General features: G+C 42.4%; 4 protein-coding genes across 7 annotated transcripts in view; 2 read left to right on the top strand and 2 right to left on the bottom strand.

Annotated features, from left to right (window-relative positions):
- Positions 1 to 20,733: 20,733 nt before the first annotated feature.
- LOC311137280 (GTPase KRas) lies at positions 20,734 to 36,113 on the bottom strand. Of its 3 annotated transcripts, none has more exons than XM_084171699.1 (6): positions 35,855 to 36,113; positions 26,709 to 26,826; positions 25,903 to 26,081; positions 25,410 to 25,569; positions 23,433 to 23,557; positions 20,734 to 22,515 (listed from the first exon to the last, which is right to left on the bottom strand). In XM_084171699.1, exons 2-5 carry the CDS (start codon positions 26,817 to 26,819, stop codon positions 23,438 to 23,440), a joined length of 570 nt encoding a protein of 189 aa, XP_084027825.1. In that variant the 5' UTR covers positions 26,820 to 26,826; positions 35,855 to 36,113; the 3' UTR covers positions 20,734 to 22,515; positions 23,433 to 23,437. The 3 variants fall into 3 exon arrangements, with proteins under 3 accessions (XP_084027825.1, XP_084027826.1, XP_084027827.1); XM_084171700.1 differs by lacking the exon at positions 35,855 to 36,113 and adding an exon at positions 32,411 to 32,429; XM_084171701.1 differs by lacking the exon at positions 23,433 to 23,557.
- Positions 36,114 to 41,024: 4,911 nt separating this feature from the next.
- LOC311137725 (ras association domain-containing protein 8-like) lies at positions 41,025 to 94,028 on the top strand. Of its 2 annotated transcripts, XM_084172286.1 has the most exons (6): positions 41,025 to 41,306; positions 72,868 to 73,109; positions 77,348 to 78,174; positions 82,355 to 82,552; positions 83,386 to 83,536; positions 89,611 to 94,028. In XM_084172286.1, the coding sequence occupies exons 2-6, from the start codon at positions 73,007 to 73,009 to the stop codon at positions 89,730 to 89,732; spliced, it is 1,401 nt and encodes a 466-aa protein (XP_084028412.1). In that variant the 5' UTR covers positions 41,025 to 41,306; positions 72,868 to 73,006; the 3' UTR covers positions 89,733 to 94,028. The 2 variants fall into 2 exon arrangements, with proteins under 2 accessions (XP_084028412.1, XP_084028413.1); XM_084172287.1 differs by lacking the exons at positions 41,025 to 41,306; positions 72,868 to 73,109 and adding an exon at positions 75,976 to 76,058.
- Positions 94,029 to 96,890: 2,862 nt separating this feature from the next.
- Positions 96,891 to 100,906, bottom strand: LOC311137252 (class E basic helix-loop-helix protein 41-like). The gene is made up of 5 exons (XM_084171641.1): positions 100,723 to 100,906; positions 100,548 to 100,611; positions 100,270 to 100,377; positions 100,046 to 100,157; positions 96,891 to 99,834 (listed from the first exon to the last, which is right to left on the bottom strand). The coding sequence occupies exons 1-5, from the start codon at positions 100,782 to 100,784 to the stop codon at positions 98,876 to 98,878; spliced, it is 1,305 nt and encodes a 434-aa protein (XP_084027767.1). The 5' UTR covers positions 100,785 to 100,906; the 3' UTR covers positions 96,891 to 98,875.
- Positions 100,907 to 112,438: 11,532 nt separating this feature from the next.
- Positions 112,439 to 112,571, top strand: part of LOC311137698 (sarcospan-like) — a 19,830-nt gene continuing 19,697 nt past the window's right edge. Inside the window, exon 1 of the mRNA XM_084172244.1 lies at positions 112,439 to 112,571. This exon is cut by the window's right edge and continues 266 nt beyond it. The gene's annotated coding sequence lies outside the window, so the exon portion shown is untranslated.

The following is a 112,571-nucleotide window of genomic DNA, read 5'->3' as shown; positions in this document are numbered from 1 at the left end:
CATCGAGTCTTCTTGGGTATGAAGCTACGAACTTGTCAGACATGTATTTGTGGAGTTTCTCCCATTCTTCTCTGCAGATCCTCTCAAGCTCTGTCAGGTTGGATGTGGAGCGTTGCTGCACAGCTATTTTCAGATTTCTCCAGAGATGTTCGATCGGGTTTAAGTCCGGGCTCTGGCTGGGCCACTCAAGGACGTTCAGAGACTTGTCCCAAAGCCACTCCTGCGTTGTCTTGGCTGTATGCTTAGGGTCATTGTCTTGTTGGAAGGTGCGCGCTCTGGAGCAGGTTTTAATCAAGGATCTCTCTGGCCACTCTACCATATAGGCCTGATTGGTGGAGTGCTGCAGAGATGGTTGTCCTTCTGGAAGGTTCTCCCATCTCCACAGAGGAACTCTAGAGCACTGTCAGAGTGACCATCGGGTTCTTGGTCATCTCCCTGACCAATGCCCTGCTCAGTTTGGCCGGGCGGCCAGCTCTAGGAAGAGTCTTGGTGGTTCGAAACTTCTTCCATTTAAGAATGCGGGATGCCACTGTGTTCTTGGGGACCTCCAATGCTGCAGAAATGTTTTGGTACCCTTCTCCAGATCTGTGCCTCAACACAATCCTGTCTCGGAGCTCTACGGACAATTCCTTCGACCTCATGGCTTGGTTTTTGCTCTGACATGCACTGTCAACTGTGGGACCTTATATAGACAGGTGTGTGCCTTTCCAAATCATGTCCAATCAGCTGAATTTACCACAGGTGGACTCCAATCAAGTTCTAGAAACATCTCAAGGATAATCAATGGAAACAGGATGCATCTGAGCTCAACTTCGAGTCTCATAGCAAAGGGTCTGAATAGTTATGTAAATAAGGTATTTCTGGTTTTTATTATTAATACATTTGCATGTGTGTGATTGTGTGTGTGTGCGTGCGTGCGTGTGTGCGTGCATGTGTGCTTGTGTCTGTCATAATGTGTGTCTGTCATTGTGTGTGTGTGTGTGTGTGTGTGTGAGTGCGTGTGTGTAAATCTCTGCTCATGGCCCAGTAGGAATCAGCACAGTGAAAAAGGCTTACCCCCCCCACCATCTCAGCCAGCCAGGTTCCATATCAGTGAGTCAATATTAGGAGCAAGGACATCTTTAAGCAGCCATCACACAGTGTGTTGACAAATCATGTCAGGATTGTCTAAACAGAGACGTCCACCATCCTGGGGTGTCACAACATTGGGCTCTTGCTACACCTGACATCCATAATTGAATGATTTATGAGCTAAATAATTCCAGTAAGCAGGGTAAAGCTCTTTCATTTATTGTCTAGCATGCATGATATTACAGTGACCTTAACCCTTGTCAAGAGGTTCAGTTATTGTGGTGTAGAGGCTAAGATGTTAGTACTCTGAACTGAAGTTAGTTTTTTCCTGTTCTGATGATCTTTGCTGTTATTTTTGTATTATGTTTTTTTTTCTTCATAACATATCCTAAACTAACAAGACATCTCAAAGTAGCACTACCCCAGCACTACCCTTCCTAGGAACTGTAGACTCTTCCCTACAGTTCGAGCTGTCATAAACTAGTCTGTGCAGCAAGCTGTCTAACATCTGAATGTGACGTTCAGCTGTGCTATTGCATTAATTTGGATATTTTCTCCATGTGGTAGCAGTAGGTAAGTGGAAGTTCCTGACATTAACTGGTTCAACTGTCAGTTCATCAGAGAGAGAGAGAGAGAGAGAGAGAGAGAGAGAGAGAGAGAGAGAGAGAGAGAGAGAGAGAGAGAGAGAGAGAGAGAGAGAGAGAGAGAGGCAGTGGGATGGGACACAGCAGGAGACTCAGACTTTTTATCTATAGTCCTTTCTCTACTTTTCTATTTTGTCTTGAATCATCCCCGGAGTATAACAATACCTATTTCTCTGTGTATAATTGGACTGGATGACAGGCACAGCTGAAGTCAGCAGATGAAAGCCTCTCCTGACAATAGAGTGTCTGGCCTGTGTCATGACTTGAATGACTAGGAGATAGCAACGCTGATAAACACATACACTCACTGGCTCACACACACACTGACGGACACACACATGGGCACACAAACACACTCAAATACACACACACACACCTGAACAATGACATGTTCACAGACGTACACAAAAATCCTCAACCATGGCCATACAGTTTATTTCAGAAAGTATTCACACCGCTTGACTTTTCCCACATTTTGTTGTGTTGCAGCCTGAATTTAAAATGAATTAAAATGACATTTTGTGCCACTGATCTACACACAATACCCCACAATGTCAAAGTGTAATTTTTACAAATTAATTTTAAAAAATAAGCTGAAATATCTTTAGTCAATAAGTATTCAACCCCTTTGTTATGGCAAGCCTAAATAAGCTCATCAGTAAAGATTTGCTTAACAAGTCACATGGACTGTTGCATGGACTCACTCTGTGCGCAATAATAGTGGTTAACATGATTTGTGAATGATTAACCCATCTCTGTATCCCACACATACAATTATCTGTCCACAAAGACCAGGGAGGTTTTCCAATGCCTCGCAAAGACGGGCACCTTTTGGTAGATGGGTAAAATAAAAAAATAAAAAGGTAGACACTGAATATCACTTTGAGCATGGTGAAGTTATTCATTAGGCTTTGGATGGTGTATCATTAGACCCAGTCACTACAAAGATACAGGCGTCCTTCCTAACTCAGTTGATGGAGAGAAAGGAAACCGCTCAGGGATTTCACCATGAGGCCAATAGTGATTTTAAAACAGTTACAGAGTTTAATGGCTGTGATAGGAAAAAACTGAGGATGGATCAACAACACTGTAGTTACTCCACAATACTAACCTAAATGACAGAGTGAAAAGAAGGAAGTCTGTACAGAATAAAAATATTCCAAAACATGCATCCTGTTTGCAATATGGCACTAAAGTAATACTGCTAAAAAATTGGCAAAGAAATAAATGTTTTGTCCTGATTACAAAGGATTATGTTTGGGGCAAATCCAACACAACACATCACTGAGTATCACTCTTCATATTGTCAAGCATGGTGGTGGCTGCATCATGTTATGGATATGCTCGTCATCTGCAAGGACTAGGGAGTTTTGGGGGGGATAAAAAGAAACAGAATAGAGCTAAGCACAGGCAACATCCTAGAAAAAAACCTGGTTCAGTCTGCTTTCCAACAGACACTGGGAGACAAATTCACCTTTCAGCAGGACAATAACTTAAAACTCAAGGCCAAATATACACTGGCGTTGCTTACCAAGACGATGTTAAATATTCTCGAGGGGCCTAGTTACAGTTTTGATTAAAATCGGCTTGAAAATCTATGGCAAGACTTGATGGCTGTCTAGCAATGATCAACAACCAACTTGAAAGACCTGGACGAGTTTAAAAAAGAATAAAGGGCAAATATTGTACAATACAGGTGTGCAAAGCTCTTAGAGACTTACCCAAAAAGACTCACAGCTGCCAAAGATGATTCTAACATGTATTGACTCAGACGGTTTAATACTTATCGAATCAAGATATATTAGTGTTTTATTTTTCAATAATATTTTTTACAAAGTTTTATTGTTTCTTCCACTTTGACATTACTGAGTATGTTATGTAGATCATTTGTAAAAAAATACAATTAAATCCATTTTAATCCCAATTTGTAACACAACAAAATGTGGAAAAACTCAAAGGGTGTGAATACTTTCTGAAGGCACTTCATTCTGAGAGAATGTTCTGTAGATGGAAGAATGCAGAAGTAATACAGATAGTGATATGATTGGGCCATAATTAAGTATGGAATGTATCACTTGCAAAATCCCGGACATTTGTCATAATACACCCCCCTTGGCATTTTTCATATTCTGTTGCCTTACAACCTGGAAATAAAATTAATTTTTTTGTGGGTTTGTATCATTTGATTTACACAACATGCCTACCACTTTGAAGATGCAAAATATTTGTTCTTGTGAAACAAACAAGAAATAAGACCAAAAAAAAGAAAACTTGAGCGTGCATAACTATTCACCACCCCAAAGTCAATACTTTGTAGAGCCACCTTTTGCAGCAATTACAGCTGCAAGTCTCTTGGGGTATGTCTCTATAAGCTTGGCACATCTAGCCATTGGGATCTTTGCCCATTCTTCAAGACAAAACTGCTCCAGCTCCTTCAAGTTGGATGGGTTCCGCTGGTGTAGAGCAATCTTTAAGTCATACCACAGATTCTCAATTGGATTGAGGTCTGGGCTTTGACTAGGCCATTCCAAAACATTTAAATGTTTCCCCTCAAACCACTCGAGTGTTGCTTTAGCAGTATGCTTAGGGTCATTGTCCTGCTGAAAGGTGAACCTCCGTCCCAGTCTCAAATCTCTGGAAGACTGAAACAGGTTTCCCTCAAGAATTTCCCTGTATTTAGCGCCTTCAATTCTGACCAGTTGTCCAGTCACAGGCAGATGAAACACATCCCCACAGCATGATGCTGCCACCACCATGCTTCACTGTGTGGATGGTGTTCTCGGGGTGATGAGAGGTGTTGGGTTTGCGCCAGACATAGCATTTTCCTTGATGGCCAAAAAGCTCAATTTTAGTCTCATCTGACCAGAGTACCTTCTTCCATATGTTTGGGGAGTCTCCCACATGCCTTTTGGCGAACACCAAACGTGTTTGCTTCTTTTTTTCTTCAAGCAATGGCTTTTTTCTGGCCACTCTTCTGTAAAGCCCAGCTCTGTGTAGTGTACGGCTTAAAGTGGTCCTATGGACAAATACTTCAATCTCCGCTGTGGAGCTTTGCAGCTCCTTCAGGGTTATCTTTGGTCTCTTTGTTGCCTCTCTGATTAATGCCCTCCTTGCCTGGTCCGTGAGTTTTGGTGGGCGGCCCTCTCCTGGCAGGTGTGTTGTGGTGCAATTTGCTTTCCATTTTTTAATAATGGATTTAATGGTGCTCCGTGGGATGTTCAAAGTTTCTGATATTTTTTTATAACCCACCCTGATCTGTACTTCTCCATAACTTTGTCCCTGACCTGTTTGGAGAGCTCCTTGGTCTTCATGGTGTCGCTTGCTTGGTGGTGCCCCTTACTTAGTGGTGTTGCAGACTCTGGGGCCTTTCAGAACAGGTGTATATATACTGAGATCATGTGACAGATCATGTGACACTTATATTGCACACAGGTGGACTTTATTTAACTAATTATGTGACTTCTGAAGGTAATTGGTTGCACCAGATCTTATTTAGGGGCTTCATAGCAAAGGGGGTGAATACATATGCACACACCACTTTTCCGTTATTATTTTTTTTTAATTATTATTTCACTTCACCAATTTGGACTATTTTATGTCCATTACATGAAATCCAAATAAAAATCAATTTAAATTACAGGTTGTAATGCAACAAAATAGGAAAAACGCCAAGGGGGATGAATACTTTTGCAAGGCAATGTATAATAGAATAATGCTTGCTCTGCATAATGCCAGTATAATGCAGACTGTAAGTTAGAACAGTTGCCAGTATAACAAATTATTATTCACTTTTTCAGCTATTCTCGCTTAGATAGTTATACATGGACACTGTCACGCCCTGGCTCTGGGGACTTTTATATGTTGAGCCAGGGTGTTAGTTTCTATGTGTTAGTTTCTGGGTGTTAGGTTCTATGTTTCGTTTTCTATGTTCTTGTTCTAGTTTATGTGTTTCTATGTTGGCCGGGGTGGTTCCCAATTAGAGACAGCTGTGGCTCGTTGTCTCTGATTGGGAACCATACTTAGGCAGCCTATTGTGCACTTGTCTTTTGTGGGATCTTGTTCCGTGTAAGGTTTGTGTTTGTTTACCTTAGGACTTCACGTATCGTTTTGTTATTTGTAATAAGTACTCATTAAAAGATGTACGCATATCACGCTGCGCCTTGGTCCGTTGCTTACGACGATCGTGACAGACACACACACAGGGACACATGCACACATGCACACATGCACACACGCACGCACACGCACACGCGAACACACACACACACACACACATACACTGTGAACCGAAAGACTGGGAATCCATTTTCAAACAGCACTCAAGGGGGCATTAGTAAACAAAGCAACTGCAATCCCAACTTTCCAAACAGAAAAACGCTCCAAATGCACAAAATGTTTCTGCATTATTGTATTTGCTGTTTACTTTGTTCCCAGGGAAACCACCATTACCCAAACATCTCCACTTTGACAGACACTTATATTAAAAGCGTTGTTTCCCTCCCTCCCCCTCTCTCTATCTCTGTCTGTCTCTCTTTGTCTCTCTCTGTCTCCCATGTTGCTCTCTCTCCCTCTTTCAATCTCCCTCCCTCTCTCCCGCTCTCCCTCTCTCCGTCCATCAGTCCAGTTCCTATCAAGCACCCTACCACTGAGTAAACATTTCAGGGAGATTGTGTAAACTTCACAGACAAATGTTTTTTATTTCCAGAGGAAAAGCCCATACATACATAAGAGGATACATTCACTCTTTGAATTAGTCAAATAAGTAATAAAAGTAATAAAAGTAAAAGATCATTATTATTCTACATTAATTTGAACGTATATTAAAATGACAGTGACATCACACTATGTGGTACAGTACATGATTCAATACTGCTTCTAGTTTGAAAATCCAATAATTCTCAAAATATAAAATTGATTTACCACTCTCCAGTTGGCTCCAGTTAAGTTTTGCAATGATATCCCATGTGTGTCTGTGCATATACAGTTGAAGTCGGAAGTTTACATACACTTAGGTTGGAGTCATTAAAACTCGTTTTTCAACCACTCCACCAATTTCTTGTTAACAAACTATAGTTTTGGCAAGTCGGTTAGGACATCTACTTTGTGCATGACACAAGTAATTTTTCCAACAATTGTTTATAGACAGATTATTTCACTTATAATTCACTGTATCACAATTTTTTACATACACTAAGTTGACTGTGCCTTTAAACAGCTTGGAAAATTCCAGAAAATTATGTCATGGCTTTAGAAGCTTCTGATAGGCTAATTGACATCATTTGAGTCAATTGGAGGTGTACCTGTGGATATGTATTTCAAGGTCTACCTTCAAACTCAGTGCGTCTTTGCTTGACATCATGGGAAAATCAAAAGAAATCAGCCAAGACCTCAGAAAAAGAATTGTAGACCTCCACAAGTCTGGTTCATCCTTGGGAGCAATTTCCAAATGCCTGAAGGTACCGCGTTCATCTGTACAAACAATAGTATGCAAGTATAAACACCATGGGACCACGCAGCCATCATACCGCTCAGGAAGGAGACGCGTTCTGTCTCCTAGAGATGAACGTACTTTGGTGCGAAAAATGCAAATCAATCCCAGAACAACAGCAAAGGACCTTGTGAAGATGCTGGAGGAAACCAGTACACAGTATCTATATCCACAGTAAAACGAGTCCTATATCGACATAACCTGAAAGGCCGCTCAGCAAGGAAGAAGCCACTGCTCCAAAACCGCCATAAAAAAGCCAGACTACGGTTTGTAACTGCACATGGGGACAAAGATCGTACTTTTTGGAGAAATGTCCTCTGGTCTGATGAAACAGAAATAGAACTGTTTGGCCATAATGACCATCATTATGTTTGGAGGAAAAAGGGGGTGGTTTGCAAGCCAAAGAACACCATCCCAACCATGAAGCACGGGGGTGGCAGCATCATGCTGTGGGTGTGCTTTGCTGCAGGAGGGACTGGTGTACTTCACAAAATAGATGGCATCATGAGGAAGGAAAATTATGTGGATATATTGAAGCAACATCTCAAGACATCAGTCAGGAAGTTAAAGCTGGGTTGCAAATGGGTCTTCCAAATGGACCCCAAGCATACTTCCAAAGTTGTGGCAAAATGGCTTAAGGACAACAAAGTCAAGGTATTGGAGTGGCCATCACAAATCCCTGACCTCAATCCTATAGAAAATGTGTGGGCAGAACTGAAAAAGCGTGTGCAAGCAAGGAGGCCTACAAACCTGACTCAGTTACACCAGCTCTGTCAGGAGGAATGGGCCAAAATTCACCCAACTTATTGTGGGAAGCTTGTGGAAGGCTTCCCGAAACGTTTGACCCAGGTTAAACAATTTAAAGGCAATGCTACCAAATACTAATTGAGTGTATGTAAACTTCTGACCCACTGGGAATGTGATTAAATAAATCTCTCTACTATTATTCTGAAATAAAGTGGTGATCCTAACTGACCTAAAACAGGGAATTTTTACCAGGATTAATAATAATAATATGCCATTTAGCAGACGCTTTTATCCAAAGCGACTTACTGTCATGTGTGCATAAATTTTTACATATGGGTGGTCCCGGGGATCAAACCCACTACCCTGGCATTACAAGCGCCATGCTCTACCAATTGAGCTACAGAGGACCACAATGAATTTATTTGTCAGGAATTGTGAAAAACTGAGTTTAAATGTATTTGGCTAAGGTGTATGTAAACTTCCGACTTCAACTGTACTGTTAACATGGGAAAGACCAGTTTACAAGGACAAATAAAATACACATTGGAGACATGTAATAGCATCCATAGATCACATTGACACGATGTCCAACGGTGATTGGTTTTCTGTTTGTCCTTTATATCCCCTTCGCATAGATCTGAAACGGCCTCTAGTAGAAATATGTACATGTATTTCCATACCAAGAGGGAATAATACCTCCAAGCCAGACAGTGATTTAGAAATAAATTCATTCAAGTGGAATCTTTGTTGCACATGTAAAATGAAACCACCATGCACCACAAACATTATCATAAATAGTAAAGAAAATCCTCCCATCTTACATAATACTGTGCCTTGTCTTTCCAAAATCAAATCAATTCTTACAGTTGGATTATGAACAAAAATGCAATTCCCTATTGGTAACATTAGCTAGCCATAACAAAGAGGACAGTGGATCTGATGTAATGATCTCCATCACAGCTGAGTGTGTTCATCATAGAATTCTTCCCCGGCACATTGGTCAGTAACAGCAGGAGGTAGCTATGAGTGTGTCTGGACTGTAAGTGACTTTCACAATGCAGGATAGTCTGTCAGATAGAGGCCCTTAGGGGGCCATCACCACACCATGCCTGGCTGCAGAAGGGCCTCTGTGTCAGTGTGTGTGTGTCTCTGTGTATTTGTGTGTGTGTGCATTTGTGTCTGTCTCTCAGTGTGTCTGTATGTGTGTAAATCTCTCTCCATCGGCGGCGTGTGGAGAAGGCTGTTAGGGGACTGGCTGGAGAGGAGAGTTGGCTCACAGGGCCCCAGATTGATGAAGTGATGATGATGGATGGAGGTAATAAAGGCCTGGATGTCCTGTCTGTTGCCCGTGATGAGGCTGGTATGAATCACCCGTCTGGGGCTGCTACTCAACATGAGGCTGCTCAATCCACAGCCTGGATCTTCCAGACCAATAATCTGTAAAGCCAAATGCACAGCACATCTTAAGGGGTGATGGCCAAAGAAAACTTCAAAACATGAAGTAGGACCAGCACACATGATTGCTCCACCACATACCTTTAATAAATACAATATTTCGATCCAAGAGTGGATCTTCTTCAAGTCCGAGTGTATCCTATTTCATTTCTACATGGATACTCCATCCCTCCATCTCTTCAGCCGTTTATCGATCCTTTCCTCCTTGCATCTATCCCTCCACCCCTTCATCATTCCATACCTCCATCCCTCCATCCCTCCACCACACGCAATCGTGACTTCCCATAACCATCTAGGCAGCACGCCAAAGTATACACATTCAACAAGATGACATTTAGTTTACATTTATTGCCTATATTACATACTTTCACTGGATCTAAAGCATACCCTTATGCAGGCTATAATATGATTGCCAGCATAATGGTAATTTAATTAAGCACTGTTTACCTTTCTTAGATTTGTGTTCAAACATCCCTTGTTAAGTGATTGCAACTTTGAAGGCAAAAACAACCCAATCAACTCAATCAAGCCAGTCTTCCTTGAGAGGGTCATTTGAAAACACGAGGCCATTTAAAAAAGCTGTGTTTGTTTCAGCATAAACAGTTAAAGGGGAACAACGGCAAATTTTGAAAACTGCCGGTGACAGTGTTCTGTTTATGAGGAGTTCCCTCGTGCGTGTGTTGTTGCATGCGCAGTAAACCCACAGGCTGCTGTTTCCCTCTTGCTTGGCAGAGATCTCAGAAAAGGTCAAATTGTAAACCCGTGACCCAAATGTATCATACACACTACCATTCAAAAGTTTGGGGTCCCTTAGAAATGTCCTTGTTTTCGAAAGAAAAGCAATTTTTTTGTCCATTTTAAAATAACATCAAATTGATCAGAAATACAGTGTAGACATTGTTAATGTTGTAAATGGCTATTGCAGCTGGAAACGGCTGATTTTTAATGGAATATCTACATAGGCGTACAGAGGCCCATTATCAGCAACATTCAGTCCTGTGTTCCAATGGCACGTTGTGTTTGCTAATCCAAGTTTATCATTTTAAATGTTAGCACAGCTGAAAACGGTTGTGCTGATTAAAGAAGCAATAAAACTGGCCTTCTTGAGACTAGTTGAGTATCTGGAGCATCAGCAATTGTGGGTTCGATTACAGGCTCAAAATGGCCAGAAACAAATAACTTTCTTCTGAAACTCATCAATCTATTCTTGTTCTGAGAAATGAAGGCTATTCCATGCGAGAAATTGCCAAGAAACTGAAGATCTCGTACAACGCTGTGTACTACTCCCTTCACAGAACAGCGCAAACTGGCTCTAACCAGAATAGAAAGAGGAGTGGGAGGCCCCGGTGCACAACTGTGCAAGAGGACAAATACATTAGAGTGTCTAGTTTGAGAAACAGACACCTCACAGGTCCTCAACTGGCAGCTTCATTAAACAGTTCCCGCAAAACACCAGTCTCAACGTCAACAGTGAAGAGGCGACTCCGGGATGCTGACCTTCTAGGCAGAGTTGCAAAGAAAAAGCCATATCTCAGACTGCCCATCTTAATCTTTTATTTTAATTGGCCAGTCTGAGATATGGCTTAACGGACAAAAAAATTGCTTTTCTTTCGAAAACAAGGACATTTCTAAGTGACCACAAACTTTTGAACAGTAGTGTAAATGTATATGTCGTATCTCACAAACGATTGGGCTTCCCGAATTTAGTATGATAGCTGTGACAGAGCGTTTATTTATTTTCATAGATTTGCTGTATTCCACAAAGTTCTATCTAGCGCTGCAGTGCGGGCGAGTGGCACATAACCCTGTGACGTAGCTCTCGCTCTACTTCGCTCTCCCTGAGTGAGAGAGATGCGCACTTTGACAGACAGTCCAACACTAAGTCAGAGAGGTTTAGGTACATTGTGGTAACTTGACAAGGAATGTCCACACACGTTTCAATATTAATTTCCTTTACTTCCAAACTAAGGAATAAATGGTGTACAGCCATGTACAAATGGTACAATACAGGAGATTGATATGCCAACTCAACATGTGGTAGTATCACGTTGTACTACTCCGAATCTGGGTGATGACATCACAGGAGGGTAAAGGTCAGGGTCAATACAAATGTCCAAAATAACAATGCTCACATGAATAGTAATAATACTATACTGCAGTTAAGTACAATACAAAGTCAATAGGAATTATTTATAGTGTCCACACTATAACACACTTAGACAAATGTTCTGTTGTTCCCCTTTAATGATCTGAGATGATAATTGGTAGCTTGGTTGTTCCGGATGCCGTGCTGTGGTCTGTGAGGGTTCAGTCGCGAGGCCAACCTCTCATAAAATAGACAGCATGAAGGGCTTTCAAAGTGCCACAGTTCCTGGAGGCAAAGCAATTTATCAGTGTTTGCATGAATATTCATCATCAAGCTTATTTTTCTACCTTCAGGGTTGTATGGAAACATGGGTGTATAATGTCTTCTTCTGTAGCGTGCTGTTGGAAGACACCGGAACCTAGCGACCTCTCATTACTGGCTGGTGTCTTCCCCACATAGTATAGCTGCCTCACGGGAGGAAAATTCACTTTTCCCTTCACTAACATGGCAGTGGCCAGACTGACACAGACGATTGTGGATTCACTCTTCGTTGTGTGATTTTGCTTGGGCAATGTGGTCGTGCTAGATTATGGGCAAAAGGGAATTAAGGTTATTATATTAAACTGAAACGAAAACAAAAACAAATCATGAAAAAACGATTTAGTAAACTGAAATAAAATAATTAACTAACCCGTTTGAAAAACTAAAACTATACTGACACTATTATCTTTGACTCCAAAACGAATAAAAACTAAATAAAAACCATCATGAATTATGTTCAGTTTTAGTTTTTCTTCTAAACTTTAGGCGAAAATCAAATATGGTTTTCAAGCTACTGAATCTGGCAGTAAATGATTATGCAACAAGGAGATGGCTGTTTCAAATAGGGTTAGCATCACCATGACTAGCTAATACTAGCTAACAGGAAAACGAATTGACTAGGTAGCTAACTTGATTCTTCCTAAAAGTTAAAATTCATTGGATTGGTGTAAACATGAGCGATAGAGAGTTTCTTTCTCCCATCTTTTTTTCACCAGTCTCGGCACTATTCCTTTTAAATCCAAGTCACATTGAGATTGACTTTATCATTTAAACCTAACCTAACCTATGACCTAACTTGAAGATTGGTGTTCACCACCGCTCCCCATCTAACTTAACAGAGCTTGAGAAAATCCCAAGGGAAGAATCGTCGCCAAAGGTGTGTCTACAAAGTATTGCCTCTGGGGTGTGAATACTTATGTAAATTAGATATTGCTGTATTTCATTTTCTATAAATTTTGCTAGCATGCTAGCAACATTAGCTGATGAATTCTTGAATAAACAACACATTTTGCAAAAATCACAAGTTCATAACTGTTTCGATTATATATCTTCATATGTTTATGTCTTCTTTAACATGTTATTTGTGGGGGATACTTGCTGATACCGACTTGAAATTAATTGACAGGATCAGATTAGTGTCTTTTACTGCGTCGGCTTCATGAGTTGTGTAGCCAGGAGGCTTCGCCTCAGTGTGTTCCTGGAGTAGCTGCGCCCTCTACTGGACACTTGGTGAACCTAGCCGGACGAGTCAATTTACACTGTTTCATCTGATCAAATAATCATACTAACATAGCTAATTGACTTCAATAGGCTATACATAACAATTAATACTCTAAGGAACAGATTGAAGAAATGTATAATTAGTTTGTGCATTTGAAAGAAATATTGAATCAGTAGGCTACGAATTAGCAATAAAAAAGCCCCACTCAGTCTTTGTAAATTAAACTAAACTAGTTTTGATCTAAACTAGTGTGGAACACAAGCCTACCAAATACAATACCACCACAGCACAGGAGGTTTGAAGGCACCTTAATTGGGGAGGACGGGCTCAAGGTAATGGGTGGAGCGGAATATTGGAATGGTATCAAATACATAAAACACATGGTTTCCATGTGTTTGATGTCATTCCATTTGCTCCGTTCCAGCCATTATTATGAATTGTCCTCCCCTCAGCAGCCTCCTGTGCACCACAGAGTTTATAACATACAAGCGCAGCTATTTGATACCATATATTAAAAATATAATTCCACCACTTTATAATGCTCCGTTAGCAATTAGTAAGCCCAGCCGAAGTCTAAATATACATGCTATTCCACATTTATTTTGCGTTATAATCATATTATAATGCTCGCATGAATATAATGCTGAATATATGTTAATACCATTGTCACCAAACAGCTGCATTACACTGAAAATAATTTGAATTAAGATGCTAATCTGCCTGAAGACACTAGCTAGCTAATCAAACCCATTATGATTGTTAGCTAGCATGCTAGTTAGCCCGACTGCTACATCCAAAATAATTGTGTTTGCAACAATAACAGTCGAGTTTAATCTTAATGAATGTCTCAAACAACCGTCCAAAGCCTGTTAGAAAAAAAAACATTTATTATGAAATGTACAGGCAAAATGCAAATCACTACGGAATCATTCCAGATCTGGTTACACTTTTACATCCAGTTGAGCAGTGGCTCTCCCTGATGAAAATGTCCTTGCATCAGGCTCAACATCCACTTGATGGCTCCAAGACGGACTGTATAGCGCACCTGGACGGCCCCACCAGGGGGAGCCATCGAGGGTACGTTGAACTGGATGCGTCCAGGTGCGCTACACAGTCCATCCCCATTCACCTCAGAGTTTTAGCTGCATCACTAATTTCGTCTGTCAAATAGGTAGGCCTACACTACTACGAAGAAATAGGCTCCAACAAAAAGCCCTCTTGTTGTTAGTAAAGTTGAATTAAAATGAAGACAGTTGAAATGAATTATGCCCACTCGAATTTGCTTACTTTCAGCACCATGAGCTGTCCATTTCTGATTGTGCCTTGGCTGCCGCTTCCAGTTTCAGCACCCCTATGTAAGTTACTTGAATCTGGCTTATTGTGATGTCAATAACTCTGATAAATACATGGGCAAGAAACATATATATTGTTTTAATTAAAATACATTATAGTAGTAGCAAGCTATCATCTTCACACTCTCCTTTTCAAACTGAACATATAGGCTCCCCGGGTGCGGAGGTTGACAGCCCCCAGCACTTCTCTGATTCAGAGGGGTTGGGTTAAATGCGGAAGACACATTTCGGTTTACATTGACATTATAGTCATTTAGCAGACGCTCTTATTCAGAGCGACTTACAGTTAGTGAGTGCATACAGTTTCATACTGGCCTCCCGTGGGAATCGAACCCACAACCCTGGCGTTGCAAGCGCCATGCTCTACCAACTGAGCTACACGGTTGAATGCATTCCGTTGTGCAATTTTCGGGAAGAAGCCTTTGACTCTCCTCCTGAGCTGCCACCGCAGGCCTATACAGCAAAGGCTTTGATCAGCAAGAGCAGAGCAGGCCGGGGCTCAGGGTTGGAATACCCATTGCAGTGTGTAATGCATGGTTTTATTTACACCATACCAGCAGCGCAAAAGACTCTGTAAGGAAGAACATTTTCTTAGAAATATACCTATAATGCTCTATGCTTCTCCGAGCATGCACTTCGTATAGCCTATAAGCTATGGATCCATTGATTGAGACCACACTAAATAGCCTATAGACGCACTTGATATTGCGCATCCAGCGGAGAATCAGAGCTCAGGAACACATCGATATATAGCCTAATAAGCAACTCATTCTAATTCTAGCAAATTAGCAGTTGAATTTAATGTTGACCAAATTCTACACTCTTCCATTGACCTCCATTCAAGAAATCTCCACTTCCACTGGTAAACGCTGTATTTTCGCACTGACAGTTTCAGGGGCAGAGTCAGCACTGTCGCCATACAACACAAACGTCTCCTAGCCTCCAAGCATGCTTTCTGTCCCTAACACTAAAACTAAAACTGAAACTAAATAATATAAAAACGAAATATAAATATTTTATACAACTAGTGCTTAATAAAAACTAGCAAATCAGGTCTGAAAACCAACTTAAACTGAATTTCAAAAAATAAAATGAAAAACAGATAGAAATTAAAACTAATATAAAAACACAAAACTATAATAACCTTGGGGGGGATGGAGGATTTGCCTGTCTGAGTTGAAAGGGTTTGGGTGGAAGCAGACCGAGGACTTGGGCTGTTATCAATTTGGGAACATTTGCCATTTCTCATTCCCCCCTCTACCACCTCTCCCCCTAACCCAGCATGGGCCCAGAGAGCTCGGGATTGATGTCTGTTCTTCTTCTTTAGTGCTTTATCAGACCTGCAGGCTTCTCAGTGCCGTCCCCAGATTACAGAGCAGGGAGGGGGGCTGTGACTGACAGGCCTCGGACTAAACTGTCCCTTGGGGGGGTGGAGGGGCGGGGGGATTTGTGAAGGCTGCTCAGACTCATACTTCTCTTACAATTTTCTCTCTGGCAGGTCTCCGACTTGTCTGGGAGAAAGAAAGCCCTTTCTGCATAATTTAACGGATCTCCCTTCCCTCTCAGTCTCAATCTGTCTTTCTCTGCTGCTTCATGGTGGGTGCTGTAGCCTAGGTTCAACAGCTCTATTGATTTGTGTGGAACATGTCACAAGATGTTACAAATTGATATTCCAGGGTGACAATCTGAATACAGCTAAACTCCCATTTGAACATAATACTCCAATATATCATATCAAACACGCCAGAGACAATTACAGGTGCATAAAAACATGAGAAAGACCCATTTCAGCAAGAGGACTGAGGATTCAGGAATGAGTCTGAGCATAATAAAATAGTGGTTACATCGTGATCAATAACATAACAAGTCAATTATACAACAACGAGGTATGTTGGCTCCACCCATAAATTAATTTCAACCAGTTAACCACACATTGTGTGACGCTGTTCTAGACATGACATCCACAGAGCAACATCCTTACAATGCTTGTCTGTTGTCTCCGGACTTGATCCCTCTGGCATTTATTCCATGACAAACGGTTTGGGAAAATATAAAATCCTTGATGTTACATGGAAGGGCCTTTCACAAAGTAGGACAAAACATGCATGCTTGTATTTCATGCACAAAGCCAGAGGAGAATGTCTGACACTCCACTGTAGCAGTGATATGGCTTTTGCTGTAGACTAGATGGTGCTGGTGAGTACTGCAGCTGGAAGTCAGCCATAAGGAGCCATATCTGTCTGCTGGAGAAACCACCCAGCATGACAACAGAACGTGTCAAAACACCCACGTTAACAGTTGCTTATAGGATTAAAGGCATGTCTTCATCAGGTGTCAAAGACTCGTCCATGGACCCCAAAGTAGTCGTCTGACAAAGATCCAGCTAAAGTGGAGAAAAAAATCCTGTGAAATTGTATGGATATGAACTAAAGTCAACTGGAACAAAGACAGTACAGTATGAAGATAAGCAGAAACTGCTTCTCCAATAGAAGTCCCCGATTACGCTTGTAGGCGATGTCATGGCGACGATGGCTAGCTAAGCTCATGCACAGAACACGGGTCTAACGTAATTTCGCACTGAACTGCGCATGTGCATGCTGTCAAATCAAAGACACTCCTTCGAAAATGTTAACGTGTCACTTTCATGGGGTTGGAGTAATAACATGTTCAACTACTTAAGACATTGGCTGGAATCTAGGTTGTGGATTTAGATTTTGAGAAAATTAACAAATAAGGAAGAATTCTTCACTTCTCTCATTGACTTCTCAAACCCCGGCCTGGTCTGTTTGGTCTGTTTCGCAAGCGTTCCCGGAAGTCTCTCGGTGTTGCGCCTCTGTGTTTAGAAACTGTGACTGGAATTTCAGTTTACTCCTGAATTTAGTGAATTTAAATAGAATTGACCCAACCCTGGTATGTGTTGGCTTCTCCATTCTATAGCTTTGACAGGCATACGGATTAACTGTACATAACTGAAATTATTTAATCCAATTGGACTAACATGCTGTTATATAGTTGGTGTCATTATAGAATGTGCAATATGCAGATAGCTGTCAGTCTGGGGGCTCCATTCACTGGTGACACTTGATGCTCTGGCTGTGAGCCTGTCAGACACAGCAGAGAGTGAGGAAAACAGTGGCCCCTGCTGGCAAAACCAATGACATGACAGCAGTCTGGCAGAGCTACAAGACTACAACCCTAAACAACTATTCATCTATGGTGCAGTTAATCCACTGTCATACGCACATGCATCTTCATGTTATACATGTTTGCTAATATACTAATATACTAATATACTGGCCTCCCGAGTGGCGCAGTGGTCGAATCCAGGCTCTGTCGTAGCCGGCCGCGACCGGGAGACCCATGGGGCGGCGCACAATTGGCCCAGCGTCATCCAGGGTAGGGGAGTGAATGGCCGGCAGGGATGTAGCAGTTGGTAGAGCATGGAGTGTATGCACTCACCTAACTGTAGGTCGCTCTGGATAAGAGCGTCTGCTAAATGACTAAAATGTAAATGTATCTCAGCCAGCATGATAAACTAGTAGTCTGAGGTTCTGTGTATACAGTGCTTCTATCCAAACCAGACTCATTTTACATTTTAGTAATTTAGAAGACGCTCTTACAGTTAGTGAGTGCATGCATTTTTATACTCATGATCACGCATCCCTAACTAACAGCTCCCTCGTGTTCATAAATAACGATAGAATAGTACACAACTCCACCAAGGAATGTGTGAGTGTAAATATGACTTTAGATAGATAGGCCAATAGGCATCACATTACGAACTGGCAGACAGCACCGAAATAACAATTACTTGGACACAGATACAGTGCCTTCATAAAGTAGTCACACCCCTTTACTTTTTCCATATTTTGTTGTGCTACAGCCTGAATTTAAAATGGATTAAATTTAGATTTTTTTTGTCACTGGCCTAGACGCAATACCTCATGATGTCAACGTGGAATGTTTTTCAAAATGTTTACTAATTAATTAAAAACAAAAGCTTAAATGTCTTGAGCCAATAAGTAGTCAACTCTTTTGTTATGGCAAGCCAAAATAGGTTCATGAGTAAAAATGTGCTTAACAAGTCACGTAAGTTGCATGGACTCTGTATGCAATAATAGTATCAATTAGGTTAGTATTGTGGAGCAACTACAATGTTGATGATCCATCCTCAGTTTTCTTCTATCACAGCCATTAAACTCTGTAACTGTTTTAAAGTCACCATTGGCCTCATGGTGAAATCCCGGAGCGGTTTCCTTCATCTCCGTCAACTGAGTAAGGAAGGACGCCTGTATGTTGTAGTGACTGGGTGTATTGATACACCATCCAAAGTGTCATTCATAATTTCACCACTCTCAAAGGGATATTCAATGTCTGCATTAAAAAAAATGTCTACCAATAGGTGCCCTTCTTTGCAAGGCATTGGAAAACCTCCCTGGTCTTTGTGGTTGAATCTGTGTTTGGAATTCACTGCTCGACTGATGGACCTTCAAATAATTGTAAACAGAGTGAAAAGAAGGAAGCCTGTACAGAATAAAAATATTCTAAAACATGCATCCTGTTTGCAACAAGGCACTAAAGTAATTCTGCAAAAAATGTAGCATAGCAATTAACTTTTTGTCCTGAATACAGTGTTATGTTTGGGGCAAATCAATAAAACACAGAGTACCACTCTCCATATTTTCAAGCATTGTGGTGGCTGCATCATGTTATGGGTACGTTTGTAATCGTTAAGGACTGGGGAGTTTTTCAGGATAAACAAACATAATGGCAAAATCCTAGAGGAAACCTGGTTCAGTCTGCTTTCCACCAGACACTGGGAGATTAATTCACCTTTCAGCAGGACAATAACCTAAAACACAAGGCCAAATCTACACTGAAGTTGCTTACCAAGAAGACATTGAACGTTCCTGAGTGCACTAGTTACAGTTGACTTAAATCTGCTTGAAAATGTATGGCAAGACCTGAAAATGGTTGTCTAGCAATGATCAACAACCAATTTGACAGAGATTGAAGAATTTTGAAAAGAATAATGGGCAAATGTTGCTCAATCCAGGTGTGAAATGCGTTTAAGAGATTTACCCAGAAAGACTCACAGCTTTAAATCGCTGCCAATGGGGATTCTAAAATGTATTGACACAGGAGGTTGAATACTTATCTAATCAAGATAGTGTTTCATTTTTCATGAATCTTTTAGATGATGTTTGAATTTTTCTTCCACTTTGACAGGGCATTAAATCCATTTTAATCCCACTATGTAACAACAAACTGTGGAAAAAGTCAAGGTGTGTGAATACTTTCGGAAGTCACTGAATGAGCAAAGATGAAGACAGGGCCAATTCCTCTTTATTTTATTTGTCTTTATTACACATTAAATAGGAGTGGTGAGATTCATGGCAAAAAAATAGACAGATTTGGGATCAGATCACCACTGTACACAGTGACCAAGGAGAGCTCTCTATGGAGGTGTTCAACAGTGGTCATTCATTCACTCCCCTAGACCTGGACCCAGTCACTCTCCCGAGTCCCATCATACACAAAGAGAGAGTACTGAAAACTCCATTAAAGCAACATTCATTTAGACACCAACGAAATGAAGCACAATTTACAAAATGTTCACCTTTCAGTATCACAACTATACAAAGGTTGTTAAAATACGATCCAGGTATAAATGCTACTTCTTTTTCAGAAATCAGCAGTTGGCACGCAAAAAAAAAAAGGGAGGTGGAACATTACTTTTTGTTATACAGTATTGTTAACAAATGGGGTCCCATAATCAAAAATGTATTAACAGTTCATATCTAACTTTAGGAACAAAAAGTAGGTCATAGAAGTGGGCCAAAGAAAGCAGAAATCCTAACTAAATGTATTGTATTGTTTGACTTTAGAATCTCATTCCTCTCAAACAGCAGCTTGTAGCTGTTGAACAGACGTGACAGAGAAGCCTAAATGCAGTCTCGGCTCATATGTGTCCCACTGCTGTCAGACTGAAGCACCCGATGAAAACACAAAAGGCAATGTGTAAGAAGCCTCAAGGTAAAACCCTGATAATAAGGTTGTGAAATAAGCGTTGACGCTGAAAAACAACTATTCCGTGTTTTTATAAATTAAGACTTTCTCTAAAAAATAATGTAATGGTAATTGCCTGATTTAGACATCAGTTCCAGTTACATCACTAGGAAGCAACAACCTTTGTGAGGGATACATTTGACAACAATTATTGGACTGGATCAGTAATTTCACTTGAAACGCAGCCCAGCAAAACCCACTCAACACCTTCCCACTCAAGCTCTAACCTCTAACGAGGAAGAATTAGAAAAATGTATCTGAACAATACATTTTTGAACACTCTTTGCATGACACCAATTATATGGGATGCATCTTTTGTAGACGTAAAACTAAAAAAATAGAGAAAGGAAGATTTGTGGTTGGACAAAAAAAGTAAGATTTTCTTTGCCAAATCTAGCCAATTCAAAAACAGGAAAGTAAGTTTATGGCAGCAATAAGTACAAAACAAAGGCTTGGGGAAATGTGCAAGGCATATTCTGTTAGGATCTGTTGGGGTGTTATATGTCCTGTATCTGAAGACAGTAAATAACTATTCTTTAAGAAGACAGTTCACCTGAATAACACATATATGTCATTAGATGACTTGGTTTAAAGTTTAGGTTTAATTTAGGCATGCTATTTGTTTGCACTCAACAATTTGGATGTCATGCTGTAACAAGGAAGCCCAAATCTTGATTTGCTGGTTCAATAGCTAAAATGTGTTACTTCGGTAAACTATCCCTTGAATAGGAAAGGTTTGTCCTTCAAAAACACGACACAAAATACACCAATCCTAAGGATATGAGGGGAATTTCATAGCTCAAACAAGGTCTCTTGATGAACAATTAACTCATCTTTTAAAACGTTCGGAATGAGCAGGGTATATCATATCTAATGATAAAACAACTACAGGAGACACTGGATTATGTAGAGGCGTTGGTTTAAGCAACATGCAGTGCCACTGAGCAACACAACATTAGATGCATGTCCTCTTCAACATTACTGACATAATCTTGCTGTTCTGATGGCTATGTTAAAATCTATTTTGCTTCATACATGCCACCTGGAGCATTTCAGTTGTTGAAAAGGTTTCCCACCATTCAACAACTGGATTCTACCCAAAAGATCAGATCAGGAATGGTGAATATGGATCGACTCGAGTCCCGAAACACTATAAAAACCTATGTGGCCCAACTGGCTGTATCAGTATCGTACAGTATTAGTATCACTGTGCCATTCCCCATTGACTAGTAAGAACACATTGCATGCAAAAAGGAAAGTCTCTCCTGTGGGCAGGAAATCACTACCCACAAATTACAAAAAAGCATTAACAGATTACAACTTAATTAAAATGGGTAACCAGGACATTGTTTTTACTAGAAACAGTAGTAAAGTTCACATGCATGCTTCAAGTACTGCATGACATTATTGAATCATATCTAGGAGTTTAAAGTAGGAGGATGGGCATTATTACACACAGTGGCCAGGACATTTGGAATTTCCCCCAATCAAGTGTTGGTCCTGCCTCCCAGTTGTTACTCCTTGTCCAATGGAATGGGATGGAATTCAACTATTTGGCGCCCCATACTGTTAGGAGCAACTCATGCTCTACCAGCAGAGGGAAAAGAAGCTTTTTAGGCTTGCTTTCTCTGTTGTCCAAAATGTCCCTATAGATGTGAACTTGGCTGTTGAATAAAGTCCTTTGTTTTACTGTCTACCGCTCCTAATTGATAATCAACCTATTGGACCAACACTCCTGGGCAACTGCCACTAAACAGAAAGTAAAGCTTATTGGTTTCAAAATAAGAGAAAAAGACAGAAAAAAATAGGGTTCATTTCCATATTCAGTAATTTGGGTAGTAAGATAAAGAGGCTAATAATTTAGCATAATGTACAAAAATGTATTACTTGAACTGTTTTAACACATTTTTTTTGTCTATCTTGAAAAGGGGGCTGGTCATTATTCACATGAGTATACACTTTGTCTTGGACTTCTTTTTCTTCTTCTTGCCCTCCTTGCTCATCTTCTCCTTGTGTTTTCGGATTTCCCGCACTAATGTGTAAAACGCATCATCGACACCCTTGGGAAATAAAAATAAAAAGATAAGTTAAGGTTTGTTTTGAAAACTCTTCTCAAAAACACTTATGTTCTCATCTGTGACTAACATGAAAGCTTGGTCAGATGCAAATGTCTGAAATGGCACCCCTATTCCCCAATATAGTGCACTACTTTTGACTATATAGGGAATAGGGTGGCAATTTCGGTGTGCACTCCTAGTATGTAGACTAGATGCAAACTTGCGTTACAAATGTGTTCATTGCGTATTGATTCGTAGGTAGGTGGATTTGTGGCATGAGCTGGCCCAGCAGACAACAGCAAAGACAATGGCTACATCAATGGTGCCACAAAGAGAGGCAGGGACCAAAAATAACCAGGTCTTTGCCATTCACTGAGCACGACATTGGTTTCCTTCCTGATACAATGGGTGACAAAGTCATTTCAGATTGTGAGATGGAGAGTAAGAACAAGAGAGAGAAAGACAGAAACAAAGGGAGTTGTGCGCGACATCAATGCACGCAGTTGCCACAGGACTTCAGTGGAACATCTCCGTAATCACACGTCCTTAGTCACCATTTCAAGACTTCATTTCTGCCCAGATTATCACAATCGCCATATATCACACAGATCCAATCTTACCAGCTCCATCCTCTCGCACCACTGATTTGTCTCAGTTGAGCAGATTACAGAATGATCATCACCCACAATAGTATAAACATACCCCACACAGAGATACAGATACCACAGGAGGAGAAACTAAGATGGACGCCTGGTTTCAAGGAGATCCCACAGCAGGAGGTTAGCTTAAAAAGAGATGGATCCCGCCCACCAAGGAGCACCACTCCCCCTGCTCGGTACCACACGGACGACACCCTCCCACACACACACCACAAATACACACCTGACGGACGTGAGGGAGCGCGGACGCTATACACTTACCCCTTTCACATTACAACACATTTTTTAAGCTTGACGCAGCGCGGGGTCTTTTCTTCCTTGCTGAGCTTTTTCAGCCGGTACAGCCTGATCTCCCGTACCAGACTGTAAAAGGCATCCTCCACTCTCTGCAGTGCGAAACACAGCTCTCCTCAGTTAGGGAATACAGGGACACTGTTGACCCCTCAGTGTTAGGGAATACAGGGACACTGTTGACCCCTCAGTGTTAGGGAATACAGGGACACTGTTGACCCCTCAGTGTTAGGGAATACAGGGACACTGTTGACCCCTCAGTGTTTGGGAATACAGGGACACTGTTGACCCCTCAGTGTTTGGGAATACAGGAGCACTGTTGACCCCTCAGTGTTAGGGAATACAGGGACACTATGTGGACTGTGTTCCCTCACAGTGTTAGAAAACATTAGGAACACCTGCTCTTTCCATGACAAACTGACCAGGTGAATACAGGTGAAATCTATGATCCCTTGTTGATGTCACTGGTTAAATCCACTTCAATCAGTGTAGATGAAGGGAAGGAGACAGGTTAAAAAAATGATTTCTAAGCCTTGAGACAATTGAGACAGTTTGTGTATGTGTGCCATTCAGAGGGTGAATGGGCAAGATTTAAGTGCCTTTGAACGGGATATGGTAGTAGGTGCCAGGCGCACCGGTTTGAGTGTGTCAAGAACTGCAACGCTGCTGGGTTTTTCACACTCAACAGTTTCCTGTGTGTATCAAGAATGGTCCACCACCCAAAGGACATCCAGCCAACTTGACACAACTGCGGGAAGCATTGGAATCAACATGAGCCAGCATCCCTGTGGAATGCTTGACACCTTGTAGAGTCCATGCCCCGATGAACTGAAGCTGTTCTGAGGGCAAAGGTGGGTGCAACTCAATATTAGGAAGGTGTTCCTAATGTTTTGTACACTCATTGTATAGGCATTCTATGTTGACCAAGTCTACATTTAGCTGTGTATAGGGCTGATGTATAAATCTGAGGATGCATTTTTTTTTGGCAGTTTAAAACATAATTAATAATTTAACTTCACAGGGGAATGACAGGTACAAACATAAAACTCAGTGTCATTGTAAAGGTGCGAAAGTGGTGTGTGTATTATTCGTGATTTCAGTCCAAGAGCAACACCAGGTAGCTGGGCGATACGACCATTGGAGGAGTGAGCTGGAAGAGACCAATCAGTGTCCCCAGAAGGAGTTGTGATTGGACCGATGCAAAAAGAGCAGGAGAAGGTCCACCGACTGACAAATCGCCACATACATCACCAGCCAGCCACGCAAATCCTCACATGACACACCACTGAAGCCAAGCCAGCAACCACATAATAGAACAGACAATAGTGCACCATCCAGCACACAATCACTTCCATCCCACTGTCCATTAAGCATGATTATCACCCCGCCACACAACAATTACCGACAATTTCCCCTCTGTCGTGACGATTCAGTGACAGAGATTGACTGATTTGTTGATTAAAACAATGCCAGATCCGTTATGGAGCCTCTAATGGTGAAAGAATGCCACATTTCCATGACAGAAGAGCATGCACGGATACAGCAATTCATAAATCAAGAATTCAATTAAGCAAAGGGAATTTAATTATGTACAGTACATTACCCGACACGTTTCCAAGCACCATTTAGAAACAGAGCACATATTATATATAGCCATTGATACCAACACAAATCAAAAAGGCACCACAGGAGTCAAAAGAGGACCACAGCATTTTGTGAGATTGAAGTGGCCATGATTGTAAAAAGCCATTGCATGGACACCTGACACAGCTGGTAAGAAGTAATCTTGCTACAATAATGAAAATTGATCTGTGGCGAAAACAGTTGAATGGCTGCTGTGTTCACGCCAGCAAATACCCTCGACACTACAAGCTACAAGGGCTCGATTTACTAAGGTACAAAGTTATACCAGGTGCAAAGTTAGGACCTGTTGTCTCCATCTCTCACCTGTCTGGTTTTGGCCGAGGTCTCGATGAAGGGGATGCCGTAGCTGCGCGCCAAGTCCTGAGCCTGTTTGGTGTCCACCGTCCGGGACGGCAGGTCACACTTGTTTCCCACCAGCACCATGGGCACGTCTTCCGAGTCTTTCACCCTCTTGATCTGCTCTCTGTTGAACAAAGATGACAGGGAAGGCAAGAGTTAAATACCAGTGCAATGCTTTGGTCGTCCAAAGTACGGAATGGACTCCTTTTTGGGGTTATTGATTTCACACACAATCTGGTTAAAGGGTTGGTTAAAGAGTGGGTTGTACAGGTAGAGAGTGATGTTGGCTTTGACACAATTGATGGGATATGGCTGGCACAACTGTGTCTGCTTGGAAACAGATGTAACTATAGTCGGCTGGCGCAACTATAGTCCGCTGGTTTAACTACAGTCCGGCTTACCGCCACCAGTGCAATCGGCAGCAGTACTTCAGATGTTGTGGCAGAACCTAGCTCACCTATAGTGGTGGATGTCCTCGAAGGACTTGGTGTTGTTAATGGCGAAGACACAGAGGAAGCCCTCCCCTGTCCTCATGTACTGGTCCCTCATGGCGCTGTACTCCTCCTGACCTGCAGTGTCCAGGATGTCCAGCAGACACGTCTCCCCGTCAATCACCACCTGCTTCCTGTACGAGTCCTGAAGGAGGGCGCAAGAAAGAGAGAGATGGATGGTTCAGGACTGGACACCTATGAATGATCACATATTCATATGTGTCCAGTCTACCTGACTAGGGCTCAGAAATCCTCGACGTAACTATATGGTCATAGAATGCTCATCTGATAATGTTCCAGAGGAAATACAATAGTATTAGAATCTAAGAAAATGGATGGGATGACCAGGTAAGAGACTATATGTGCACCAGGGAAGAAATGCATTCAATCTTCAAGCAGTCATAAAATATATAGCTTTCAGCTTAATAATTTATGACATGTCAAACCACTAAAGCATTTCATCAAGTAGCCATCTATCAATTTGACTGAACCTACAAATTTAAAACTGACTGAAGGAGACCATGCTTCTGATATTATATTCATACATTCAAATAACAGAATCTAGAGCACATTTTTACTTGCATTTGCACATACATATGATTTTTTTGATTGCAGTTATTTTTCCATGCAACTCTGCGCAGTCCCCTGTGCAGGCGGAGCAGGCAGCCACAAAAATGGTACCCAATTTATTTTTAAGGAACTTTGCCTCCTGACTCCCAGGCATGCCTTGTTGTAGTAAAAGACACATGGTTGTACTGAAATAACTTTTTACCTCGATGGTGGGGTCATATTCGTCCACAAAGTGGTTCTGGATGAGCTGGATGGTGAGTGCGCTCTTGCCCACGCCTCCTGCTCCCACCACCACCAGCTTGTATTCGGTCATCGTTCACCTGTGGGACAGAAGACACAGAAATACGGTCAGTGAACATGAAAATAAACATTTCATGAGCTACACACTAACTATCGATGCAACAAGAAATAGTCACATACATAGGGTTGCAGAATTTGAGTAGCTTTTCCAAAATTCCCATGTTTTCCAGTTGGAGAATTCCTGGAATCAGGAAGCTGGGAGGTAAATCCACCAACTGGGATTTCTTTAAAACCTGGGGATTTTGGGAAAGTTTAGGGAATATTTTAACCCCACACACACACACACACACACACACACACACACACACAGATAGTGGGAATGAAGCTGATGATATGAACAATTTCTTCACAGCCATCTGGTCAAGTTGTATTCATTCCCTATCAGTTAAGCTACACTAAAGTGCTTGTGTGCACAGAGGCCGCCAAATCCAAAATTAGATTTTGTCCCGATCGTCTCCACATTGCCTTTAGTTTGCAACAATGGCCATCCGGTGTTCTCCAGAGCTGCAGGGAATGCATACAACCACAGATATCTGTGGATACAGGAATGTTTACATTCTATACAACTTCATCCTGCGATTTCAGACAAAACGGGATGAGAGGACCTAATATACTCTACTATTTTATAATAACATTGTTGAAAATGGGATTATCAATGTAAAACTATGAAAGTGATTTTGGAATTCTGGAAAGATAAGGTAAATTACATAGACCAGGTATGTGTACTATTATATTGATATTATAGGGCACAAGCAAGGTTCTTGCTCATAAAATAATGACTTGTCATCATTAATTAACATTGTTTTAACTGAGAATTTACTGTTACAATTCCCCCAAACATCATCCCCACAAAGGTTGCTCCTAAATCTTCCTGTATCTCTAGCTGTAACACAAACTCAACAGTCAGTTGTGAGTAACAGCTACACAATGGGATCTGGCAGTAGATACATGACGTTACTTTAAGATCCCAAAATTGACAAGCAACGGGGAGGCACACTGCTATCCAGACAGCTATGTTAAAAAAATAAATGTAAAAAAACACTAGTTCTCAGTTGAAGCTGACGTTTATCTCAATGAGTAGCATCTCAAACTACATTAACATTTTAGTCATTTAGCAGACGCTCTTATCCAGAGCGACTTACAGTTAGTGAGTGTATACATTTTCATACAACGGAAATAGAACCACCAATTCACCTAGTAATTTCTGATAAAAACATACCAACAAAATAGACTGTCCAATCGATGATACGAATCATGGATGCTATATTAGATAATCAGTGCTGAACACAACAGATTGTACAGTATGTCAACAATACTGTACAGTATGTCCGATACCCGGCACCTATGATCCAAATGAGAGCTAGGCGGCGCTGAGCCCTGGTACTTTTGGTTATGGAATTTTTGTATTATCTAATGAAAAATCGTTGTCCCCATTTACATTTTCCTCAGCCAACAACACAAGTAAGCAACAGAGCAATTCCATGATAACAGAATTGATACTCAGATGTTTCACTTAAAAATGTAAACAAAAACCATTGATTTCAAAGTTGAACAAGCCATACAACGCTACGCACAAGGACTACTTTTAAATGTACACAGACAATTTCACAAAAACACATTTACTGGAAGAACTGTGTAGATGCAAAGTTTGGTAACAGAATTATGATATAATCTCCTTGTTTTTTTTTATGCGACCATGTTTTCCAAAAACATAAATATCCGCTCCGAATTAAGATTCAAATATGTCTGCAGAAAGAATGGGGTGTTTGAAAAAACAACAATATTTTGGTTACAGTTACGGTAACGGAATAACATCATGGGTCCCTGATCTGTACTATAAAGAAATGCATAATTATGTATATGAATGTCATTCTCATGGTGATGTATCCTGAATAGGTACACAAAATGTAGAAACCTCCAATATCATCCTTTGCATATCCCGGCTATTATTGTAATGAGCTCCACCCCCCAAAACAAGACCAAATTTGGTTGAAATCATAACGGACAAAATCTGAACCAATCATAGATGTCTATGTTTCACTAGTTTGGACATCACAGTACAGCACAGTAGAGCACAGTACAGTAGAGTTCAGTACATTTATTCATCATACTGTATGTACTCTACTTTTCTTCACTATACTGTGCAAACTTGTGAAACAGACCTATGATTGGTTCAGATTTGGTCCATTCACCAATCATGGACGTCTATGTTTGGATCAAATCAAGGCCAGTCCGGAAAGCAAACTCTGTGGATGTTGAAATCAAGGTCAGGACGAACTGACCAAATTTCAACTACTTTTCAAAGTCCATGGACGTCCGGTGTCAGTCGGTGCAGATGTTGATTACAATAAATGGAACGAGGGGACACATGGGTATGTGTCAGTAAGAGCCGGGAGAAGTACACATATTCATACAGTACCAGTCAAAGGTTTGGACACAGCTACTCATTCCAGGGGTTCTCTTTATTTTTACTATTTCCTACATCGTAGAATAATAGCGAATACATCAAAACTATGAAATAACACATTTGGAAACATGTAGTAACCAAGAGTGTTTAACAAATCAAAATATATTTAAGATTTTAGATTCTTCAAAGTAGCCACCCTTTGTCTTGATGACAACTTTGCACACTCTTGGCATTCTCTCAACCAGCTTCACCTGGAATGCTTTTCCAACAGTCTTGAAGGAGTTCCCACATATGCTGAGCACTGTGCTGCTTTTTCTTCACTCTGCGGTACAACTCATCCCAAACCATCTCAATTGGGTTCAGGTCGGGATATTGTGGAGGCCAGGTCATCTGACACAGCACTCAATCACTCTCCTACTTGGTCAAATAGCCCTTACACAGCCTGGAGGTGTGTTGGGTCATTGTCCTGTTGAAAAACAAATGATAGTCCCACTAAGTGCAAACGAGATGGGATGGCGTAAGGAAATAAATTCCACAAATTAACAAGGCACACCTGTTAATTTAAATGCATTCCAGGTGACTACCTCATGAAGCTGGTTGAGAGAATGCCAAGCGTGTGCAAAGCTGTCATCAAGGCAAAGGGTGGCTATTTGAAGAATCTCAAATTTAAAATATATTTTGATTTGTTAAACACTCTTTTGGTTACTACATGATTCCATATGTGTTATTTCATAGTTTTGATGTCTTCACTATTTTTCTACAATGTAAAAAATAGTAAGAATAAAGAAAAACCCTTGAATGAGGTGTGTCCAAACTTGACTGGTAGTGTGTGTGTATATACAGTCGTGGTCAAAAGTTTTGAGAATGACACAAATATTAATTTTCACAGTCTGCTGCCTCAGTTTTTATGATGGCAATTTGCATATACTCCAGAATGTTATGAAGAGTGATCAGATGAATTGCAATTAATTGCAAAGTCCCTCTTTGCCATGAAAATGAACATAATCCCCAAAAAACATTTCCACTGCATTTCAGCCCTGCCACAGAAGGACCAGCTGACATGTCAGTGATTCTCTCGTTAACACAGGTGAGAGTGTTGACGAGGACAAGGCTGGAGATCACTCTGTCATGCTGATTGAGTTAGAATAACAGACTGGAAGCTTTAAAAAGGAGGGTGGTGCTTGAAATCATTGTTCTTCCTCTGTTAACTATGGTTACCTGCAAGGAAACACGTGCCGTCATCATTGCTTTGCACAAAAAGGGCTTCACGGGCAAGGATATTGCTGCTAGTAAGATTGCACTTAAATCAACCATTTATCGGATCATCAAGAACTTCAAGGAGAGAGGTTCAATTGTTGTGAAGAAGGCTTCAGGGCGCCCAAGAAAGTCTAGCAAGCGCCAGGACCGTCTCCTAAAGTTGATTCAGCTGCAGGATTGGGGCACCACCAGTGCAGAGCTTGCTCAGGAATGGCAGCAGGCAGGTGTGAGTGCATCTGCACGCACAGTGAGGCAAAGACTTTTGGAGGATGGCCTGGTGTCAAGAAGGGCAGCGAGGAAGCCACTTCTCTCCAGGAAAAACATCAGGGACAGACTGATATTCTGCAAAAGGTTCAGGGATTGGACTACTGAGGACTGGGGTAAAGTCATTTTCTCTGATGAATCCCCTTTCCGATTGTTTGGGGCATCCGGAAAAAAGCTTGTCCGGAGAAGATAAGGTGAGCGCTACCATCAGTCCTGTGTCATGCCAACAGTAAAGCATCCTGAGACCATTCATGTGTGGGGTTGCTTCTCAGCCAAGGGAGTGTGCTCACTCACAATTTTGCCTAAGAACACAGCCATGAATAAAGAATGGTACCAACACATCCTCCGAGAGCAACTTCTCCCAACCATCCAAGAACAGTTTGGTGACGAACAATGCCTTTTCCAGCATGATAGAGCACCTTGCTATAAGGCAAAAGTGATAACTAAGTGGCTTGGGGAACAAAACATCAACATTTTGGGTCCACGGCCAGGAAACTCCCCAGACCTTAATCCCATTGAGAACTTGTGGTCAATCCTCAAGAGGCGGGTGGACAAACAAAAACCCACAAATTCAGACAAACTCCAAGCATTGATTATGCAAGAATGGCCTGCCATCAGTCAGGATGTGGCCCAGAAGTTAATTGACAGCATGCCAGGGCGGATTGCAGAGGTCTTGAAAAAGAATGGTCAACATTGCAAATATTGACTATTTGCATAAACTTAATGTAATTGTCAATAAAAGCCTTTGACACTTATGGAATACTTGTAATTATACTTCAGTATACCATAGTAACATCTGACAAAAATATCTAAAAACACTGAAGCAGCAAACTTTGAAGACCAATACTTGTGTAATTCTCAAAACGTTTGACCATGACTCTATATAGAGCGAGAGCAAGGTTGTCCAGACTGTTGTCACCCTCTTGCTTTGACCACCAGAAGACAGAAAGAGAAGAAAAAATAACAGTATGCCAGTGGAAGGGAGGACAGTAGCAGGTGACCCAACTGTGGTTTGTGACTACTATAATTTCCCATTGTAGCCAATTCAATTGCAGTAACTCCGTTACAGATTTCTGTAATTCTGTTACCGATTTGCCAAAAGAATTACGAGTATTATTCACTTAATTCATAAACAAACATTGATATCAGTGAAAACACTAACTCATTGGTAGGTCTACCTTTACTTGTTACTTCTGTGAACTTTCATTACCCTCACTTTCATTATCCTCCCTCCTTATGAGGGAGAGAAATTAGAAAATATCTTAAAGATGTGTTTTTTTGGTAACGGAATTACAAGACAATGTTTCTTAAACTTAACGGCAAATAATTTATCCAAAACTAAATATAAGTGTTGATATTAGTTGGCAGGGGTCTTTACTTCAATAGTATTATGTTTTTATGTATTTCTAATACCTTTTAAGACTTTTTCTGGTAGCTGTTTTCTAAGACCCCCTTTCCATCTGTTTGACCAGAAATCAAAGCCATAACTTATACCAAATTTTTAAGATGGAAAATAGTTGAAAACTGTATCCATGCCTTCATTTCCCCAAAATATAGACTATTTGCTTTCATTTGACACACAATTTGATATGCTTCTATGAAATTCACGTTGGTGCTCATGGGTCCTGTTACATGGAAATGACCAACAGCAAAAAACCGACAACCCCATAGTTTACCTATTCAATTGGTCAGCTTGTCACATTCTATGTGAGAAAAGCATATTCCTCTTGACTCTCGAAATGCTTTCAAATTGCGAGTGCTGCACAGGGAGAGAAACATGCATGCCCAGTCATAGTACAACATTCCTTATGCAGTCCCGAGAAAACACACCGTTGAAAAAGCCATTTTGATGGCCACTGTTAAAAGAGGAGGATCAAAGCTTTCTACTTGGTGAATTGCACCATTTTAAAAGCGGAGCTTTTAGCAGCAGCATGGTTTATGCACAATAATGCTCGCTAATGGCGTTGAATGCATAGGAGAAACTGGGGCTAAATGTAACACGTCAGGTGTAACAGGTAGGCCTACATTATATTCACAGTACATGATCCTTGGCTGAGTGCCAGTGGAATGTTTTTTGGGGACCTTTAAGCTATCAATATGTTGCTAACTAGCAACAAGATAATGTTTAGTTTGTGATCTAGCTAATGATTAGCCCAGTGGGGTAAATGCAGATGTGCAACCCTATGCTTCAACCTTATAGCCACTATGCCGCATCAGTTGGGCTACAGCAGTTGATAATCCTTATTGCTAAAGAGCACACCTGCCTGGTAATATGGACCAATATGTTATTGGGTTCATTTCTGGAGGGGGAAATGATATGTTTGATGACAGCGTCATTTTATTTTCATTCATTTTGGAGAAGAATGTCCTTTTAAAAAGTAACCAGAACTGACTTTCTCACAGTCATTCTACGGACAAATAATTGTAGGACCCTCTGTGTCCTGTAGTATGCTGTGATATGTGTTTTTGTCATTATATATTGTTTATGTTAGTATATTATATCAAAGTTAGTGTTTCATCACCTTTTTCAAACTTACCTAAGTTCTACACCCATTTATGTACTCCTTAAAGGCCTACTATTTAAATTGTAAATGACACAGGCCAAATCATCATCAATCAGAAACTATGGCCTACAGTGTGGATAAAATGAATACAGATTAATCATGACTTTGCGATTCTCCCACTGAACTAAAATGATTGTACAGTAGGCCTAGTAACCAGGCAACAATGCTTGCAATGTTGATACAATATTGCCACCCCTTTTCATATCCTCATACTGCAGGAAATCAAAAGCTTGTTCATGATTGGCTAGTCATGACACCTGTACGGTCAGCTGTCATTACCAGTCATCAACAAAGTTGTCATGTCCAATCAAGCACTCTCCATTAGTTCTGTTTTCAGATCAATTACAAGTTACTGTAAAATACACGCCAATATTGTGGGAAAGTATTGTGAAAGAGTAGACAAATAGCCTATAAAAAACACAACCGTGTCTATTTTATGCAGCTTGCCTATTAGCATAATCTGATGTTAGACAAACAGCCATTTTAATTGGAGGTCAACCAAGGCCTAATGATAGCAGTAGCCTACATTTTGATTACTGGAGTGTAGGCCTACTACTAGCTGGGTTGTTCCACCAATTAGGTGCCTTTTGAGTAGTGTAACTTAGTGGAAAAAAACTACTTTAAATTTCACCTCATTTTAACATTCTGTCATAAAGAGCACATGTAAAAAATGTAATACAAATTGCCATCTCAAGAGGTGAAATAAAAGACAATGACTACAGTGCCAAATAAAGTAACAGGGTTGACCGTAACCCATTCATAGACGCTAACTACCTTTAGCACCTATTGACGGTAGTACATGCATCTTCTAGTCAGGGGAGTTTGGTTAAGAGCCCGGACGCTCGTTCTGAACGTTAAAACGCATCGCTTGCGGTACGGTTTTGGAAACATAAGGAACGTACTTTTCCTACCAGCGAGAAATAATAATAAAAGGTTAAATTACTACACACCTTTATAGGGTTAGTGTTCCCACATGGCCATATCTCCATGTTACAGTGCTTGTTTACGGAAGACAGACGGAAGACATAGGTGGCCACCTGTGCTAATTAGCTATCTAGAGTGCTCCGAACACCTGTGTGTAAGCGTAACTGGGTAGGAAGTGTAGTTTGTCAACTGGTGGCACACACAGCGTACGGTCTGTGCAAAACTGCTACAGTAAGTGCATCTTTTTTTATTTAAAAGATTATTTCTGGCTGATATAAAAGTTAAGGAGCATATCAGCATGTTTCTAAAACTGTTTCGCAAGCGATGATTATTGATGTTTCTAAATGTTAAAAGTCAATTGTAGTTCACATGCAGCCAACCGTGGGCAAAGCTAACTGCTGAAAACACTACGGATAAGAAGAGTTTGAGAGTTAGGTTGACAACTTCATCTTAAAATCAGCCATGAATCCTCTTGTGACAGGGGGAATGGAAGCGTGTTGTATGCAACAGGGAGGGGCAATTGAATGCAAGCTCAAATTTTTTTTGTAACATTGTTCTAACATTTCTAGCCTGTCGATCTATAGGTGACAGGGTTGACGTGTTGTGCTCGACCAGCTCAGTTTTCCACCACAAAACACCAAATAAATGCTAAAAATAGTAAAACCAGCTCAGCTGCTTTACATGTTCAATGTCTCTTTTGAAAAAAAAAAAAAAAAAAGAATCGTTTCTCCATATTAAAACAAGAGTTAAGTTCACGTAACAGGGTTGACCTTAAAATGAATCACTAATAACTTTAAATAAATTATCATGTCAAAGCAACAAAATAACTAGGGCTTCACAATGATGGTGAAATCTCTGAGAAGTGTTTGGGTTAAGTAGGTTAAAATCTTCCTAGAAGTCAGAGGATGCACAGAGGGACATATCAAAATGCTGAAATTTGGCACTTTAACAAGTCTTTATTCATATTAAAAATCAAAGTTATTGAATTTTCCATGTGGTCTATTAAAAAGGGCACTATTTAATATAACAGGCATTTAAAACTCAATATTTATGTACAATTTCAACAACAAAAAAATACAAATATCAAAGGGACGCAAGAGGCACTCATTTCGTGGAACGACCCAGTTATTTGAATAATACCTGTACATGTGAACTGATGAGTACAACCTTTGCTTGGCCTACACCCTAATATTACAACTGTATGTGCATTTAAAAGTCGGTTTGGCTGTAACTGGAGTAGGTCCACAATGATAGAGTAGCCTAGCCTATGAAGATCCCACAAGCGTTAGTGAACTAGGATTGTCTTGTGCGAATTTCTTTAGCACAATCTGGAGGCACAATGGATTGAATACTATGCGTAATACCGGTAGAACCTGCAGCATTCATGGGCGAGCGGATGAGTTTGAAGCCGCCATAAATACCGCATTGGTCTGCGCATTAAAGGGCCAGACATTGGCTTAACAATTGGGCGTAGTTTGCATTAACAACGATATAAGCTGAAATTGCCCAGGAAATTATGAAATCATTACAAGCCCAACACTAAAATTAAGTTACAGGCGAGGGGATACAATGTCGCCCCGTATCCCATTGTGTAAATTGATACAAATGTAGTGATCTTTCCAATTGTATTACCTATAGCGTGTGGAGTTCCGCGTCCGAAGTAGCGACCAAATAAGAAGTCAAGCAGATAATCCTCCTTTTTCACACGATCTCTGCATTTCCTACTTTACACTGAAACGGCCACATTTGTGTAAATGTAACTTCTTAAAAAAGCCGACAAAAGTAAGGACATTAATCGATTGAACTTTCCATTTGATACAGCGTTTGGCCTGCTACTCTCGATTCAGATGAGGTTGGCCTGACGCGAATATGGGCGGATACCGGGTGCAGTGTCGAACAATTTACCCAGAAAGCAAAGCAGGGGATTTCAACTGGTTTCGGTGATATCACTACACTAGATTTTGCAATATGCATTATAAAGACTAGTTTTGCTATATGCATTATAAAGACGCTCACTTGTTCTCCCCTCAACTCACTTCTAGTTTACCTTAATCTATTGTTCTGGTGGATGCTTGTGTTGGCAGACTGTGTTTTGAAACGTTTTGGGTCGATATGTTTTTCACATAAAGGACTGAGATGTCTGCGCACAAATAAATAGATCATTATGACAGTGTGAATTGAATTATTCTATCTAGCATCAATAATTCAAGACCTATCTCTGGGAATAGATAGCCCTCTTCTTCCCAGTGAAGCGGGTACAACAACGGATGGGGGGGACCACTATATATAGGCTCTAAATATAACTGGAACGTACTGTAGGGACGTCATTCCCAAGCAAGGAAATGATTTGGCGATCCCTTTGTCAGTTTTCGTCGGCTTTCACTGGTATACCTTCAGCGCAGTATATGTGCATAGAGATAGAAAGTGGGAAAAAATACAGTACAGTGTGCTCAGTTGTAAAAACAAACAGCTAGGCTCAGAGAGGCCAAACAAAGAGATAGCAACCAATTGACACAATTATACATTTGCATTAAAACAAAATTACGCATGTGCGTAAAAATGAATGCAGTTTTATGTTTCTTTTTTTGTGTGTGTCAGAACGGGGCAGCGTTGCGCAAAACAGCTATGGACAGAACCATACCCCTATCTGCCTGTGAGAATTCAAACAATGTATATCCTTAATTATTTTAAGTGACCAGTGCTTTGGCATACAACTAAATGTATCTGGAAAAGCTGCTTATAGGCCTACCTAGCCAATATTAACCATCTTGATACTAATTACATAGTTATTACACCATTCTGGAGACGGTAGCCTGCTCACACTTAGTCGTTGAAAATAAATATAACTAAAATGGGACATTCATATTTAAGTTAAAGGATAAACATTTTGAGTTTCAGCACTATCAATCCCTCTGAGAAAAATAATATAACGTACATTGAGGGAAAAAAGTATTTGATCCCCTGCTGATTTTGTACGTTTGCCCACTGACAAAGAAATGATCAGTCTATAATTTTAATGGTAGGTTTATTTGAACAGTGAGAGACAGAATAACAACAAAAAAATCCAGAAAAACGAATGTAAAAAATGTTATAAATTGATTTGCATTTTAATGAGGGAAATAAGTATTTGACCCCTCTGCAAAACATGACTTAGTACTTGGTGGCAAAACCCTTGTTGGCAATCACAGAGGTCAGACGTTTCTTGTAGTTGGCCACCAGGTTTGCACACATCTCAGGAGGGATTTTGTCCCACTCCTCTTTGCAGATCTTCTCCAAGTCATTAAGGTTTCGAGGCTGATGTTTGGCAACTCGAACCTTCAGCTCCCTCACAGATTTTCTATGGGATTAAGGTCTGGAGACTGGCTAGGCCACTCCAGGACCTTAATGTGCTTCTTCTTGAGCCACTCCTTTGTTGCCTTGGCCGTGTGTTTTGGGTCATTGTCATGCTGGAATACCCATCCACGACCCATTTTCAATGCCCTGGCTGAGGGAAGGAGGTTCTCACCCAAGATTTGACGGTACATGGCCCCGTCCATTGTCCCTTTGATGAGGTGAAGTTGTCCTGTCCCCTTAGCAGAAAAACACCCCCAAAGCATAATGTTTCCACCTCCATGTTTGACGGTGGGGATGGTGTTCTTGGGGTCATAGACAGCATTCCTCCTCCTCCAAACACGGCGAGTTGAGTTGATGCCAAAGAGCTCCATTTTGGTCTCATCTGACCACAACACTTTCACCCAGTTCTCCTCTGAATCATTCAGATGTTCATTGGCAAACTTCAGATGGGCATGTATTTGTGCTTTCTTGAGCAGGGGGACCTTGCGGGCGCTGCAGGATTTCAGTCCTTCACGGCGTAATGTGTTACCAATTGTTTTCTTGGTGACTATGGTCCCAGCTGCCTTGAGATCATTGACAAGATCCTCCTGTGTAGTTCTGGGCTGATTCCTCACCGTTCTCATGATCATTGCAACTCCACGAGGTGAGATCTTGCATGGAGCCCCAGGCTGAGGGAGATTGACATTTATTTTGTGTTTCTTCCATTTGCGAATAATCGCACCAACTGTTGTCACCTTCTCACCAAGCTGCTTGGCGATGGTCTTGTAGCCCATTCCAGCCTTGTGTAGGTCTACAATCTTGTCCCTGACATCCTTGGAGAGCTCTTTGGTCTTGGCCATGGTGGAGAGTTTGGAATCTGATTGATTGATTGCTTCTGTGGACAGGCGTCTTTTATAGAGGTAACAAGCTGAGATTAGGAGCACTCCCTTTAAGAGTGTGCTCCTAATCTCAGCTCGTTACCTGTATAAAAGACACCTGGGAGCCAGAAATCTTTCTGATTGAGAGGGGGTCAAATACTTATTTCCCTCATTAAAATGCAAATCAATGTAGAAAATGTTTGACATGCGTCTTTCTGGATTTTTTTGTTGTTATTCTGTCTCTCACTGTTCAAATAAACCTACCATTAAAATTATAGACTGATCATATCTTTGTCAGTGGGCAAATGTACAAAATCAGCAGGGGATTAAATACTTTTTTCCCTCACTGTATCAAATGGACTGTGTTTAGATGGAGCCACAAGGGGTCAGTAGGTATCCATTTATGAGCTCGAAAGCAATGTCATTGCCAATGCTTCATCAGCTGTTTTCATTCAGTCTTATGTGTGGCATATAGTATGCTCTGTGCATATTTATTGCTTTATGCTGTAGATTGATATTGAAAACAGTTTGTGGTAGGACTACTTTAAGTTGCACTTAAATCTATGTATTTACATTGTAGTTACATAAGCAGATATAGTGTAAGTAGCCTACACATTTTACATTTTAGTCATTTAGCAGACGCTCTTATCCAGAGCGACTTACAGTTTTAGTGAGTGCATACATTTTTCAAGTCTTGATTTATGTTTTCTTATCCTCTTAATTTTACATGCTTGAAATGCCACTGTCTGTAAATTCTCAATTTTCTCTCAAATTAATTGTCCACTCAATAACACTGGAACAGTAAACTGTGTGGTAATTAGGACATGTAACTTGCCATCTTGACTGACTGACTCAACCCAATGCAGTAGTAAATCAGTGCCTCCATTGCAGACTTTCAAGTGTCTTCTGTCTTGGTCAGTAAAATGACGCTCAAAGCTAAGCAGACAAATGTTGAACTCTCAAGATACTTGTTTACTCATAGAGATTATGATGATGCTCAAAATCAGCTGCAGACTTTGAATTGTAATGTCCCCAGACTGCATGAATCATAGACTTATATTAAATATCATATGAATACATGCATATAATTACATTTGGCATTTTAATCATTTAGCAGATGCTCTTATCAAGAGCGACTTACATTTAGTGAATTCATCTTAAGATGGCTAGGTGAGACAACCACATATCACAGTCGGGTTGTTTCATGTCATTTCAGCAAGTCATGACACCCACCATTTCAGATGGTTCTGAAATCTTTTCTGTTGTTAGAAACAGATACGATAAGCATTCCGGAAACATTGCCAGGTAGAATGCAATCCCGGGCTGCATGCAATCCAGCCCTGAGAGGGTAGAGAGGAGGATCTGATGGTTCATGCCGTCGAAGGCAGATAGATCTAGGAGGATGAGAACAGAGGAGAGAGCCTGCTTGAGACAGAGGAGAGCAGTCTCAGTTGAGTGAGCTTCAAGACTCTTTTCTCTATACACCAACTCACTCAGCTCTGTCATATCCTCACATGGTCTCTCCTATCATTGCTATGTTGATGACACTCAACTACTTTTCTCCTTCCTCGCTTCTGACACCCAGGTGGCAACACGCATCTCTGTGTGCCTGGCAGACATCTCAGCTTGGATGTTGGCCCACCACCTCAAGCTAAATTTCGACAAGATGGAGCTGCTCTTCCTCCCAGGGAAGGCCTGCCTGTTCCAAGACCTCTCCATCGAAGTTGACAACTCCACGGTGTCCCCTCCCAGAGTGCAAAGAACCTTAGCGTGACCCCTGACAACACCCTCGTTCTCTGCAAACATGAAAGCGGTCACTTGCTCCTGCAGGTTCATGCTTTACAACATCCATAGAGTACGACCTTTCCTCACACAGAAAGCGGCGCAAGTCCTAATCCAGGAACTTGTCATCTACCATTTGGACTACTGCAACTCTCTGTTGGCTGGGCCTCCCGCTTCTGCCATCAAACCCCTGAAACTTATCCAGAACGCTGCAGCCCGCCTGGTGTTCAACCTTCCCAAGGTCTCCCATGGTAACGAGAGAGTTGGTCATAGACAGCACACTCAATTGTTTTGGAAAGAAAATAAAGAAGGGATACTGGTCCATAGTTTTTTACGTCAGAGGGGCAGAGTGTTGGTTTCTTGACTCTGGCTATCTTGAAGTCAGAGAGGACACAGCCAGTGGTCAGGGATGAGTTGATGTGGGAAGTGAGGAATTGGAGAAGGTCTCCAGATAGTCTGGAGGAGGGGATGGGGTCCAAACATCTAAATACAGAATGAAGAACTAACAGCTTTTATATAATGTGCTTTTACCTCTTATAGACTGAATAATGTTTTTAATAGATATTATTAAGAATGTTGTTATTCTGTGTGTGTATATTCTGTATTAAAGAACAATATAGCCTACCTGAATGTCACCATATGGTACCTACTCAAGTAGGCTACCAACCACTTTCAGGAACTCCACTCCTTTAGGTGAGTAGTCCTACCCCCTCTTCTACAGTGTATTGCAGCTTTAAAATGGTCCACAATGCCTTGCGGTGTCCCAGTTCCGATGCAATGTATTTACAAGCAAGAGTAATGAAATAGGCATAGGGCGATTTTCCGCAGCGTATTGGGCAGACCCCAAGTGATAGCGCAGAGACGGCGCACCAAAAAACTTTCAGCCATGGATATTTCAATGCACCTAAATTTTTTTCGATGCAGTTCTCTTTGCTGTGGACCGTATCACTTTGTCGCAGTTCATAGAAGTGATTTATAGGCTTGCGCCGAGAAAATGTCACATTTGCAGATTCCATTACTCAACAGCATCTATTTTTCCTAAACTTCAGTCCGGCTACAGAAGAGTGGGGGGACTTCTGTTGTTTTTTCGGCACCTAGCCTACAACACGAAGGTATGATTACGTTTGTGGTTTCCCCGCTAATGTTAAGATGTTAACGTTATACTGTATCTTAACTAACCCTTTACAACAGTATCCCAGGTGTAGTAATCGGTAATAACAGGCGGCCGGGATAATGGAAACATTATTATCAGGCTGCATAGTGGAACAGTTGTGCCCGTTACAATATCGCGGGTTGTTTCTCGCGGTGAATAATATCACACTTTTAAAACAAGAGAGGGACATTTCAGAGCAATTTGCCACACTTGTTTACTATGTGGCACATATCTTTTACATCAACACATGCATTGGATCTCTACCTGAGAATAGCCTATAGCCCATGGTTTTATTACATGTTTATAAACATTGAATAATGGTTGATAATGGATACATTGTGTCTCATGTCTGTAAAACATTACACCTTTTCCACTTTTTCCTCCTATACTAATTTCCTCTCTGTATAGCCTATTTCCCACTCATAATTAAGCTAAACACTATTTAATATACCTATAGGGCTAATGTTTATGCGGACTCAGTTTATATTTCCAGTCACCCACTCTACCATTAGCGACTGAAACTACCTGTAGAGTAGGTCACAACAATATTTTTGGCATAATGATGTATTAGAACAGTAGTAGAATACAAAGGGCTTCTTTTGTGCTTTCAGCATCTTTGTATTGACACTTTTTTCATACAATCAGCTATTACACACATGTTGAAGCAAACAGTGTTGGCCAGCAGATACTGTACTATATCAGTATCTGAGTCCTGTTTGTTTTGGGCTGCCTACTACACAGCACTGTCATTTTGTTGATAATATTAAAGAAACATAGGCCTTCTCCGTAAAACTTTCCTTAGAACCTGTTTCATTTTCCTTCAAAGCTGTAGTAGCTTAATCCCACAGCTGTTGTAAACATGTGTTCAATTACTGCCCTAATGACTGATGGGACCGCCAGAACATGGACTAAACTAAACCCATGTCCTCATCATGTCCAAACCAACCCTCCAAACCCTTGGCCAGAGTAGGAGCCAGGAGACTAGGTCTGTTGCCCCAATCAGTGTTGCTCCTATGGCCCTGCTCCTGGCATCAGGCTGGCACTTCAAAGCTGGCCCGCTTATAGAGCCATCATGGCAGGGGAACAAAGGCTGTATTATTGCTGCTGGCTAAACGTGCCGTCCAGATGTTCGAGATCCTGCCAGTGTTGACCTCCCGACTAGGGGAGGCGGGGGCCACTCTGGAGTCTAATATAACATCCAGCCAGCCGGCCTGATGTTAGGGAGGGAGAGGGGAGAGGAGTGTGGGGCTCCAGAAGCTCCTAATGGAAAGCTTTACAGGAGCTGGGGCTTTAACCGTGGCTGTGGCGTGACTGGGGATGGTTTTAATCCCTGTTGAGGGACGGACATCTCAAACTCCGTCTCCCTAGAGATTTTTGGATTGAGGGGGTGGAGGGAGTAGGAGGAGTGGGTTAGCCTAAATTCTGAGCAAGTGTTCAGCTGTAAGGGTGTGCTCGAGGCGAGCCTATGTTTTTCAGGTGGCCTACTATAAATACAGGATATTTTCTGGCAAACTTTACCAGTGGAATAATTTATGTAATTACCTTGTAGTTACCTTAACTCAACTTTTTGTATTTTCTTAACTGTCTAGACATATTTATTTTATGGTAATTTCAAAGTTGCACAACTTGCACATCTACAAACATGTTTACAATGTCTACAAATGTTTTCCACTTACAAGGCAATGTGAAGCGTTTCACACACAGACACCCCATCCACACAAGCAGAACTCAGTTTGGTTTAAAATAGCAGCTTTAATCTGTCACTCATTTGTAATAAGCTTTATTGAAGGCCATAGGTTTTGTCATTGTAGTCAGACTAATGTCATTTAGGACCTGGTCTGACCTGAGAAGATGCTGCTGCTAGCACTGTGGAGGAGGGAGGAGGCTTTTAGTGATTAGATTTCAGAGAACCACCACAAGACTCCTGTCTGACATTCCTTCCTCTTTCTTGTTTTGGTATTTAGTTGGAAGTGGGAGTGGGGCTTCTGTTTGTAAAAAAAAAGAAGGAAAAAAAGGTGTAGCCTAATGCTTGTTTTACGTCATTCAGTAATAACATTTACCCTTAGATTTAGCCTACTTAGCTTCGTTTTTTAATCATAGAATGTAATACAGTCCTTATTCCTTGTAATTCCTTCCTTCCAATATAAAAAATAGTCAGCCCACAAAATCACCCACAAAAAAGCCTGCCACTGTATAGACTGTATAACTGATGTAGTCCTTTGTGAGCATAATCTATGGCGTATTCATGTTAAAAGTGTCACGATCGTTGGTTAGAGAGGACCAAGGCGCAGCGTGTTGAGCGAACATACTTTAATAGTAAAGTGCAAACACGAATACAAAACAATAAACGATACGTAACGTCCTCAGACAATGACTGACAAGGAACAAAAACCCACAAACACAAGGTGAAAACAGACAGTATAAATATGGCTCCCAATCAGAGACAACGAGCCAAACAGCTGACACTCGTTACCTCTGATTGGGAGTCACTCATCCAAACAAAGAAATACAACCACATAGAACAACCCAACCAAACAGAACACAACGAAACGAACACACCCTGGCTCAACATACAAAGTCCCGGAGCCAGAGCGTGACAGTACCCCCCCCTAAAGGCGCGGACTGCGACCGCGCCTCAATAAGGGCTAAACAAGGGAGGGCTGGGTGGGCATACCTCCTCGGCGGTGGTTCTGGCTCCGGCCCTGATCCCCACCTCCTCTCCAACCCCCCAAAGTACCCCTGGTCCTGTCTAGCCCCGCTGGTCGGAGCCGGACTGACGACACGCGCCCCTGGCTTGGTGCGTGGAACAGGAACGGGCCTCACCGGACTGACGACTCCATTCCCTGGTTTGGTGCGAGTAGCAGAAACGAGCTGGACCAGGCTGACGACTCGCATCCCTGGTTTGGTGCGAGTAGCAGGAACGGGCTGGACCAGGCTGACGCCTCGCACCCCTGGCTTGGTGCGAGTAGCAGGAACGGGTTGGACCAGGCTGGCGACTCGCACCCCTGGTTTGGTGCGAGTGGCAGGAACAGGCCGGGTCGGGCTGGCGACGCACACCGTAGGCTTTGTGCGTGGAGCAGGGACAGGCCGGGCTGGGCTGGCGACGCACACCGTAGGCTTTGTGCGTGGAGCAGGAACAGGCCGGGCTGGACTGGCAACGCACACCGTAGGCTTTGTGCGTGGAGCAGGGACAGGCCGGGCTGGACTGGCGACGCACCTCGTAGGCTTGGTGCGTGGAGCAGGGACAGGCCGGGCTGGGCTGTCGACGCACACCACTGACTTGGTGGGAATGGCAGGAACCGGCCGGGCTGGGCTGACGACGTGCACCACTGACTTGGTGGGAATGGCAGGAACAGGCCGGGCTGGGCTGACGACGCGCACCACTGACTTGGTGGGAATGGCAGGAACAGGCCGGGCCGGGCTGTCGACGCACACCACAGACTTGGTGGGAATGGCAGGAACAGGCCGGGCTGGGCTGACGACGCGCACCACTGCCTTGGTGGGAATGGCAGGAACAGGCCGGACCGTACTGGGGACACACACCACTGGCCCCACGCAGGGATCAGGAACGGGCCGGACCGGACTGGTAACACACCCCAGTACCTCTCGCCGTGCCTCCACACTTTCCCTCTCCTCTGTGCCCAGTGGCCCCCCTAACCTGGCGGCCTTCTCTGCCAACGCTTTGCACCGCTCTAACCCGTACACCTGCTGCCCCGACGTCGTGAGCCCCCCCCTAAAAATTTCCTGGGGGTCTCTCCTCCCCGTGGCCCAGGCCTCTCTCCCTCTTGCCAGACTCGCAATCATCTCCTCCCACGTCCATCCTCTCTCCTCGTCACGCTGCTTGATCTGGTTAAGGTGGGTTTTTCTGTCACGATCGTTGGTTAGAGAGGACCAAGGCGCAGCGTGTTGAGCGAACATACTTTAATAGTAAAGTGCAAACACGAATACAAAACAATAAACGATACGTAACGTCCTCAGACAATGACTGACAAGGAACAAAAACCCACAAACACAAGGTGAAAACAGACAGTATAAATATGGCTCCCAATCAGAGACAACGAGCCAAACAGCTGACACTCGTTACCTCTGATTGGGAGTCACTCATCCAAACAAAGAAATACAACCACATAGAACAACCCAACCAAACAGAACACAACGAAACGAACACACCCTGGCTCAACATACAAAGTCCCGGAGCCAGAGCGTGACAAAAAGCAGCCCTGAGATCAGAGGGCTGTGCACAGAACCATGGAGTTCCTTATCTCCACGTCACTGCCCATTGCATTCTCACCGGACAGGAATCCACACTCTCGATGTTATTAGTTTCCTGGATGCCTGGCACTGACGTGGAGATGTGGTGGAATTCCTTCCAATAGAAAATATATCTGCACACACTTGAATACCTCTGCATTCCGGGATGCCTGGCACTGACATGGAGATTTAGTGGAATTCCTTCCTATAGAAAAGATAACTGCACACATGTTAATACCTCTGCAAATGTATTGTGCTGATGTTTTTGATCAGATACCTTTTTCAAGAACTCCTCCCTATAGCCACTCAAAGCTCCTCTACACACAACTTCCTCAACCACTGGGGTCCCACAACCCAGTCTTACATACAAGGCTGTTTTGCATTATGGTAAACAGGGCCTGAGGCCCTAGTATGACCAACTACCCAGCTCTGTTACGTGTGTGAGGCATGAGAGTGTGAGGCCAGGGCAGCACTTGATGGCGAACTCGGGGGATTTAAAGACATGATTTCTCAGCCTACTCCAAGACACACACACACAAACAAGAGTCCCCACCACCACAATAAAACAGTGTCTGGCTGTGGCTGGGCAACAGGGATCCATTTCACAAGAGACCTAGTCTGGTACCAATTACAATAGAGTGTATAAATGGTGAGTAATTACAACGTAGCCCCGCTACAGGATGTGCATTTTGAATTAAAGTTCAATGTTGGAAATAGTTTGTAAGCACCAGAACCCCTATCACACAACCCTGTAAAAAAAAGTACTTATTATGGATTGTGGGGGATGGGCTCTGTTTTACTTTTCATAATCAGGATAGAGTTGAAGGTAATCTTTCTTTTGTTTTTGTTTTTATATATCGCTACCTCTGGTGTTATGTTACTGCTCTGCTCTCAGACCTTCATTGGCCTTCAACCTCTCTCCTTTGCCAAGAAGTGATTATATTGTTTCCCCCATAGTGAACAATGGTCTGTAAAGTACAAGGGGAACACAGGGGTTAATACGGTCTAATCATGGAGAAAGCAGACATGGAATAAGACTGTTTTCCTGCTAGAAGATCTTTGTCTTCAAAACAGTTCAGTGGTTCCCCAAGGGGTTTCTCCCAACTCCCTGAGAGAAGTTGTGCCTGATTCTTTGTTTTAGCCCCATGATGAATACCCATTTTGTTTCTCCTCAAACTGCCATTTGTTCATAATGGAAATTAATGATATTCATACCACTGCAGTACAGTTCAGCAGGAATATATCATAGTTGTATGCCTAAATTCAGGAAATAAATATGATCATCTTATCCGTGACATGTAAGGGCATTGTCTTACGTCAAGTGGCGTCACTCCTACGTGCTTCTTGTCCCTAATCTGACAGGGAATCAGTGCAAACGGAATCAGTGCGCTATGAGACAATGATGTAAGGGGATGTCCTTATCCTTCCTACCTATGGTCACGAAACCTCACCACACGAAACCTCACCCCAGCACAGCCATATTTCCCATGGCTCAGAGCTGTACACGATCACTCTATATCGGATATTATCTCTGTGGCAGTGACCTGTTGTAGGGGTTGGGAACCTGGGCCAGTTCCTGGCCTGGTAGAGAGATGGCAGTGCCTGGCCCGTGCCCCTGTGTGTGAGAGGACCCAGAGGGACATATTGTGGCTTGTTTACACTAGCATCAGTCAGTGGAAGTCCTGGCCCTCATGCCAACTCTCTGGGCTCCTGTAGCCCCGGACCTTTGGGCTGGCAACAGCGGGAACAGCCATAGCAACAGCCTGGGTCTCAGCGGACACACCGCCCACAGTACCTCGTACTCACACACCTCACTGGGCAGACAGGAAGCCAGCCCAGGGACCACCAGCCTGAACTCTGAAGCCGTGCCACATTGAGACAAATGACAAATGCATCTTGGGTCTAGGGATGTGGTGGTCACAAAATTTAGTCAGCCGGTTATTGTCAAGCAAATAACTGTCGGTCTCACGGTAATTGACCGTTAATTAACATAAACACATTTAACATCTCCTGGCTTCCATACATAGCCTACAAGCCACTGATGCAGACCTTTGGAACATCTACATTTAAAAAAGTCTAATAAATCCATGTAATATAGCCTACACTTTCACAATAAATCCATTATTTATTTTAGACAGGTCTAAAGAAGCATGATATGAAGAAAATGTAGTCTATTTCAGAAGAACAGAATAGCATGCTCTGAGTTGTCCTTATCAAATCAAATGTTATTTGTCACATGCGCCGAATACAACATGTGTAGACCTTACAGTGAAATGCTTACTTACAAGCCCTTAACCAACAATGCAGTTTTAAGAAAGAATACCATTTTTTTTCTTCAAAAAATACAATATAAAATAATACAAAATAAAAGTAACAAATAATTAAAGAGCAGCAGTAAAAATAACAATAGCGAGGCTATATATAGGGGGTACCGGTACCGAGTCACTGTGCGGCGGCAGCGGTTTGTCGAGGTAATTTAGGTAATATGTACACGTAGGTAGAGTTATTAAAGTGATTATGCGTAGATAATAAACAGAGAGTAGCAGCAGTGTAAAAGTGTGTGTGTGTGTGGGGGGGGGGGGGGGGGGGGGGGCAATGCAAATAGTCTGGGTAGCCATTTGATTAGATGTTCAGGAGTCTTATGGCTTGGGGGTAGAAGCTGTTTAGAAGCCTTTTGGACCTAGACTTGGCGCTCCGGTACGGCTTGCCATGTGGTAGCAGAGAGAACAGTCTATGACTAGGGTGGCTGGAGTCTTTGACCATTTTTAGGGCCTTCCTCTGACACCGCCTGGTATAGAGGTCCTGGATGGCAGGAAGCTTGGCCCCAGTGATGTACTGGGCCGTACACACCACCCTCTGTAGTGCCTTGCGGTCGGAGGCCGAGCAGTTGCCATACCAGGCAGTGATGCAACCAGTCAGGATGCTCTCGATGGTGCAGCTGTAGAAGCTTTTGAGGATCTGAGGACCCATGCCAAATCTTTTCAGTCTCCTTAGGGGGAATAGGTTTTGTCGTTCTCTCTTCACGACTGTCTTGGTGTGCTTGGACCATGTTAGTTTGTTGGTGATGTGGACACCAAGGAACTTGAAGCTCTCAACATGCTCCACTACAGCCCCGTCGATGAGAATGGGGCGTGCTCGGTCCTCTTCTTTTTCCTGTAGTCCACAATCATCTCCTTTGTCTTGATCACGTTAAGGGAGAGGTTGTTGTCCTGGCACCACACGGCCAGGTCTCTGACCTCCTCCCTATAGGCTGTCTCGTCGTTGTCGGTGAACAGGCCTACCGCTGTTGTGTCATCGGCAAACTTAATGATGATGTTGGAGTCGTGCCTGGCCATGCAGTCATGAGTGAACAGGGAGTACAGGAGGGGACTGAGCACGCACCTCTGAGGGGCCCCCGTGTTGAGGATCAGCATGGCGGATGTGTTGTTACCCACCCTTACCACCTGGGGGCGGCCCGTCAGGAAGTCCAGGATCCAGTTGCAGAGGGAGGTGTTTAGTCCCAGGGTCCTTAGCTTAGTGATGAGCTTTGAGGGCACTATGGTGTTGAACGCTGAGATGTTGTCAATGAATAGCATTCTCACATAGGTGTTCCTTTTGTCCAGGTGTGAAAGGGCAGTGTAGAGATTGCATCATCTGTGGATCTGTTGGGGCGGTATGCAAATTGGAGTGGGTCTAGGGTTTCTGGGATAATGGTGTTGATGTGAGCCTTGACCAGCCTTTCAAAGCACTTCATGGCTACAGATGTGAGTGCTACAGGTCGGTAGTCATTTAGGAAGGTTACCTTAGTGTTCTTGGGCACAGGGACTATGGTGGTCTGCTTGAAACATGTTGGTATTACAGACTCAGACAGGGAGAGGTTGAAAATGTCAGTGAAGACACTTTCCAGTTGGTCAGCGCATGCTCGGAGTACACGTCCTGGTAATCCGTCTGGCCCTGCGGCCTTGTGAATGTTGTCCTGTTTAAAGATCTTTACAGTTTACATTTTAGTCATTTAGCAGACGCTCTTATCCAGAGTGCATACATTTTCATACTTTTTTCATCTTACTCACATCGGCTACGGAGAGCGTGATCACACAGTCGTCCGAAACAGCTGATGCTCTCATTCATGTTTCAGTGTTACTTGCCTCGAAGCGAGCGTGGAAGTAATTTAGCTCGTCTGGTAGGCTCGTGTCACTGGGCAGTTCGCGGCTGTGCTTCCTTTTGTAGTCTGTAATAGTTTGCAAGCCCTGCCACATCCGACGAGCGTCGTAGCCAGTGTAGTATGATTCGATATTGGTCCTGTATTGATGCTTTGCCTGTTTGATGGTTCGTCGGAGGGCATAGCGGGATTTCTTATAAACTTCCGGGTTAGAGTCCCGTTCCTTGAAAGCGGCAGCTCTACCCTTTAGCTCAGTGCGGATTTTGCCTTTAATCCATGTCTTCTGGTTGGGGTATGTACGTACAGTCACTGTGGGGACGACGTCATCGATGCACTTATTGATGAAGCCAGTGACTGATGTGGTGTACTCCTCAATGCCATCGGAAGAATCCCGGAACATATTCCAGTCTGTGCTAGCAAAACAGTCCTGTAGCTTAGCATCTGCTTCATCTGACCACTTTTTTATTGACCGAGTCACTGGTGCTTCCTGCTTTAGTTTTTGCTCGTAAGCAGGAATCAGGAGGATAGAATTATGGTCAGATTTGCCAAATGGAGGGCGAGGGAGAGCTTTGTACGCGTCTCTGTGTGTGGAGTAAAGGTGGTTAAGAGTTTTTTTCCCCTCTGGTTGCACATTTAACATGCTGGTAGAAAAGAGGTAAAACAGATTGAAGTTTCCCTGCATTAAAGTCCCCGACCACTAGGAGCGCCGCCTCTGGATGAGCGTTTTCCTGTTTGCTTATGCCGTATAAAGTTCATTGAGTGCGGTCTTAGTGCCAGTATCGGTTTGTGGTGGTAAATAGACAGCTATGAAGAATATAGATGAAAACTCTCTTGGTAGATAGTGTGGTTTACAGCTTATAATGAGATACTCTACCTCAGGAGAATATAACACATGAGATCTGGTAAAAGATAATACAAACAGAAAAACATGCGTTTTCATTTTATTTTTTATCATCATCTCTGAAATGCAAGAGAAAGGCCACATTATAATATTGCAGTTTAGGCGCAATTTAGCAATGTGTGTGGAAAGTTTCAGATTGATCCAGTGAAGCATTGCAATACTGGACTATTTTGTATCATGTCTGCCCAAATGTGCCGGAATTTGGTGAATTGATACATTTTCAAGTACATAACTATAGAGAACATACAAAAATGATATGGTAATACAAAATGTAAGTTTACACACTCCCAGGAATGTCATACATGATGGATCATTAGCTTATACACTAACTTTCACACATCTAGATGGCCAGGCGGGGTGGTTGTGGAGCCAGAGACAGCAGTGGTTCAAACTGTAGAACCCAGTTCCTACATTTGAATATAAAAATTGATTTTATCACACAAACCTATTCTACATTTGATCTCTGGGACCCTTAGGATGACAAATCAGAGCAAGATTACTGAATGTAAGTACATTATTTACCTTCAGAGGTGAATGTATCAAACCAGTTGCCGTGATACGTTTTTGTTGTTGTTGTACACTCTCCTCAAACAATAGCATGGTATTTTATCACTGTAAAAGCTACTGTAAATTGGACAGTGCAGTTAGATTAACAAGAATTTAAGCTTTCAGCCCATATAAGACATGTCTATGTCCTGGAAAGTTTGCTGTTACTTACAACAGTAATGCAAATCACATTAGCGCACGTTAGCTCAACTGTCCCGTATACGGGACACCGATCCCGTAGAGGTTAACAAAGAAATAGGTACTCCTATATGCTTAATTTAGAGTTGTTAATCTAACTTTAGTTGTTCTACAAACGTTGGGCTATATATTTAGATTTTTAATACATTGTAAGGCTGCATGATGCGACTCTAATGATGATTTGAAAAAAGTCACTTGAAAGGCATGAGCTCTGTTTTGTTTTTTTGCGCAGGCTGTACACCCTTCATCAGTCTCTCATTCACAATTTGACAAGCACTTGATAATGCCTCGATTTTCACGGCGGCATCCCCTTTGTGTGGCCGTAATGCACCCTAAAAAAATCCATGCCTTTTGCGGCCTGTGCCCTTGGCCTGGAGTGCTGCGTTGTGCCCTTCTCCCTGAGTGCTGCGCACTCTGAAATATCTCTCACGACAGACACATCAGGGACACAACTGCGTGTGTCCTTATCCAATTCTGAGGTGCATATTGAAGATATTGGAAGAACTGTCCACATTTACTTTTCGTCAGCCAACAAGATGAGTAGGCCTAACGAACAGCAAAAGCACTAGCCTATGTTAATCTACTATCCCCCATAGTACAAAAGTCGACCTATTCTGTGCGAGAAATAAATATTCCAAACATAGTCTGGGACAGTTGTGGGATGCGATTGATCCCAAATTAATACAACCACTAGCATCAAAAAACCATTTTTACGCAATGTGGCTTACGCAATAGATCAGAATGTTTAGCTTTAAATGTTGATAAACTATTAGGCTATTTCTTCACATTATAAGCGCAGCAATACGCACATGGCAGTAGGCTATAAGTGCGAATGTTCCATTAGCGGGAAAACACCATTATCAAAAGTGACCGCAAATGCAATTATGCATGTAATGCTTTTATTATAAAGGTGCATTTTTATGGTGAAAATTATCTTCCCCAAACTTGAAACTCACACACTGCTTATGTATGCCAGTTAGGCTCTACACCCCTTGTAAAGCAGATTAATGTGCTTAATTTTAAGAAGTTATTTGGCCACTTTAGTTGTGATACAAATCTTATCAAAACATATAAGCCTATGGGCTAGGCTATGATTAAAAAAGTCGCAAAGAAAAAGGCATTGTTTCTTGCCTTATGCTGGGCATCATTCACAAGTGATAGGCAATATCATCACCCATCAGACTACTGTAAGTATTACCATGTAATACTTACAGTACAAGTCAAAAGTTTGGACACACCTACTCATTCAAGGTTTTTCTTTATGTTTACTATTTTCTACATTGTAGAATAATAGTGAAGACATCAAAACTATGAAATAACACATATGGAATCATTTAGGAACCAAAAATGTGTTAAACAAATCAAAATATATGTGAGATTCTTCAAAGTAGCCACACTTTGCCTTGATGACAGCGTTGCACACTCTTGGCATTCGCTCAACCAGCTTCATGAGGAATGCTTTTCCAACAGTCTTGAAGGAGTTCCCACATATGCTGAGCACTTGTTGGCTGCTTTTCCTTCACTCTGCAGTCCAAGTCATTCCAAACCATCTCAATTGGGTTGAGTTTGAGGGATTGTGGAGGCCAGGTCATCTGATGCAGCACTCCATCACTCTCCTTCTTGGTCAAATAGCCCTTACACAGCCTGGAGGTGTGTTTTGGGTCATTGTCCTGTTGAAAAACAAATGATAGTCCCACTAAGTGCAAACCAGATGGGATTGCGTATCGCTGCAGAATGCTGTGGTATCCATGCTGGTTAAGTGTGCCTTGAATTCTAAATAAATCACAGACAGTGTCACCAGCAAAGCACCCCCACACCATCACACCTCCTTCTCCATGCTTCACGGTGGGAACCACACATGCGGAGATCATCCGTTCACCCACACCGCATCTCACAAAGACACGGCGGTTGGAACCAAAAATCTCAATTTGGATTCATCAGACCAAAGGACAAGTTTCCACCGGTCTAATGTCCATTGCTCGTGTTTCTTGACCCAAGCAAGTCTCTTCTTATTATTGGTGTCTTTTAGTAGTGGTTTCTTTGCAGCAATTCAACCATGAAAGCCTGATTCACGCATTCACCTCTGAACAGTTGATATTGAGATGTGTCTGTTACTTGAACTCTGTGAAGCATTTATTTGGGCTGCAATCTGAGGTGCAGTTAACTCTAATGAACTTATCCTCTGCAGCAGAGTTAGCTCTGGGTCTTCCTTTCCTGTGGCGGTCCTCATGAGAGCCAGTTTCATCATAGTGCTTGATGATTTTTGCGACTGCACTTGAAGAAACTTTCAAAGTTCTTGAAATTTTCCAGATTGACTGACCTTCATGTCTTAAAGTAATGATGGACTGTAATTTCCCTTTGCTTATCTGAGCTGTTCTTGCCATAATATGGACTTGGTCTTTTACCAAATAGAGCTATCTTCTGTATACCACCCGTACCTTGTCACAACACAACTGATTGGCTCAAACGCATTAAGAAGGAAAGAAATTCCACAAATTAACTTTTAACAAGGCACACCTGTTAATTGAAATGCATTCCAGATGACTACCTCATGAAGCTGGTTGAGAGAATGCCAAGAGTGTGAAAGCTGTCATTAAGGCATAGGGTGGCTTTGAAGAATCTCACATATAAAATATATTTTGATTTGTTTAACAGTTTTTTGGTTACTACATGATTCCATATGTGTTATTTCATAGTTTTAATAATAATAATAATAATATGCCATTTAGCAGACGCTTTTATCCAAAGCGACTTACAGTCATGCGTGCATACATTTTTTTGTGTATGGGTGGTCCCGGGGATCGAACCCACTACCTTGGCGTTACAAGCGCCGTGCTCTACCAGCTGAGCTACAGAGGACCACTGAGAATATTTTTGATATCTTCACTATTATTCTACAATGTAGAAAATAGTAAAAATAAAGAAAAACCCTGGAATGTGTAGGTGTGTCCAAACTTTTGACTGGTACTGTATGTGTAAAATTTGTTTTGATTTAGAATGGACCATTATCATGAACCTGTCTCGAAACAGGGGCAGCGGGGAAAAAATACATGTAATATATGCACTTAAATAGCAAATTGAGGACGCTTTTTCCGTGGTTCATTTTCATGCCATCCAGGTAGGCTATACTCCTGTTGTAAAGATAAGCAATGTGCTTAATATTAGGAAAGTTGAGAAATAAATACAGTTGAAGTCGGAAGTTTACATACACTTAGGTTGGAGTCATTAAAACTCGTTTTTTAACCACTCCACACATTTCTTGTTAACAAACTATAGTTTTGGCAAGTCGGTTAGGACATCTACTTTGTGCATGACACAAGTAATTTTTCCAACAATTGTTTACAGACAGATTATTTCACTTATAATTCACTGTATCACAACTCTGTGAAGCATTTACATACACTAAGTTGACTGTGCCTTTAAACAGCATGGAAAATTCCAGAAAATGATGTCATGACTTTAGAAGCTTCTGATAGGCTAATTGACATCATTTGAGTCAATTGGAGGTGTACCTGTGGATGTATTTCAAGGCCTACCTTCAAACTCAGTGCCTCTTTGCTTGACATCATGGGAAAATCAAAATAAATCAGCCAAGACCTCAGAAAACAAGTCTGGTTCATCCTTGGGAGCAATTTCCAAACGCATGAAGGTACCACGTTCATCTGTACAAAAAATAGTACGCAAGTATAAACACCATGGGACCACGCAGCTGTCATACCGCTCAGGAAGGAGATGCGTTCTGTCTCCTAGAGATGAACGTACTTTGGTGCGAAAAGTGCAAATCAATCCCAGAACAGCAGCAAAGGACCTTGTGAAGATGCTGGAGGAAACAGGTACAAAAGTATCTATATCCACAGTAAAACCAGTCCTATATCGACATAACCTGAAAGGCCGCTCAGCAAGGAAGAAGCCACTGCTCCAAAAAAATGTCCTCTGGTCTGATGAAACAAAAATAGAACTGTTTGGCAATAATGACCATCGTTATGTTTGGAGGAAAAATGGGGATGCTTGCAAGCCGAAGAACACCATCCCAACCGTGAAGCACGGGGGTGCCAGCATCATGCTGTGGGGGTGCTTTGCTGCAGGAGGGACTGGTGCACTTCACAAAATAGATGGCATCATGAGGAAGGAAAATTATGTGGATATATTGAAGCAACATCTCAAGACATCAGTCAGGAAGTTAAAGCTTGGTCGCAAATGGGTCTTCCAAATGGGCAATGACCCCAAGCATACTTCCAAAGTTGTGGCAAAATGGCTTAAGGACAACAAAGTCAAGATATTGGAGTGGCCATCACAAAGCCCTGACCTCAATCCTATCGAAAATTTGTGGGCAGAACTGAAAAAGCGTGTGCGAGCATGGAGGCTGTCACGGATTCTGCCGAAGCTGCCCCTCCTCCTTGCTCGGGCAGGCTTCGGCGTTCGTCGTCACCGGAATACTAGCTGCTGCCGATCTATGTTTCTATGTTGCACCTGTTGTCTATTGTCACACACCTGTTGCCCATTAGTGTAATCACACCTTCCCTATTTAACCCAGTGGCTCCCAATGTGTTTTGTGCGTGGTTGTTTTCGTTTCGTGTGTCGTTTGTGAGTGGGTTAGGTCCTACCTGTGTGGAGAGATTTCTGTATTGTATTCTTTACTCATTTCTCAGTAAAGTACATTTCTTCAAGTTCTGTGTCCTGCGCCTGACTTCGACCCACCGCATTACACTGACACTCGTGACAGAGGCCTATTTTGGAACGGCAAGCCAGACAAATTAAACGGGCCTATTTATATAATGAATATGAATTCGGAGGACAGAAATTATTAAATATTAAAGCATTAGACCTATCACTAAAAGCTTCAGTCATACAAAAGTTATACTTAAATCCGAACTGGTTCTCTAGCAAATTAGTAAGATTGTCACACCCAATGTTCAAGAATGGCCTTTTTCCCTTTATTCAGATTACAACCTCTCACTTTCAGTTATTTGAAAAGGAAATCATCTCCCAAATATCACTATTTCTAAAACAAGCCATAGAAAGTTGGTTGCAATTTCAATTTAATCTTCCAGAAACGACAGAACAAATAATGCAACAAATATTGTGGTTAAACTCAAATATACTAATTTATAACAAACCATTTTTTTTTGACAAAGTGTTTAAAAAAAGAATAATCTTCGTAAATTATATAATCGGTAGGACTGGTGGAGTTATGTCGCACATGCAGCTAACAAAAACATATGGAAATGTCTGCTCTACCCAAAATTACAACCAAATAATTGCAGCATTACCGCAAATATGGAAGAGGAAAGTGGAAGGGGGAAAAAGTAAGGAACTTGTCTGTCGGCCTTGCTTTAAAGAACATAATTGGTTAAAGAAAACTGTGATGAATAAAAAAGTATACCAGTTTAATTTAAGGACCAAAGGATTGACAACCGTCCCATATAGATTGCAAAATAGTTGGGAAGAGATTTTTGACGTACCGATTCCATGGCATAGTGTTTATGAAATGATACGCAAAATGACGCCGGATTCAAAACTTTTGCTAATAATAGAATGTTATTCATATGGGGGATACAATCTTCCCAGCTCTGCAGATTTTGCTGTGAAGAGACAGAATCATTCGATCATTTGTTTTGGTACTGTCCATTTGTAGCGTGTGTTTGGGCACAGGTCCAGGAATGGCTAAAGGATTGTAATATTTACCTGGACCTAACCCTGCAGATAGCATTACTGGGTGATCTGAAAAGTCATAGTCAATCAATAAATAATATAATAATACTTTTAACAAAAATGTTTATTTTCAATTTACAATCTGTAGAATCAATGAGAATAGAAAGGTTCAGAACTATTGTAAAACATCACACACAGTACAGTTGAAAAATATATGGCAAATAGAAATCCAATATGGATGGTGTTAAGAGATAGATGTGTGTTGTTGAATGGAGTTGAAGGATGGGACTAATAACAACTAACAACAACTAATAACAACAAGATAACTAATAATGTAAGCATACTGTGTCCATAATAAGTATATAGGTTAAGTATATAGGCCCTGTGTACATTCACAAGGCCGCAGGGCCAGACGGATTACCAGGACGTGTAAATCAAATCAAATAAAATCAAATCAAATTTTATTGGTCACATGCGCCGAATACAACAGGTGCAGACATTACAGTGAAATGCTTACTTACAGCCCTTAACCAACAGTGCATTTATTTTAAACAAAAAAAGTAAAAATAAAACAACAACAAAAAAAATAAAGTGTTGAGAAAAAAAAGAGCAGAAGTAAAATAAAGTGACAGTAGGGAGGCTATATATACAGGGGGGTACCGTTGCAGAGTCAATATGCGGGGGCACCGGCTAGTTGAGGTAGTTGAGGTAATATGTACATGTGGGTAGAGTTAAAGTGACTATGCATAAATACTTAACAGAGTAGCAGCAGCGTAAAAAGGATGGGGTGGGGGGGCAGTGCAAATAGTCCAGGTAGCCATGATTAGCTGTTCAGGAGTCTTATGGCTTGGGGGTAGAAGCTGTTGAGAAGTCTTTTGGACCTAGACTTGGCACTCCGGTACCGCTTGCCGTGCGGTAGCAGAGAGAACAGTCTATGACTAGGGTGGCTGGAGGCTTTGACAATTTTGAGGGCCTTCCTCTGACACCGCCTGGTATAGAGGTCCTGGATGGCAGGAAGCTTTGCCCCAGTGATGTACTGGGCCGTACGCACTACCCTCTGTAGTGCCTTGCGGTCGGAGGCCAAGCAGTTGCCATACCAGGCGGTGATGCAACCAGTCAGGATGCTCTCGATGGTGCAGCTGTAGAATTTTTTGAGGATCTGAGGACCCATGCCAAATCTTTTTAGTCTCCTGAGGGGGAATAGGCTTTGTCGTGCCCTCTTCACGACTGTCTTGGTGTGTTTGGACCATGATAGTTCGTTGGTGATGTGGACACCAAGGAACTTGAAGCTCTCAACCTGTTCCACTACAGCCCCGTCGATGAGAATGGGGGCGTGCTCAGTCCTCTTTTTTTTCCTGTAGTCCACAATCATCTCCTTTGTCTTGGTCACGTTGAGGGAGAGGTTGTTGTCCTGGCACCACACGGCCAGATCTCTGACCTCCTCCCTATAGGCTGTCTCATCGTTGTCGGTGATCAGGCCTACCACTGTTGTGTCGTCGGCAAACTTAATGATGGTGTTGGAGTCGTGCCTGGCCATGCAGTCATGGGTGAACAGAGAGTACAGGAGGGGACTGAGCACGCACCCCTGAGGGGCCCCGTGTTGAGGATCAGTGTGGCAGATGTGTTGTTACCTACCCTTACCACCTGGGGGCGGCCCGTCAGGAAGTCCAGGATCCAGTTGCAGAGGGAGGTGTTTAGTCCCAGGATCCTTAGCTTAGTGATGAGCTTAGAGGGCACTATGGTGTTGAATGCTGAGCTGTAGTCAATGAATAGCATTCTCACGTAGGTGTTCCTCTTGTCCAGGTGGGAAAGGGCAGTGTGGAGTGCAATAGAGATTGCATCATCTGTGGATCTGTTGGGGCGGTATGCAAATTGGAGTGGGTCTAGGGTTTCTGGGATAATGCTGTTGATGTGAGCCATGACCAGCCTTTCAAAGCACTGCATGGCTACAGACGTCAGTGCTACGGGTCGGTAGTCATTTAGGCAGGTTATCTTAGAGTCCTTGGGCACGGGGACTATGGTGGTCTGCTTGAAACATGTTGGTATTACAGACTCAGTCAGGGACATGTTGAAAATGTCAGTGAAGACACTTGCCAGTTGGTCAGCACATGCTCGGAGTACACGTCCTGGTAATCCGTCTGGCCCTGCGGCCTTGTGAATGTTGACCTGCTTAAAAGTCTTACTCACATCGGCTACGGAGAGCGTGATCACATAGTCATCCGGAACAGCTGGTGCTCTCATGCATGCTTCAGTGTTGCTTGCCTCGAAGCGAGCATAGAAGTGGTGTACAGCATGTGCTGACCAACTGGCAAGTGTCTTCACTGACATTTTCAACATGTCCCTGACTGAGTCTGTAATACCAACATGTTTCAAGCAGACCACCATAGTCCCCGTGCCCAAGGACTCTAAGATAACCTGCCTAAATGACTACCGACCCGTAGCACTGACGTCTGTAGCCATGAAGTGCTTTGAAAGGCTGGTCATGGCTCACATCAACAGCATTATCCCAGAAACCCTAGACCCACTCCAATTTGCATACCGCCCCAACAGATCCACAGATAATGCAATCTCTATTGCACTCCACACTGCCCTTTCCCACCTGGACAAGAGGAACACCTACGTGAGAATGCTATTCATTGACTACAGCTCAGCATTCAACACCATAGTGCCCTCTAAGCTCATCACTAAGCTAAGGATCCTGGGACTAAACACCTCCCTCTGCAACTGGATCCTGGACTTCCTGACGGGCCGCCCCCAGGTGGTAAGGGTAGGTAACAACACATCTGCCACACTGATCCTCAACACGGGGGCCCCTCAGGGGTGCGTGCTCAGTCCCCTCCTGTACTCTCTGTTCACCCATGACTGCATGGCCAGGCACGACTCCAACACCATCATTAAGTTTGCCGACGACACAACAGTGGTAGGCCTGATCACCGACAACGATGAGACAGCCTATAGGGAGGAGGTCAGAGACCTGGCCGTGTGGTGCCAGGACAACAACCTCTCCCTCAACGTGACCAAGACAAAGGAGATGATTGTGGACTACAGGAAAAAAAAGAGGACTGAGCACGCCCCCATTCTCATCGACGGGGCTGTAGTGGAACAGGTTGAGAGCTTCAAGTTCCTTGGTGTCCACATCACCAACGAACTATCATGGTCCAAACACACCAAGACAGTCGTGAAGAGGGCACGACAATGCCTATTCCCCCTCAGGAGACTGAAAAGATTTGGCATGGGTCCTCAGATCCTCAAAAAATTCTACAGCTGCACCATCGAGAGCATCCTAACTGGTTGCATCACCGCCTGGTATGGCAACTGCTTGGCCTCCGACCGCAAGGCACTACAGAGGGTAGTGCGTACGGCCCAGTACATCACTGGGGCCAAGCTTCCTGCCATCCAGGACCTCTATACCAGGCGGTGTCAGAGGAAGGCCCTCAAAATTGTAAAAGACTCCAGCCACCCTAGTCATAGACTGTTCTCTCTGCTACCGCACGGCAAGCGGTACCGGAGTGCCAAGTCTAGGTCCAAAAGACTTCTCAACAGCTTCTACCCCCAAGCCATAAGACTCCTGAAAAGCTAATCATGGCTACCCGGACTATTTGCACTGCCCCCCCACCCCATCCTCCTGTTGGTTAAGGGCTGTAAGTAAGCATTTCACTGTGATGTCTGCACCTGTTGTATTCGGCGCATGTGACCAATAAAATTTGATTTGATTTGATTTATAGCTCAGTTGGTTGAGCATGGCGCTTGCAACGCCAGGGTTGTGGGTTCGTTTCCCACGGGGGGCCAGTATGAAAATGTATGCACTCACTAACTGTAAGTCGCTCTGGATAAGAGTGTCTGCTAAATGACTAAAATGTAAAAATGTTATAGGTTAAGAGCTTTTGTGAAAGAGCATGGTTAGAAAGATATGGCATATAGAAGCAAACCGGATGGACATCATGAAAATGATCGGAGAGGTTGAGGGTAGAGGAAGTTCAGGAGTAAAAACAAACAAAATAGAATTATTGTAAAATTGACTGTCCATAAAATGTATATAGTAAATATAAGCTGGAAGTAGAGGCCTAAGCATTGTTGTTCACTAGTTTACTCCAATTAGGGAAGGGGTGGTGGGGTTGGAAAGTAATAAAGTAAAAAAAAAATAATGTTAAGGATATGTATGTGTATGTATGTATGTATGTATGTATGTATGTATGTATGTATGTGTGTGTGTGTGTGTATGTATGTATGTATGTATGTACAGTGAGGGAAAAAAGTATTTGATCCCCTGCTGATTTTGTACGTTTGCCCACTGACAAAGAAATGATCAGTCTATAATTTTAATGGTAGGTTTATTTGAACAGTGAGAGACAGAATAACAACAAAAAAATCCAGAAAAACGCATGTCAAAAATGTTATAAATTGATTTGCATTTTAATGAGGGAAATAAGTATTTGACCCCTCTGCAAAACATAACTTAGTACTTGGTGGCAAAACCCTTGTTGGCAATCACAGGGGTCAGACGTTTCTTGTGGTTGGCCACCAGGTTTGCACACATCTCAGGAGGGATTTTGTCCCACTCCTCTTTGCAGATCTTCTCCAAGTCATTAAGGTTTCGAGGCTGACGTTTGGCAACTCGAACATTCAGCTCCCTCCACAGATTTTCTATGGGATTAAGGTCTGGAGACTGGCTAGGCCACTCCAGGACCTTAATGTGCTTCTTCTTGAGCCACTCCTTTGTTGCCTTGGCCGTGTGTTTTGGGTCATTGTCATGCTGGAAGACCCATCCACGACCAATTTTCAATGCCCTGGCTGAGGGAAGGAGGTTCTCACCCAAGATTTGACGGTACATGGCCCCGTCCATCGTCCCTTTGATGCGGTGAAGTTGTCCTGTCCCCTTAGCAGAAAAACACCCCCAAAGCATAATGTTTCCACCTCCATGTTTGATGGTGGGGATGGTGTTCTTGGGGTCATAGGCAGCATTCCTCCTCCTCCAAACACGGCGAGTTGAGTTGATGCCAAAGAGCTCCATTTTGGTCTCATCTGACCACAACACTTTCACCCAGTTCTCCTCTGAATCATTCAGATGTTCATTGGCAAACTTCAGACGGGCATGTATATGTGCTTTCTTGAGCAGGGGGACCTTGCGGGCGCTGCAGGATTTCAGTCCTTCAAGGCGTAGTGTGTTACCAATTGTTTTCTTGGTGACTATGGTCCCAGCTGCCTTGAGATCCTCCCGTGTAGTTCTGGGCTCATTCCTCACCGTTCTCATGATCATTGCAACTCCACAAGGTAAAATCTTGCATGGAGCCCCAGGCCAAGGGAGATTGACAGTTATTTTGTTTCTTACATTTGCGAATAATCGCACCAACTGTTGTCACCTCCCTTTAAGAGTGTGCTCCTAATCTCAGCTTGTTACCTGTATAAAAGACACCTGGGAGCCAGAAATCTTTCTGATTGAGAGGCGGTCAAATACTTATTTCCCTCATTAAAATGCAAATCAATTTATAACATTTTTGACATGCGTTTTTCTGGATATTTTTTTTGTTATTCTGTCTCTCACTGTTCAAATAAACCTACCATTAAAATTATAGACTGATCATTTCTTTGTCATTGGGCAAACTTACAAAATCAGTAGGGGATCAAATACTTTTTTCCCTCACTGTTTGTATGGATGTGTGTGTGTGTGTGTATGTATGTATGTATACATATATATATATATATATATCTACCCCCTAAAAAAAAAGGAGGCCTACAATCCTGACTCAGTTACACCAGTTCTGTCAGGAGGAATGGGCCAAAATTCACCCAATTTTTTTTGGGAAGCTTGTGGAAGGCTACCCGCAAACGTTTGACCCAAGTTAAACAATTTAAAGGCAATGCTACCAAATACTAATTGAGTGTATGTAAACTTCTGACCCACTGGGAATGTGATGAAAGAAATAAAAGCTTAAATAAATAATTCTCTCTACTATTATTCTGATATTTCACATTCTTAAAATAAAGTGGTGATCCTAACTGACCTAAGACAGGGAATTTTTACAAGGATTAAATGTCAGGAATTGTGAAAAACTGAGTTTAAATTAATTTGGCTAAGGTGTATGTAAACTTCCGACTTCAACTGTATAGTAGGCCTAGCCTATAGAAAGCTGATGGGATCCTCCTCGTTTTGATAGAGGCCATCACTCTGTTTTCTCGTGCAATTGCATAGCCTATAGAAATGTTGCACAACATGAGCTCATGGGCTCTCATTGTTATGATGAGTTTCTCGGGTATCAAGTAATTCATGATGCAATAAGATATTTAACACTTAGCTGGGGAGTTCATATAAGTATTTAATAGGTACCATGGTTCGTTATAACAGAAGGACAGGGCTCTGCCTCTTACCATTTCGAACTAACTTGAACAAAGAGACCCTCTCACTTATATACCCTCTGTTACACGTTTCTTCAACCACATCTGGTACCCATCAGTGTATCACCTTTGGTATGATGTTCTTACTGTGGAATGCAGAGTTTGGTTTTCGCCAGGCATTACTGGAACCGTGTCGTCCAAAAAGTTATACTTTTGAATCATCTGTCCATAGAACGTTCTTCCAAGAGTCTTGATGATCATCCAGGTGCTTTTTGGCAAACTTGAGTCAACTTTTTGGATGAGATGGGTCTCATTATGCCTGGCGAAAACCAAACACTGCATTCCACAGTAAGAACATCATACCAAAGGTCAAGCATGGTGGTGGTGGTGTGATGGTTTGGGGATGCTTTGCTGCCTCAGGACCTGGACGACTTGCCTTAATAGAAGGAACCATGAATTCTGCTCTGTATCAGAGAATTCTACAGGAGAATGTCAGACCATCCGTCTGTGAGCTGAAGCTGAAGCGCAGCTGGGTCATGCAGCAAGACAATGATCCAAAACACAAGTCTACATGAAAATTGCTAAAAAGCAACAAATTGGAAGTTTTGGAATGGCCTAGTCAAAGTCCAGACCTAATCCCAATTGAGATGTTGTGGCTGGACTTGAAACGAGCAGTTCATGCTTGAAAACCCACACGTCACTGAGTTAAAGCAGTTCTGCATGGAAGAGTGGGCCAGAATTCCTCCACAGCAACGTGAGAGACTGATCAACAACTACAGGAAGCATTTGGTTGGAGTCATTGCAGCTAAAGGTGGCACAACCAGTTATTGAGTGTAAGGGGGCAATTACTTTTTCACACAGGGGAATTGGGTGTTGCATAACTTTGTTTATTAAATAAATGAAATAAATATGTAATTGTTGTGTTATTTGTTCACTTATGTTCCCTTTATCTAATATTAGGTTTTGGTTGAAGATCTGATAACATTCAGTATCACAAATATGCAAAAGTAGAGAAAATTAGAAAGGGGGCAAATTATTTTTCATAGCACTGTATATGCTAAGCTTATATGGATAATCTTATATGGATCACCACTTTTGCGGCCTTATGTCATTTTGTAGTACTCGCCAATGTGTGTTACAACATGGTATTAAGACGCATTAGTCCCCTCACTGTGTAGACATAACCGCTGGCTGTTTTCCTGGGAGGGTTGTACCAAAACTGGTTCTCACTGATGGCAACCTTGAGTGTCTCCTTGAGAGTTGTCAGTTTCATGTCAACCACTGACATTATACTTTATGGCCTGGACTTCTGAAGAGGTGAAAGGTTAGATATATAACACACACACACACTCACTCACTCTCACACACACACGCACACACATACTCCTCAGTGGATCCCAACCTCCCCCGTGGACCTATCTGTCATGTACAGGGCTCTAAAGTGCGACAAATCTGGTCGCATATGCAACAAAATATTTTGCTTTGCGACCTGGAGTTATATTTTGGGAGCACCAGTGCGAATTCAATGCATAACAATATATCACCGCAACACCTCTACACTGCTCAAACAAGACAGGCTGCCTCCTATGGCTGCTTGCTTCCAGTTCCTTCCTGTGCCACACACACCAAGCCCTGCCCCCTGTTATTCAAGCAGGCAGCACACAGTAGTGATGGGAAGTTTGGCTCTTTTTACTGACTCGTTCAGTCAAAATAACACATTTTCCAACTAATTTCGTTCATTTGAGTCAGTAATGCCCAGAGCACGCAGGACCCCCACCTGCGAACGATGAACTGAAAACTTGAAATAGTCTTAATACTACAAGCCTCTCATTCACATCTCGTTCACCATAGGGGGCACGCAGGACCCCCTACCAGTGAACAATGAACTGAAAACTCGAAAGAGTCACGATTTTACAAGTCTCTCGTTCACATCTCGTTCACCATAGGGGGCTTATTGGAGCTGTCATTTGTGACTGAGACTTGTAAACGTGTGCTTTAAACAATGTACATTTGTTGATTGCTAGGCATACAAATACAATTATTTCTTGATACATTTAAAAGAAGGTCTAGTTGTGGCCGCAACCGGTCTAGATTGTGAACTGCAGTTCCCCAAACGATTCGTTCTCAAGTTCGAGTTTGTTTTGTTTTGGTTCTACAAAGCTGTGTCCATCATAACATTCAACAATCAATTAATTACATTTCTTCTTGCACCATGTGATCAATTATCAGTTCTTAACATGTATTTTTCTTCTCTATTTTCCTGTGCGCATATGACAGACAGTTGGTGGTTGGAGCACGTCTTTGGAGCCGTGGAGCCAGAGGAGCGTGTATTAATCCTGCTGTAGGACTCATTACAGCCAACTGGTCAAATGAACGACTAAAATGAATGAATCACTCAGAAAAATGAATCATGACTCTTGAGTCTGTAAAAATAGTCATTCAAAAAGAATGAATCATTCGTGAACTGCACATCATTAGCACACAGTTCCTCCACGCTGTTTATTCTCTCAGCATACTGTCAATTCATGCACTCGGCAGCTGGGGAAGCATGGAGAGGCCAGAGATAGCCAGACTTGTAAATTGGGCTAAGTAACAGAAGTTGGGTTTTGGAGAAACACCATCAGTGCGTGCTCCGCAAGCAATACAACGGATGAAGGCGCGGCAAGAGCACGGTGAACGGATAGACATGTTTATGGACAGCGAGGAAGAAGGAGAAGAGCCGAGTGTGGTGGGAAGATATGTGTTGAGGAAGAATGGCGCCAAGTACAAACCATATTCTGCTGCCTCTGATGGCGCAGAAATTGAACCTGACGAGAGTGATGGATGAATTACCTATGGTGGCAGGTGTTGTGAAGACCTCTGAGTACGAACCTCGCCCCGATGGTCATGCAAAGGATGATTTGGGCCCAGTAGGAGTGACATTTTTGGAGAAAGTGGATCCCTACCTTTTGGCTGATCCATATGTAGTCTCAGGCTGGGTAGAAAATAAGTTGGGTACTGTTCAATTTGTGAAGGTAGCTCGAAGTGGATTTTATGGATTTCTTCCGTTCAGAGGGAGCAGGCGCTTTGCGTCACACGACTAGGGACAAGACCTGTGACTTGCTTTGCTCTCCGGAGCAGGGCACCTTTGAAAGGAGTGATTAGGATATGTCAGTTATCAAGTGAGAGCTTCTGTGCCGAACCCACTAAAGTGTTTCAGATGCCAAGCTTATGGTCATGTTGCAGCAGTGTGTAGGAGGGCAATTCCAAGATGTGAGAAGTGTACAGGAGGGCATGGGACAAAGGAATGTGTAGTATCGGTGGGAAAAACTGTGTGTCAATTGTGGGGGTGCCCATGTTGTTGGGGGATCAGAAGTGTCCAGTGCGAGAGAGACAGATTGAGATTGCCAGGGTCAGAGTAGAACAGAAGGTGTCGTATGCTGAGGCAGTGAAGAGAGTAGAGGATGATGGGTCCAAGGGTGAGTAGTAGGTCTAGGCCAATACAGAGTGATATGAATGTGTGCTTCAGGAAGGTTGGCTTTTTAGCATTCATTGCCATGGTTATCAACTGTACCGCAGAAATGGAACGTAAATCACAGAAAATATATGTTGTGGTGGCAGCTGCAGAGAAGTACTTGGGTGTACAAGAGTTACAAGGTGTGTTGAATGAAAGAGTCCTGTCGTCCCAGGCCGTCGGCCTGGTGTAGGATCAGTTAGGGTCAAAGTAGTGGAATGGGGTGGTGATTTTCTTTTTTATTAAATAGTGGTATATACTGTAGGTTAGTTGGTGGTGCAATTTTTTCCTTTTTCCTTTTCCCTGTTCCTTTTTTATTTTTGTATCATAAAATGTAACGTGATTGAACACACACTACCGCACAGTAGGTGATGCCATGCACAAACAAAACGTGTGAACGCCATGATACCGAAGAAGAAGAAGAAGAATGAATGCACTCAGCATATTCTTCCAAAACAAGAATGATGCCGCTTTCCACGTTGCTTCTAAATATGAATCCACATGTTTTCTCTATTATACTATTAGTTTGTGTATCTTGCTCTCTGCAAAACGCGAGTTAGTCTAAGGAAGCTGGCATGTGCCTAAAATAATGCTAATCGATCATGCTAATGGTTAACTAGCTAGCTGGCTAGCTAAATTCCACTTAGCTAAATGCTCTAGCTAGGGCAAAGCAAACATTAACTCTAATACAGGTTGCTACCAGTGGTGGTATAGATCAGCATGTTGTTTGTGCAATTAGAAGGCTATTCTAAAATCTTTGTCTAAATGCAACATCTATTCAAATGTGATTAGGGTCCCCTAGTAAACACTAACCAACACTTTGGTTCCTACCCTGTCCTAACTCCTATCTGGCTTTTGCATTTGTTGTCATGCCAACCAACACCAACCATAGAAAAGTGATATCTTCTTCAGGAGATGTGCTTCAAAAGTAAGTAGGATTCATATAGGCCCAATGTACAGATGTAGGATCTTAATTTTATCACTCTTTTGTTGCTGAGAATGTTCCTGCCAATCAGGAAATACAAACGTGTAGTGTATTTGAGTTAGAAAAATGCACAAAAAGAATGTAACATTTCAGACCTGATTTGCCCTAACGAAAAATTAATCAACCCCTACAAAAATAGCAATTACTATAATCCACAAAATAATTCACATTTCCTGTTGCTGCAGTATTATTGTCCTGCTGTAGCAAACTGGCTCAAATTAAGATCCTACATCTGTAGGCTATATCTACATTAATTTCTAATCTATTTTTATGGTGCTCCTGAATTTTATGTGGTGCTCCTAACTTTTCTAAATTAGCAGCACCAGTGCTACCAATACATTTTTTTCATTTAGAGCGCTGGCCATGTATATTCTGTATTCCAGTGTCAATTCACTTTTTCACTCCCCTGGGAAAAAAAGGTCAACAAAAGAGTGACAGAGTTATGGGTCAGTACAGAAAAATCTCCCAGAGTCCTCTTTGTGTGTTACTCACAGCCCATTTCCCTCCATTCCTCTATCTGCACTCTGCTGCCATTTAAGGGCAATCTGGATGAAGGACAAAAGCACTTCCTAACCAGCTGTAAATATGCCAGGAATAGAGAGATCATCAGCCAGGCAAGAGACAAAGGTGACACACACACAGAGACACACACATACACACAGAGGGTTTGTTTGCCACCCCCCTTTGCCTGGCCCTAAAAAGAGAGATTGTTCTCTCAAAGCCCCTACCTAGTTCTATTAAGCTGAACTGATTTTATCTCGCAGTGATGTTTTGTGTTCTTGACCCACTGTTTTTAGCAAAGCACCATGTGAGAGGTAGTGTGTGTGTGTGTGTGCATGTGTGTATGTGCGTGCAAGCGTGTGTGCGTCTGTGTGTAAAGCACAGCAGCATGCCGAGGCTGGTCTAGATGACATTACACGAAGATTACCCATTGGGGTGGAGGAGGGTGGGGGAGGTGTGAAGGGGGGTTAAGTGACCAGCAGGAGGATAGAGCTCTGTGCTCAGCAGTGCAGTGTGAAGGTCAGCCCTCTAGGGGGCATCACAGCTTTGGACACTGGCCATACATCCACTCTCCATAGACTCTCCTTGAAGAGGACTGCAATGCAGCTGAGATGGTTTTTCCTTTGAAATGTCCCTAATTTGATCTGATTTTGCAATTCCATATATACTTTTTATCCTTGGTCCATTGTCCTGATTCTGCCTCCTCAACCCTCCTCTCCTCCCTTTCTGCATCCTTCGACTTTCTATGTCCCCTATCCTCCCGGCCGGCTCGGTCCTCCCCTCCTGCTCCGTGGCTTGACGACTCCTTGCGAGCTCACAGAACAGGACTCCGGGCAGCCGAGCGGAAATGGAGGAAAACTAGACTCCCTGTGGACCTGGCATCTTTTCACTCACTCCTCTCTACATTTTCTTCCTCTGTTTCTGCTGCTAAAGCCACTTTCTACCACTCAAAATTCCAAGCATCTGCCTCTAACCCTAGGAAGCTCTTTGCCACCTTCTCCTCCCTGCTGAATCCCCCCCCCCCCCCCCCCCCCTCTCTGTGGATGACTTCGTCAACCATTTTGAAAAGAAGGTTGACGACATCCGATCCTCGTTTGTTAAGTCAAATGACACCGCTGGTCCTGCTCACACTGCCCTACCCTATGCTTTGACTTCTTTCTCTCCTCTCTCTCCAGATGAAATTTTGCGACTTGTGACGGCCGGCCGCCCAACCACCTGCCCGCTTGACCCTATCTCCTCCTCTCTTCTCCAGACCATTTCCGGAGACCTCCCTTACCTCACCTCGCTCAACATCTCATCCTTGACCGCTGGCTATGTCCCTTCCGTCTTCAAGAGAGCGAGAGTTGCACCCCTTCTCAAAAAACCTACACTCGATCCCTCCGATGTCAACAACTACAGACCAGTATCCCTTCTTTCTTTTCTCTCCAAAACTCTTGAGCGTGCCGTCTATAGTCAACTCTCTTGCTATCTCTCTCAGAATGACCTTCTTGATCCAAACCAGTCAGGTTTCAAGACTGGTCATTCAACTGAGACTGCTCTTCTCTGTGTCACGGAGGCTCTCCGCACTGCTAAAGCTAACTCTCTCTCCTCTGCTCTCGTCCTTCTAGACCTATCTGCTGCCTTTGATACTGTGAACCATCAGATCCTCCTCTCCACCCTCTCCGAGTTGGGCATCTCCGGCGCGGCTCACTCTTGGATTGCGTCCTTCCTGACAGGTCGCTCCTACCAGGTGGCGTGGCGAGAATCTGTCTCCGCACCACGTGCTCTCACCACTGGTGTCCCCCAGGGCTCAGTTCTAGGCCCTCTCCTATTCTCGCTATACACCAAGTCACTTGGCTCTGTCATATCCTCACATGGCCTCTCCTATCATTGCTACGCAGACGACACACAATTAATCTTCTCCTTTCCCCCTTCTGATAACCAGGTGGCGAATCGCATCTCTGCATGTCTGGCAGACATATCAGTGTGGATGACGGATCACCACCTCAAGCTGAACCTCGGCAAGACAGAGCTGCTCTTCCTCCCGGGGAAGGACTGCCCATTCCATGATCTTGCCATCACGGTTGACAACTCCGTTGTGTCCTCCTCCCAGAGTGCAAAGAGCCTTGGCGTGACCCTGGACAACACCCTGTCGTTCTCCGCTAACATCAAGGCGGTGACCCGATCCTGTAGGTTCATGCTCTACAACATTCGCAGAGTACATCCCTGCCTTACACAGGAAGCGGCACAGGTCCTAATCCAGGCACTTGTCATCTCCCGTCTGGATTACTGCAACTCGCTGTTGGCTGGGCTGCCTGTGCCATTAAACCCCTACAACTCATCCAGAACGCCGCAGCCCGTCTGGTGTTCAACCTTCCCAAGTTCTCTCACGTCATCCCGCTCCTCCGCACACTCCACTGGCTTCCAGTTGAAGCTCGCATCTGCTACAAGACCATGGTGCTTGCCTACGGAGCTGTGAGGGGAACGGCACCTCCGTACCTTCAGGCTCTGATCAATCCCTACACTCAAACGAGGGCATTGCGTTCATCCACCTCTGGCCTGCTGGCCCCCCTATCTCTGCAGAAGCACAGTTCCCGCTCAGCCCAGTCAAAACTGTTCGCTGCTCTGGCACCCCAATGGTGGAACAAGCTCCCTCACGACGCCAGGACAGCGGAGTTACTCACCACCTTCCGGAGACACTTGAAACCCCACCTCTTTAAGGAATACCTGGGATAGGATAAAGTAATCCTTCTACCCCCCCTTACCCCACCCAAAAAAATAAAAAATAAAATATTAATTGTAAAGTGTTTGTCCCACTGGCTATCATAAGGTGAATGCACCAATTTGTAAGTCTGCTAAATGACGAAAATGTAAATGTAAATGTAAATGTGGCAGGAAGGAATATAGAATATGCCAGACTGCATGGACCAAGGCCACTGGTCATGCTTTTTCCCACTCTCTCATCATTTGACACCAGGCTGAGTGTCTACTACAGTCACAAAAGCAGTCTTGTTCATTTTGTCTGGAATTAACTTGACTGGGAGATGAATGTGGTTCAAAATGAATGTCTTTACCACATACTTCATTGGATTACTACAGTGAAGCTACAGGTAACTGCCAAAATAAAATAAACACATTTGAGTAAATTAAGGAATACAAAGTATATTGAAATCAGGTGCTTCCACACAGGTGTGGTTCTTGAGTTAATTACGCAATTAACATCTCATCATGCTTTGGGTTATGTATAAAAATGCCCAGTTGTCCATTATTTTGGCTACCATGGCTAGAAGAAGAGATCTGTGACTTTGAAACAGGGGTCTTAAAAGAGCATAGGGGGTTTAAAGGATGTGTGTGTGTGTGTGTGTGTGTGTGTGTGTGTGTGTGTGTGTGTGTGTGTGTGTGTGTGTGTGTCTCAGTCACCAGCTCTCAACCCAATTGAACACTTATGGGAGATTCTGGAGCGGCACCTGAGACAGCGTTTTCTACCAGCCTTAACAAAACACTAAATGATAGAATTTCTCGTGGAAGAATGGTGTCGCATCCCTCCAATAGAGTTCCAGACACTTGTAGAATCTATGCCAAGGTGCATTGAAGCTGTTCTGGCAGCTCGTGGTGGCCCAACGCCCTATTAAGATGACTTTATGTTTGTGTTTCCTTTATTTTGGCAGTTACCTGTATTTTGAAGCTCATATAGTAAACAACACACATAGCATTATACAGAAAACAACCCTAAAGATAGATTCTCATCAAATGTTCCTCATCAAATCAAGCCAGACACACAAACATACAAAGTTGCCACATCTGCAGCAAAATACGAGCCCTTGACTCTGAGACATCAAAAATAAAGTCCTTGTTCCCCTCCTCCTCCTTCTCCCTCTCTCCCTCCCTCCTCTGTTGCAGTCTCTCATCCTGCCCTCCCCATTTCATATTTCACACACTTTTCCTGCTCTCCCTCTCTCCATTTCACTGATGCCATCTTCCTGCATTCTCCTCACCGTTGTTTCATCTTGAGTCTCCGTACAATAGCAGGAACTTGGCTCAGAGCATCAGTACTAGCAGGCTCTTTCTGTCCAACCCCCCTAAAGACATTTACCTATTCACAGAGCTGGAATGAAAACAACAATTTCATTTCCAGCTGGTCCTAGTATTCATGGCTGGACGGCTGGACGGTTCTAGCATTCCCCAACCTTTTGAGCCGCCCTCCTTTTCCACAACAGCTGCTAAAATTAGTGGCACACATTTTCAGGCTGGTATTGTTTTCAGGCCATGATGAATTAGCTTATCTCCCATTTCTACTACCTGTCTCATCACAGACTATACTGACAACAACTCCTACATGTAACGAAGAAATAGGTTTACACAATTCAAAAGATCCATCCCAGTTGGGTAAAAACTGGTTGAAATTACATAATTTGGTCCAGTTTTGACCAGTTTTGTGCAGTTCTGGGCAGAGAGTTCAACAAACCAAAACAACGTTGTCCTCTTAAATGTGCTGCTTCCTGACCAGGTCCTTCCTGATTTGCTCTGTGTTCTTCCTCCTCAGTGAGTTGGTGGCCAGAGGTGCTGCAGCTGGAGCCACCCTGCACCGCTGGAGCTTCCAGGAATGACGGGGCCAACCCACCGCAGCCGGCCCCCTCGCAGCACCTGACCTGAGTCACCTGACCTGACTCACCTGACCCATCATGGAGCTCAAGGTCTGGGTGGACGGGGTCCAGAGGGTTGTTTGTGGGGTCACCGAGGCAACCACCTGCCAGGAAGTGGTCATCGCTCTGGCTCAGGCCATAGGTGAGTGTTCTCTGACCTATGACTCTTAAAGACATATTCCGGAGGATTGAAAACGACCTCGTTATTTTTTAAACCTCCCATTTTGGACTTTGTATGGCTCATACATGCATAATAAATGATCTACAGTCCTCTGCCAGCGGAAAGGGGCACAGAATCCTTACATTCTAACCTGCCATCATTTAGTGCATGAAATCTACATGCTCGTTCCTGTCATGTAGTGAATGCGTGCTCTGAAGCAAGTGGGATTAGTGGCTGCATGCGCTTACCATTAGTTCTTTTGATAACAGCGAAAATACACTGAATAAATCGATCAATTTCATGCATCAGAAGTTAGAAAGCATCCAAAATTAGAAGTTAGATCTATTAGACCTCTGTAGTAGTTGCATTTCTCTCTTTCAATACATTTCTGCGAACCAGCAAATGTTGTGCGCTAAAGATGTCGATGTCAACCCGATCAGCAGGTATGTGCACAGATAGAGGTATTTTTCAATTCTATGAGAAAAGTGCCCTTTCAGATTCGTGGCAATATTTTATTATTACATTTTTATTTAACTTTTAGTCTATTTCCTCTCTTATTTAAATGAATTCCCCATCAAACTATTTAATTTCTCATTTGTTAATCCCATTCCTCTGTCCCCACTTGAGGGCACACTGACTGCACTCGTCCTGCAGGCAGAGGCTACCGGCCAGGGCTCGAAATTCAGGGCATCCCGGGACGATAAAACATATGTCTGGGATGGTTCAAAACAGACTCTGGGACAGTTCTGGGATGATAGATCCAAAATTCATACAATCACTGTACATCATAATTTTTTTTTAAAGCAATGAGGTTGATGCAACAGATCAGAAGGTTTACCTTAAAATATTGATAAACTATTATTTCTTCACATTATAAGCGCAGCAATGCGCACACGGCAGTAGGCTAAGCGCGAACATTCCAAAATGGAATTAGCGGGAACACATGTTCTAAAAAGCGCACCGCACATGTGGTTTCATGTGACAGAGATGAAAATATCAAAATGTTGAAAGAGGGGAGATCTAAAGATACAACAACTAGCGTGGGTTGCTTATATGACTAGGATTGTGTCTTTGGCTGCTGGACAATGAAAGAAAGTTGATTTGAAAACCAGTAGCACATGGGAGAAATGCTGTTTTCAATGGCATAAGGAAGTGTTTATAAAATAATTCTCTCAACATTTCTATGGTCTGATTTTGGCTAGGCTACTTTGAAACAAGGTAAGACATGCCTCATAAAAGGACATAAAACCTCCAGGTTTTAAACAATTAAGTTTATGGTTAAATAGTTTCAAAAAGTTGGTTGATGTTTGCGGTGTGCAACAGGCACTGGCCTTTCTCTCCGCTCTTGTGACCATTTGATCTGAATGAACCGTGCATCGAGTATTTCGATAGTATGAACAGAATCAAGCCTTTAGACGTTGATGTTAATTATCCTACATTCAATTTGTCAAACATGACTGGCATTGAACCTATATTTATGTAATTTAAAGTCTCATTAAAGTTTGGCTACATTTTCTGGTGCCTCATGTCAGCATCGGTGTGGATATGAGAGGCTGTAGCCAATACACATATCACCTAGGTGAAAAATATTTATGTACATTTATGCAAAATAGATTATAATATTATGCCAATGTTGGACTTTTTAGAGGCATGTTTTTTATGTGAATTTCTGGCTCAGTTGACAGACCCATTTACTATTTCAGTAGTATTAGCCTTTTAAATCACTGTGAATGACCTAGGTCCTAGAGTAGACCCATGTACAGTATATTTTAATTTGGGACGTTCATCTTCAGTTTGGTACGGTTGAAATTGCACTTCGGGACGATTCTGGGACGGTGATGAAAAAAGTATAGAGTCCTGCTATCATCTCATGGGGAATGCTTCAATTCGACTGTTTGTTGGTTTATTAGTAGGCCTACGAGGCAGATGCCAGCAGCAGAATAAACTCCAATCACAGGTAAAGACTAGTTAGTTTCAACATAACTAACTTGCTGATTTACATAATCTACATTCGCTATGATCAGCTGATAGCCCACCCCTCTTTGCCCTCTCTTTGAGCAGTAGGCTGTTAACTTGCTGGGAGGAGTTTGATTTTGCAGAAAATAAAGGCCTATGCTAAAAAATATATGTTGAAATTTGGCTACAGGTGCATTAGATGATTTGCTATGAATGTAATAATTTAAAATCAACAGGTATTATTTAATTTTGGTGTGTGTGTTTTTTGGGAGCAGGTGCCCTTTTTAACTTTGAGCACCTGCCCCTCCAAAGGTCTGTGCACGGCCCTGCCGATCAGAAACACTGTGCTGACAAACTTTTAGCTTCTAAATCGTGTCACTGGTGAATTTTGGAATATATTGCACAATAGGCTATAAGGTTTTAACCAGGCATGCGTCCATTCATTTGTCCCGTTCGCCAATCACGGCAGAACACACATATTGATGCGCTCAAGAAATGCATACTGAAGCAAACTTTCACCCACTTTTTAGACAATAGAATATTGGCCCTAACTTTCTGTGTCAACCATCCATCTGAATCAAATAATTCCATGTGTCCACCTTTTGTCCTTATAAATGTTCACACAGGTATTCCATGATATGGAGTAATAATCCAACACTGCAGTTGAACTGCCAGCGATCATCATTCATCACGTAGGCCAATGCTATATATAATCAATACATGACTTTCAAGGAGTAGGACATTTGATGCAACTTTTCCATTGTATAAAATAAAATTTTCACATTCGCTTGCTCATTTTCCATACTAGTCTGATGAGACCATCCATGCAACTACTGGAATTCGGGAACTGGCCTGCAACAACCAAACGTGATGGACAATGTTTGATTTGCAGTTGGAATGATGTCCAATGAGATTGCATGGTTAAAGTGGGAGGTGGGATCAGGTCGGTCCAGTATTGTCCAATGAAGTTGTGGGGTGAGCCCAACATGCACACCCAACATGAACACCACATAGTTTTTTTTTACTCTCTTTGGGAACACGCTACAGAGGCTCGAGAACAATGATGTGATATTGTATACAAAGACCTGCTTTGGCTTGTGAGCGCTACTTTCAAAATTACTGGCTGAAATTATTCAAAACTTCCGGAAAATCTCTTTAACAAAGGCTTTGTGTGTTGGCTACTAATATTTGAAATATTAGCATTTAAGAATGTAGGCCTATACTTTGTTTTCTGCATGTACTTTCCCCTTCGTTAAGGATGATATTGAATAATAGAATGATAGTATAATGTACCTCTATCCCTAACCTACAGTATTTACCTGTGAGACTGCGTAGCAATATGGCCCAGTGTTACATAGTAGTACTCAAGTATAGCGACAGTGAAGAGGATATACTGATTCTCTGTTGTAATGCGTTGCGCCACTTGCTTGTATAAGAAATGGTGGTTAATTAAACTCAAATTTTAAATCAGGAGCTGTCTTACAATTAGGCTTACTACAGAAAACTAATATTTGTTCCTCTCCTCCTGCCTACGCCTCAATCTGGTGCTGTAGTTAGAGATAGAGAGGGTCTTAGTCAGAAACCCCCTCCATCCATCCCTCCATTCCCCTCTCTCTCAGTGAGAGAAGAGGAATGGAGCAGACTGTATTGACATCACTTCCCATTAAGCGTGGGGCAGGCGGGAGGAGGGAAAGTCTGAGTCATCCCTCCATCTCTCGCAGGCAGGGGGATGCAGAACCACTGACTAAATCCCCCTCCTCTCCTCCTCTCTTCCCTCCTTTCCTACTTTTCATATAGAGGTTCCTATATACAGTACAAATGTCTAATGACGAAATTAATGTTAGGTTTTTGGGGTTTATCTCTAGTTGGGACCAGCATTGGCAAGAGACTGTGTGTATCAGGGGGTTTGCCTCAGTCTCTTTGGCCTTGTTTCTTGTGTGAAAATTGGAAAATGGAAAATAAAATGTCACACTAAAATAAAATGTCCACTAAAGCAAATATCATATTACCTAAAATAAACTAACAGGGTTATTAATCTCTGTTAATAGATAGATGTTAAATTATTCAAGACTCATATATATTCGCATTGCGCTTTTTAATAGCTGACAATGCACTGATAGTTATCCTATTGATCCACATGAAATATGATTACAAAGATAGCTATTATTCAGCTGAGAAGACATACACAAAACTATGCACAAAACATACACTAAAACATACACAAAAGCTGACATAACTGAACTTGTCCTATCTTTTTTTCCCAGGCCGCACTGGGCGCTATACACTGGTGGAGAAATGGCGGGACACAGAGCGCCACCTGGCCCCCCACGAGAGCCCCGTGGCATCCCTCAACACCTGGGGCCAGTATGCCGGTGACGTCCAGCTGATCCTGCACCGCACGGGCCCCTCCCTGACCGAACGGCCCCCCTCCGAGGGTCCCCTGCTCCGGGGCCCAGAGCGCGGCCTCCACCGGCAGAGCCTCCCGCCGCTCGCCAAGCTCCGCCACCCCAGCGAGCACGCCCTCTATCGCCGCGAGCCACGCCGAAAGTCCCTGACCTTCACCGGTGGGCCCCGGGGCCTCCGAGACATCCTGAGTGGAGGCCGAGCAGGGGAGGGGAGGGAGTTCGAGACCAAACGACGACTCCTACTCCAGGGGAACGGTGGGAACCAGAACCACCACCACCATGCAGCAGCAGCAGCCACAGCGGTAGCCCCAGGAGGGGCCGTGTCCCCTGGCATGTGGGCCTGCCGCATGGAGGACCTGGTCAGACTGGTGGGGCTCCAGAGAGAAACTCTTGGCGTGCTGGAGAAGAGGCTGGAGGCCTACGAGGCTGAACTGCAGACCTGGGGTGGACGAGGAGGCGGAGGGGGAGAGGAGGCCAGAGGAGCAGGGGGGCTGATGGAGGAGATAGGGAGGCTGGAGAGACGACTGAGGAAGAACGAGGTGGAAATGGAGGAGGAGGAGTTCTGGGCCAGCGAGCTGCAGATTGAGCTGGAGAGTGAGAGGCAGCTGGAGGACAGGCTTGAGGAGCTGAGAGGGCGTCTTCAGTGCGCTGAGGTCGAGCTGGGGGACAGGATGGCTCTGGTACAGGTGGGTGGGACACACTTCGGATTTATGACCCATGGGCATTAATTAGATACTGTATGATCAAATGGCATGGACACTATTATTGCGCCCATAAATGTTACAATTTATGTTGTGTATTGTGTAAGGGGCTATGCTCTCTCTGGAAAATAATGCATGATGTGAATAGTGAATAGACTAGAATAGTCCCAGTAAGCAAAATTAAATAAGGATTTTCAATTTAATTTCTGAATGAAAGGTGAAAAGGTATTTTCCATATGTTTAAAATACATATTTTCCAGGACATTGAAAAGGCATCTTTTCCGGACGGTAATAAATATGTATTTTCCAGACATGGAAATCAGGTTCATTTTCGGTTCTGAATGAAAGGTGAAAAGGTATTTTCCGTATGTTTAAAATACACATTTTCCAGGAAGTTGAAAAGGCATCGTTTCCAGACTGTAAAAAATATGTATTTTCCGGACATGGAAATCAGGTTCCTTTTCGGTTCTGAATGAAAGGTGAAAAGGTATTTTCCATATGTTTGAAATACATATTTTGCAGGACGTTGAAAAGGCATCTTTTCCGGACTGTAAAAAATATGTATTTTCCGGACATGGAAATCAGGTTCATTTTCGGTTCTGAATGAAAGTTGAAAATAGTTATTTTCCGGATGTTGAAAATACGTACACTACCGTTCAAAAGTTTGGGGTCACTTAGAAATGTCCTTGTTTTCGAAAGAAAAGCACATTGTTAATGTTGTAAATGGCTATTGTAGCTCGAAACTGCTGATTTTTTATGGAATATCTACATAGGCATACAGAGGCCCATTATCAGCAACCATCACTCCTGTGTTCCAATGGGACGTTGTGTTTGCTAATCCAAATTTATCATTTTAAAAGGCTAATTGATCATTAGAAAACCTTTTTGCAATTATGTTAGCACAGCTGAAAACTGTTGTGCTGATTAAAGAAGCAATAAAACTGGCCTTTTTGAGACTAGTTGAGTATCTGGAGCATCAGCAATTGTGGGTTCTATTACAGGCTCAAAATGGCCAGAAACAAATAACTTTCTTCTGAAACTCGTCAGTCTATTCTTGTTCTGAGAAATGAAGGCTATTCCATGCGAGAAATTGCCAAGAAACTGAAGATCTCGTACAACGCTGGTACTACTCCCTTCACAGAACAGTGCAAACTGGCTTTAACCAGAATAGAAAGAGGAGTGGGAGGCCCCGGTGCACAACTGAGCAAGAGGACAAATACATTAGAGTGTCTAGTTTGAGAAACAGACGCCTCACAGGTCCTCAACTGGCAGCTTCATTAAATAGTACCCGCAAAACACCAGTCTCTGTGAAGAGGCGACTCCGGGATGCTGACCTTCTAGGCAGAGTTGCAAAGAAAAAGCCATATCTCAGACTGCCCATCTTAATCTTTTATTTTTATTGGCCAGTCTGAGATATGGCTTTTTCTTTGAAGTTGACGGATACAAATTTGAAACCACTGATCATGAAAATTGGGTGAAACTCCTGGACAAAAGTTGTGATTGTCCATTCCATATTGTCCATTTTACTTTGACCTGTACTGTTTTTAGGATATATTGTTTGTTAACATGACAGTGTTTTTTTGTTGTTGATTGAGTGCCGTCTCATTACATTGTCATACATTTTATCTCCAGCCTGTAGGCGACAGAAAAGGCCACATACAGTACTCTTTCTACCATATCCTATATCTGCTACATGATTTATGTTAATTTTTTGACTGAATGTTGGTGGAGCGCTGCAGAGATGCGTCTCTCCAACAGCACCCTGGAGAGGCACGCTGGGAATGGACAAGCAAAATAATTCCCCCCCCTGCCTTTGAGAAAGTGGGCACTGCTTATCAAAGGGCGGCTTCAGTGCTCACCTAAAAAGCCCACATGCCACTCACTGGTTGAGAGAAATTGTCATTGTTTTTGGGCAGAACTATGTGAGGTTTTATGTGTTGTTGTTGGAGGTGCGTCTTTGTCAGTTTAGCTCAGAAAATGCAGCTGTTGTCAATCTGCCTCCACAGGCAGCCACCTAATCCTGCCTAATGAGCGGGCCGGCCGTGGGCACGACGCACAGCGGAGTGGCACTAACCTTTTGCAGATTGCCATTTGCTTGAAGAATGCTCTTCAAGCAAATCAGAAATGAGTATTTAACAATGCCGGCGTGGTATAATTATGCATTAAGGCACAAGAGGCAGTGCTGTATTATGAATACAGTCACAGGTAAATGCAGTTTTTCGGCCCGACATACAGTACCAGTCAAAGGTTTGGACACACCTAGTCATTCAAGTGTTTTTCTTTATTTTGACTATTTTCTACATTGTAGAATAATAGTGAAGACATCAACTCTATGAAATAACACATATGGAACCATGTAGTAACCAAAAAAGTGTTAAACAAATCTACATATATTTTATATTTGAGATTCTTCAAAGTAGCTACCCTTTGCCTTGATGACAGCTTTGCACACTCTTGGCATTCTCTCAACCAGCTTCATGAGGAATGCTTTTCCAACAGTCTTGAAGGAGTTCCCACATATGCTGAGCACTTGTTGGCTGCTTTTCCTTCACTCTGCGGTCCAATTCATCCCAAACCATTTCAGTTGGGTTGAGGTCGGGTGATTGTGGAGGCCAGGTCATCTGATGCAGCACTCCATCACGCTCCTTCTTGGTCAAATAGCCCTTACACAGCCTGGAGGTGTGTTTTGGGTCATTGCCCTGTTGAAAAACAAATGATAGTCCCACTAAGTCCAAACCAGATGGGATGGCGTATCGCTGCAGAATGCTGTGGTAGCCGTACTTGTTAAGTGTGCCTTGAATTCTAAATAAATCACAGAGAGTGTCACCAGCAAAGCACCATCACACCTCCTCCTCCATGCTTCATGGTGGGAACCACACATGTGGAGATCATCCGTTCACCTACTCTGCATCTCACAAAGACACAGTGGTTGGAACCAGAAATCTCAAATTTGGACTCATCAGACCAAAGAACAGATTTCCACCGGTCTAATGTCCATTGTTTATGTTTCTTGGCCCAAGCAAGTCTCTTCTTATTATTGGTGTCCTTTAGTAGTGTTTTTGTTTGCAGCAATTCGACCATGAAGGCCTGATTCACGCAGTCTCCTCTGAACAGTTGATGTTGAGATGTGTCTGTTACTTGAACTCTGTTAAGCATTTATTTGGGCTACAATCTAACGTGCAGTTAACTCTAATGAACTTATCCTCTGCAGCAGAGGTAACTCTGGGTCTTCCTTGATGGTTTTTACGACTGCACTTGAAGAAACTTTTAAAGTTCTTGAAATGTTCCAGATTGACTGACCTTCATGTCTTAAAGTAATGATGGACTGTCGTTTCTCTTTGCTTATTTGAGCTGTTCTTGCCATAATATGGACTTGGTCTTTTACCAAATAGGGCTATCTTCTGTATACCACCCCTACCTTGTCACAACACAACTGATTGGTTCAAATGCATTAAGAAGGAAAGTAATTCCATAAATTAACTTTTAAATCTCTTAATTGAAATGCATTCCAGGTGACTACCTCATGAAGCTGGTTGAGAGAATGCCAAGAGAGTGCAAAGCTGTCATCAAGGCATAGGGTGGCTACTTTGAAGAATCTCAAATATAAAATATATTTAGATTTACTTAACACTTTTTTGGTTACTACATGATTCCATATGTGTTATTTCATAGTTTTGATGTCTTCACTATTATTCTACAATGTAGAAAATAAAGAAAAACCCTGGACGCTCCAATCAGTTTTATAAATTGTTATAATCACATAACATTAAAGGTGTGCAGGCACCTTGCATCATCATTTTAATGCCTATCCTCTCTCTGAATTTCTCACTGTGCCTTTCTATGCACTTCCATCTATATCAGGGTTTCCTTTACTCGGTCCTGGGGCCCCCCCTGGGTGCAGGTTTTGGTTTTTGCCCTAGCACTACACAGCTGATGCAAATAATCAAAGCTTGATGATGAGTTGGTTATTTGAGTCAGCTGTGTAGTGCTAGGGCAAAAACCAAAATGTGCACCCAGGAGGGGCCCCAGGACCGAGTTTGGGAAACCCTGGTCTATATAACAGTCTACCAGCAAAACCGATGATGTAGCTAGGGTGCTGGGAAGCATATGTTCTCCTAACCATTTACTCCTATTGGTCTAAAACTCAAACCTGTCTGTGTATCAGGGTGTAGAGGCGGGTCTGGAGGAGGAGCGTCTGCAGAGGGAGAGACAGGAGACTCAGAGGGTGAGCGAGGTGGAGGCCAGGGCGCAGGTACTCAGGGCCCGCACGGAGCTCAAGGCCCAGGACAGACAGTCTGTCCAGCTGGAAAGCAGCTGCAGAGCCGTGGACAGGTCCCTCGGCCAGAGTGGCAAGAGACTGCAGGTCAGACACAGGCATTGACACATGCATTAACATACACACACACACTGATGCATGAGCGTACACATGAACAAAGGGATGTAGAAACACATATAGAACACTTCTACAAAAATGTGAGCAAATTTGCCATTTCTTTTAGAAACTGTCATGGCCCAGTTACATCTAATTTTTACATTTAAGGAATTTAGCAGACACTCTTATCCAGAGCGACTTATAGGCGCAATTAAGGTTAAGTGCCTTTCTCAAGGGCACATCGATAGACTTTTCACCTAGTCAAGTGCTTTGCTCAAGGGCACATCGACAGATTTTTTTCACCTAGTCGGCTTGGGGATTCGACCTTACAATTACTGGCCCAACGCTCTTCACCGCCCAAAAGAGTTGGTTGCATCACATTTCAGTCTTATCCAGTAGCGAGTACATACATTTTCATACTGGTCCCCCGTGGGAATCAAACCCATAACCCTGGCGTTGCAAGCACCATGCTCTACCAACTGAGCCACACGGGATCTCCAAACCATACATAAAATTAGGGTGTTTTTGTTACTATGAAAGGTGAATGGAGGGCATTTTCTAGGCAGGGTTGTAACGCTCCTTCACGGGCGCACAAATATAATACGTCTCTGATTTATAAATGAAAATATGCATATATGTTGCGTGCGAATCCTAGAATCTCCACGTATGCCAGAATTTAGTGAGATGTTTTTGCATGGTTGATAAATGAGGCCCCAGGAACAGATGACCAGTCAGTATAGCTGCAATCAGATTATACGTTTGAGTAAATACAGATGGCAAAAATATAGATTTATATCGTTGATCAATCTGTATCTCCCTTCCAGGACATGCAGCATGAGCTGGAGCAGCTGACCAAGGAGCTGAGACAGGTCAACCTGCAGCAGTTTATCCAGCAGACTGGCACCAAGGTCACCGTGCTGCCAGCCGAGCCCAGTGAGGACGAAGAGGGAACTACCCACACCGGACAGGGCACAGGTAATTTACATAAAATGAGCTAGATTCATAAATCCTCTGTGTGGGTGCAGCCACTTGCGTCGCTCTACTCTGCAATATTTTTCTCCCCAATTTCGTGATTACGTCTCATTGCTGCAACTCCCCAACGGGATCGGCGAAGGTCGAGTCATGCGTCCTCCGAAACATGACCTGCCAAGCCGCGCTTCTTAACACCCGCTCGCTTAACCCGGAAGCCAGCTGCACCAATGTGTCAGAGGAAACACTGTTCAACTGACAACCATGGTCAGCCTGCAGGCACCCAGCCCACCACAAGGATTCACTAGAGCGCAATGAGCCAAGTAAAGCCCCACTGGCCAAACCTTCCCCTAACCCGGATGACGCTGGGCCAATCGTGCACCACCCTATGGGACTCCCAGTCACGGCCAGTTATGACACAGCCTGGGAACGAACCCCAGGCTGTAGTGACGCCGCAACACTGTGATGCAGTGCCTTAGACCGCTGCGCCACTCGGGAGGCTTCTGCAATATATTTTGTTTTCACTACTGCTCTTGGTCACATCATATTGCTGAGTATTGCTTATTCATTGAAAGGGCAAAATCACATATTATGTGATTTATTGCTGATTAATTAAACAAAATCACTAACAAACCTGTCCACACTGAATAAAAAGGCATTATTTACAACTTCATGACATTGGCTACATCTCTAAGCACTGTGCAGGAGGTGCATTCACATGCCATGTGACTTGTCGGGCGACATTTTCGTGCAGCAAAAGAGCACAGATTTGTGCAAAAAATACTTTAAACCTTCAAATGAAATCAGGCCATCTAATTTTAATGAAAAAACACCATTCTGCTCTTCCACTGCTCTGTTTGTCTGGTCACTCAATCCGTTCCACTTAGGCTTTTCTACAGTAGTTCTCTTTCACTGTGTGCCTGCTGAGATAGGATGACTCAGCTACAGAGAGAGGGGGGAGAGAGGGAGGGAGGGAGGGAGAGAAGGAGACCATGCAGTGTGTGCATTTGTTCCGCCCCCTCAAGTGGCACTTATGGTCTCCATGCCAATTGCTGCCTAGATACGGCTGCCGGCATGCCCAGCATCACACACTCCTCCAACTCTCCCTCCCTCCATCATCATATCCCTCCATCACTCTCTCCCTTCATCCCCCTCCATCCCATGCTCAGTAGTTTATGTGGTGATGGACTCAGTGGACTGTAGTCTTGCCTACCAAGAGGCTAGGCTGGCCTGGCAGAGAGAACAGAGTTAGACAGAGAGCTAAGAACATTGTGAACACCGAGGCTTGTCAAAAGGCTATGGGAGCTTACGCAAACAATATTCTAGTCACCAGGTGGTCTTGGAGAACCTTTGAATACCTTAGAAGTTCAGTCTCTTTATAGAAAACTTGAATTTTAAATGGAGTTCGAAGGTGTAGGATAGTGCCCAAGTGTTCCATGTTAGAGACTGTAAAAATATTAGTTTTATGCACCAAACCAGGCCTTGTTAAAATATCCTCTATATCAACATACGCAACAGTACACCTTTAAATCCCACCTCACCCACCAAGTTTTTCCAGATCACTTTTCCAACATGTGCTTACCATTACCTCATGTAAAAGAGTTACTCTTGTATTTATATTAGACTTCATGCTAATGGTTTTCCATTATGTAAAGTAAGGAGTTTAATGTTCATGTCCTTCTAATAACCTAGCAGGACATGTGTGTTCAATCAGCAAGAGCCCTCTGTGTTTGGCCATTAAGTTAACTGTTATGGCTGGTGTCCTGCACGGCTCAATGCTGACACCCTGTGGTCAGATCAAGTAACGCATAGAGGAACATTCAAATCTGAAAAGTGGATTTGAGTGAATTTCTTTAAGCGATTGTAGTAACCTATCCTCTCTCTTTCTTTTCTTTCTTTCTTTCTTTCTCTCTCTCTCTCTCTCTCTCTCTCTCTCTTTCTGTTTCTTTTTGTCTGTCTCTCTCTCTGTATCTCTCTGTCTCTCCCTCTCTCTCTCTCTCAAGAGAAACCCCTTTACATGAGGTAATGGTAAGCACATGGTCATGCACAGTTATAAAAAATCATTTGCATAAGTGATCTGGGAAAACTTGGTGGGTGAGGTGGGATTTAAAGGTGTACTGTTGCGTAGGTTGATATAGAGGATATTTTAACAAGGTCTGGTTTATCGCATAAAACAAATATCTTTACAGTCTCTAACATGGAACACTTGGGCATTATCCTACACCTCCGAATACTCAAAATTCAAGTTTTATATAAAGAGACTGAACTTCTAAGGTATTCAAAGGTTCTCCAAGACCACCTGGTGACTAGAATAGTTTGTGTAAGCTCCTGTAAGGGTTGGTGTGAGGTGTGACCCAGGTGCGGTGCAGGATAGACAGTAGACAGTAGGCAGAGATGGTGAAACAAGGATCTTTACTGGTGATCTGAAAACCAGGATACAAAATAACAGACTTGTCACGAGAAAATAAAGGAGGAGCAAATTGGTCTCCAAAAACAGGCTGACAGCAAACATACGAAATACTAACTATGACTGAAAACAACAATGAAACAGGGAGAACACTTCTCAAGTACCTGTACATACGTCTCGCAATCAGACACTGATTAGTACTGTTTGGCATCGAGAACTAGCAGAGAAAACAGAGCAAGGGAACACAGGGAAGTGAGGGCATAAATACACAGGTGAACAGGTAGACACAGGTGACACCAATAAGATAATGATTAGTCCAGACTGTGAATGAGGAGGTGCCTAAGGTTGTCGGAGGATGACACCTAGTGGGTCGCTCCGGAACTGCGACCCCCTCCTGTAACAAGCTCCCATAGCCTTTTGACAAACCTCAGTGTTCACAGTGTTCTTAGCTCTCTGTCTAACTCTGTTCTCTCTGCCAGGCCAGCCTAGCCTCTTGGTAGGCAAGACTACAGTCCACTGAGTCCATCACCACAGAAACCGCTGAGCATGGGATGGAGGGAGGATGAAGGGAGAGAGTGATGGAGGGATATGATGATGGAGGGAGAGAGTGATGGAGGGATATGATGATGGAGGGAGAGAGTGATAGAGGGATATGATGATGGAGGGAGAGAGTGATAGAGGGATATGATGATGGAGGGAGAGAGTGATGGAGGGATATGATGATGGAGGGAGAGAGTGATGGAGGGATATGATGATGGAGGGAGAGAGTGATGGAGGGATATGATCCCACGGGGGACCGGTACAAACAAATATGATACTTGTATGCACTCACTACTGTAAGTAGCGTCTGCTAAATGACAAAAATTTTAAATGTTTTAAAAAATATGATGATGGAGGGAGAGAGGGAGAGCTGAGGTGGCGGAGTGTGTGGTGCTGGGCCGGCCGGCAGCCGTATCTAGGCAGCCATTGGCACAGAGACCATAAGTGTCACTTGAGGGGGCAGAACAAATGCACACACTGCATGGTCTCCCTCTCTCCCTCCCCCTTCTCTCTTTCCCTTCTCTCTCTTTCTCCCTTTCTCTTTCTCTCTCTCCCCCTTTCTCTCCCTCTCTGTCCCCTTCTGTCTCTCTCTCTCTCTCAATTCAATTCAAAGGGGCTTTATTGGCATGGAAAACATATGTTTACATTGCCAAAGTAAGTGAAAAAACAATAACAAATTAATAGTTAACATTAAACACAAAAAGAATTCAAGAGAGAAAGACGTTTGAAATGTTATATTAATATTAACTACTGTATGTACAGTGTTGTTACAATGTGCAAATAGTAGAAGTACAAATGGCAAGGGAAAATAAATAATCAGATAAATATATTTTTCATTTATTTGTGTTTCTGCTCCACTGGTTGCCCTTTTCGTTTTGCAACAGGTCACACATTTTGCTGCGATGATTGCAAACTGCTGTATTTCTGTATATTTATGTCAATGATACAGTGGGGGAAAAAAGTATTTAGTCAGCCACCAATTGTGCAAGTTCTCCCACTTAAAAAGATGAGAGAGGCCTGTAATTTTCATCATAGGTACACGTCAACTATGACAGACAAAATGAGGAAAAAAAATCCAGAAAATCACATTGTAGGATTTTTAATGAATTTATTTGCAAATTATGGTGGAAAATAAGTATTTGGTCAATAACAAAAGTTTCTCAATACTTTGTTATATACCCTTTGTTGGCAATGACACAGGTCAAACGTTTTCTGTAAGTCTTCACAAGGTTTTCACACACTGTTGCTGGTATTTTGGCCCATTCCTCCATGCAGATCTCCTCTAGAGCAGTGATGTTTTGGGGCTGTCGCTGGGCAACACGGACTTTCAACTCCCTCCAAAGATTTTCTATGGGGTTGAGATCTGGAGACTGGCTAGGCCACTCCAGGACCTTGAAATGCTTCTTACGAAGCCACTCCTTCGTTGCCCGGGCGGTGTGTTTGGGATCATTGTCATGCTGAAAGACCCAGCCACGTTTCATCTTCAATGCCCTTGCTGATGGAAGGAGGTTTTCACTCAAAATCTCACGATACATGGCCCCATTCATTCTTTCCTTTACACGGATCAGTCGTCCTGGTCCCTTTGCAGAAAAACAGCCCCAAAGCATGATGTTTCCACCCCCATGCTTCACAGTAGGTATGGTGTTCTTTGGATGCAACTCAGCATTCTTTGTCCTCCAAACACGACGAGTTGAGTTTTTACCAAAAAGTTCTATTTTGGTTTCATCTGACCATATGACATTCTCCCAATCCTCTTCTGGATCATCCAAATGCACTCTAGCAAACTTCAGACGGGCCTGGACATGTACTGGCTTAAGCAGGGGGACACGTCTGGCACTGCAGGATTTGAGTCCCTGGCGGCGTAGTGTGTTACTGATGGTAGGCTTTGTTACTTTGGTCCCAGCTCTCTGCAGGTCATTCACTTGGTCCCCCCGTGTGGTTCTGGGATTTTTGCTCACCGTTCTTGTGATCATTTTGACCCCACGGGGTGAGATCTTGCGTGGAGCCCCAGATCGAGGGAGATTATCAGTGGTCTTGTATGTCTTCCATTTCCTAATAATTGCTCCCACAGTTGATTTCTTCAAACCAAGCTGCTTACCTATTGCAGATTCAGTCTTCCCAGCCTGGTGCAGGTCTACAATTTTGTTTCTGGTGTCCTTTGACAGCTCTTTGGTCTTGGCCATAGTGGAGTTTGGAGTGTGACTGTTTGAGGTTGTGGACAGGTGTCTTTTATACTGATAACAAGTTCAAACAGGTGCCATTAATACAGGTAACGAGTGGAGGACAGAGGAGCCTCTTAAAGAAGAAGTTACAGATCTGTGAGAGCCAGAAATCTTGCTTGTTTGTAGGTGAACAAATACTTATTTTCCACCATAATTTGCAAATAAATTCATTAAAAATCCTACAATGTGATTTTCTGGATTTTTTTCTCTCAATTGTCTGTCATAGTTTACGTGTACCTATGATGAAAATTACAGGCCTCTCTCATCTTTTTAAGTGGGAGAACTTGCACAATTGGTGGCTGACTAAATACTTTTTTTCCCCACTGTATATGTATGGGGCGGCAGGTAACCTAGAGGTTAAGAGCGTTGGGCCAATAACTGAAAGGTCGCTGGTTTGAAGCCACAAGCCGACTAGGTGAAACATCTGTCGATGTGCCCTTTAGGAAGGCACGTAACCCTAATTGCTCCTGTAAGTCGCTCTGGATAAGAGCATCTGCTAAATCACAGAAATGTTAATGTATTTCACCTAACAGATACGGAATCTTATTGATATTTGTTTTATCAAATCCTTTTTGGGTCCTTGTAATCTGATGGAAATATGTGTATCTTATGTCGTCGTACATTTGGCAGGAGGTTAGGAAGTGCAGCACAGTTGCCACCTCATTTTGTGGGCAGTGGGCACATATCCTGTCTTCTCTTGAGAGCCAGGTCTGCCTGTCGGCCTCTCTCAATAGCAAGGCTATGCTCTCTCTCTCTCTCTCTCTCTCTCTCTCTCTCTCTCTCTCTCTCTCTCTCTCTCTCTCTCTCTCTCTCTCTCTCTCTCTCTCTCTCTCTCTCTCTCTCTCTCTCTCTCTCTCTCTCTCTCTCTCTCTCTCTCTCTCTCTCTCTCTCTCTCTCTCTCTCTCTCTCAGACTTAGTTCCTCTGTCTGGTTCCCTGAAGCGTCCCGTCTCCTTTCACCCGATGCCTGGTCACCTTCGGGTCCTGCACAGTCCGCTGACATCTGGCCTAAACCCAGAAGGGATCTACGTGTAAGAGAAAAGAGGACACGCTTGGGGTGACTGTGTTCCCCTGCTAGCTGGACCCCTGAATACCACCTTAAAGGTAGCCTGGTACCACTAAGACCTGATCCCAGATCTGTGTGTACTTTAGCCAACTCCTCAACACCCAGTCACTCCTAGTCAAAGAAGTTGGCTAAATACAGATCTAGGACCAGTCCTAAAGGATCCCTGTGATGGGACATCCAAGTACAGGATACCTCAGTAGCACTCTCCGGTCCTTGCTCTGTTCTGTTACCTACATAACATGGAGAACAGGAACAATTAAAGAGATTATATGGTTATGTCTCCGACATGGGCCAACATATGACGATGATAGCTCCAATGATGAAGGAAAAACTATGGGTAACCTATCTGACTGCAGGGTGCTTGAATGGACAAACAGAGATAGTTGAAATAAACAATATAGCAACAGACATGAGCACCGTGTGTCATAACCCAAATGATTTTCTCTCTATGGAAACCTTGGGACTAAAGGTGATGTGTCATTATCATCATCAGCATCATCATTGTTTTCATCCCTTTAAAGCATATGCAATTACTTTATTATCATTTTAATTAATAAAGATGTAATGTAGCTACATTTGAAACATTAATATTTAATCCATTATATCAACATACAGTAAAGAGGTTCGATACTATTTTTTATGAATGTTTGCATTTTGGAAGATATCGCTCCAAACTGAAAATCTTGCAGTTGAAATCTGTGAACTATATATTTGAAGAGTTTAGTGATTCTGTGGTAAATAATTGTATTTTATCCAGTGTATTGATTGATGTATGGACTGCATTGAGTCATGGATGAGATGTCTATACGGTGGCCCTATGGGGCAAAGTAGCTTTTAAAGGATGTCTGTTTCTGAAGCATTTATACTGCATCTGTATCATATCAAACTTTGACCGTCAGCTCACAACAACCAACAGGCAGACTGTTTCTGCTCTGTGCCGATTGTCATTATACACTATGCACAGTTATACAACCAATGGTTCAGGGCTTTGTTACTGAAGAAAGGGTAGATGTTAGCCTATGAACTGTCCAAAAGTGCTGATATGTAAATTATTGTCAATGCATATATACGATATGTGATATGTCAACTGACATATTAACTTATTGAAATAGTAGAATACTGTAGATAGTATAAAGTTTGGTCACCGTTCACATTTATTTCCAATTGCTGAGGAAGAAGCAGAACTGTGTATGTACACTTATGCAGTATTGTTAATGTAACAGTATCAAATGAACCGAAAGTGTTAGTTTTCTCGTCTATCTTGTGTTGAAAATATATATTACTTTGCCAAAATGTTTAATCTTATTAATCTGTAAAGAAATGGGGCCAAAGATTAGAGGTCTTATTGCATGTGTTTGTTTTTCCAAGTAGCCATATCTGAATACTTATTGAAACCTAAAGGGTCGATTTAATCCATAGCGCTGACCTGTGATACAGCTCGATAGCAATTTAAAGGCAATGTTTCTGCATTCGAGAAGACTGCATTCACGGTAAATGCTGCATATGTCGGCTCAATTGGAAATTACCTTTACTTTTCAATCATGCTACAGTGCAGAGCTTCAGCGCTATGGATTAAATCGAGCCCTAAGTGACAGTAAAACAACTTTTGTAAGATCCTAAGAGGGAGTGGTTTGGCTCAATTGGCATATATGCAAAACTAGACTGGTCCCAGGGCCTGTATTCATAAAGCATCTCAGAGTACAAGTGCTGATCTAGGATCAGTTTTTATCTTTTATATCATAAGGAATATGAATACATAGAAAGAGGAGACCCATACTCTGAGAAGCTCTGTGGATAATGACCCAGATCTGTTTTTCCTGTCTTGCCAATTCCTTGGCGTGACAATGACCAGAGGAGTTGCCAAAACAGCACAAACTGACCTGGAACCAGGGTAATGCAACACCACACCACTAACTATAACACCACTGACTAAACAACACTCCATTTTAGTTTTTGTGTTAAAGAATTGATCAAATGAACCAATTTTTACATGATGTATACAATAGTTGCCCTCATTGTACCGAACACCTCTTATTGGTTTTGATAAACGAATGGTTCACTGCTACTCAGCTTTTAATAAGTTCTTAACAAGTGCCTTATACTCATACTTATTTCTGCATATACTGTATACAACTAATGTAAAGATTTACCGGGTATTATTCCAACAATGACCCTGCTCTGTTCTATCCTGGTCCAAGATGTGTTTGTAGTCTTGCCAATTCCTATAGTCATTGTTACGCCAGTGACCATAGGTGTTGGCAATACAGCACAAACAGATCTGGGACCAGGCTAGCTCTGTTCATTGTGCGAGTAAGATGTTTATGGAAGAAACAGGTAGTTTGACATTTATTTATGATAGATACTTACCATAATTGGATCATTTATTTCCCGTTTAAGGTAAAGTCGGTGGCTGTATACAGTGCCTTGCAAAAGTATTCATCCCCCTTGGTGTTTTTCCTATTTTGTTGCATTACAACCTGTAATTTAAATTGATTTTTATTTGGATTTCATGTAATGGACATACACAAAATAGTCCAAATTGGTGAAGTGAAAGGAAAAAGAATTCTAAAAAATAAATAACGTAAAAGTGGTGCGTGCATATGTATTCACCCCCTTTGCTATGAAGCCCCTAAATAAGATCTGGTGCAACCAATTACCTTCAGAAGTCACATAATTAGTTAAATAAACTCCACCTGTGTGCAATATAAGTGTCACATGATCTCAGTATATAGACACCTGTTCTGACAGGCCCCAGAGTCTGCAACACCAGTAAGCAAGGGGCACCACCAAGCATGCGGCACCATGAAGACCAAGGAGCTCTCCAAATAGGTCAGGTACAAAGTTGTGGAGAAGTACAGATCATGGTTGGGTTATTTAAAAAATATCTGAAACTTTGAACATCTCACGGAGCACCATTAAATCCATTATTAAAAAATTGAAAGAATGTGGAACCACAACAAACCTGCCAAGAGAGGGCCGCCCACCAAAACTCACGGACCAGGCAAGGAGGGCATTAATCAGAGAGGCAACAAAGAGACCAAATATAACCCTGAAGGAGCTGCAAAGCTCCACAGCGGAGATTGGAGTATATGTCCATAGGACCACTTTAAGCCGTACACTCCACAGAGCTGGGCTTTACAGAAGAGTGGCCAGAAAAAAAGCCATTGCTTAAAGAAAAAAATAAGCAAACACATTTGGTGTTCGCCAAAAGCCATAGTGGGAGACTCCCCAAACAAATGGAAGAAGGTACTCTGGTCAGATGAGACTAAAATTGAGCTTTTTGGCCATCAAGGAAAACTCTATGTCTGGCGCAAACCCAACTCCTCTCATCACCCCAAAAACACCATCCCCACAGTGAAGCATGGTGGTGGCAGCATCATGCTGTGGGGATGTTTTTCATCTGCAGTGACTGGGAAACTGGCCAGAATTGAAGGAATGATGGATGGTAGTAAATACAGGGAAATTCTTGAGGGAAACCTGTTTCAGTCTTCCAGAGATTTGAGACTGGGACGGAGGTTCACCATCCAGCAGGACAATGACCCTAAGCATACTGCTAAAGCAACACTAGAGTAGTTTAAGGGGAAACATTTAAATGTATTGGAATGGCCTAGTCAAAGCCCAGACCTCAATCCAATTGAGAATCTGTGGTATGATTGCTGTACACCAGCGGAACCCATCCAACTTGAAGAAGCTGGAGCAGTTTTGCCTTGAAGAATGGGCAAAAACCCCAGTGGCTAGATGTGCCAAGCGTATAGAGAGATACCCAAAGAGACTTGCGGCTGTAATTGCTGCAAAAGGTGTCTCTACAAAGTATTGACTTTGGGGGCGTGAATAGTTATGCACGCTCTAGTTTTCAGTTTTTTTGTATTATTTCTTGTTTGTTTCACAATAAAAACAAATATTTTGCATCTTCAAAGTGGTAGGCATGTTGTGTAAATCAAATGATACAAACCCCAAAATAAATCCATTTCAATTCCAGGTTGTAAGGCAACAAAATAGGAAAAATGCCAAGTGGGGTGAATGCTTTCGCAAGCCACTGTAGCTGTAAGAAACCACTTGTATGTTTCCATAGGTTGTTTTGGTCAGTGTTTAACATTTTATGTCCTGTGCTCTCCCATGTTAAGAATTAAACTGTACATACATGTTTTATTTTTCTGCCTTAATTCACAGCAAATTGTTCAGAGATGTATGGCTACTGGCTGCTGATGTGACATGGATTGCATTATTATAATAAAACAATGTGACAAACTTTTTGTCGGCTTATATGAAGTTGTCCATGAGTCTGATATTCTATAAAATTTTAACTGAAAGAGGCACAGGACATAGGAAGAGTACACCGGAGAAACGTGCCCTTTTCACCCTACCATGCCGACCCGGACCAAACTGCTGGCTCAGATATTTTCTTTTTACATTGTACTTTCCAGTACAGTGTAAGCAATTAAGGTGGACGTGTAACAAGGCCAGCTCTGTACAACTTGGTTTGGCTTGCCTCAGTTTGGCTCAGTAGTGTGAAAAGCCCTATGGTGAAAGAAGTGGGAGCTACTTGATGATGGAGATGGCAAACGTGTTGTGGGTATCTCCACTAGATGGCGATGTCCGTCCAATAATCACAAAGCCATCGCCTGAACTGGATGGCTCTGGTGGTTCTAGGTGGCAATGTGGGAAATCATTGCATAATAATAACCTAGTGGAGTATTTCGAAACTATTAGCGGTCATGAAAACACTTCAGGCAACCAGGTTCAGTCTGACAAATTTCTCATTTTAAACTCATGTCTGGTTTATGAAGAGTTTTACAGTGAATTGTGTTATAGAAATCAGTGGGGTTGACTTGATTCCCTTACAGAAAAAGATTGCAGCTTTGAAACTGCAGTAAAAGTGCAGTAACTGCAGTCGACTGTGGTATTTTGAACACAGTAATTGCAGAATAACTGCAGTGTACTGCAGTTGAACTGCAGTTATACTGCACTCTAACTGCAATCTTTTTTCGTAAGGGTTAGAATAAGTTGACTTGATATACATACTAGTTGTTTACCCTCCTAATCTTTTAGCCTATTAGATACTTTCACTAGTATCCTGAATTCTGGTGGCAACTGTGTAAAGCTTTAGTCAGACAGAAAGTATTGTGGTTTCGCCAGTGAGGGTGGAAATGTTGCCGTTTGGAATATTTAACTACGAGACTACTTTTCCATTACTATGCAGAGCATTACTGATACAGGGAAACCCCAAGGCTGTGTCTGTGCTTCACTGACCTTGACTAAAACAGAAGTAAGAAGTGACTGGAAATCAGCTTATTACTGTCTGATTCAAATAGCTGACACATCTTTGAGTTTAGGGGTGGTTATCAACTAGTCTTACAATTGTTTTTGAAATATTACCTAACAATCCAAACAGAGAAACACAAATGTCATGTTAAAAACTAGAGATCAAGGCTAGGTATGAACCACCTGTATTTGGTCGATACCAAAATGTACAATAGTGACAATTGGTGACATTTCCAGTAATGCCTGTGTTCAGAAATAACAAACTAATAAGATATCAAGGTATCCAACTAATTGTGACAACATAGACCTAAGGTACTGTGGGTGGTCTTTGTCACTAGGCCTACTCAAATGTGTTATTAGGAACATAAGCCCTTTTGCCCTTTTCACTGGAGTTGATCTTGCCAAAACAGCACAAAAGTAATGAAAAAACGTTGTTTTGCATCAGCCAGTGCAGAGTCAGAGTGAGTGTAAGTGTAAGCATACTTCATCATTCTCTTATCACATCCCACTGGGCACACGCTGGTTGAATCAACGTTGTTTCCACATCATTTCAATGATGGAATAGACGTTGAATTGACATCTGTGCCCAGTGGGATGACACTAGCTCTAAGCCTTAGCTTACTATACATTCCACAGCTGGCTTGATGTCAGCTGATTAGAGAGCTAGTAACAATACAGATCAACATTAGGACTTAACAGTATCAGGGTGTACAGTATGACTTCTTGTTCACACCACTTGTTGTTGGAGACCCAATTAAATGTGGATGCTACCATGATTATGGATGTAGAAGTGTTCAGAAACATCTTCTTATTTACAATAAAAGTGACTCAAAAATGACAGAATATACTATTCCCCATTCAGTTAGGCAAAACTTAATTTGAAACACAACCAAAACAAACTGCAAATGCATCCAACAAGTTCGTAAAGTCAAAAGCTTGATGTAGTCATTGAATGCTAGGAATATGGGACCAAATACTAAACTTTTGACTACTTTAATACACTATAAGTGAATTTGTCAATTGTTAGTACATCATTGCATGGTTTGTGATCATCTCTAGCATGCCTTCTATCAATGAAAGCATTGGTTATAGCTACACTAAATGACCAAAAGTATGTGGACACCTGCTCGTCGAACATCTCATTCCAAAATCATGGGCATAAATATGGAGTTGTTATAACAGCTTCCACTCTTCTGGGAAGGCTTTCCACTAGATGTTGGAACATTGCTGCGGGGACTTGCTTCCATTCAGCCACAAGAGCATTAGTGAAGTCGGGCACTGATGTTGGACGATTAGGCCTGGCTCGCAGTCAGTGTTTCAATTTATCCCAAAGGTGTTCGATGGGGCTGAGGTCAGGGCTCTGTGCAGGCCAGTCACGTTCTTCCACACCGATCTCGACAAACCATTTCTGTATGGACCTCGCTTTTGTGCACGGGTGCATTGTCATGCTGAAACAGGAAAGGGCCTTCCCCAAATTGTTGCCACAAAGTTGGAAGCACAGAATCGTCTAGAATGTCACTGTATGCTTTAGTGTTAAGATTTCCCTTCACTGTAACTAAGGGCCAAACCATGGAAAACAGCCCCAGACCATTATTCCTCCGCCACCAAACTCCTAACATCCGCCAAACCCAGATTTGTCCATCGGACTTCCAGATGGTGAAGCGTGATTTTTGTCTATGGAGATTGCATGGCTGTGTGCTTGATTGTATACACCTGTCAGCAATGGGTGTGGCTGAAATAGCCGAATCCACTAATATGAAGGGGTGTCCACATACTTTTGTATATATAGTGTGTCTATGAAGGAAACAATCCATTTTGTGGTTAAAAAAAAACAACAACAAAAAACAAACTATGAGACATCCAAATAGTTTTTGGTCTGATATTTATTTTGCAACTTGTCAGCAATAATTTAGAACAGCATATGTGTAAAGCATTAACAAACTATGCAACAGTTGCTCGGTTAAATATTTTTGGACATTGACATCAGACATATATTCCATAGTATATTCACAAAATTATTTACACACACATGCCACTTTTGATGACAGTTTAAACTCTCCAACCCTGTTCCTGGAGAGCTACCGTCCTGTAGGTTTTTGCTCCAACACTAATCTAGTGCACCTGATTCTAATAATGAGCGGGTTGATAGGCTGAATCAGGTCAGTTAAAACTGGGGTTGGAGTGAAAAACTACAGGAGGGTAGCTCTCCAGGAATAGGGTTGGAGAGCCCTGGTTTAAAACATAGTGGATTTGAGGCAAGAGCTGCTGAACATACGCTAAAAATAAGCAAAATTGGGTATGCAAATTAAATGTAGTCACTCACACAAGAAACTCTAAACACATAGTAAACACCACATTTGCAGGAATTAATCTCTTAGAAAAAAACAAGGATTGTACATTTTAAAAGGACATTTATCAGAACTATCGGTCCCCAGACCAAAGTTACCTCTCCATCTACATACACCTATCCTGTATGTGTTTGTGTTAGAATGTGATACTACAGCTACGTCTTCATTCTGAGGCTGAGTATCAGTTGTATCATGTAGCTTTATAAGTACAATAAGACTTATTACCCAAAATGAGCTATGATTAGTGGCTTAAGGTCCGCACAAAATCACTAAAAAGCCTCAATATCTGTAGTAGCCTAGTATCTGGTTCTTCAAACACATTCACAGTCTGTACAGTCTGGAGTAAAATGTATGCCCTCTAGTTTAGTGATTTTCTAAGAATAGATACAGTGATGGACTAGAATAGTTGGAAAGTGAGTGTTGGGAGGGAACAGGGGGGATTTTCCAAAAGCAGAAACAAGTGCACTTTATCTCTCAAATAGTAAAGAACTAGATGTTCATCCTATACATACAAACTTCCAGAGCTAAGAAATACACAGGTAGTTACATTCAATATCAAAGTTCTATAAGGTGCTATTATACCTAGTATCATTTTGCTGGAGGTAGCCGACAGGTCACGCGGTGTCTCATTATGTGTGCCGAGATGCCAACCAATCAGGGACATAATTGTCAATTGTCATAAAACAGCATCTTCCAATTAAGTGCTTTTTTCAATATGCTAAATATCAGCAGTCAGAAAAACGTATTTGAGGAGGTGATTGAAAATTCCAGAAGACTAAATAGACAAATAAAAATGTGTTGGCATGGATAGGGAACTACATAATATGTAGTAAGATGATTACTCCTGTCATTTATCCAGTTAGTTAGTAATGTGTGTGTGTATGGAGGGTACTCTCTCTAGCATTTTAAAACATAGGAAATGGATCAAACCACACCTATCACCGTTAGTCAGACTGTACAGTCAGTCAGCAATGTTGATTATAACCTTTGTGGAGGTCATTTGCAATTCCATACATTCAATGTGACTAGTAGCTGATTGGGGATCTGAGGACAATACTGCCCATAGAAGCGGATTGTTTATCTTGATGTTTTGGCACTGATATTGCCAGTTTTAAAGTTTGTGTCAATGGAAAAACTACTCCAGCTCAATATACCCTAGGACTGTAGAATAACAGACTTGTGCATGTTGTTATTGTCAATCATTGTTGATTATCATTCAGATTATTCTTGCATTAAGTGCAAAAGGCACAGACTGTCACAACATCCCCCTGCCTGGCCAAAATACATGAGAAATTCAACTGTGAAACTTGTCTCGAAACTCCTACTATCAATTAAAATAATCGAAAATACGAAAATAAGGTAAAAACAGACAGCTATCAGAAAATCCTAAACAAGATAATATGCTGAATCCAAATCAAATTAGGATATAGGCTACACATGTAAATTAGCCAGTTTTTACAATAAATAAAATAAAATGTTATCTTCATTATGTACAGTCATTTTCATTGTCTGGGGAGTCGTTCCCTAATATCATCATCATCATCATCATCATCATCATCATCATAATCATCATTCTCAGGGTTGTCCTCCCTCTCCTCAGGTGAGCCCGGCTCTGCCACGTTTGACATGTCACTGTCGTCAGAGAGAGAGTGCTTGGAGTTGGAACCGAATCCAGAGCTCTTCTCCGTCGACATGCCGGAGAAAGCACCTGCGGCAGCAGCAGCGGCCGCAGTTGCCGACGGGTGTGAGTTAAGGCTGGGGTATAACCATGGAAACGGGGAAGAGAGAGCTGCTGCTGCCGCAGCAGGGTACACAAACTTCTCTAGGTTACTTTTGTCGAATAGCGGCATGTAGGTCGCTGCTGCCGAGGGATTGATTAAGTAAAATGGCATGCAAAATGGAGTCTGCTGTCCCACGCCAGTTATTCCCATCAAAGAGTTAATAAAGGCCAGATCAGGTCTGGTGGTCGTGTCTGCGCCCGTCGTGCTGTTTCCAGCCCAGTTCATCTTTGGTTTTTTGGCAGCGCGGTCATCCCCGAACTCCTGCTTTATCTTTACTGCTTTGCTACGGTCACATCCTTTATTCCCATCGTTCTTTTCCGCCTCACCCCCGTATCCACTGTCTGTGTCTGTGTCATTCTCGTTAAGCTCCGCGTGGCTCCTCTGTATGACCGATACGCGGTCATGTCCGGCTTGGCTTTCCACTTTCTGGCTATCACGCTCCTGCACGTCTCCGGCAGGTAGCTGGGGATTGAGCAATGGCGCACCCGGCTGAAACTGCGCAGATACTTTGTGCAAGTGGTTGATGAGCTGCGCGCACCGCTGCTCGCGCATATTCCAGTTCTCGAACTTGTTGAGGTACTGCAGGACCTCTTTGGCACATGCTTGGAACCCCGAGTGGAACGCATCCAAATCAGCGTGAATGGACGTCTTCATAGATCGATCCCGTGGAAAACATGCATCTAAAGTTAGAAACGACACAATTTACAATACAGAATTGATTCGTAATCAACTGTGAGAACACAACCAATAGGCCTATCGAATTTGATTTAGGCTACAATAACTTTTACGCACAGCCTATCCAAGCCCAACTCTAAATCCAAAGTAGCCTAGGTAGAGAAACCTATAATAGTCAAACATTGAACAGTCATTGGAGGTTATGTAACAATTTACCATTCTGCAAAGCAATAATCTTCTGGTGTTGTTGCTCAGTGACTGCAGTCAAAGCGTTTAAATGCTTCAAAGTTAACTCGAGAACAACTGCTTTCTCCAAATGCCCGAGCGTCTGAAAGGGAAAACCATGAGATCCAATTACTCAACAATCATTTAACAATACATTAAAATAAAAACACACATTATTAGGCTATACATCATCCTTCATAATTGCAAAAGCTTACCGTCAGTTTGAGATGTTCGGGTAACAAATCCTTCAGCTGTCCGATACATTCATTGATTCTGTCTCTCCTCTTCTTCTCTATCAGTCGGTGTGGTAACTTGTACGCGTCCTGGGAACAATAAGATAGATACATTTGATTAGGACCACAGAAACGAATGACAGCGTTAGATTAATTCTACATCAAGTGCCACATAGTCAAGACAGTTGTGTTATCCTACAATGACTTGTTACCTATCAGACATTTTATTGAGATACAAACTAGACAAAATGAGCGCATACCTTGCCATCTTCGCGCTTCAGTCCTCTTTTCGATTTACACATGTAGAGTGAGGAGTATTCCACCCTGAAATAAATAAAAAGGGCAGGATAGTCACATAGTTATAAAGGTACCAAGGGTGGACATCTAATAGTTCATGGACAGAGCCCATACTGTCCCAAAAAATGAAATAATTACCCTAAGAAATTGTCATGATCAATAAATTGTCTGTCTTGCAGACGCGGTATTCTTTCATCCATAACTTGTCGGTAGGCTATTCCACTTTGTCTTTACACTGTTTGTTATTCTAAAACCAGCAGACAGAGAAGGTTTGGGAAGATGTTGCAGCGCGACTGTTCTCGATAGTGCTGTGCTATTGAATGATGTCTATTTTCCTGAACTGCCACTTTGCGAGCGAGCGCACAGCGCACGCGCGCCTCGAGTCGGAACAGCTCCAACTCACGTGTAGATTGCACCAGCACAATGTCCGGTAATTAAGACCTTTGCAAGACTCAGTCTAGTAGGCTACGTCACAGCCCGTTTCTATGGCAATGCAAACTAAGACCATATCTATTAATTTATGGTATTCTATTGGAGTTAAAAGTCATAGTCAAACGACTGAAAGAATAGTTGATTCTATTATGTCCGTTCTGCGGGTGCACATCCTCATCCCATTGAGGTCCGCTTTGACCATGTAGGTGAATGCGGCGCGCACACGGGCAAACGGGACTGTGTGTCCGCGTGCGTGCGTGTGTGCGTGCGTGCGTGCAAGGAGAGTGTGGTTAAGGCGCTCGCGCACACACACACACACATCCCGGGGGCGAGGTAGGCTGCTCATCCCTTCTCATGCTGAGTAGCTCAACCCGCCAGCCGCCCTGAGGTGCGTTTTCAGTAACCATGGCACTGGCTGAGTAGGCTACTCGAAAACGTGCGCCGCAGTTCCTTATTCCACCAGCCCGACGGTCGAGGTGACATCTTTCAATGAACAAATTTATAATAATGTATGCAACCGTGTCATTGTGCTATACATAATGCATTACAAATAGGCTACATTATTGTTGAGCACATGAAGTTAATGTGAACATGGCCCATGTGAGAAGAGAAACAATTATATGTGTTAATTTATGCATTCATGGCTATTGAAACATGTTTTACTAATTAGACATGCCATATTATTTAGATCCAATATCGATACTTTGGAGATCATAATTTTGATATTTTACAATAAGGGGTCATAGGAAGAAATAAACGTTCAACTGTTATAAGTTATGTTATTAGTAATAAATAGACAAATAGTGTAACTTCTTGGCTGTAGGCTATACTAACTTCAAACAGGTTTCACTGGTTTCACCATATAACCAAGCAGCTTCAGTATACTTACTCTAGCCATGGAATATACCATGTAATACTTACAGTACCAGTCAAACGTTTGGACACACCTACTCATTCCAGGGTTTTTCTTTATTTTTTAAAACTATTTTCTACATTGTAGGATAATCATGAAGACATCAAAACTATGAAATAACACATATGGAATCGTGTAGTAACCAAAAAAGTGTTAAACATATCAAAATATATTTTCTATTTGAGATTCTTCAAAGTAGCCACCCTTTGCCTTGATGACAGCTTTGCACACTCTTGGCATTCTCTCAACCAGCTTCACCTGGAATGCTTTTCCAACAGTCTTGAAGGAGTTCCCACATATGCTGAATACTTGTTGGCTGCTTTTCCTTCACTCTGTGGTCCAACTCATCCCAAACCATCTCATTTTTTTATCCGACATATAGGCCTACTTTACTGACATGAAAAGGTTGGATGAAACCTGGTTACTGGCATCCTTAGGACACGAACTAATCAAAGAGAATGATGACTTTAACCACGTTTCCATACAGTTTTTGTAAGTAACATAAAACTGTATAAAAAAATCAGGTGTGATGGAATCGGGTAGTTTCGGTACAATTTTATAAATGGCGACAAATAATTTGTTCATTCGACATGGTGTGATCTTTTTGTGTGGGTAAAATTAATTATCCGAGAAATGGTGGTGGAAAGTCCTTTATGCGCGAATAATGATATAATATCAATATTTATATAATATAATATCGAATTAAACTTGGAGTCACGCGATGATATGGTGAGTGGTCCTCCCACTATGACTCAAGAAAGCATGCAGTTTATTAGGCTACAGATAAAATAAATTATGATGATCTTCACAAGGTGGTGAAAGTGCATGCGGTGATTGATGCTGCTTTCCAATAAATATCGAGGGTCTTATTCTGTAGACATGATGATCGATGCTTCGCTGCGGTTTGACAAATACAAAATAATCTCGCTCTTTTGTCCATAATAATCTAGTCATGTATCCTACCCGCACTGTATCTGCGAGCTGTTGGCTTAAGTGCATGTGCCAAGACCAGAGTGGGCACATTAGCAATGTAACGCAAGTTTTTTGGGGGATAAAACCATCAGTATAGTTGAAAATGCGATGTAAACCCATTTAACTTGTATTCTTTATTCGGTCCATGGGAATTTAACCGCAAAAGTTATTTTTATGTGCACAATGTCATCACGCACAGCCTTTTATCCGCAACAGGTCAATTTGATGGAAACACATCTCTGGTGGGAAAATGCCAATATTGTTTTTATTCGGATTTTAGAATATTTGCATGAAAATCTGTCGCCAGTTGCATGGAAACCGAGCTAGTGGCAAATCTCCGATGACAGTGGTAAACCCAAAGCAACACCCTGGGCTGCCACCAACCATTGTGCTCCTGTAGTATGGGATACTATCCAGGCAAGCACTGAACGTTCCTACAACATTACATAACGTTCAAATGGAGTCCAAATATGGTTTCATTAGCATGACAACATACCATGTTTTTAAAATGTCCAAGGAGTTTTTTTAAAATAATAATTATTAGAAGAGCATAATGGGTTTACAAATATTACGAGAAAATGTTCTAATGATTGTTTTCACCGCTTTTGAGAAAATGTTTTAGCAATATCATGGGAACATCCCTTGGCACCTCTGTCAAACATTCAGGGTACTTTTAGCAAACTTGCCATTTTAAAATTATGAAAAGGTCCATACCCAGATAGCACATTTGGTTCCTTGGAAGTTGTGGGAACGTACGTTTTTGTTTTCCCATTGGTTCTGGGAACAAAGCCATACGTTTCCTGACCGGTAAAACTGAATGTTTATTAAACGTTCTGAGAACATAAGTGAACATTTCGCCTGTTCAGGTTATGTTCATTTTTAGTTGCAGGGAGGTTCTGAGAACTTTTACTGAATTCCTTGAATTCCTTAATGTTGTGAGAATGGAAATTATAGGTTATTTGAAGGTAATTAAATAAAGTTCTGAGAACGTTTCAATAACACTGCTAGCTTAGGTTGTTTTGAACTCCAAGCACAGATAGGACATGTGGAAATTAATTCACTTTGGCATTAATCATGCAAAAAAATTTTTTATTATTGTGGCTTGGCATCAATGAGATTCAAACCTATGATCTTCTGTTCTCTATCCATGGAATTAGCCCACTGCGCCACCAGGACGGAGCTAGCATGCCATGTTTTTTTAAACTCATAAAGCTGTTCATTTTAGTCTATTCAAACAGACCCCATTTCAAAGGAAACAAGCACTCATTAAGATCACACTTACAGTGAGGGAAAAAAGTATTTGATCCCCTGCTGATTTTGTATGTTTGCACAGTGACAAAGAAATGATCAGTCTATAATTTGAATGGTAGGTTTATTTGAACAGTGAGAGACAGAATAACAACAAAAAAATCCAGAAAAACGCATGTCAAAAATGTTATAAATTGATTTGCATTTTAATGAGGGAAATAAGAATTTGACCCCCTCTCAATCAGAAAGATTTATGGTTCCCAGGTGTCTTTTATACAGGTAACGAGCTGAGATTAGGAGCACACTCTTAAAGGGAGTGCTCCTAATCTCAGCTTGTTACCTGTATAAAAGACACCTGTCCACAGAAGCAATCAATCAATCAGATTCCAAACTCTCCACCATGGCCAAGACCAAAGAGCTCTCCAAGGATGTCAGGGACAAGATTGTAGACCTACACAAGGCTGGAATGGGCTACAAGACCATCACAAAGCAGCTTGGTGAGAAGGTGACAACAGTTGGTGCGATTATTCGCAAATGGAAGAAACACAAAATAACTGTCAATCTCCCTCGGCCTGGGGCTTCATGTAAGATCTCACCTCGTGGAGTTGCAATGATCATGAGAACGGTGAGGAATCAGCCCAGAACTACACGGGAGGATCTTGTCAATGATCTCAAGGCAGCTGGGACTATAGTCACCAAGAAAACAATTGGTAACACACTACGCCGTGAAGGACTGAAATCCTGCAGCGCCCGCAAGGTCCCCCTGCTCAAGAAAGCACATATACATGCCCGTCTGAAGTTTGCCAATGAACATCTGAATGATTCAAAGGAGAACTGGGTGAAAGTGTTGTGGTCAGATGAGACCAAAATGGAGCTCTTTGGCATCAACTCAACTCGCCGTGTTTGGAGGAGGAGGAATGCTGCCTATGACCCTAAGAACACCATCCCCACCGTCAAACATGGAGGTGGAAACATTATGCTTTGGGGGTGTTTTTCTGCTAAGGGGACAGGACAACTTCACCGCATCAAAGGGACGATGGACGGGGCCATGTACCGTCAAATCTTGGGTGAGAACCTCCTTCCCTCAGCCAGGGCATTGAAAATGGGTTGTGGATGGGTATTCCAGCATGACAATGACCCAAAACACATGACCAAGGCAACAAAGGAGTGTCTCAAGAAGAAGCACATTAAGGTCCTGGAGTGGCCTAGCCAGTCTCCAGACCTTAATCCCATAGAAAATCTGTGGAGAGAGCTGAAGGTTCGAGTTGCCAAACGTCAGGCTCGAAACCTTAATGACTTGGAGAAGATCTGCAAAGAGGAGTGGGACAAAATCCCTCCTGACTACAAGAAACATCTGACCTCTGTGATTGCCAACAAGGGTTTTGCCACCAAGTACTAAGTCATGTTTTGCAGAGGGGTCAAATACTTATTTCCCTCATTAAAATGCAAATCAATTCATAACATTTTTGAAATGCGTTTTTCTGGATTTTTTTGTTGTTATTCTGTCTCTCACTGTTTAAATAAACCTACCATTAAAATTATAGACTGATCATTTCTTTGTCAGTGGGCAAACGTACAAAATCAGCAGGGGATCAAATACTTTTTTCCCTCACTGTAACAAGATAGAGGATAGAGAGAGTTTTGTTGATGCTGAGAACGGAATGTACAGTGGGGAGAACAAGTATTTGATACACTGCCGATTTTGCAGATTTTCCTACTTACAAAGCATGTAGAGGTCTGTAATTTTTATCATAAGTACACTTCAACTGTGAGAGACGGAATCTAAAACAAAAATCCAGAAAATCACATTGTTCAAGATGACGGTCAAGATGACGGTCAATCACCCTCGGTTCAAGATGTTCAAGATGACGGTCAATCACCCTCGGTCTGGGGCTCCATGCAAGATCTCACCTCGTGGGGCATCAATGATCATGAGGAAGGTGAGGGATCAGCCCAGAACTACACAGCAGGACCTGGTCAATGACCTGAAGAGAGCTGGGACCACAGTCTCAAAGAAAACCATTAGTAACACACTACGCCGTCATGGATTAAAATCCTGCAGTGCACGCAAGGTCCCCCTGCTCAAGCCAGCGCGTGTCCAGGCCCGTCTGAAGTTTGCCAATGACCATCTGGATGATCCAGAGGAGGAATGGGAGAAGGTCATGTGGTCTGATGAGACAAAAATAGAGCTTTTTGGTCTAAACTCCACTCGCCGTGTTTGGAGGAAGAAGAAGGATGAGTACAACCCCAAGAACACCATCCCAACCGTGAAGCATGGAGGTGGAAACATCATTCTTTGGGGATGCTTTTCTGCAAAGGGGACAGGACGACTGAACCGTATTGAGGGGAGGATGGATGGGGCCATGTATCGCGAGATCTTGGCCAACAACCTCCTTCCCTCAGTAAGAGCATTGAAGATGGGTCGTGGCTGGGTCTTCCAGCATGACAACGACCCGAAACACACAGTCAGGGCAACTAAGGAGTGGCTCCGTAAGAAGCATCTCAAGGTCCTGGAGTGGCCTAGCCAGTCTCCAGACCTGAACCCAATAGAAAATCTTTGGAGGGAGCTGAAAGTCCGTATTGCCCAGCGACAGCCCTGAAACCTGAAGGATCTGGAGAAGGTCTGTATGGAGGAGTGGGCCAAAATCCCTGCTGCAGTGTGTGCAAACCTGGTCAAGACCTACAGGAAACGTATGATCTCTGTAATTGCAAACAAAGGTTTCTGTACCAAATATTAAGTTCTGCTTTTCTGATGTATCAAATACTAATGTCATGCAATAAAAAGCAAATTAATTACTTAAAAATCATACAATATGATTTTCTGGATTTTTGTTTTAGATTCCGTCTCTCACAGTTGAAGTGTACCTATGATAAAAATGACAGACCTCTACATGCTTTGTAAGTAGGAAAACCTGCAAAATCGGCAGTGTATCAAATACTTGTTCTCCCTACTGTATATGTTTTTAACTCATAATAGGCTAACACCTGTCTAAGCCGGGGGAGGGTCATTTTGCTATTTGATTTTGAATTTTAAGACCCCTTGAAGTATAACAAATGATTTAAGAAAAAACATTTGATAAACATTTTTATTTGGACTTATTGCTATTAGCCCATACAAACGCATTGCATAACATATTCACAACATGGAACAACAGACAGTCCCCCAAAAAAATCTAAAGGAAATTTGTTCTGAAGTGTCTGTCCTATAGCTGAGAGATATAAGAAAGGTCAGGAAGAGTTTTTATTTTATTTATTTTTTTATTTTTACATGTATTTAACCCCTTACTTTTGTCACTAAACAGTCTCCATATACAGTGCATTCGGAAAGTATTCAGACCCTTTAACTTTTTCCACATTTTGTTACATTACAGCCTTATTCCAAAATGGATTTAAAAAAAAAATCATCATCAATCTACACACAATACCCCATAATGACAAAGCAAAAACAGATTTTTATAAATTCTTGCAAATTTATAAATAAATAAAAACCTGAAATGCATTATATATATAAGTATTCAGACTCTTTGCTATGAGACTCGGAATTGAGCTCAGGTGCATCCTGTTTCCATTGATCATCTTTGAGATGTTTCTACAACTTGATTGGAGTCCACCTGGGGTAAATTCAATTGATTGGACATGATTTGGAAAGGCAGACACCTGTCTATATAATGTCCCACAGTTGACAGTACATGTCAGAGCAAAAACCAAGCCATGAGGTCGAAGGAATTGTCCGTAGAGCTCCGAGACAGGATTGTGTCGAGGCACAGATCTGGGGAAGGGTACCAAAACATTTCTGCAGCATTGAAAGTTCCTAAGAACACAGTGGCCTCCATCATTCTTAAATGGAAGAAGTTTCGAACCACCAAGATTCTTCCTAGAGCTGTCCGCCCGTCCAAACTGAGCAATCATGGGAGAAGGGCCTTGGTCAGGGAGGTGACCAAGAACCCAATGGTCACTCTGACAGAGCTCCAGAGTTCCTCTGTGGAGATGGGAGAACCTTCCAGAAGGACAACCATCTCTGCAGCACTCCACCAATCAGGCCTTTATGGTAGAGTGGCCAGACGGAAGCCACTCCTCAGTAAAATGCACATGACAGCCCGCTTGGAGTTTACCAAAAGGAACCTAAAGGATTCTCAGAACATTAGAAACAAGATTCTCTGGTCTGATGAAACCAAGATTGAACTCTTTGGCCTGAATGCCAAGCATCACGTCTGGAGGAAGCATGGTGGTGGCAGCATAATGTTGTGGGGATTTTTTCAGCGGCAGGGACTGGGAGACTAGTCAGGATCGAGAGAAAGATGAACGGAGCAAAGAACAGAGAGATCCTTGATGAAAACCTGCTCCAGAGCGCTCAGGACGTCAGACTGGGGAGAAGGTTCACCTTCCAACAGGACAACGACCCTAAGCACACAGCCAAGACAACGCAGGAGTGGCTTCGGGACAAGTCTCTGAATGTCCTTGAGTGGCCCAGCTAGAGACCGGACTTGAACCCGATCGAACATCTCTGGAGAGACCTGAAAATAGCTGTGCAGCGACGCTCCCCATCCAACCTGACAGAGCTTCAGGGGATCTGCAGAGAAGAATGTAGGAAACTCCCCAAATACAGGTGTGCCAAGCTTGTAGCATCATACCCAAGAAGACTCGAGGCTGTATTCTCTGCCAAAGGTGTTTCAACAAAGTACTGAGAAAAGGGTTGGAATACTTATGTAAATGTGATATTTCAGTTGTGTTCTTTTATACATTAGCAAAAATGTATAAAAACCTGTTTTTGCTTTGTCATTATGGGGCATTGTGTGTAGGTTGATGAGGGAAAAAAACAATATAATCCATTTTAGAATAAGGCAGTAACGTAACAAAGTGTGGAAAAAGTCAAGGGGTCTGAATACTTTCCGAATGCACTGTATACTTCCATTCATTTTTCCATCTGGTACCAGGGGACCTTCAGATGAATCTTGTGAGGCCTGTGGGCATCCTAGAGCATAACAATCGACATGTACAAGAGTCTCACCTTTCCACAGAGGGGTCATATTAGTGTGTAGCCCAAACTGTTCGGACACTACAGACAGAAGTTGGCAGATCGGCTGTACCAACTTCAGACGAGTCCCAAGATGATTGTGGGGGTCGTAGAGCAAAACGGAGAACAACATCGTGTTTGTGAGAGTCATCTTTCCATAGAGGTCATAATAGTTTATAGGCCAAACCGATCAGACGCTACAGACGATTTTGTGAGAAGACCGATTTTCGGGATGTCTCATGGTCTGACAAACACTGCTCTAGCTCTGTCGCCTTTCACCGCAGATGCGGAAGTGCAACATAGGCGGATGCGGTGGATTGAGTCACATCCAATGCAAAAAAAACTGATATCGCTAGTTTAAACTGACAGATTTGTATGGGGGTTATTTTATTATGCTAATTAGATTTCCGCGGAGCGTGATAATTTACCTTATTTAAATAATATTCTTAGAATGTTTTTGAATGTTACTAATGTTTTCTTGTTTTATGGAATGTTTTCTAATGTTCTGAGAACGTGACTTTAAATAGAACCACGAGGAAACCTTCAGAAAACGTTATGCTGAAGTACTGAAATTCCCACAGAAGAACATTGTTTCTTAACATTCTCTGAACGTTCTGAGAATATTACTATAAATAGAACCATGAGGAAACCTGCAGAAAACGTTATGCTGAAGTACTGAAATTGCCACAGAAGAACGCTGTTTCTTAACGTTCTCTGAATGTTCTGAGAACATGACTTTAAATAGAACCATGAGGAAACCTATAGAAAATGTTATGCTTAAGTACTGAAATTCCCAGCTAAGAAACAAATGGTTCTCAGAACGTTATGTGCTAGCTGGGTACTAATGTTCTGGGATAGGTAACCAAAAATTGTTTGCTGGGATTTTACTTAGGGCCATATGAGTTTTCCTTAACCATGTGACCTGACCAGATAAAAATGCTGGATTCCCTAGGCTATAGTGCCAAGAGTTTTTCCTGGTCAAGTCACATGATGTCCGGAAAAAACTTCTGACCCTAAGAATAGTATTGGTTCTTATTACCAGTAGATCATGCATCATATTGCAGGGTGGTTGTTGTGACAGATGAAGCCATATGTTTCACTCAGCAGTGGTCAAGAGCGATGTGGTGGCAGGAATGGGGGCTGTAAGTCTAGCACCACACCAGTTGCCAACCTCCCTGTTCTACCAGTGTAGAACCAGTGTACCAACACTAGGAACAAAAAGAGTCCTGTAGGCTGGCTGCTCAACGTCTGAGAGGGGCTTTGTAGGGCGTCATACAATATCCATACAAAAGTTGCTGAAATGGATTCTTCAAATATGAGTTGATATTTATTTTCTGGGGAATGTTTTTAAGTCTTTAAGATAAAAATGCTGATGTCAAGACATAATGTAGCTACTTCTACAGCATTTTTATCTATTAAACAATAATGTTGTGAAAGATCTGACTATTTAGAGTTTGTGCATCACATTTCTTACAAACTTTTTCTTCTTCTCTGAAACCATATAATAATATTTAATGACTTATTCCATTACTTTGGCATAGCTATTTAATAAAATACCCCCAAATTCCTTACATACCCTGGAAGCTGAACTGTAATTGGACCAATTAACCTCTTAAGGATCGGACCCTTTTTTCAATATTCGCCTAAAATGACATACCCAAATCTAACTGTCTGTAGCTCAGGACTTGAAGCAAGGATATGCATATTCTTGATACCATTTGAAAGGAAACACTTTGAAGTTTGTGGAAATGTGAAATTAATTACATGTACGTCATTTAGCAGACGCTCTTATCTACATTTTCATACTGGCCCCCCATGGGAATCAAACCCACAACCCTGGCGTTGCAAACACCATGCTCTACCAACTGAGCTACACGGGACCATTAATGTAGGATAATATAACACATTGATCTGGTAAAAGGTACTACAAACATTTTCTATAATTTTTTTGTTCCATGATCTTTGAAATGCAAGAGAAAGGCCACAATATAATATTGCAGTTTAGGCGCAATTTAGATTTTGGCCACTAGATGGCAGCAGTATGTGTGCAAAGTTTCAGATTGATCCAGTGAAGCATTGCAATACTGGACTATTTTGTATCAAGTCTGCCCAAATGTGCCTAATTGGTCAATTGATACATTTTCAAGTACATAACTATAGAGAACATACAAAAATGATATGGTAATACAAAATGTAAGTTTACACACTCCCAGGAATGTCATGCATGATGGATCATTAGCTTATACACTAACTTTCACATATCTAGATGGCCGGGTGGGGTGGGTGTGGAGCCAGAGACAGCAGTGGTTCAAACTGTAGAATCCAGTTCCTACATTTGAATATAAAAATGGATTTTATCAAACAAAACTATGCTACATTTTATCTCTGGGACCCTTCAGAGATAAATCAGAGCAAGATTACTGAATGTAAGTACATTATTTACCTTCAGAGGTGAATATATCAAACCAGTAGCCGTGAAGTTTTTTGTTGTTGTGCACTCTCCTCAAACAATAGCATGGTATATTTTCACTGTAATAGCTACTGTAAATTGGACAGTGCAGTTAGATTAACAAGAATTTAAGCTTTCTGTCCATATAAGATATGTCTATGTCCTGGAAAGTTTGTTGTTACTTACAAAAGTCATGCTAATCACATTAGCGCACGTTAGCGCAACCGTCCCGTATACGGGACACTGATCCCGTAGAGGTTAATCCATGTTTTTATCATTTTAATAGAGGATCAGAGCTATAGTAATGCCCTCACATGTCTCCCGATCACATTACTTCTTCCACTAAATCATGTGACTTTGGCTTCTAGCACTTGGCCCTACTGTGTGTGTAATGGTGTTGACAACAGTGATCCAATCACTCTCATTCGAGAATGACGTGGGTGACATCCTCTGTGCCAATCTTCCTTTAACCCATAGGCCTAACTGCTACTGTACTTGCTTTTTATTTCAGATTAAAACAAATTTCCTTCATTTTCTATGTAACTGTCTGTTCACAGTGGTGCTTCTGGTCGTGTGTTGGAGTCCCCCCTTGTGTCTTCCCTGCCCCACCCCCCCTCCCCTCCTCTTCTTATACTCCACAGTGTGCTGCTGCTCTGCTATATGTGGCGCCCGGGGCCGCTCCAGGAATCTGCTCTAAATGTTTTCCATATTAGTTCAGAGCCTTCTCTGGTTCCAAATAGCCTAGCAGCCGAGCTGGGGTAATGCTGAGAGGAACCCTGAGCAGGAAGGGGAAGGGAACGGGGGGCGTGGCAGGGAGCAGGGTAGCACACTAACAGACAGCACAACGGTAAGACACTGACAAAGAAACGGGAAAGGAAAGAGAGAGAAAAGAGAGAGAGAGAAAACAACCTCCCAAGGAGCTGAAGAATAAGCGCAAGTCTCATTTCAAGACAGAAGGT

Source organism: Coregonus lavaretus (genome assembly GCF_964263955.1).
Source record: "Coregonus lavaretus genome assembly, chromosome: 11".
Taxonomy (NCBI): Eukaryota; Metazoa; Chordata; class Actinopteri; order Salmoniformes; family Salmonidae; genus Coregonus; species Coregonus lavaretus.
The sequence above is the reverse complement of the archived record's forward strand: the minus strand, read 5'-3'. Positions and strand labels throughout refer to the sequence as shown.

Coding starts and splice junctions, on each gene's coding strand:
- LOC311137725 (XM_084172286.1), top strand. CDS start 73,007: ATGGAGCTCAAGGTCTGGGTGGACGGGGTCCAGAGGGTTGTTTGTGGG. Junction 82,553..83,385: donor AGAGTGGCAAGAGACTGCAG/GTCAGACACAGG, acceptor TCTCCCTTCCAG/GACATGCAGCATGAGCTGGA. Junction 83,537..89,610: donor CCACACCGGACAGGGCACAG/GTAATTTACATA, acceptor TCTCTCTCTCAG/ACTTAGTTCCTCTGTCTGGT.
- LOC311137280 (XM_084171699.1), bottom strand. CDS start 26,819: ATGACCGAATACAAGCTGGTGGTGGTGGGAGCAGGAGGCGTGGGCAAG. Junction 26,082..26,708: donor AATATGACCCCACCATCGAG/GTAAAAAGTTAT, acceptor GCCCTCCTTCAG/GACTCGTACAGGAAGCAGGT. Junction 25,570..25,902: donor GAGGACATCCACCACTATAG/GTGAGCTAGGTT, acceptor TTTGTTCAACAG/AGAGCAGATCAAGAGGGTGA.
- LOC311137252 (XM_084171641.1), bottom strand. CDS start 100,784: ATGGATGAAAGAATACCGCGTCTGCAAGACAGACAATTTATTGATCAT. Junction 100,378..100,547: donor TGAAGCGCGAAGATGGCAAG/GTATGCGCTCAT, acceptor TATTGTTCCCAG/GACGCGTACAAGTTACCACA. Junction 100,158..100,269: donor CCGAACATCTCAAACTGACG/GTAAGCTTTTGC, acceptor TTTCCCTTTCAG/ACGCTCGGGCATTTGGAGAA.